General features: G+C 40.6%; 1 pseudogene; it reads right to left on the reverse strand.

The window, feature by feature from the left end:
• Positions 1-3,201: 3,201 nt before the first annotated feature.
• On the reverse strand, positions 3,202-120,028 carry LOC102282418 (casein kinase I pseudogene; annotated as a pseudogene).
• Between the last annotated feature and the right edge of the window lie 24,151 nt (positions 120,029-144,179).

Below are 144,179 nucleotides of genomic sequence, written 5' to 3' on the forward strand. Positions count from 1 at the left end.
AATATCATTATGCAATTCTCCATCATGAAAGCTTTCTCCAGGACCAATGGGAGGCTGCTTTTTGCTCAGTTAGACCAGATTTTTTTTTTTTTTCTGGTAAACATTCCTTTATTTTTTTAAAATTTTATTTTATTTTTTAAACTTTACAATATTGTATTAGTTTTGCCAAATATCGAAATGAATCCGCCACAGGTAAACCTGTGTTCCCCATCCTGAACCCTCCTCCCTCCTCCCTCCCCATACCATTCCTCAGACCAGATTTTAAACTAATCAAGACATGCATTGATTTTTCTCTGAGGGATACAGGTTGCTGTCAGGCTGGGCAATGGGCCATTTGGCAGCAGGATCCAAGTTGCCTGTCCATGTAGCCCTCCATGGCACTAAGTAGGGCTACCAATATTCTCCTTGAAGCGCCCCTGACACACAGTGTGAGAACTCCAGGGATCCAGCAGCCAGGGGCCCAGTTCCGCCTGGACTTCTTCAGGTGAGATGCTGATGCTGGAGAATGCAACGTCTGAATGTCTGAATATGGACAACAGTCCTTGATTCTGTGGCCTGCTCCAGGGAGAAGTGGCTTTAGAGCAAAGTTACACAGTAAGCCCTGACCTTTTACCACACTTGCCAATTTCTTTCTGAGTCTATATGACTCAGGTCTCCTAGGGTTTCCTTGTCTTTGTATATTTTTGTCTCTTATTAAAATTCAAATCTCGACATTGTGTTGACTGAATTTGATTATGCACAGTCAGACTTAGCGTAGCTGGGCTGGGCCAAGAAGTGGTAAATGGATCCTGGATCCTTACCCTCAGGCTTCTAAGTCACATGATCCCCTGGGCCTCAGTACATGGCCCCACATAGCCTGGAAGACCCAGCCTCTTAGACAGTGTATAAAGCTTATGAACAAGTAAAACTGCTAACATGAAACAATTGTCAGCCTATAGAAAGGACATTCACCCTCCTGGGTTAGAAGAGTGGATGACTTCTGGGTTAAAAGAGAAAACCCTCCCTCTTCATATCTCCTTTGTCAACAGCTGCTGCTGCTGCTGCTAAGTCACTTCAGTCGTGTCTGACCCTGTGCGACCCCATAGACGGCAGCCCACCAGGCTCCCCTGTCCCTGGGATTCTCCAGGCAAGAACACTGGAGTGGGTTGCCATTTCCTTCTCCAGTGCATGAAAGTGAAAGTGAAGTCGCTCAGTCGTGTCTGACTCTTCGAGACCGATGGACTGCAGGCCTACCAGGCTCCTCCGTCCATGGGATTTTCCAGGCAAGAGTACTGGAGTGGGGTGCCATTGCCTTCTCCATTGTCAACAGCTACTATCTCATATCTTTTGCTGGATCTTCATAATGGGAAATATTATATCCTTGAAAAGCACACTTAGTTCTGCTTTGTTGTCCTTCCCAGTGGGCATCTCAAGTCCCACTGCTGGATGGCACTTCTGATGCCCACCTAAGCTGTTGAAACCTGCAAAAATTCACAAAGTTCAAAAGGAACAGAGAACATCAGGAGGTGATCAAAAGAATCAAAACCTCCAGGCAACTTTATATCATACAACTCAGTTTTATTGCATTAAGTTGCAATAATGTTAATTTATTAACATTAATTTCTCCTCATTTAAGTCTATACATTGAATAAATACTTTAATACAGATCTTTAAGAATTTTTAAAAGGAAGACATTTTCCAGACTTGTGCCTTTGCAATGTCAGAAAGTGTGTAGTCAGATAAACAACCTGCTACTTTATGGTAAATCCAAACAGCATGACTGATTTTTTTTTTTTTTTCTCCTGTAAACTCACTGAACTGATTGTTGTCAACATGTCAAGTGCTCCCAGTGAAGGTGGTTACCTTAGAGCTAAATGCAGGCTTTGTTTTGTTTTCATTTCAGGGCTAGCAAGGTGGGACATTAGCATGTCTGTGTTTACCACAGAGATTGGATGTTTTTGATGGGAGTTAAATATATCACGTTTAAAATGTAATTATTAACATTACCATGACTAATAGCATCACAACTAATAATAGTCACAACACAATATTTTCACATGCCTTATCTCACTGGATCACTGGAAAGTCAATGGGGCCGGGAGGGAGGGGTACATCAGTGTCACAGTGATATTTTTGTGTATTGAGGAGGGTTCTGATTCTCAGAGAAGTGACGTGATTTGCTCAGTGTCACAGGTAGTTAAGGTCACTTGGCTTTCAGGTTCACAACACAGGTGTTCAGACTTTCAAGTTCCTCCTTACTCCAGCACGTTGTGTGCCTTTAAAATGCCCATCTTTAAAATGCAGTTTTAAAGGCAAGTCAAACAAGCAGGTTGAAATAAAATATGCAGTTGTCTAAATATCTGAAACTATAAGTTTTATAATATTAGCTTATTAAGCATTTTTATTTTAAACTGTTACATGAAGAAAGATGGTTACTGTTGTTCCGTCATCTGTATTAGTGAAAGCGTTAGTTGCTCAGTCATGTCTGACTCTTTGCAACCCCATGGACTGTAGCCTGCCAGGCTCTTCTGTCCATGGAATTCTCCAGGCAAGAATCCTGGAGTGGGTAGCCATTCCCTTCTCCTGGAGACCTTCCTGACTCAGGGATGGAACCTGGGTCTCCTGCATTGCAGCAAATTCCTTACCATCTGAGCCACCAGGGAAGCCCAATCTGTGTTAATGCTTGTCTTCATTTCATGGATTACTAAAGGTCAGTCAGCTATGGCTGTTTATTCATTTGAGCAACCTTTGTGTTTTAAACAAATCCCTTCTATGACAATTATTTGACACCCTCTTAGTTAATCGTGAAGAATAAGGTTTCTTGGACTCATCTTCAAGAACTGTATATCACAAAGAATAGCCTTCATACATCTTTTCTGAAAAATCCCTATCAGTTGCTTTAAAATTCAATAATCCCACCCTTACCCACTTTTAATAAAGGTTGACTTTCATTTAAAAGGTTTAACTTAGCTTCTGCAATCCAAAATGGCATCTGTTTGTAAGGACTCAGTTAATCCCACGTATCTTGTTGACGTAAAGCAACACTCAATTTTCAAGTGTAATTGCATTTCTCTTACTATAGTGCTGTAAGGCTATAAGGAGAGTGGTGTCTTCAGGCCCCAGAATTTGATTATTTTAACTGGAGAACTCTCACCCATGTCCTCCAGGTCACTGTTCCCAGCTGGGCTTTAGGGAAGATTTAAAGGTCAGAGTGAGAAGCCCTTACCGGCCGATGTCTCTGTTTTCAATCACTGTAACTGGAGAATGAAGCAGAATGGCCAGGGTGTGGGGCCATAGCAGACTAGTGGACTGGCAACATTTGTGAAGAGCCAAGCACTTGTGAAGCTTCCAGTAAGTCTGCTCCAAGATGCTCACCTGTGCTACCTGCAGGAGAGAGAATGGAGGGAGTGGGGAGCTTCCCATTGAAGATCTATGTTCTAAACACCATGTAGAACTAACTCAGCATCATCAATAATAAAAGGTGTTTCTGCATAAAGCACAAAAAGCTGCAAAGGGATCTACCAGATTCTATAATTTTATTTGTTTGAATTCCCTCTCCTTTTCTTGGTAAGAATAGCTAAAGCTGGCCTATTTTATTTTTTCAAAAAAGCAGCTCTTATTTTCATTGATCGTTTCTATTGTCTTTTTTTTAGTTTCTATTTATTTCCACTCTCATCTTTGTTATTTCTTTTATTTCTTCTACAAACTTTGGGCATAATTTCTTTTTCCTTGAGATGTAAAGAGAACCCTGATGCACTATGGGTGGGAATGTAAATTGATGTAGCCACAATGGAAAGCAGTAGAGAGTCATCAAAAAATTAGATGATAACTATCATATAATCCAACAATCACACTTCTGGGTATTTACCCAAAGAAAAGAAAAACACTAACTCGAAAACATATATGCACCCCATGTTCACTGCAACATCATTCACAATAGTCAAGAATTGGAAACAACCTGTGACCGTTAGCAAATGAAGAAAATATTACATACATACAAAGACATACACACACAAGCATATATAATGAAACATTATTCAGAAAGAAATTAATCTTGCTTTTGCAATGGCATGAATGGAACTTGATGGCATTATATTAAATGAAATAAGCCAGACAAAGGAAGACAAATATTGTATAATGTCATTTACATGCAGAATATAAAAAAAGTCAAATTTATAGAAATAGAGAGCAGAAGTGTTTGCTAGGGGCTGGATATACACATCAGTTCAATTCAGTTGCTCAGTCATGTCCGACTCTTTGTGACCTCATGGACTGCAGCACGCCAGACTTCCCTGTCCATTACCAAGTCCTGGAGCCTACTCAAACTCATGTCCATCATGTCAATGATGCCATCCAACCATCTCATCCTCTGTCATCCCTTTCTCCTCCCGCCTTCAATCTTTCCCAGCATCCGAGTCTTTTCTAGTGAGTCAGCTCTTCACATTAGGTGGCCAAAGTATTGACCTTTCAGCTTCAGCATCAGGCCTTCCAATGAATATTCAGGACTAATTTCCTTTAGGATGTACTGGTTGGATCTCCTTGCAGTCCAAGGGACTCTCAAGAGTCTTCTCCAACACCACAGTTCAGAAGCATCAATTCTTCGGCACTCAGCTTTCTTTATAGTCCAACTCACATCCATACATGACCACTGGAAAAACCGTAGCTTTGACTAGATGGACCTTTGTTGGTAAAGTAATGTCTCTGTTCTTTAATATGCTATCTAGGTTGGTCATAGCTTTTCTTCCAAGGAGCAAGTGTCTTTTAATTTCATAGCTGCAGTAACCATCTGCAGTGATTTTTGGAGCCCCCCAAAATAAAGTCTCTCAATGTTTCCATTATTTCCCCATTGACTTGCCATGAAGTGATGGGACCAGATGCCACGATCTTAGTTTTTCTGAATGTTGAGTTTTAAGCAAACTTTTTCACTCTCCTCTTTCACTTTCATCAAGAGGCTTTTTAGTTCCTCTTCACTTTCTGCCATAAGGGTGGTGTCATCTGCATATCTGAGGTGACTGATATTTCTCCCAGCAATCTTGACTCCAGCTTGTGCTTCCTCCAGTCCAGCGTTTCTCATGATGTACTCTGCATATAAGTTAAATAAGCAGGGTGACAATATACAGCCTTGACGTACTCCTTTTTCTATTTGGAACCAGTCTGTTGTTCCATGTCCAGTTCTGTTGCTTCCTGACCTGCATACAGGTTTCTCAAGAGGCAGGTCAGGTGGTCTGGTATTCCCATCTCTTTCAGAATTTTCCACAGTTTACTGTGATCCACACAGTCAAAGGCTTTGGCATAGTCAATAAAGCAGAAATAGATGTTTTTCTGGAACTCTCTTGCTTTTTCCATGATCCAGCAGATGTTGGCAATATAAATGCATAAAGTAATGGATGTGTTAGCTAACTAAATCCTTTAATAATGTATACAGATACCAAATCTTGGGAAGTGTACTTTAAATTTCTTACATTCTTATTTGTCAATTATACCTCAATAAAGCAGAAAAAATAAAATGTTCTTGCACATTTTAAGTATAATAAGGAAATTAAAATGTTTTTAAAAATCCAGAGAAAACTCTAATTCAAAAAGAAACATGCCCCCTAATATACATTCAAGCAGTAACAGCCAAGACATGGAAGCAACCTAGATGTTTATAAAGTGTTGAATGGATAAAGATGTGAGACACACACACACACATATATATACATGCTGCTGCTAAGTCGCTTCAGTCGTGTCCGACTCTGTGTGACCCCGTAGATGGCAGCCCACCAGGCCCCACCGTCCCTGGGATTCTCCAGGCAAGAACACTGGAGTGGGTTGCCATTTCCTCCTCCAATGCATGAAAGTGAAAAGTGAAAGTGAAGTCGCCCAGTCGTTTCCAACTCTTAGCGACCCCATGGACTGCAGCCTACCAGGCTCTTCCATCCATGGGATTTTCCAGGCAAGAGTACTGGAGTGGGTTGCCATTGCCTTCTCCGATATATTGTCTGACTTCTTTTAATATGCTAATCTGTACATCCATTCATGTTCTGCAAATGACATTATTTTATTCTTTGTCATGGCTGAATAATATTTCAGTGTGTGTGTATATTATTCAGCCATGACAAAGAATAAAATAATATCATTTGCAGAACATGAATGGATGTATAGATTAGCATATTAAAAGAAGTCAGACAGTGAATGACAAATATCATGCATCGCTTAAATTTGGAATCTAAAATATGATAAAAATGAACTCACAAAACACAAATAGACTCACAGACATAGAAAACAAGTTTATGTTTAGCCAAAGGGGAAAGGGTTTGGGGGAGGGATAAACTAGCATATTAATTCCATATATGTTTGGAATTAACATATACACACTGCTATACATAAAATATATAAACAACAAAGACCTACTTTATAGCACAGGGAACTACACTTAATATCTTGTAATCGCTAATAATGGAAAAGAATCTGAAAAAAAAATATATATATACATATGTGTGTGTATATATAAAACTGAATTACCATGCTGTATACCTAGAACTAATACAACATTGTATTACCTATACTTCAATTTAAAAAAAAAATAAAAGGAATAGGAAGAAAGCTGAAGCTATCTCCTCAAAACAAAAGAAAATGCAGAGAGAGATATCTATTGGAGTCAATATATTATCAGGTCTCAGCGGATGACTTGGAAGGTAGTGCTTGCTTTGAACAGGTAAGGAAACTGGGCCATAAATGACTACTATTAGACTAAATACACACACAGGCACTCAGACACATATTCATACACTAAGACACGTATTCACCCACACATATACTCATGCACAAAGATACACAAATTCCCACACAGGAACACATACATATATGTACAGATATACATATGTCTGCACACACAAGTATGCATGTATGCACATACAGAGTCACACATGACACAGATGCAGATACATACCCAGTTAAGTTATTCAAGTCTTATTGTAAAGTTTAAAAATAAAATAAAATTTAAAAAAAAAAAGACTTTTTCACCTTATTTTTAAACTCTTAAATAGAGGTTTATCTAAATTGCTTAAGTAAGACTGGTGATTTGGCCTCCTAAATTGTGTGGAGCTTTCAGATGCAGATAAGTTAGTCTCTAAGTACCAGGTTGAGGACAGGTGTAGCACTGTGTAATTTTTCTTCTGAAGAGCTACAAACGCTTCTGATCACATCTCATGTTGTTGTATCCAGGAGAAAACAGGTATTATTATTCCTGCTCTTCTAGAGGGAAACTAGGGCATACTTGGTAAGTCAGTCAGCCCTGAGTTGCAGTGTTGGTTCTACTCTTAACTGATGGTACACTGGACACTGGTGGCTTTGTTTTTTTTCTGTGGATAAAGATTATAGCTGTGTAAGCCGATCCTCCTCCTGAATGTAAGCAGGTAACTTTCTTAATATGGAAATAGAAGCAGGTCTTCAATCAGACAATTTTGTAAACAGACAGTGGACCTGCTTCCTGCAACTTTTGTTGCCTGCTCATGGGGAACTGGGTGAACACAGCCCTGAGGGACTTCTTGGAATCTGGGCTCTGGTACATTATAAGTAACACGGGAGCAATGTGATCCTCAGGCCCTTTCAAAGAAGCAAGCGCTGCATGCACTGCATAGTCAGGGCATCAGAACTTCAGAGCCGCTTTGCCTGCACTGAAGCAGCAGACAGCTGGGAGCTCCCTACCCCTTCTGTCACCTCTACAAGAGAGGAGCTCTGTATTGATCTGTTTGCCAATGTGATCCAGAAATTCTTTGCTTCCTGAGGATGATGACTGATTCCAAGGTACAGAATTGACTGGAGTCTCAACTCACGTGTTCCTTATCTGTTGCCAGCATCCAGGGGCACAGTCTACTCATGCATGCCTCAGGCTGCTAAGCAGATGCTTCATCCTCCCCCTGAAGAAACCTGGACCCAACTGGGGCTCCCAATCCGTCCTTTCACCTGAGTTTTCTATGTGTAATGGGTGACTCTGTGAGGCTCTTGGCTCTGGTTGTTTCTTTCTGTCTCTTTGTAGAAATCCCACCTGCATTAAGATGTAAAGCATTATCACAGAAAGTTTGTTATTTGGTTGGAGTCCTTTGAGCACATGTAAGAATAATGGGGGAACTGACATCAGAGATGCAAGAAATCATCATTGATGTGCAAAGATATCAGGGTACTCAAAGGATTTTGCTGGTGTTGGAGCATTTGTTCCACACCAAGCTGATGAGGTTCAGTTCCAGGAGGGGGGCAATTGAGAATAGGTCTGAACAGAGCCAGAGCACACGTGGAGGGGTGCATTGCTGTTGTTGTTCAGTTGCTCAGTCATGTCCAGCATTTCTCATCCTATGGACTGCAGCACGCCAGTGTTCCCTGTCCTTCACTATCTCCTGTAGTTTGCTAAAACTCATGGCCATTGAGTCAGTGATGCCATCCAACCATCTTATCCTCTGTCGCTCACTTCTCCTCCTACCCTCAATCTTTCCTAGCATCAGATTCTTTTCCAATAAGTCAGCTCTTCACATCAGGTGGCCAAAGTATTGGAGCGTCAACTTTAGCATTAATCCTCCCAGTGAATATTCAGGGTTGATTTCCTTTAAGATTGACTGGTTTGAGCTTCTTGCTATCCAAGAGACTGTCAAGAGTCTTCTCTAGCACTACAGTTTGAAAGCATCAATTCTTTGGTTCTCAGCCATCCTTATGGTCCAAACCTCACATCTGTACATGACTCCTAGAAAAACCATAGCTTTGACTATTTGGATCCTTGTTGGCAAAGTGATGTCTCTGCTTTTATTTATTTATTTAATTTAAATTAAGTTATTTTAATTGGAGGCTAATTACTTTATAATATTGTATTGGTTTTGCCATACATCAACATGAATCCGCCACGGGTGTATACATGTTCCCAATCCTGAACCCCCCTCCCACCTCCCTCCCCATACCATCCCTCTACTTTTAAATATACTGTCTAGGTTTGTCATAGCTTTCCGTCCAAACAGCAAGTGTCTTTTAATTTCATGGCTGCAATCACCATCTGCAGTGGAGTACAAGAAAATAAAGTAGTCACTGTTTCCATTTTTCCTCTTCAATTTGGAGGAATGTGAGGGCTGATCAAAGAGAGCACAGAGCCTGTGGGCTGCTTCCAGGCCTCCTGCTTCTGAGACAGTGACCCATGGACTTTAATTGTGGCCTTTATGAATGAGAACAGTGAAACCTCAACCTTTCCCCATTTTCTCCTCTTTCCCTGTCTTGGTTTCAGGAGATGGCAGAAGAGAGGACATTGAAATGCAGAAAGAAGTCAGGCTGGGTGTGGGGCCATGTGCCCTCCTACCTGTGAGCATCTCTGCACTCCATATCAATGAAAGATGGGAAAGGAGTGTAACACATTTCTCAGCTAAAAAGAGAACAAAGTAACTATTTCCTAATCATTCCCAAATTCTCTCTCCTTCAGTTTTCCCCCCCCAGTGATGGCTGATATAAGCAAATGAAAATTGATTATGCTCCCCTCTATATAGTCAGCAAAAACAAGATGAGGAGCAGACTGTGGCTCCAATCATCAGCTCCTTATTGCAAAATTCATGCTTAAATTGAAGAAAGTAGGGAAAACCACTAGACCTTTCAGGTATGACCTCAATTAGACCCCTACGATTATACAGAAGTGGTGATGAATTGATTCAAGGGATTAGATCTAGTCGACAGAGCACCTGAAGAACTATGGATGGAGGTTCATAACTTTATATAGGAGGTGGTGACCTAAAATATCCCCAAGAAAAAGAAACGCAAGGAAGCAAAGTGGTTGTCTGAAGAGGCCTTACAAATAACTGAGAAAAGAAGAGAAATGAAAGGCAAAGCAGAAAGGGAAATATACCCAACTGAATGCAGAGTTCTAGAGAATAGCAAGGAGAGATAAGAAAGCCTTCTTAAGTGAACAATGCAAAGAAATAGAGGAAAACAATAAAATGGGAAAGACTAGAGATCACTTCAAGAAAACTGGAGGTACCGAAGGAATATTTAATGCAAAGATGAGCACAGTAAATGACAGAAACAGTAAGGGTCTAACCGAAATGGAAGAGATTAAGAAGAGGTTGCAAAAATACACAAAAGAACTATACAAAGAAGGTCTTAATGATCCTGATAATCATGATGGTGTGATCACTCACTTAGAGAAGAACATCCTGGAGCATGAAGCCAAGTGGGCCTTAGGAAGCCTCACTATGAACAAAGCTAGTGGAGGTGATGGAATTTCAGCTGAGCTATTACAAATCTGAAAAGATAATGCTGTTAAAGTGCTGCACTCAACATGCCAGCAAATTTGGAAAACTCAGCAGTGGCCATAGGACTGGAAAAGGTCAGTTTTCATTCCAATCCCAAAGAAAGGCAATGCCAAAGAATGTTCAAACTACTGTAAAATCACCCTCATTTCTCATGCTAGCAAGGTAATGCTCAAAATCCTTCAAGCTATGCTTCAACAGTACATAAGCCAAGAGCTTCCAGATGTACAAGCTGGATTAATACAAGGCAGAGAAACCAGAGATCAAATTGTTAATATCCCTAGTGTGATAGTCACTCAGTTGTGTCCAATTCTTTGTGTCCCCATGGACTACTGTAACCCGCCAGGCTCCTCTGTCTATGGGATTCTCCAGGCAAGAATACTGGAGGGGGTTGCCACGCCCTTCTTCAGGGGATCTTCCTGGCCCAGGGATGGAACCTTGGTCTCCCACATTGTGGGAACTAAACAAAGGAGCCTGCCTCCTTTGAAACCTGTATGTAGGTCAAGAAGTAATAGAACTGGACTGGAACACTGGATGGTTCAAAAATGGGAAAGGAGTACATCAAGGCTGTGTATTTGTCACCCTGCTTATTTAACTTACATGCAGAGCATATCATGTGAAATATTGGGCTGGATGACTCACAAGTTAGAATCAAGATTGCTGGCAGAAATATCAACAGCCTCAGATGTATGCAGATGATGCCACTCTAATGGCTGAAAGCAAAGAGCCTCTTGGTGAAGGTGAAAGAGGAGACCAAAGAAGCTGGCTTAAAACTCAACATTTAAAAAACTAAGATCATGGCATCTGGTCCCATCACTTCGTGGCAAATAGAAGGGGAAAAGTGGAAACAGTGATAGATTTTATTTTCTTGGGCTCCAAAATCACTATGGGAGGTGACTTCACCACAAGATAAAAAGACATTTGTTCCTTGGAAGGAAAGCTATGACAAACCTAGACAGTGTATTTAAAAGTAGAGTCATCACTTTGCCAACAAAGTCCATATCTTAAAAACTATGGTTTTTCCAGTAGTCATGTACAGATGCGAGCGTTGGGCCGTAGAAAGGCTGAGTACCAAAAATTGATGCTTTCAAACTGCAGTGCTGGAGAAGACTCTTGAAAGTCCCTCGTACTCCAGGAAGTTCAAATCAGTTAATCCTAAAGGAAATTAATCATGAATATTCAATGAAAGGAGTGTTGCTAAAGCTCCAAAACTTTGGCTACCTGATGCAAAGAGCCGACTCATTGGAAAAGACCCTAATGCTGGGAAAGACTGAGGGCAAGAGGAGGAGAGAGTGACAGAGGATGAGATGGTTGGGAGGCATCATAGACTCAATGGCCATGAGTTTTAGCAAACTCTGGGAGATAGCGAAGGACAGGGAACACTGCTATACCACAGTACATGGGGTCACAAAGAGTTGGATACAACTAAGCGACTGAACAACAACAAATGAAGTGCTTCTATCCCTACATGTTTATATATATAATCTGACCATGTAGGATATTAATAATAGGAATATACAAAGTATGACTACATTTCATAAGTCAGTTTTGTGGAGCCGATAAAACTGGAGTCGATATCACAGTGGGGATTGGTTAGGCAAGTGCCTATGTGCTGTCTCTTGTGATGAAGTGAAGTTTGCTTCTGTCAGTAGCAGCATTACCATGATCATATAGTGGCTTGTACTCTGCGTTATGTGTTGCAGCATAAATATCAGTGATAGATCTGCACACAAGTACACAAACACACATACATGTGTGTACACACTCCATTTTTTTTTACTTTCATATAGGGGTAAAGATTATTTAACTAGAGAGATTTTTTTGAAAGATTACTTAAAAGTTTATGATGGCTGTTGAGTGCCTGCTGAGCTCACGTCTCAGTGGGTGTGTCTTACAGTAGAGACGGTCTGTCAGGTGTGAGATTCCAGGTGTCAGCACAGCAGCAGCCTTCAGCAGATAATTGGTGCATTCAGGGGCCTGTGCAGCTCACGTTTTCCCTCAATGACATTAATCCTCTATCAGTTAAAACACCTGCCTTAACCCACCCTTCTTGCCAACCTAGTGCTTGAAAGGAGCCCGGGATAATCATTTCGGGCAACCCATCTATATCCAGTCCCACATTGGGCATTCCAGCCCAGGGGTCCTATACCAGGAAGAGAGGCCCCTAGAATGTCTAGCTTTGAAGGCAACCAGAGCTTGAGTATGGGAGAGTTGGAGGGCTACAGGAAACAGAGACTGTGCCTTTTAAAAGTTCACAGAATATCTCAAAAACTCATAACCAGCATAAAGGCAGTAATTTGAAAGGAGCCTGAATCAAATCCACTTGCTGATCTTAGAGAGCCTCCTGAAGAGAAAGGTGGCAACTGGGACTCCTCTTGAGGACATAGATGCTCCATTTGGGGGAGCTTCTCCTACCACAGGGACACTGATACTGGTAAGCACCATTTTGAACTCCTTCTTATAGCCTATAAGGGTCAAGGACTTACCTGTCTGCTGTCAGGCCAGCACCAGACCCAAACTCCCTTTGGTCCCATTGCTTGCCAAGCTGGGACCCAGTCCCTCCTATCAGTGGACTGGAACCAGCCCTAGGCCCCACATCCGCTGCCCTGGAACCCAACCCTTACCAGCAGCTAACTGGCACCAGTCCAGGGAACCCACAATTTGCATAGGAAACAACAGGAGTCAGTCTTGACCACCAGTGTACTGGTACACATCCCAGGACACACCAGGTCATGCAGTCAGCAGCACCTTAGCTTGGCCCCGCTCACCACTGAGCCAGCAGCCACTACATGAGACAGGGCCTGGTAGCCAACCAGTCAGCGCAGCCCTGCCTACCAATGCACTCACAGTAGCTATGGCCTCACCACAACAGAAAGGCCCACACAGGTGACACCTCTAGAGATTATAGCTCTGAGGAATAGAGAGGAGTGTGCTTCTGGGTCTTGTAGAATGTTTCTTACATAAGACCACTTCTCTGACATCAGGAAATGTAACTGACATACCGAATACATAGTAATAAACAGAGATTTGGACAAAGGAATAATACAAAACCCCAGAAAAAAACAAAACTAAACTAAATGAAATGGATATAAGCCATCTACCTGAAAGAGTTCAAGGTAATTGCCATGGATATGCTCAATGAACTACTCAGGAGAATAAAGAACAAACTGAGAATTTTAACAGAAAATATAAAGAAGAACCAAACAGAGCTGAAGAATACAATAACTGAAATAAAAATATACTAGAAGGGAAAACAGTAAATTAGATAATAACTTTTCAGTTAATTTATTTTAAAATGTTCTTTGTTGACAGAAAGCAGTTACATACTCAAATGCATTATTTCTAATAACATTTCTGTTGCTTCTAACTTTTTAATGAATTTGACATAAGACAAATGGTAATTTGCATATAAAGAACTTGGTAAAAGAGTCTGCTTAATGTAAATATAAACAGTCACATTAGTATAGGCCAATCAATAAATTTTTGATGATTTTTTATGTATGGTAAAAGTTAAAGTGGCAAACTGATATTCTGATATAAAAATCAATGGTTTGAGAGTCAATGTGAGACTTTCTTAAAAGACTTAATCAAAATTTTAAGACAAAATTTTTCTGATATTATTGTTTTCTCTAACTTTGCATACACTCTTTGATAATTATATTTTAGAATATGTGCATAATCAAAGTGGGTAGTTATAGAAAGGTTAAAAGAAAAAGTAGTAAAATCATCTATACCCATAACAAGTAGTTAAGGGATACACAAAGCAAAATAATATAAAACATGATGTCAAAAATGTTAAACATGGGGGAGAAGTAAAACTTCAAGGCTGTTAGAATCTATTCATACTTAAAAGATTATTAACTTACTATAATCAGACAGATAAACAGATAAGATAGGGACCTTATGGTAATCACAAACCAAAACCCTTTATAATAGATACACACACACATAAGAAAATGAATCCAAACACAACACTAAAGATAGAAATCAAATCACAAGGGAAGAAAGCAAAAGAAAATCTATAAAAACAATCAGAAAGCAATGAATAAGATGTCAAAAGAACATATAGATCAATAATTACTCCTAAATGGGCTAAATGCTCCAATCAAAAGACGTAGAGTGGCCTACATGAATACAAAAACCTGACTCATATACATGCTGCCTAAATCAGACTTACTTTACTCCTAAAGACACACATGGACTGAAAGTGAAAAGCTGTGAAAAAATATTCAATACAAATGGAAATGAAAAGAAAGTTGGTTAGCAATACTTATACCAGGAAAAGTAGGCTTTAACATAAAGACAATAACAAGACAAAGAAGTATGTTACACAATGATAAAGGAATCAGTTCAACAAGAAGGTATAACAGTTGCAGTATCCTATTACAATTTATCATTTTAATATATAAATATATATGCACCTAATATAAGAGCACATAAATACATAAAGCAAATACTAACTAACATAAATGGAGACACTGACAGTAATACAATGATAGTAGGAGACTTTAACATCCCAGTAATTTCAAAGGACCAATAACGAAACACTGACCTTAATGGAATATATATATATATATACATATATATATGTGTATATATTATATTCATTATCGATATTGATATAAGATACTATGCTCATAGGTTGGAAGAATTAATATGGTAATAAAGCGCATACTACACAAGGCAATCTACAGATTCAAGGCAATCCCTATCAAAATAACAATGGTATTTTTCACAGAAGTAGAACAAGTAATTATAAAATTGGTACAAAAACAAAAGGCTTCAAATAGCCAAACAACCTCAAAAAAGAAGAACAAAGATGGAAATATCACATTCTCTGATTTCAAGTGATACTCAAAACTACAATAATCTAACCGGTATGGTACTGACATTAATGAACAGACACAGATCACTGGAATAGAAAAGAGAGTCTAGAAATAAACCCATGCTTACTCGATTGGTCAGTTAATCTATGATGCTGGATGTAATAATATATAATGGAAAAAAGACAGTTTCTTCAGTACATGGTGTTGGGAAAACTAAACAGCTACATGCCAAAGAATCAAATTGGGCTACTTTCTTGCAACGTACACAAAAATAAACTCAAAATGGGTTAAATGTATTGTAAGACCTGTAATGATAAAAATCCTAGAAGATGTTTTGGAGAATACACTCTTTATCATTGATATTAGCAATGTTTATAAAATCTCTTTCTTCAGGCAAGGGAAAAAAAACCAAAAAAATAAACAACTGGACTACATCAAACTAAAACACTTTTGTACAGAAGAGAAAATTATCAACAAAATGAAAATGTAGCCTAATGAATGAAATAAGATATTTACAAATGGTATATTTGATAAAGGGTTAATTTCCAAAATATACAAAGAACTCACAAAACTCAGCAACAAAAAACCCCAAGTAATTTGATTTAAAATGGGTCAAGGAGCTAAATATATATTTTTCCAGAGAAGACATACAGATTGGTCAACAGACACATGAGAAGATGCTCAACATTGCTAATCACCAGTTAAGTTCTAATGAAAAAACACTTCACATGGTCAGAATGACTATCATCAAAAATACAACGTAGAGAACACGTATTGTCAAGCACATGGAGAAAAGAGAAGCCTTGTTTACTGTTGATGGGACTGCGTTGATGCAGACACAATGAAAAACTGTATGGAAGTTCCTCAAAAAATTAAAAGTAGAACTACTATGTGATCCAACAATTTCATTTTTGGGGTTTTTCCTGAAGAAAACAAAAACACTAATTTGAAAAGATACATGCATGTCAATGTTCACATTAGCATTCTTTGCAATAGCCAAGATAGGAACACAACCTAAATGTTCACCAACAGATAAATGGGTAAAGAATATGCGGTATGTATTGTCTTGGCCAAAAAAGTTCATCCATAAGATGTTACAGAAAAACTTGAACAAAATTTTTGGCCAACCCAATATATATCCAATGAAATACTACTCAGTCATAAAAAAGGAATATTGCCATGTGCAACAAAATTGATGTATCTAATTGGTGTTAGGCTAAGTGAAATATGTCAGATAAAGACAAATACTGTATAATCTTACTTATATGTTGAATATAAAAAGCAAAATAAACAAAACACAACAGAAACAGACTCATAGATACAGAGAACAAATAGATGGTCACCATGAGAGGGTTTGGGCAAAATAGGTGAAGGAGATTAAGAGGTACAAATTTCTAGTTATTACAATAAATGAGTCATGGGGATATACTGTATAGCATGAGAAATACGGTCAATAACATAGTAACTTTGTATGGAGACAAGCGGTTACTAGATGCACAGTGGTGATCACCTCATAACCTGTGCAAATGTCAAATCGTCTTGTAGTATATCTGAGACTCACATAAAACTGTACGTCAGCTATATTTCAATTAAAAAGTAAAATCTTACTGACATTTGTTAAAGAACTGTAAGGCCACTTTTATTCAAGGAAAGGCCTACTACAATGGGAGAGAGATCAGGGTCCACTCTGAATATGGTGTGAACAAGTGGGAATTTACGGTCAAGGAGGAGGATGGGGGTCAGTGGATGAAAAGGACCATTAGGGGACCTATGAGGACCATTAGGGATGAGGGGGGATTCTGGCTAACCCATCCTAATAGGATTCTTGATGAAGGCAGGCCAGGGTGATTGGACATCACCATGGGGTAGGAGGCGGGAGGTAGTGGAGGATGAGGGACCTAGTCAGACATTGAGGGTGATCAGATGTGGACAATGTGGAGAGGGATGACTAAACAGACTTCCAGGGATTCTTCCTAAAGTGGGACAATGCAGAGTATCCAAGTAGAGGCTTAGCTTAAAAAGAGGAATGGGGTGGGGAGGGAGGTGTGGGGGGATTCAGGATAGGGGGACACAAGTATACCTGTGGCTGGTTCATGTCCATGTATGGTCAAAACCACCAGAATATTGTAAAGTAGTTAGTCTCCAATTAAATAAATTATTAAAAAAAAAAAAAGAGCTCCAAAAACATTGAGAAAAATTTGGCCAAAGAGAGAGTATGTCACCTCCCTGCTGTGTACCTCCATCCTCTGCCTGGACTCTTGGAATCTTCATTTTATATACATAATGGAAAGTGGGAAAGTGTGCCCTTGTACAGCGGGCTGTCATGGGGATTCCTCCCATATCAGGCTGCAAGAGAACAAAGGGCCCACGCCTTCTAAGAGAGAACAGACTTTCTGGGAACACTTGCCAAGGAGGCAGCAGAACCTGTTCTGTGTCCTCAGATGGACCCGGAAGGGAGGGTTGTGTGGTGAGAAAGGTAAGGGAAAGTCTCTTTAGAGAAGCTGCAGAATGCCTTGCCTTTGCATGGACTGTTTTCCCCAGCACCTGCCAACTGAGGGATATTTAAGAGAATCCCTGGAAAACAGGGTGTATGCACTCCTGAGCTGTCGTCTAACCCTGGCTTGGTGAAATCTCTGTGTCAAGAACTAGCTAGGGGCATTTGGAGGGCAGAGAGGGGAGGCTGAGTGGCATGGCTCCTGTGAGCAGACATAAATCATGGATGTGCCTTTGGGAGGCATCCTGAGAGAGGGTGCCCAACAGTCAGGGACAGCCCTATGTAATCCTTGACACTATTAGGGTCTTAGGGGCATAGGGCCATCTTCTGAGAACCCGCTGGAGCTCCCAATAACAAAGATTCAAATAAAACAGACAGACAGTGAGAAGAAAGGTGAGTGCCAAGTCTGGAGAATGGGGAATGAAAAGTTGTTGTTTAATAGATACAGAGTTTCAGATTGAAAAAGTGGAAGTGTTCTACAGATGGATATTGGTGATGGTTGCAGAGCCATGTGACTATACTCAGTGTCACCTAAGTGGCACCAATGTCCAACTGAAACATCACCAGTGAGATAAAAATAAGAAAAGTCATTGCCTTCTCCACTCATCCTCCATCCTGCCCAGTCTTGGGAGACCTAAGCCACACAGGGAATGTACCAGAGAGAAAAGGTCAGGTCTTGGCTCCATTCTAGGGCGGATTCTAATAGTCAGTCTTGAAAATGTGGTAGTCAGGGAACACTGCCTCAAAAAAGGCAGGACATGCAGTCCAGTATAACACATATAATGATATATATTGTAGCAAAACGCACAAGTCCACCTAAAGCAAAATGTTTGGATAAAATGGCAAAATACATTACCTGAAATGTTATTTGGCCATTTAACATTTTTAATTAGACCTATATCTCTTGAATTGTAGGATGTTTATGCTGTGAAGTAAAGAAAGAAGGTACACAGATTATCTTTCAATCAATCAAACAATCATCTACCTTGTGATTCCTTTTCTATAAAACTCAACAAAGACAGACATTTGCCATTGATGTACATGTTTACACATTTGAATTAATCTATGAGGTATAGGGCATACTGAAAAGTATGTAATACTGGTTCTGTGATGGTGTTAAAAGGGTGTTAAAAGGGAGGGAGACAAAAAATAAAGAGACTGAAACAAAATGGAGAAACCTAAGTGTGAGCAATGTTAACTAAAACTGCCAATTATAGTAAGTCTATCTAGTAACTTTCTTTACAGATATAAAAATGAATATCTACTATAAATTAGAGTAAAACAGAAAAAAGGAAAAGAGATTCAATTAAAGGATAGAATTATAAACTTCTGGGACTTTAAAATTTTAATAAAATTTATTTTGAAGCATATTTAAATATAAGAGAAAAGTTACAAAAACAGAGTTCTCATATACCCTTCACTGAGTTCCCCTCACCACTAATGTATTTCATATCATGGCTCACTTATCAAAACTAAGAAATTGACATTGGTATGTTACTATTAAGTGGACTGTGGATTTTATTTGGGTTTCACCAGTTTTAAAATTAACATCTTCTTTCAGTTCCAGGATCCCAACCCAGGGTACCACATCTCATTTGTTGTCTATGTTATGATGACTTTTTAAAACTTAACTGTGTTGTGATATCATGGTAGCTTCTCTATTATCTTTAGGGTTTCAATATTTACCCCAATATAAGTTTGCAATAAAGTAAAACATACTTCAATGATTTGATTGTGTTTAGTTGGGTTGCTTTTTTGCAAGATACACAAGTTCATTCTTCATGGGCTTCAATCTCCCTTTCTAACGAGGTCCGGCTTTCTATGTACCTTCCTGGTACTTCAGCCACTCAGGACAAGTTGCACTGTGCCAATGCCACTCTTGTCTTCTGCCTTACATTTGTTCTAAATCTGTCTGTCAAGGTTCTGGGCCAAGCCTTTCTGATCGATCCTGAGCTAGGCTATATCTTTTCCGTAGGACTCGACCTTACCCCACAGATTCACCAGCCCCATGGAGCATGTGTGGAGTTCTCCTCCCTGTCTGGGAGTGTATGACACAGGGTACTGCCATGTTTATGCCTGGCACCCCTGGTGCCCAGCTCAGTTACTTGAACCATACTGAGTGATAGAAGGAAAGAAGGAAAAAAGGGAAAAAAGTCAAATTAGGCCCATGTCCCACATGGTCTCTGTCTTGTTACTATTATCCTCAGTTAGCAATGAGGCCAAGACATCTGTGAAAATAACCTATGTTCATAGCAGCAACATTTACAGTAGCCAAAACATTGAAATGGCCTAAATGTCCATCAGTGGATGAATAAACAAAATAGAGTACATGCTAAGAGTCAGTCTTGAAACTGTGGTGGTCAGGGAACACTGCTTCAAAAAAGACAGGACGTCCAGTCTAATATAACACATATAATGATATATATTGCAGCAAAACGCTCAAGTCCACCTAAAGCAAAATGTTTTGGGTAAAATGGCAAATACATTACCTGAAATCCTAAAATGTATATATATACATTATACATATATGTATATATATATAGCCAAGATTTAACCACAACAAAAAAATGACACATTCTGCAACATGGATGAACTCTGAGGACATTATGCTAAGTGAGCTAAGCCAACCACAGAAGGACTGCATAATTCCAGCTGTATGAGGGACCCAGAGTAGTCAAGTTCATAAAGTAGAGTGTTGGGTTCCAGGGGCTAACAGCAGGAGTTAGTGTTTTCTGGGGACAGAATTTCAGTTTGGGAAGATGAAAAAGTTCTGAAGATAGACAGTGGGTAGTGGTTGATGGTTCCACCGAACTGTACACTTGAAAAAGGTTAAAATGGTAAATTTTATGTCATGCGTATTTTATCACAAATAAAAAAAGCAAAGTGTCTGTAAAAATAATCTCTGGACCCTGGTTTGCAAGGTGACTAAGCACTCTCTTGTCCTCCTTTGTGACTGAAAACAGAAAATTAATCTTTTAAAGTCTGTTAGGTACAGACCCCCAGGTGACAGGAGACACAAAAAGATCCTGGGCAACTGGTGAGTTTCCATTTGTGCTGTGACAACAAGGAGGAAGTGACAGAAATGACAGCCAATAATGGGATAAAAACCTCATGTAAAGGAAAAATTGGAGCACCTGAGTCTGGGAAGACAATGAAAGAAAAACTATGACTTGTTCCCAGAAACAACGGCCTCCTTCTGCTGTGCGCCTGAAGGCAGAGGATAATTTTAATCAACCCCCAAAGCCTTGGAGAAAGGCGATGGGGTGATTCACCCAGAAACTGTACAGTGTCCTGTGGGTACAAGCATGTAAACAAATCAGCACTGGAACCACACATCTAGTTCTAATTCACTGATGCTAGGCAGTATTGTAAGAGTCGCCACTCAATACTTCCTTTTCAAAAGACTAACTCTGTTTAAAAAAAAAAAAAAAAAGCAGAAAAGTAGATTAAGGAAGCAGTAGGATGCAGCATGGACTGTGAATGAAATGCGAGCAGTAAATATTTTGAAACCGAGGTACAGTGTCAGGCACTCACTCAAGATTGGTGTGTAGGCGTTAAAATTGCATGTCTATTTCTCATGAGCTATTTATTGATGTTAATGAGAGTATTTAAATGAGAATGAAAGAATAACTGGAGGAGGTTTCTAGGATTGTTTAAAATCTAACACAGTGGTTTTAGTTTGTTTCTGCCTAAAAAATCTCAATTACCTGGCAAATCTTTATTATTCAGTGTTCTGGCTAAAGGTCTCAGAAGCTGAAGTCTGGGTGTTGAAGGATCTTCAGTTCTCTTAGAACTAGAGGGAAAGGGGAGGCTCTTCTTCCAAGCTCATTCCCATAGCTCTGAGTAAGATTCTGGGCTTTGCACATGTTGAGTTGAAGCCTTTTGTTCTTCCCCGGCTGGAGCTGTCAGTTCTTTGCCAAGGGGCCTCTCAAGAGGCAGAACAAATCAGAGTAGCTGGCTTCCTGCAGATTGAGTAAGCAAAATGCAAGAGAACGTGTGGGAGATAGAACACGAGGTCTTTTGTACCCTCACCGTGGAAGTGTGACATTTCATCTCTTTGTAGAAGAAAGTGACTAGGTCCAGCTCTCATGCATGGAAAGGAGATGATACAGGGCTGTGTATTTCAGCAGACCCTATGGTCCTTTTTACAATCTGCCCATCAACATCAAGATGAAGAAGGATGCTATTCGACAACTTTGAAAATAAAGGCTCACAGTGAGTTTTAGCAGCTGTAAAATGCCTTGGGACTTGGCTTCCTTCTTTTCTGACAAGGAACTGCCCTGTGAATATAGGGGCTACCTTATTTAACGGATGGAGGAGAGGCAGTGGGTAGGGATATATATAGGTTCCTATCAGCATGGTCCTCCTGAGCGAGCCCTGACCTGACCAGGGCAAAGTCCTCTCTTTGAGACAGAGAGCAGGGACAAATGCAGGTTTTTGTCTCCACCAGGAGCTGGCATCTCTGGTTTCCAAGGGCAGCCCAGGATTTCTTCAAGGGAAAAGGTTCAAGGAATGGAAACAGAGGGGAGTGAGTAGAGAAGAGATGTCACTTCTTTAATATCAGTTCCTGGATAGAGGCATCCCCTTTCTTGTGTTCAGTAACTGGGTAGCATGGCCAACAGAGCCTGGCTTGCCTATCCTGGGTTTTTAGTTAGGAGGCAGCAGCTACCATAAGCCAGGCACAGGCGGAGTACTTTCCCTGTGTCACCTCACTTACCCCTCAACAAGACCTCTATGGAGGGATTGCTGTTTCACCTCCAGTTTTTTTTTTTAAACTTTACAATATTGTATTGGTTTTGCCATATATCAAAATGAATCCTCCACAGGTATATATGTGTTCCCCATCCTGAACCCTCCTCCCTCCTCCCTCCCCATACCATCCCTCTGGGTCGTCCCAGTGCACCAGCCCCAAGCATCCAGTATCGTGCATTGAACCTGGACTGGCGACTCGTTTCATATATGATATTATACATGTTTCAATGCCATTCTCCCAAATCATCCCACCCTCTCCCTCTCCCACCTCCAGTTTTAAATCCAGGAAAATTGAGGCTGTAAGATTGAGTCATCTGCTGGAGGGCCTGGGACCAACAAGTGGCAAAACCCAGATTTATGGCTTATCTGGACCCAAAGACTTCAATTCTCTGTTTATAAAAAATCCTAAGAGAGTTGGCTAGCTTGGCCATTTCTGAAACCAGATGTCACTTAATATTAGACAGTTGCCCATGAATTCAGTTTATGTGCAGCCTTACAGCTTCTCCAAGGGCATGCTCTTCTCTAGCCAGCAGCCATGTTCAGTAAGGCCGTGACTCTCAGCTGAAGGACCATGATTTCAGAGGATTAGGGGTTTGTCCAGGGAGTAAATGAGAGATGTCAAGCTGGAGTGGCCCTCCTGGAATCCCAGAGGTTTCCACAGAAAGGCATCCCTCCAGGGAGGCTCTAATACCCCATTCTCACCCCTGCTTGGTCACAGCAGTGCTTTGAGGGCTGCAGAAGGACCCCTTCACATGCTCTGGTGGGTGTATCCATCAACACACCACCTAACTGTACAAACATGAAACACTCAGTGCGAATGAACTTGTGACCTGGATACAGCGTTAAAAGAAAGGGTTGCTAGAGATTTAAGGGAGATCTAAGGCATAGCTGTGAATTACATTTATGCAATAGAAATTGTTCTTTCGTATCTATCAATTCCCAGTGGGTAAGCATTGTCGAGCAGGGACAAGCTTTTTCTTACCATAACTGGGATGTTGTACAAACTCTTCCTAAAAGATATGATCACAATCCACTTTGTGTTCATTTTCTGTGGCCCCTACCACCAGAGGGATACATGTTCCCTACTCCTGGAGGAACCAGCTAGTCCCCTGACCTCTCTGTTCCCTTTCACCTAATGGATGACCCTAGGGTGGGTGGCATCATACACACTCAGTGTCTCCTTCACACCTAAACTGCCCACTCCCAGACTGGAATCAGTCACCACCTCCACCTCCATTGGCCCGCCTGGCACTGTGGGCCAGCTGCTTGCAGAAGGAGCCCCATATCCACTGCTCCCCTCCCTTCCTCTTATTTTTCTCTTTCCTCCAGTCAACTTTGGGCTTCCCTGATAGCTCAGTTGGTAAACAGTTTTGCCCCCTCCAGGGTGAGCCTGGGGAAGGGGAGAAAGGAAAGAAGATGCAGTCTGATGCGTGGATTCATTCTCCATCTGCTGAGGTGGTACGGTTGGGATTGTCCCCAAGGCAATTTTCTGCAGTTCTCCCAGTGCGATTTCACTTCTGGGCTCCACAGCTGTGGTTTTCAAGGTGGGGCGGTGCCTCTCCTCGGCTGGCAGCTGCTCCCCCAGGCTCTGGTTTGCCAGGTGTCCACTGTACTTGCTAACTCTCGCCTTCAGCAAGCTGGACCCTTTACAAATGATCTTTCTAGGTCGACTTAAGGCATCTCAAGACAGGCCCTCTCTCCCCCAAATGCCACATTAATTCCACCAGGAGTGCTGAGATCCTTTGACTTGCCTAAGCAGGAGAGGGGTGCCCAACTCTTTGTGACCTATGGACTATAGCCTGCCAGGCTCCTCTGTCCATGGAATTCTCCAGGCAAGAATATTGGAGTGGGTTTCCATTTCCCTCTCCAAGCAGGAGACGGTTATTACCTGCTTTGGTGGATAGCCTCCAGGATGACCTGAAATAATCTTGGCTCCTGGAACTCATATGCTTGTGAAAAACCCTCCTGCTGAATGTGGGCTGGACCTAATGATTTACTTCTAACCAAGAGAATGGCTCAGAAGGTAAAGAATCTGCCTGCAGTGCAGGAGACCCAGGTTCGATCTCAGGTTGGGAAGATGCCCTGGAGAAGGGGATGGCAACCCACTCCAGTATTCTCACCTGGAGAATTCCATGCATAAGAGGAACTGGGGGCTACAGCCCACGGGGTCGCAAAGAGTCGGACAAAACTGACCGACTATCACTTTTGCTTTCAGTAACAGATAGGATAGCCAAAGTGATAGAATGCCACATGTTAGATGGGGCTTTACAAGGACTATGACTTCAATCTTTTCTCACTCATCTTTCCTGGAGATTCATCCAGTTTGATGCTCTATCAATAATCCCTTCCTTTTTGTTGTTGAGTAGTGATCCATGGTATGGAAGGATCATAGTATGTTTAACCATTCATCCATTAATGGATATCAGAGTTATTTCTAGTTTTTGACTATTACAGGTAAAATTGAATGAACAGAGTTGTGGACACAGTGGAGGAGGAGGGCAGCCAGGGCAGGGGAAAGAGAGGGTGGGATGAATGGAGAGAGTAGCTCGGAAATATATACACTACCATAGGTAAAATAGATGGCCAGTGCGAATTTGCTGTATGACTTAGGGAGCTCAAACTGGGGCTCTGTGACAGTCTAGAGGCATGGGATTAGATGGGAAGTGGGCAAGAGGTTCAAGAAGAAGACATAAATATACCTTTAGCTGATTCATGTTGATGTATGGCAGAAACCAACACAATAGTGTAAAGAAATTATCCTATAATTAAAAATAAATTAAGGGAGCACCACAGTATGTAAGACAAATGCTAACAAGTATGAAAGGAGATATTAACAACAACACAATAATAGTGGGAGACTTTAATATCCCACTCACACCTATGGATAGATCAACTAAACAGAAAATTAACAAGAAAACACAAACTTTAAATGATACAATAGACCAGTTAGACCTAATTGATATCTATAGGACATTTCATCCCAAAACAATGAATTTCACCTTTTTCTCAAGTGCACATGGAACCTTCTCCAGGATAGATCACATCCTGGGCCATAAAGCTAGCCTTGGTAAATTCAAAAAAATAGAAATCATTCCAAGCATCTTTTCTGACCACAATGCAGTAAGATTAGATCTCAATTACAGGAGAAAAACGATTAAAAATTCCAACATATGGAGGCTGAACAACACGCTGCTGAATAACCAACAAATCACAGAAGAAATCAAAAAAGAAATCAAAATTTGCATAGAAACGAATGAAAATGAAAACACAACAACCCAAAACCTGTGGGACACGGTAAAAGCAGTCCTAAGGGGAAAGTTCATAGCAGTACAGGCACACCGCAAGAAACAAGAAAAAAGTCAAATAAATAACCTAACTCTACACCTAAAGCAACTAGAAAAGGAAGAAATGAAGAACCCCAGGGTTAGTAGAAGGAAAGAAATCTTAAAAATTAGAGCAGAAATAAATGCAAAAAAGAAACAAAAGGGACCATAGCAAAAATCAACAAAACCAAAAGCTGGTTCTTTGAAAGGATAAATAAAATTGACAAACCATTAGCCAGACTCATCAAGAAACAAAGGAGAAAAATCAAATCAATAAAATTAGAAATGAAAATGGAGAGATCACAACAGACAACACAGAAATTCAAAGGATCATAAGAGACTACTATCAACAATTATATGCCAATAAAATGGACAACGTGGAAGAAATGGACAAATTCTTAGAGAAGTACAACTTTCCAAAACTCGACCAGGAAGAAATAGAAAATCTTAACAGACCCATCACAAGCACGGAAATTGAAACTGTAATCAAAAATCTTCCAGCAAACAAAAGCCCAGGTCCAGATGGCTTCACAGCTGAATTCTACCAAAAATTTAGAGAAGAGCTAACACCTATCCTGCTCAAACTCTTCCAGAAAATTGCAGAGGAAGGTAAACTTCCAAACTCATTCTATGAGGCCACCATCACCCTAATACCAAAACCTGACAAAGATCCCACAAAAAAAGAAAACTACAGGCCAATATCACTGATAAACATAGATGCAAAAATCCTCAACAAAATTCTAGCAATCAGAATCCAACAACACATTAAAAAGGTCATACACCATGACCAAGTGGGCTTTATCCCAGGGATGCAAGGATTCTTCAATATCCACAAATCAATGTAATACACCACATTAACAAATTGAAAAATAAAAACCATATGATTATCTCAATAGATGCAGAGAAAGCCTTTAACAAAACTCAACACCCATTTATGATAAAAACTCTCCAGAAAGCAGGAATAGAAGGAACATACCTCAACATAATAAAAGCTATATATGACAAACCCACAGCAAACATTATCCTCAATGGTGAAAAGTTGAAAGCATTTCCTCTAAAGTCAGGAACAAGACAAGGGTGCCCACTTTCACCATTACTATTCAACATAGTTTTGGAAGTTTTGGCCACAGCAATCAGAGCAGAAAAAGAAATAAAAGGAATCCAAATTGGACAAGAAGAAGTAAAACTCTCACTATTTGCAGATGACATGATCCTCTACATAGAAAACCCTAAAGACTCCACCAGAAAATTACTAGAACTAATCAATGACTATAGTAAAGTTGCAGGATATAAAATCAACACACAGAAATCCCTTGCATTCCTATACACTAATAATGAGAAAACAGAAAGAGAAATTAAGGAAACAATTCCATTCACCATTGCAACAGAAAGAATAAAATACTGAGGAATATATCTACCTAAAGAAACTAAAGACCTATATATACAAAACTATAAAACACTGGTGAAAGAAATCAAAGAGGACACTAATAGATGGAGAAATATACCATGTTCATGGATTGGAAGAATCAATATAGTGAAAATGAGTATACTACCCAAAGCAATCTATAGATTCAATGCAATCCCTATCAAGCTACCAACAGTATTCTTCACAGAGCTAGAACAAATAATTTCACAATTTGTATGGAAATACAAAAAACCTCAAATAGCCAAAGCGATCTTGAGAAAGAAGAATGGAACTGGAGGAATCAACCTACCTGACTTCAGGCTCTACTACAAAGCCACAGTTATCAAGACAGTATGGTACTGGCACAAAGACAGAAATACTGATCAATGGAACAAAATAGAAAGCCCAGAGATAAATCCCCACATATGGACACCTTATCTTTGACAAAGGAGGCAAGAATATAGAATGGATTAAAGACAATCTCTTTAACAAGTGGTGCTGGGAAAACTGGTCAACCACTTGTAAAAGAATGAAACTAGAACACTTTCTAACACCTTACACAAAAATAAACTCAAAATGGATTAAAGATCTAAACGTAAGACCAGAAACTATAAAACTCCTAGAGGAGAACATAGGCAAAACACTCTCTGACATAAATCACAGCAGGATCCTCTATGACCCACCTCCCAGAATATTGGAAATAAAAGCAAAAATAAACAAATGGGACCTAATTAAACTTAAAAGCTTCTGCACAACAAAGGAAACTATTAGCAAGGTGAAAAGGCAGACTTCAGAATGGGAGAAAATAATAGCAAATGAAGCAACGGACAAACAACTAATCTCAAAAATATACAAGCAACTCCTACAGCTCAACTCCAGAAAAATAAATGACCCAATCAAAAAATGGGCCAAAGAACTAAATAGACATTTCTCCAAAGAAGACATACAGATGGCTAACAAACACATGAAAAGATGCTCAACATCACTCATTATCAGAGAAATGCAAATCAAGACCACTATGAGGTACCATTTCACACCAGTCAGAATGGCTGTGATCCAGAAGTCTACAAATAATAAATGTTGGAGAGGGTGTGGAGAAAGGGAACCCTCTTACACTGTTGGTGGGAATGCAAACTAGTACAGCCACTATGGAGAACAGTGTGGAGATTCCTTAAAAACTGGAAATAGAACTGCCTTATGATCCAGCAATCCCACTGCTGGGCATACACACTGAGGAAACCAGAAGGGAAAGAGACACGTGTACCCCAATGTTCATCGCAGCAGCACTGTTTATAATAGCCAGGACATGGAAGCAACCTACATGTCCATCAGCAGATGAATGGATAAGAAAGCTGTGGTACATATACACAATGGAGTATTACTCAGCCATTAAAAGAATTCATTTGAATCAGTCCTAATGAGGTGGATGAAACTGGAGCCTATTATACAGAGTGAAGTAAGCCAGAAGGAAAAAACACCAATACAGTATACTAACGCATATATATGGAATTTAGAAAGATGATAACAATAACCCTGTGTGCGAGACAGCAAAAGAGACACTGATGTATGGAACAGTCTTATGGACTCTGTGGGAGAGGAGAGGGTGGGAAGATTTGGGAGAATGGCATTGAAACATGTAAAATATCATGTATGAAACGAGATGCCAGTCCAGGTTCAATGCACGATACTGGATGCTTAGGGCTAGTGCACTGGGACGACCCAGAGGGATGGTATGGGGAGGGAGGAGGGAGGAGGGTTCAGGATGGGGAGCACATGTATACCTGTGATGGATTCATTTTGATATTTGCAAAACTAATACAATTATATAAAGTTTAAAAATAAAATAAAATTTAAAAAAAAAAATAAATAAATTAAAATTAAAAAAACCTGAATGAGCATTCACATGGTTTAAGTACTTTTGTTGAACTTAAGTCATCATTTCTTGGGATAAACTCAGAGAAGTATAATTTCTGGGTCATATGATAGTTAAGAGATTTTTTTTTTTAAGAAACTGCCAAAATGTTTTTTAGAGTGGCTGTTCTATTTTATGTTCCCACCAGCAATGTATGAGTGATCCAGTTTCATTGCATTCTCACCTATATTCAGTAATGTCACCATTAAAGACAAAAACAAAAAACTTTAGTCATTCTGATGGTCATATCAGTTCGGTTCAGTTCAGTCAATCAGTCGTGTCTGACTCTTTGCGACCCCATGAATCACAGCAGGCCAGGCCTCCCTGTCCATCACCAACTCCCAGAGGTCACTCAAACTCAGGTCCATTGAGTTGGTGATGCCATCCAGCATCTCATCCTCCATCGTCCCCTTCTCCTCCTGCCCCCAATCCCTCCCAGCATCAGAGTCTTTTCCAATGAGTCAGCTCTTCGCATGAGGTGGCCAAAGTACTGGAGTTTCAGCTTCAGCATCAGTCCTGCCAATGAACACCCAGGACTGATCTCCTTCAGAATGGACTGGTTGGATCTCCTTGCAGTCCAAGGGACTCTCAAGAGTCTTCTCTAACACCACAGTTCAAAAGCATCAATTCTTCGGCACTCAGCTTTCTTCACAGTCCAACTCTCACATCCATACATGACCACTGGAAAAACCATAGCCTTGACTAGATGGACCTTTGTTGGCAAAGTAATGTCTCTGTTTTTGAATATGCTATCTAAGTTGGTCATAACTTTCCTTCCAAGGAGTAAGTGTCTTTTAATTTCATGGCTGCAGTCACCATCTGCAGTGATTTTGGAGCCCAAAAAAACAAAGTCTGACACTGTTTCCACTGTTTCCACTGTTTCCCCATCTATTTCCCTTGAAGTGATGGGACCAGATGCCATGGTCTTCGTTTTCTGAATGTTGAGCTTTAAGCCAACTTTTTCATTCTCCTCTTTCACTTTCATCAAGAGGCTTTTGAGTTCCTCTTCATTTTCTGCCCTAAGGGTGGTGTCATCTGCATATCTGAGGTTATTGATATTTCTCCCAACAATCTTGATTCCAGCTTGTGCTTCTTCCAGCCCAGCGTTTCTCATGATGTACTCTGCATATAAGTTAAATAAGCAGGGTAACAATATTCAGCCTTGACATACTCCTTTCCCTATTTGGAACTAGTCTGTTATTCCATGTCCAGTTCTAACTGTTGCTTCCTGACCTGCATATAGGTTTCTCAAGAGGCAGGTCAGGTGGTCTGGTATTCCCATCTCTTTCAGAATTTTCCACAGTTTATTGTGATCCACACAGTCAAAGGCTTTGGCATAGATGATCATACGCTGCTGCTGCTGCTAAGTCGCTTCAGTCGTGTCCAACTCTGTGCGACCCCATAGATGGCAGCCCACCAGGCTACCCCGTCCCTGGGATATTGTGATTTTAATGTAAATTTCCCTGAAAGCAACATGTTGAACATCTTTTTGTATGCTTATTTGCTTATTTGCCATTCGTATACCCTTTGTGGCAAAATGTTTCTTTTTTCTTTTGCCCATTTTTTTCTGAGAAATTTTAAACTGTTCAGTTTTGAGAGTTCTTTATATATGCTAGATATTAGCCCTTTCTCAGATATGTTTGCAAATATTTTCTTCCAATCTGTAATTTGTCTTTTTACCCTCTTAAGAGAGTCATTTGCAGAGCAAAGGTTATACATTTTGATGAAATCGAAGTGAAAAAATTTTCCTTTTTGCATCATGCTTCTGTGTAAAGTCTAAGAAATTTTTGCCAAGCCTTAGATCCTGAAGATATTTTTTCCTTTTTTTTTTGGTAGAAATTTTAGGTTTTGTATTCATAAACCATTTTGAGTTTTTTCATACGAGGTGTTAAGAATTTAGTGAAGGTTCATGTTTTGTGTAAGGTTGTCCAAAGGAATTCTAGCATATTGGCCAACTTGGTGATGGAACCTATTGTATTTCTTACATTTAGTTTTAAGTCTATTATGAGTTATTTTTATTGAAACCTGGAAATATGGAGATTATACTATGAGAATTTGGAGTTTAAGTCTTCTATTTTAGTTGGCTTTCTGTGATACTGCTCAGTTAGGGAAATGCGAGGGCTTTTTATGATGCCTCTTTAAGTTCAGCCGTAAAGACTCATGCAAATGCAGAAGACTCAGGAGACACTGGTTTGATCCCAGGGTTAAGAAGATCCTCTGGAGAAAGAAACGGCAACCCACTCCAGTATTCTTGCTTGGAAAATCTTATGGACAGAGGAGCCTGGCTGGCTACAGTCCAGGGAATCACAAAGAGTTGGACACAACTGAGAAACAGAACATGCATGCATTCTTGCCTCGAGGGGATGGAAGTCAAGGTTTCCCACTTGATTTTTGCTGGCATGGATGAGGGTTAGTCCACAGTTCTCAGTGGGATTTGGTTAGGAGGAGAGCATTTATCATCTGAAAGTTTCCATCTTGTGAGCATGGGTCTTCTTGTCCTCTGGGTAGAGACAGAATGATTTTGCTGAGATATTTTTGTCTGTATGTTATTCAGCTTCAAGTTGGAGTTGTATGAGGCAAAAAGAAAGCCCAGAAACTACTGCCATGTGATGCCCTTTTCCCAGGGTTCTTAGCTGGTCTTCCTTCTGCTCCCCACCTTTGAGAATCTTCTTTGATTGTTGTCTATGAAATGTCTATGGTTTTAATTTGTAACTAGTGGGAGGAATAGGGAAACATACAGCTACTACATCTTCCTAGAAGCAGAAGTTAAGTAAATTTATTTTGAAACCAGGGAAGAAAACCATACAACACTGGCAGTACAGTTTCTCAAAAAGAGGAGTTTTGAAAGATGTCAAAAAGCAGAGAAACTAGGAGATGACAAAATTCTCCAGTGTACCAATACCAAAACCCGATACACAAGCACATTTCCATTAGGACATTATTTTCTGTGGCTGGAGAAATGAAAAGGAATGAGTGAAACTGGAGACTGGGCAATCTATTTATAAGAGTAAAGTATAATTAGTAAAACCAACAAAGTAAATTAAATTGTGTTGGAGAAGAGATTATAATCATTAAGAGAGCTTGATCTGTTCAAGGTGGTGTCCTCAAAGGATAGTGAATTTTACCAGCTTCTATTTCTCCTCCTATCCTTAGGAGAATTTTGTTATTTAATTTATCTGGAGAATATATTCTAAGAGTTTATATTTACTTACTTTTATTTAATCAGAAATAAATTGGTTATGCAACAAAGGATAAAACAAGTGTTTTACTAGTCAAATAAAAATAATGATATTCTGAGCCAAAATAAAAATTAAAAAAATACATCTTTATGAACTCAGCTTGTTGTCATGCTGGCCTTTGACACAAGTGGGAGAAAGTCTAGGTGAGCAGAAAAGAAAGGGAAAATGAAGTCATTCAGTCATGTCTGACTCTTTGCGACTCCATGGACTGTAGCTCACCAGGTTTCTCCATCTATGGGATTCTCCAGGCAAGGGTACTGGAGTGGGTTGCCATTTCCTTCTCCAGAGGGTCTTCCCCACCCAGGGATCGAACCCAGGTCTCCTGCATTGCAGGCAGATGCTTTACCCTCTGAGCCACCAGGGAAGCCCAGGTGAGCTAGGGCTGGCTGTAATAAAATATCTGGGAGCTTAAGTAAAGAAAATGCATGTCCTCACAGTTCTAGAGGTTAGAAGTCTGAGATCAAGAAACCTCTCTCCTTGGTTTGCATACGACTATCTCCTCCCCGTGTCCTCCCATGGTCTTCTGTCTGTGAATATCTGTGTTCTACTCTGCTCCTCTTCTAAGGATATCAGTCAGGTTGGATTAGGGCCAACTCTAATGACTTCATTTTAGCTTAATTGCCTCAGTAAAGATCTTATTTCCAAATACTGTCATATTCTGATGTAATGGAGATTCAAACGTCAACATATGAATTTGGGGAGGATACAATTTGTCCATAAGTGGGTTAACCCACTTGAGGCCACAACTACATCCCATTTTACCATCTTGCTCATCGTGGGTACCACCACCTTTGTCTGCCTCTGGCATTCCCACTGTGCCTGTACCTTTCCTCATCAAAGTGTTTAGTCCCTTCACCTTTTCCAAGTTCTGAATTTTTTTTCCGGATGAGAGATGTCTTAGATGATTTTGAAAAATTATTCAGTGCTACCACTGTAGACAGGATCTCTGTAAAGATGCTCATGTGTCCATATGGCTTCTTTCCCTAACATGGCCTGAGGCCCCATCTCAGTTTGCAGGGCCCACTGGCCTGCCCTCCCTGTCTTTTCTCCTCTCCAGGCAGACATTGCTGTTCACTTTGTCCTGCTGCAACCAGGAGGGAGAAGGATGTATCACTGTCTGCACACAATCTCCTGCCCCCTGACTGTGCATTCGATTCAGTGGTGTTATAGAGTCAAACATTTGTTCCAACCGACACAATGTTTACCTTTCCTTATCAGGGTTACCTGCTTCAACTTCTGCTGCTGTGAAAGGTGGGCAAGGTGGGCAAGAGAAAGGCAGGCAAGCAACCTTCCTGCACACATCTCATTCTTGTTCATTTCTGGGTAGTTTTCTACCTGCTAAGTTTATAAGTTTGCCTCCTCTACTACACTGGAAACTGCATGAGGGCCACATAGGTGTTCTTACCTGTCTTTTTATCCCTAAGTGCTCGGCTAAAGTGTTGCCATAGAATATGTCTCAACAGTTGCATCTTCAGTACAGCCTGGACATTCTACCTCTAGAAAAATCCAGCAGGACAAAGTCATGGTAAATTAATCTGTTGCCTTCCCCTTTTCCACACATAGGTGAACAATAGACAGTGTTCCCTAAAGAAGAAGGCCCCCTTTGGACATGAACCACAGAAACAAAAGGGCACGGACAGTTTGAGACCCACCCACATGTCAGTATTTGTCATGGGGAAGGCATCGAGGGCAGGGGTTTAACCTCTGCCTGCAATGTCACGGACTGACTAATAGTAACTTCGAATCTAACCTACTTGCTGCATTGCGTTTCTTCACCTGTTGTTGCTGTTCAGTCACTAAGTCATTGCATTTCTTTATAGTTTTGCAATGCTTATAGTTTTTCAATCAAGGAGTGAGTTTTCACACCTCCAGTGTCTCTTCAACTTTCTTATTTTCTTAAACTTGAAAGACATTTCTCACCTCGTGCTCTTCTCTGTAAGACCCAGCCTCCTTCTGTCCTTTCCCACCCTCCAGATTTCTGCCAGAAGACGCAAATTACTTTCTGATGAGCAGAGTAAGTTTGGAATGTTTCAGTTCCAACTCTACCTCTCCCATCGTTACTCAAGGCTTGGGGCTGGTGAGAGTCCCACTGTTTCTACTCATTGACTGAGGGTGAAAACCACAGGCGAGGACTGTGATGAGGGTTCCTAAGGGTCACTGCTCTTAATCTTCAAAGGGGCACTGTGGTTGACCTCATCTTACAGGTGAGGAAATGAGTCACAGCCAAATGGTAGGAAGTCACACATGCAGGGAATGGCATTGCTGGGATTTGAGCCCATCCTGCTACTGGCTACCAGAGCAATGTCTTTCTAAAGGCGCCCAGGTGAACAGAGGTCCCTTCTTCCCACTTTAGAAAGACTGCTTTGCCAGGAATCACATGGAACAAGACAGTTTTTCCTTTACATTTCTCTCCTTCTCTGTCCTGAAATATACAAAATCAACAGCTATTCTGAGGGTCTGGGACATGCCTTTGAGGGGTAGGGTGGGGAGGCAGACATAAGCAGAAGATATGAGGCAGGAAATGAGGTCATATTGGAACCTGTGGGAGACAGTGGGCCAGGTGAGATAGAAACCTGCTTGCCGAGGCAGGACAGAACAGCAGGGAATGACAAGGGGATCCCGTCACAAAGCCATAGCCAGGAGCCCCAGACAATTTGGGAGCATCATGCCCCTCCCATCAGAGGTCACTGTATGGAGACTCTAGCAAATGGCCCTGGAGGATGGCACTGGGCAGCTGGGGGCTGTGTGAATGCAGAGGCTCCAGACGGGCAGCCAGAGGAACTGCAAGACATGGTTCCAGTTGGATAAATCTGGGCTTCAGCAACTTCAGTCTTGAGGCTTCATCTTTTGCTCAGCCTCATCCCAACCCATCCCCTGCTCCTCCTCTCAGTTATGGTGATGGTCTTCTTGCTCCTGGAATACAGCATGACTTCCCCACCTCCAGGCATTTGTACCTGCTGTTCCCTACAGCTAGAACTCCCCCATACCTCTCCCACCTGGCTTTTGCAACTCCTACTAATTTTGCTGTTCAGCTTAAATATCGAGTCTTGAAAAAAATCCTTTCATTTTACTGTCCCATCACACTAAAGTTAATTGCCACTTTCCCATCAAGTAAGTCTGCATTTTCCGATTAGTGCATCCCACCCCACATGTACTCCTCCCCCAGTGAAGGCAGAGACTCTGTGCATTCTGTTTATGACCGTGGTGTTGATCAGGTAATCACTGATGGGTGGAGGAGCAAGGCAGGAGCTAGGAACCAGGCTGACCTTCAACCTGGGCAAACTTGGAGGATGCGCAAACAGATGGCGCTGATGTGACTCCAGGAGAAAAGTGATACACAGGTAGATAAAGTTGATTGTAGGAAAGTCACCTCAGGCCCTTCCTTGCCTTCACTTACTAATGGTCCCTTCACTTCACTTATTACTTAATCCCTATACCTACCCACCAGGTGCCCATTTCCCCACCTGTACTTAGGATTCCCCTGAGCAAAGACTCCATGGATGCTCCATGCCTCTTAGTGAATGCCTGATAGCAGGTGAGGTTCCTTTTCTTTCCCTTTTTCATTCTTACCCTGTTAGTATTAAATATATTAAAACTTCAGATATCTGGAGAATCCAGTGGAATTGTTTCCCACCCCATCTTGGTGGTCTCCATGGACCCTGGGGGTACGGGCATGATTATAGAATAGGTCCATCCTGACAGGCTGTCTCTTTATGCCTTGAGGGTCCTCACAAATAAGTGGCCAGATTTAGCAAATAAAGGTACAGGATGCCAAGTTAATTATAAATTTCAGATAGGCACTGAACAATATCTTAGTACAGTTATGTCTCATAATGCTTGGGACATACTTTATACTAATCAATTAATTATTTATCTCAAATTTCACATTCTGAAGAGGCAGCCTGTATTTTATCAGGCCACCCTCCCAGGAGGCACAGTGACCTGATTTCTCCACTGGTACCAGTACCATTCACACCACTCAAACAAACATCACTTAGGATGGAGACTCAGTGTCTCTGTTCTCAACGTTTCCAGCTGGACCACTAATGGGAAATCCAGTGGCCACCTTTCTTTTAGGCCCCCTGTGGTTCCTAAATTTCCTAACCCCCTGGGCATCTCAGTCTCCTCCTTCCATACCAGGCCATGGGGTTTCCAAGTCCCACCTAAAATAATTTATCTCATTAGTTTGCTTTGCAAGAGGCCAGGTGTTCTACAGCTGGGGTTGCCCTCCTCCAGGCAGGCCACAAGGGATAGTCTTGTGGTTCAGCTTTCCTTTGTCCTAGTCTTCACCCTGTGCTCTAGGGTTATGATTGAACATGCAATGCACAGAAACACACATACCTATACATAAAATACATACATACATATGCACATAGACCTATTAACATATATACATATTCATGCCTATACAAACACACATGTATACACACACATATACACATGATTTGAAAACACAGACACATAGGAAAAAGATGGCCTTGTAAAAACAAGCAGAGATTGAAGTGATGCTGTCACAAATCAAGGAACATCCGAGCTCCCCAGAAACTGGGAGGAGGAAGAACTCTCCCCTAGGGTCTTCTGAGGACACGTTGCCCACTGACAGTCTTATTTGAGACTTCTGGCCTCCAGAACTGGGAGACAATAAATTTCTGATGCTTTAAGCCACCCAGTATGTGGTACTTTGTTATGGCAGTCCGAGGAAACTAATAATAGCCCCTCAAAAACAAAGTGGTAATGATCAACCAGTAAATGAGGTCCATTATCCAACTGACCCAGAAAACGCAGGGCTAAAATTGGCAGATCAGATAACAGGTACCTGGGAATTAAGCTCTTACTAAGATATATTAAACCAGGCAGAAGCTGACCCACAAGCCGGGTAGGAGATAGCAAGAACCATCTGGGTCATGCAACAGAAAACTCCTCTGGGTTCTGGAAAACACAGGTCCTGTAGTGGTTTGAGAAAATTTTTATATGGCCTTCATGGCCAAAAGCATCAGGCAATGTCATGTGCTGTGGTTCAGCTGGAGCCACTGTAGGAATGGCAGGAGCCAGCTCTGGGAAGGTCTGGGGCATCCTACCAGGGATAGAGGGAGTGAGGGAGGTGGGTCTAGGGGCAGCTTCAGGAATGAGAGCATTACAAAGTCAAGGAGCAAGGCAAAGTGTAAGTCAATGACCTTGGAGAGCTGTTTACAGGCTGTTATTTTAGAATCTATACCCAGAGTCATCCACTTTATGTTCTGAAATCAGACCTTTGATTCATATTTCCTTATAAAAGGACAGTTTGCCTTCTGTTTTCACTCAGTGTTTAGTGCTCTTGGTTGCCAAAGCCAATGCTCAGAGGGTGTGGATCACAGGATGCCTTTGGATGTGTTCGCCTGTGTGTTTCACCACAGGCTGATACTTGAGCAAGGGCTCATACATAATGCACAATGAAAACAGTGCTTTCTGCCCAGGCGAAAGGTCCCTTGCACCACAGGGAGGAACAAAGAGGACTGCCTGATCTTGACTAGCCAGGTGAGCTGCTTACCTAGAACAAGCCTTAAAAGAGAGTTATCTTGATGAAGCGGGTGCCAGCGTCCTCATCCTCTGCCACACAGATCCATAGAGAGAAAACGCAATGGTGTTTGCCTGGGTGATAGAGGACTCCCAGTCTAGACAGATGGGTGCCTGAGCTGCTTGGCATGCTGTTAACCAGCCTCCCTGACCTGACTCCGTGTGGGTTGGTTCATATCTCTGTCTATAATGTTTAAGGCTACAGACGGTAAATAAACAAATGGATGCTCCATCCTGCCTGTAAACAACCCTATCTCTCTCAACCATCTTGCACGAACTCCCACTGACTCTCCCCTGCATTCTGTCTCAACTCTTCTCTGAAATGCAGGACCCTAAATTCATAAAAACTTTTGATCCAGATCCTGCCATAAAGATAAAAAAAATGTTTAATCCCTGTGTTTATAGAGATTATCTGTTCTGTTCTATATTTCATCCTGGTAAAAAATTGTCAGTGCTATTTATAAATTCTGGAGTAAAATGAGTTGCTGGCTAATTCAGGAGGTGCTTTAAGACCATTGAAATGGTAGGTGGAGATTTTGAAGCCAGATTAAAAAGAGACTTTCAGATCCTCTTAAAACAGCATGTGTGTTTGTCATTTCAGTAAATGTGTACTTTTGTGGCTACTGAGTTGCTTTGCTACCAGCTCCTCCACTTACAGCTGTGTGAATATAAGGAATTTTGATTTTTTGAGCCTAAATTTTTCTTCATATTAAATTATGAATAGAACAGTCACAATAGTTGTACCTGGTTATGGTAAGAAAAATGAGATGATGTAATCCCCACTCTGGGAAGCCAGAGAATAAGTGCTCAATTAATGAACAATTTTCACTTATTCTAAGAGTATATTTGTTTTCAAAGGTCAAAAATATCACTTTTCTTTTTATCAGGCGTAAAGAATTTCATGTTCTTTTATGGCATGTGATATGCAACTAGGAGCTTGTGGGCTTCCCTGGAGACCTGGGCTTGGTCTTAAGCTTGACTGTGTTGGTTTTGCTCCTGAGTCTGTTCTACTGATGATTCTCCTTTTGAGGCTCCAGCACTGTCCTGCTCACAGGGGCTCAAAATAGTTTCCTTTCTTATCCAGGGTCACCAACTTCAGTGGTCACATGTGTGTGTGTGCACTTAATCATGTCTGACTCTTTGCAACCCCATAGACTGTAGCCTCCCAGGCTCCTCTGTCTGTGGGATTTTGCAAGCAAGAATACTGGAGTGGGTTGTCATGTCCTGCTCCAGGAGATCTTCCTGACCCAGGGATCGAACCTGCATCTCTGTGTCTCCTTCATTGGCAGGCAGATTCTTTACCACTGAGCCACCTCAGAAGCCCTGCTGTGAAACTTTCTCAGATGTTCTTATTTTTCTTTTTTATTTTCACTGTCTAAATTCTTTTGCTAGTTCTCTCTCTCTCTCTCTCTCTCTATATATATATATATATATATATTTCCTTTGTTCTATTTCCTCTCTAGTCCATCTTATGCATGACTGTCGCAATAACCTTTAAAAAATATTATGATCATAGCTCTTCCCTCAATCCTTTAGTATTCAGGTCAGATTTTACCAGTCCCAAATTGCTTATTCCTCAGTTTCCTGCTTTTATTATACTGACTTCAAGCTTTCAGGGCAGATGTCAGAGAACTAACCTAACTGTGCCTTAGGCAAGAATAACACCTCACTATGTCATGCAAGCTGTCTGGAGCTAGATCATCCCAAGTTTATTTCAGCCACTCAACAATGGGGTGATAGTCTTAGGCTCCATTCCGCCAATACTTCCTTCCTCCTTTCATTATCTTAGGGGTGCAAGAGTTCTGCTGCAGCTCTTAGCAGGCAGTGACAGCTCCTGTAACGAACAGTCTTCTTCATCCTCACTGTCATATTTCCTGAAGATCAGCCTTTTGTGCTTTTACTTGACTTAGAATTGGGACAATAGCATTGACATATATACACTGCATGTGTAAATAGCTAGTGGGAAGCTGCTGGACAGCACAAGGAACTCAACTCAGTACTCTGTGATGGCCTAGATGGGTGGGATGAGGGATGCATAGGAGGAAGGCTCAACTAGGAGGGGATATATGTATACATATAGCTGATTCACTTTGTTGTACAGCAAACATTAACACACTATTATAAAGCAGTTATACTCCAATAAAAAAAAGAGAATGTTCTTTATCTCTAAACCAAATCTTCTTCCTTTGAGGCCAAATTATTATTTCCTCTAAGCCTTCCTTGATTTATTATATTTTCTCATTTTCTTTATTCTTGATATTCTGGCAACTGGGATCTTGCAGACCAGGGTGGGACTGCTCTTCCTTGGATTAGTTAATTTCTGGAGATAGCAAACAGTTTGCTCAAGAAAGTGCCATTCATAAACAAACTAACTGATTTAGCCCACACCTCCTCTATAAAGCTTTCATACTCCAGGCCTATATTTCTCTGGGCCAGGTACTGGACAATCTGGGGTAACCTCTACATCTCGGGCTTTCCTGGTGGCTCAGATGGTAAAGAATCTGCCTGCAAAGCAGGAGACCTGAGTTTGATCCCTAGATCAAATCAATAAGATTTCCTGGAGAAGGGATTGGCTACCCATTCCAGTATTCTTGCCTGGAAAATTCCATGGACAGAGGAACTTGGCAGGCTACAGTTCATGGGGTTGCAAAGAATCAGACACAACTGAGAGGGTAACACTTTCACTCTTTTCTATATCCCAGAGCCCGAAATTATTCAAACTAGCCAATCCTAAATCTGCTTATCATGCTTACTCTGCTTGTCAATTCCTTCTCATGAAAATTACAAAACAGACTCTTGCCTACACTTTATCTTCTCCTTCTGCCTCCTGACTGATCCTGGTGCTTCTCTCTTGGCCCTGCATGGCAGGTACCCACCTCTTGAGAACTGTAAGTAAGAAACTATCTTTTTAACAGCAGTTGTCGCCTTCTCCTGATTTGTTGGCCTCAGCATACCTGAGTAATAATAAAGCTTACATTTTAAAGAACAACCCAAGCTAGCTTTAGCAATAGTGGAAACCAACAGAATTTTCCTATCCTAAGCATTTCATGTCTTAGGAAACCTTGGATTTAAAAGAGTAAATGAAACTGACAAGCACTTTGGCTGGAGGAGGCAAAGAACTGTGGGGAAGACAAGACAGTCAACAAAGATGGCAGCATCATTACTGTTACCTGGAACAGACTGGTGGATAAGACTGTAATTCTCCATTTCAAGATCTGAGTGTATCCTCAGTCACTTAATCTTGTCTGACTTTTTGCAACCCCATGGACTGTAGCCCACCAAGCTCCTCTGTCCATGGGATTTCCCAGGCAAGAATACTGGAGTGGTCTGCCATTTCTTCCTTCAGGGAATCTTCCTGAACCAGGGATAGAGCCTGCATCTCCTGCCTGTGTCTTCTGCATTGGCAGCTGGATTCTTTACCACTTGAGCCACCTGGGAAGCCCAAGATCTGGGTAAAACTCAGTAATTCCCCTTTTTCCAGACAAAGAGTTTTTTCTGCTTGTGGTACAGGTTCCAGTTTCCTGCCTCTCATCTGTTTTCCTTACCATGATTTGTTCCTTTTCATCCTGAGGACCCAACTATGCACACTGCCCCTCCCATTGGTTATTCTGTACAGATTTGATCCCATAAGAGTAAAAGAAGTTAAAATGGGCTCAACTGAAAGTAAGAATGGTGAAAATTTAACACCATTACCCCATGCTTACCCCAGCATGTCCCTACCTTTAATGTGCAAATGAAGCATGCCATGACTGTGTTAGTACAAATTTTATTATTATGCAGGTCAACAGTCTTGGGCTTCCCTTGTAGCCCAGGTTCAATTCCTGTTTTGGGAAGATCCTCTGGAGAAGGAAATGGCAACCAACTCCAATGTTCTTGCGTGGAGAATCCCATGGACAGAGGAGCTTGGCAGGCCACAGTCCATGGGGTCACAAGAGTTGGACATGACTTAGCAACTAAACCACCAAATGACTTGAGAGAGAGATTCTGAATTTCTGATAAGAACTGTTGTTTCAAGGAACACACTCTGAGGTAGAAGGGAATTAATAGCACAGATACTTATTAATAGTTTTCTTTCCCAGGAAAATATTGGTGTGGAGACTCTGCTCCATGCAGTCTGAGGAGACCCAGGCAACTTCCATATCGCTGCTCCATTATGGAAACTTCATTCTTTAGAGTTCAAAATGGCTGCTGCAGATCCTACCATTGTGTTGACATCCCACCAGCAGAGAAAAAGAAGTTGAAGGGGCAGAGCCAAGTCTGCCACTTGATTGCCTCTTAAGGAAGACTATAAGCAGCAGTTCTATGACACTTAGGGTTTCAAAATGTAACTCAGAACAACCAAAGGAAGCTGAGAAATGTTTTCTTAGTTATAGAGGTTGTTTGCTAACAGTTGTTTGTTTTTTAACTATGAAAACTGACTGAGTAAATGGATGCTCAGCTGGTAAAGAATCTGCCTGCAATGCATGAGAAACTAGTTTGATTCCTGGGTCGGGAAGATCCCCTGGAGAAGGGATAGGCTACCCATTCCAGTATTCTTGGGCTTCCCTGGTGCCTCAAACAGTAAAGAATCTGCCTGCAATGTGGGAGCCCTGGGTTCAGTCCCTGGGTTGGGAAGATCCCCTGGAGGAGAGCACAGCAACCCATTCCAGTATTCTTGCCTGGAGAATCCCCATGTACAGAGGAGCCTGGTGGGCTACAGTCCACAGGATTGCAAAGAGTCAGACATGATGGAGCAACTAAGCACAGCAGGGGATAAAGCCAGGATTTTGTGTGTGCTTCTGAGGGTTTAGGGAGATGCCAGCCATTTATATAGGATACATGTATTTTAATATTATGTAAAAAAAATGTTACAACAAAACACCAATAATGGATAACAATTACATTTTGATTCATTTACTTCTGAAAATAACCACAAGAGCAAAGTCAGGCAGAAAGAAACTAAGTAACTGCTCAAGTCAGGGTGCTGGTTAATGATGGAGCAAGGACTCTGAGTGACTGCTTTCAGGCAAACTGGCCCTTGATGGGCTGATGCTCTGGTAAAAATTTAACGACCTGCTCTCAAACAGAAACACCCTGATCTGAAGCATTTGCCAAATCCTGTGGTGCAAATACTTCAAGCTACCAACATGATACCACTGGCTTAGTCAGGAAAAGATCACTGTGTATTACGTCACTGCTGCTGCTGCTAAGTCGCTTCAGTCATGTCCGACTCTGTGCGACCCCAGAGACGGCAGCCCACCAGGCCCCCGCGTCCCTGGGATTCTCCAGGCAAGAACACTGGAGTGGGTTGCCATTTCCTTCTCCAATGCATGAAAAATGAAAGTGAAATCGTTTAGTCATGTCCGACTCTTAGCGACCCCATGGACTGCAGCCTACCAGGCTCCTCCGTGCATGGGATTTTCCCGGCTTTATGGTGTTACACAGTACTTATACCATAGCTATAGGGGAACTTACGAGTACATATGTATAATATAGCAAAATAATTAGGAGGTAATCAGTTTTGAGTATCTGTTCCCTTTGTTTTTAATATGTGTTACTTATTGTGCATTTCTGTTATTTAATCTGGAATAAACGCTAAGTTTAATGACAAGCTTGTGAAATTCCTGACAGTTTAACAATTGACTTTTAGAGCAGACTCCAGTCACCAGTGCTGGCACCAGTATGCTTTACAAATAACTGAAAACTAAATATTGTACACCTTTGCTCCTTAAAAATATTGTCTCTTTGCTATTTCATCCAACTGTGACTTTTGTCATCAGAGCAACAAGTCATGTTTCTTCCCCATTTCTGATTTCTATTTCCTCATCACCTCAAGAGTAATAAATGAGATTTAAAATACATTAAAAAAAAAAACACCCTCATCTTCCTAAGGAGACTAATTCATCAATTTTTGCTTTCCTATTTCTTGCCAACTCATTGTCTCTCTAACTCACATTAGCTGTATATGGAACTAATCAAGGAAAGCCTCCCTTCAAAGGGGCATTTTGGTACCTGCCACTGAAATTATTTCTATTTTAGAGTGGTCCATCTCATGAGAATCTGTAATAAGAATGTGTATGTGTGCTAGTGACTCAGTCATGTCTGACTCTTTGCAACCTCATGGACTATAGCCCACCAAGTTCCTCTATCCATGGGATTCTCCAGGCAAGAATACTGGAGTGGGTTGCCATTCCCTTCTCCAGGGGATCTTCCTGACCTAGGGATTGAACCTGGGTCTCCTGCATTGCTGGCAGATTCTTTACTGTCTGAGATACCAGAGAAGCCTGTAATAGGAATGATTTCCTTTTATCTGTGGAGCTGTACCTGCATCACGTAAACTCATAGTACCATGGGCCATCCTTGTGGCAGCTGCCTGGGAGCGGGGGAAGGCATATGTTAGAGTCAGTAGAAACCTGGAAATGAAAGATCTCTCTCTTAGAGTCCCAGGCCATCCTTGGTATCCCACAAAGATTCTTGTTTAAGAAAGTGTTCTGCTCCCGTTACAAAATTTATTGAAAATTATAGGTCTAGCAGATGAAATAGAATGTTTACAAATGCTGTTTTCTCTGCTTGAAATGCAGGTCAGGAAGCAACAGTTAGAACTGGACATGGAACAACAGACTGGTTCCAAATAGGGAAAGAAGTATGTCAAGGCTGTATATTGTCACCCTGCTTATTTAACTTATATGCAGAGTACATCATAAGAAATGCTGGGCTGGAAGAAACACAAGCTGGAATCAAGATTGCTGGGAGAAATATCAATAACCTCATATATGCAGATAACACCACCCTTACGGCAGAAAGGGAAGAGGAACTAAAAAGCCTCTTGATGAAAGTGAAAGAGGAGAGTGAAAAAGTTGGCTTAAAGCTCAACATTCAGAAAACGAAGATCATGGCATCTGGTCCCATCACTTCATGGGAAATAGATGGGGAAACAGTGGAAACAGTGTCAGACTTTATTTTTGGGGGGCTCCAGAATCACTGCAGATGGTGACTGCAGCCATGAAATTAAAAGACTCTTACTCCTTGGAAGGAAAGTTATGACCAACCTAGATAGTATACTCAAAAGCAGAGACATTACTTTGTCAACAAACGTCCATCTAGTCAAGGCTATGGGTTTTCCAGTGGTCATGTATGGATGTGAGAGTTGGACTGTGAAGAAAGCTGAGCACCCAAGAATGGATGTTTTTGAACTGTGGTGTTGGAGAAGACTCTTGAGAGTCCCTTGGACTGCAAAGAGATCCCCCCAGTCCATTCTAAAGGAGATCAGTCCTGGGTGTTCTTTGGAAGGAATGATGCTAAAGCTGAAACTCCAGTACTTTGGCCACCTCATGTGAAAAGTTGACTCATTGGAAAAGACTCTGATGCTGGGAGGGATTGGGGGCAGGAGGAGAAGGGGACGACAGAGGATGAGATGGCTGGATGGCATCACTGACTTGATGGACGTACGTTTGAGTGAGCTCCTGGAGTTGGTGATGGACAGGGAGGCCTGGCGTGCTGCAATTCATGGGGTCGGAAAGAATCAGACACGACTGAGCAACTGAACTCAACTGCTTGAAATACCTGGTCCCTTTGATTAACAAAGCTCTATTTCCCACCCTTCAAGATTTGAAACAGGATTGTTTCCTTTCAGGAACGCTCCCAGTTGCTATAGACAGTTACCAGTAACTGATTCTCCCATGGGCTGTAATGGCACTCTGTACTCTTCTCTCATAGCCTTTGTCTCACAGAGCACAATTGTTGTTTGTGTGTATTTCTTAGTAGACTGTAATCTTTGTGATAATATGCCCTATGGTTAGGATTGGTTATGGATTTTTTATATCTCCTAAACTGCCTGGCATGAAGTAGAGGGTCAGTCACTCATTAATGTTTAATTAGATGGATAGATCAAGTCATGTATCTCCTTTCATTAGCTGATTTTTGGAGAATAGAAGGAAAAACTGCCACAAAATCTTAAGCTGTCCAGAGATCAAGGTTAATTGACTTTATTAGATTATGGGATTACTTTTTCTGGATCTGTGGAGGGAAGATTTGAGTAAATATGTCTACATTAAAATATGTCACAGAATAGGTAGTAGTGGTTCTGACAGCACTAAAATCTGCATCTAGTTTCCTGTAAAAATCCAAAGTTAAGAGAAAAATCTTTACAAGAACATAGTTAATGAATCAAATAAAATAAATCCTCAGATTCTAGGATTAAGTGTTGAATTCAAGAGATTAACTTAGTTTAGGTTCATTTCAAAGTAGACCCAATAACAGATTTTAATGTATGCAGTTTACATGAGTCGTACTCCTGAGATTGAGATATATATAAAGCAGAATAAATTTATAGCAATGCTGAGAATAGAGTAGGGGTCATGGTAGGCTTTTTCCAGCTTTCTTTCCCCGAATCTATATTTATTCCCAGAGTGAAGGCAGAAGTACCTGAGTAGGAGAGGATAAGGTTCCTAAAATAATAGACAGGATCCCTTTGTGACTTCGGGATGTTTGCCAATTTTCACACCATTGTTTATATACTTAAAGAAATCTGCCAGGTGACATATTTCGCCTATATTCCAGGTTGTAAGAAGTCCTCAAATTCTGAGGAGAAGCCATACATGAACAATTGAGTAAATTCTTGTGAACTGTCTAATTAACCAACACTGTGAATTATTCATAAATACACACTCCAAGAAAAATTTCAAAAGGAGAAAAGAAGGGAAAACAAAAGAGTCAGGGAAGGATGAACAAACAGAATTGACAAAGAGGAAATGAAGATAATTCAGAGGAAAAATGAGATATTTAAAATCTCTAGACAGACTTAGCAGAGAATCTATAACCAAGAATGCTGCTGCTGCTGCTGCTGCTAAGTCGCTTCAGTCGTGTCCGAATCTGTGTGACCCCATAGACAGAAGCCCACCAGGCTCCCCCGTCCCTAGGATTCTCCAGGCAAGAACACTGGAGTGGGTTGCCATTTCCTTCTCCAATGCATGAAAGTGAAAAGTGAAAGGGAAGTAGCTCAGTCATGTCCAACTCTTAGCGACCCCATGGCTCCTCCATCCATGGGATTTTCCAGGCAAGAGTACTGGAGTGGGGTGCCATTGCCTTCTCCGAACCTAAGAATAGACAACTATTCAAAAGGAAAAAAAAAATGGAGTCAATTCATGGAATTAAAAACACGATACCTGAATAAAACCATTTAATAGAACTAACTAAAAGAAAGATTTGCTGAAATTTCCCAGTCAAAAGAGTTAAGAAGTATGACAGAAAAAAATTTCAGAAAACTAAGAACAAAATAAAGACACTAAAGGGTTCTAGAAGCAAAAGGCATGTGAACTACAATGAAAGATAAAGTTTGTCAGAATTTTCATCTGTATCACCAGCTTTTAGAATGTGATGGAACAATGCTTGAATTTTCTTGGGAAAATAATTTGCAGGTTAAAATTCTATTCCCTGCCAAGCTATCTATCAAACATGAATACAAAATTAAATAGACACCTTTAGACATGCAAAGAAGGACTGGAAAGTTTGTTTCTTATCCAAGTACCTTTCATAAAATACGATTCATTGAGAACATACCACAGAAAAACAAAAAGAATCCAACAAAAGTGAAAACATGACATTTAAGAAATAATGATCGTAAGCAAAGAGTGCATGCAAAGTAATCTGAGGCTGGAAACTTATGTCTGAAAGGAAGGTGGAAAAGGAAAGAATTTCTTTTTCTCTTTCAATGATCACAAATAGGTACTTATCCCAATATGATAATATTTATGCAAATATTTTGAACTCATGAAAGAAAATAAATTTAATGGACACACTCAGAGATAATGTATAAAATCTTGCACGGAAATACATGGACATCCTGATAGTGTTTGCTTTGGGAAAATGACAAAGGCGGAGGGAGTAAGAGGGATATTTCTGCAATACTTTCTTTGCTTAAAAAAAACGACCAGCAGAAAGTTCAATGCTATGATCTTGGCTATGATGGAAATTTTAAAAACAACTTTATAGAGAAAACTGGCTTATAATAACTTGCATATATTTAAAGTGTGGGCTTCCCTCATGGTTCAGATGGCAAAGAATCCACCTGCAATCTGGAAGACCTGGGTTCGATCCCTGGCTTGGGACGATCCCCTAGAGGTGGGCATGGCAACCCACTCCAGTATTCTTGCCTGGAGAATCCCATGGACAGAGGAGCCTGGTGGGCTACCATCCATGGGGTCGCAAAGAGTCAGACATGACTGAGTGACTAAGCATAGCACATTTAAAGTGTACAGCTGGAAAAGTTTTGGCATATGTGTATATCTATGAAACCATTACCGCATCAAGATAATGGACACATCCATTGACCCTTGTAATTACCCCTCCTCCCCATCTCCAGGCAAACACTAATACTTTCAGTCACTGTCTCTAGTGCTTTCAGTCGCTAAGAATTTTGCATTTTGTAGAATTTTTCATGAACGCAATCATGTAGGATGCATGTCTATTGTAGTAGTGTGTTTATGAATAGCACCACTTTTCCAACCTGAGCAATTAACCAGACTGTAATCAACTTATTAACAGGCAAGGAGTTAGTTGCAAGAATGTTTCTGATCCCTAGTTATCTAAGTGGAGACCAAATCTACCCTAGTTTTACCTTAAGTATTCCTTCTGTAGTAAGCACCCTGATTTCTGTCTAGTGAGAATGACTGACTACTTGGGCTGGTTTAACCCAGCATGGAGCACCTTGATCATTTTGAGAGTTTCAACTTTCAATATAGCTATGATGATTAAACTAGTCTTGAACATAAATAACCAAATGTCAGAAGCTCAGAGACACTTGTATTTAAAGTCAACAATTTTTAATCTTTCATCGTCAAGTATAATATTTGGCAAAGGAAGTTAAGTAGCAAAGATTCTGGACTATTTCAAAAGTTGTCTCTAGCTTACTTATGGGAAGATTTCTGTCCCGTGTTCATCTTGTCTCTTTCTCCATCTTACAAGTCATAAGGAGTAGAATGCATAGGACTAGTCAGAGAGCTCCCACTGAAGATATTTTACAGCAAGAAATTCCATGTTCTAATTATCCATGGATGCACCAAAACACACACACACACACACACATACACCAAAATTAATGGCTTAAATCAGCCATTTTACTATGCCTGCAGATTCTATAATCAGAAATTCAGACATTGCTCTAGAACTCAGGGCTCCAGGGCTTCAGCTGGGAGGATCTAAACCCTTGGGGGTGGCTTGACTGGCTGAGAGCTGGAACCATCTGGAACCATCTGGCACCCAGAATGGAATGACTTGAAGGCTGGACTCAGTTGTGCCCTTGTGCCCACACACAACCTCAGGATGTGGCTTGGGTTCCTCACAGCATGAAAGCTGGGTTCTGAAACAGCACTTCAAGAGGATGCATGTGGAAAGCCAGGATTTAGAGGGAGGAGTCTGAAATGCATGGCCTCTTCTGATCAGACTTCAGGAATCTTATAGCACATACTGTAAATGTCTCTGGTGCATTCTTGCTACCACATTCTATTGGTTTACAAGCAAGTTCCTAAGGCCAGTCTAGCTTCATGGAGAGATCATTCTATCCCATTTTTAATGAGAAAGTAGAAAGGATTGTGGGATGTGACACAAATCAGTCTGTTTGAGCCACCATAAAAAAGACCACAGATTGGTTGGATTAAACAACTAAAATTTATTACTCACAGTTCTGGAGTTTGTAAGTCCAAGATCAAGGTTCTGGCTGATTTAGTTTCTGGCAAGTAGTCTTTTCTTGGCATGCAGATGGCTGCCTTCTCTCTGTGTCCTCGCATGGCCTTTCTTCAATACATGTGCATGGAGACAAGGCTCTCAGGTGCCTCTTTTTATAAAGATACTAAAACCATTGAATGTGGGCCCCACTCTTACTACTTCATTAATCTTAATTACTGTCTTACAGGTCACATCTCCCAAAGCAGCCACACTGGGATTTATGGCTTCAAAATATCAACTTTAAGGGGACACATTCAGTTCATAACAGAATGCTGCTGAGTCTGTCTTTGAAAAATATTATCTCCCCCAGGCAGTGCAATGAGACAGAAGAAGGAGAAGAGGCAAAATCTCATGGAACACAGAGTTTTGACATGGCTTCGAATGATGAAAAGAAAAAAGTTGTAGCCAATGAAAGGTGTTTCCTTGGGGAAAATTGCACAGTTCCCTTACCTGGAAAAAAAACAAAACAAAACAGAACAAAACTTGAATTAGAAGTCAAGATTCATTAGATTCTGGTGGGCCATCTATTGAATAATCATGAGATGTACTGTAATCACTTGACTAAATGTTTCATCTAAGGAATAAAAGGTGCCCACACAATTACCAAGATCCCTTTTATCTCTGAAAATCTATCATCACTTCAGTTCAGTCACTCAGTTGTGTCTGACTGAGATACCATGGACTGCAGAACACCAGGCTTCCCGGTCCATCACCAGCTCCCGGAGCTTGCTCAAACTCATGTCCATTGAGTCGGTGATACCATCCAACCATCTCATCCTCTGTCATACCCTTCTCCTCCTGCCTTCAATCTTTCCCAGCATCAGAGTCTTTTCCAATGAATCAGTTCTTCACATCAGGTGGCCAAAGTATTGGAGTTTCAGCTTCAGCATCAGTCTTTCCAATAAATATTCACAACTGATTTCCTTTTGGATGGACTGGTTGGATCTCCTTGCAGTCCAAGGGACTCTCATGAGTCTTCTCCAACACCACAGTTCAAAAGCAACAATTCTTCAGTGCTCAGCTTTCTTTATAGTGTAACTCTCACATCCATACATGACTACTGGAAAAACCATAGCTTTGACTAGATGTACCTTTATCAGCAAAGTAATGTTTCTGCTTTTTGTACTGTCTATATATCTATTATTTTTCACCTCCAAAAGCTTGACTTCTTTTACAGCTCATGCTATTTCTCCCTCTAATTCTTTGTTTCCTTCTACCTTTCCTGCCACAAAAGCTAACATTTACTTGCTTTCCTCAGTAACACTCAAATGTCATACTCTCACAGAAAATGTTGACTTTCCATAAGAAATTTACAATTTGTGCAGTACGATTCAGGATGACAGAACAGCAAAATCTTGAGATCACCTTCTTCTTTGGACATACCAAAATTACAGTTACATAGACTAGCAGGACAGATTTTCTACAACTAAGGATATAAAGGAAAAGACACATTGAGATAGGTAGGAGGGACAGGATGCAATCTAATCACAATTCACGCTCTCGATGTGACAACCCACAATTACAGAGGTTCCCCTGAGAAGTGGAGGGATCTGAGCCCCACATTAGGATCCCAGCCTAGGGGACCTGCACTGGGAAGATGAGCCCCCGTATGTCTGGCTTTGCAAACCAGTGAGGCTTACATCTGGGGGAGATGGAAGGCTGTGGGAAACCAAGTCTCCACTCTTATAGGATTCACACACAAACACTCACTCCCAGGGCAAAGGCAATAGCCTGGAAAGCACCAGAGCCATTTGAGGAGGTACATTGCCTAATACTAAGGTGGGTACTGGAGGGGCAGGAATCTGATAGAACTTTCTCTGGGGATAGAGTAGTATCAAGAGCCATCTGTTTATTTATTTTTTTTACCCTTGCTTCATCTAGTTGTTTTGGCTCTGGTAAGTGATATTTTTGTCATTCTTGATCAACCCACCTAATGCCATGAGCACTGCCCCTATGTTCCCCTGAGGACTTGCCCGGCCCAACTCACCTTCCCCACTGGGCCCCTCCAAAGCAGGTCCAAGCATACTGCTCCTGGCAGGCGGTGTTGTCCAGCATCAGCTCCCCTCCAGAGTACTCTTGCCTGGAAAATCCCATGGACGGAGAAGCCTGGAAGGCTGCAGTCCATGGGGCTGCTGAGGGTCGGACACGAATGAGCGACTTCACTTTCACTTTTCACTTTCATGCATTGGAGAAGGACATGGCAACCCACTCCAGTGTTCTTGCCTGGAGAATCCCAGGGACAGGGGAGCCTGGTGGCTGGCGTCTATGGGGTCGCACAGAGTCGGACACGACTGAAGTGACTTAGTAGTAGTAGTAGTAGAGTAGTTCCAGGTGGCCAGCCCCTCCCACACAACAGGCAGATTCAGCCAGGACCAGCATCCCTCTAAAGCAGCTCCTTCTCCTAGAGGCAAGCTCTATACACTGGCACACCACAACAGTTGCAGCCAGGCTTTGTAGACTTTGTAGCCTCTAAGTCATATTAGAGGCTAGAAATGCATACCAGCTTGCTTACAGCAGCTGAAACCAGGCCTGTTGGACAGCCAGGCTGGGGACCAGCCTTTCCCATCAGGGTGTCTGCCATCAGGGGCTAGTTCTACCCACTAGTGCCTGAAGCAATTGCAGCTAGAGGACAGCAGGAAGGCACAGGCAGCCCCACAAGGGATACCCTTAGAGCACTCTGGTGACAAGGAGTGATTTCATCACTGGGCCCCACAGGACACATTCTTTCAAGACCAGGAGATGTAGTTGATATACCTAATAAAAATATATGCAGATAATTAAGCAAAATGAAGAAATAAAGGAAAACCTTTCAAATGAAAGAACAAGATCAAACTCCCCCCAAAACAACTGAATGAAACAAATATAAGCAATTTATCAGATGAAGACTTCATTGGTCAGCTGCTGCTGCTGCTAAGTCACTTCAGTCGTGTCCGACTCTGTGCGACCCCATAGACGCCAGCCACCAGGCTCCCCCGTCCCTGGGATTCTCCAGGCAAGAACACTGGAGTGGGTTGCCATTGCCTTCTCCAATGCGTGAAAGTGAAAAGTGAAAGTGAAGTCGCTCAGTCGTGTCCGACTCTTAACAACCCCATGGACTGCAGCCTACCAGGCTCCTCCATCCATGGGATTTTCCAGGCAAAGTACTGGAGTGGGGTGCCATTGCCTTCTCCATTGGTCAGAAAGATGCTCAACTCAGGAAAAGAATAAATAATTCAATGAGAACTTTAACAAGGAGACAGAAGATGTAAAAATAAGTAATTATGACTGAAAGACTCAATAATTGAAATGAAAAATCCACAAAAGGGAATCAACACCAGATTACAGGAAGCAGAAGAATAGAATAGAAGTCTGGAACACAGGGTAGTAAAAATCACCCAATCAAAAAAGAAAAGATAATATAAAAAATGAGGATTAAGCTTAAGAGACTTCTGGGAAAATATAGGGGGCTGAGAAGGAAAAGAGAGAGAAAGGGACAGAAACTCTATTTGAAAAAATAATGGCTGAAAATTTCCCTAATATAAGGAAATAAACATTCAAGTCCAGAAGGCACAGAATACCAAATAAGAAGAACCACAAGAGACCCATACTAAGCCATATTATAATTAAAGTTCAAAAGTTAAAGATAGAACAAACAATCTGATCTTATACCTAAAGCAACTAGAGAAAAAAAAGCAAAGAAAACCTAGCCAGTAAGGGAAAGAAATCATAAAGATCAAAGCAGAAGTAAATGAAATAGAGATGAAGAAAATGATGGAAAAGATCAATGAAACTAAAAGCTGGTTCTTTGAGAAAATAAACAAAATCAATAAACCTTTAGCCAGATTCATCAAAAAAAGGGGGAGAGGACCCAAACCAATAAAATCAGAAATGAAATAGAAGTTACAGTTGACACCACAGAAATACAAAGGATCATAAGAGCCTACTACAAGTAACTATATGCCAATAAAATGGAAAATCCAGAAGAAATGAACAAATACTTAGAAGGGTACAGCCTTCCAAGACTGAAAAATATCAAAGACTGTTTCAAGACTATGAATGGATCAATCACAAGTACTAAAAATGAAACTGTGTTTAAAAGATTTACAATAAACAGAAATACAGGATCAGATGGCTTCATAGACAAATTCTATCAAACATTTACAGAAGAGTTAACACTTATCTTTCTCAAACTATCCCCCAAAATTGTTGTTGTTGTTCAGTCACTCAGTCATGTCCAGCTCTTTGTGACCCCATGGACTGCAGCACACCAGGCCTCCTTACCCCTCACCATCTCCTAGAGTTGGCCCAAGTTCATGTCCATTGCATCAGTGATGCCACCCAGTCATCTCACCTTCTGTCCTCATTCTTTCCCAGCATAAGGAACTTTTCCAATGAGTCAGCTGTTCACATTCAGTTCAGTTCAGTCGCTCAGTCATGTCTGACTGTTTGTGACCCCATGAATCACAGCACGCCAGGCCTCCCTGTCCATCATCAACTCCCAGAGCTTACTGAAACTCATGTCCATCAAGTCGATGATGCCATCCAGCCATCTCATTCTCTGTCATCCCCTTCTCCTTCTGCCTTCAATCCCTCCCAGCATCAGGGTCTTTTCCAATGAGTCAGCTCTTCGCATGAGGTGGCCAAAGTACTGGAGTTTCAGCTTCAGCATCATTCCCTCCAAAGAAATCTCAGGGCTGATCTCCTTTAGGATGGACTGGTTGGACCTCCTTGCAGTCCAAGGGACTCTCGAGAGTCTTCTCCAACACCACAGTTCAAAAGCATCAATTCTTCGGCACTCAGCTTTCTTCACAGTCCAACTCTCACATCCATACATGACCACTGGAAAAACCATAGCCTTGACTAGATGGACCTTATTGGCAAAGTAATGTCTCTGCTTTTGAATATACTATCTAGGTTGGTCATAACTTTCCTTCCAAGGAGTAAGCGTCTTTTAATTTCATGCCTGCAGTCACCATCTGCAGTGATTTTGGAGCCCAAAAATATAAGGTCTGACACTGTTTCCACTGTTTCTCCATCTATTTCCCATGAATTGATGGGACCAGATGCCATGATCTTCGTTTTCTGAATGTTGAGCTTTAAGCCAACTTTTTCACTCTCCTTTTTCACTTTCATCAAGAGGCTTTTTAGTTCCTCTTCACTTTCTGCCCTAAGGGTGGTGTCATCTGCATATCTGAGGTTATTGATATTTTTCCCAGCAATCTTGATTCCAGCTTGTGCTTTTTCCAGCCCAGCATTTCCCATGATGTACTCTGCATATCAGTTAAATAAGCAGGGTGACAATGTACAGCCTTGACGTACTCCTTTTCCTATTTGGAATCAGTCTGTTGTTCCGTGTCCAGTTCTAACTTTTGCTTCCTGACCTGAATATAGGTTTCTCAAGAGGCAGGTCAGGTGGTCTGGTATTCCCATCTCTTTCAGAATTTCCCACAGTTTATTGTGATCCACACAATCAAAAGCTTTGGCATAGTCAATAAAGCAGAAATAGATGTTTTTCTGGAACTCTCTTGCTTTTTCAATGATCCAGCGGATGTTGGCAATTTGATCTCTGGTTCCTCTGCCTTTTCTAAAACCAGCTTGAATATCTGGAAGTTCACAGTTCATGTATTGCTGAAGCCTGGCTTGGAGAATTTTGAGCATTACTTTACTAGCGTGTGAGATGAGTGCAATTGTGTGGTAGTTTGAGCATTCTTTGGCATTGCCTTTCTTTGGGATTGGAATGAAAACTGACCTTTTCCAGTCCTGTGGCCACTGCCGAGTTTTCCAAATTTACTGGCACATTGAGTGCAGCACTTTCACAGCATCATCTCTCAGGATTTGAAATAGCTTAACTGGAATTCCATCATCTCCACTAGCTTTCCTTCCGCTCTCATTCTTTCCCAGCATCAGGGGCTTTTTCAATGAGTCAGCTGTTCACATTGCTGCTGCTGCTGCTAAGTCGCTTCAGTTGTGTCTGACTCTGTGCGACTCCATAGACGGTAGCCCACCAGGCTCCCCCGTCCCTGGGATTCTCCAGGCAAGAACACTGGAGTGGGTTGCCATTTCCTTCTCCAATGCATGAAAGTGAGAAGTGAAAGTGAAGTCGCTCAGTTGTGTCCAACTCTAGCGACCCCATGGACTGCAGCCCACCAGGCTCCTCCATCCATGGGATTTTCCAGGCAAGGGTACTGGAGTAGGGTGCCATTGCCTTCTCCGGCTGTTCACATTAGGTGACCAAAATACTGGAGCTTCAGCTTCAGTATCAGTCCTTCCAATGAATATTCAGGATTGATTTCCTTTAGGATTGACTAGTTTGATCTCCATGTCCAAGGGACTCTCAGAATTCTTCTCTAGCACCACAATTTGAAGGCATCAGTTCTTTTGCACTCTGCCTTCTTTATGGTCTAGCTCCTACAAATGTATATGACCACTGGGAAGACCATAGGCTTGACTATATGGACCTTTGTCAGCAGAGTGATGTCTCTGCTTTTCAGCACACTCTCTAGGTTTGTCATAGCTTTCCTGCCAAGAAGCAATTGTCTCCTGATTTCATGTCTGCAAGTCATCATCTGCAGTGATTTTAGAGTCCAAGAAGAAGAAATTTGTCATTGCTTCCACCTTTTCCCTTCTATTTGTCATCAAAGTCTTGAGGTTTTCATTTATAGATCTTTCACTTTGTTAAATTTATACCCAAGTATTTTATTGATTTTGATGATATTGCAATATAATTTTTTATCCTTTTTCAGATTGTTTGTTGTTAGTGTACATCCAAAATGTACATTTGCATTTTGATTGTTGTATCCTGTATCTTACAGAACTCATTCATTAGTTTCAACAGCCCTTTGGTGGAATCTCTAGGATTTTGTCTGTATAAGGCCGAATCATATGCTGATAAAGACAACTTTGCTTTTTCCTTTCTGATTTGTGTGCCTTTAATTTCTTTTACTCTGCATGATTGCACTGGCGAGGACTTTCAGCACTATGCTGGAGAGAAGTTGTGCTAGTGGGCACTTTGTCTTACTCCTGATTTTAAAGGAAAACTTTCAGCCTTTCACCATTGAGTATTGTGCCATTAATTGTCCTGTCATACATGGCCCTCACTGTGCTGAAATATCCATATCTAACCCACTGAGCATTTTTTTAAAATCATTTTTATCATGGGAGAATGTTTCATTTTGTCAAATGTTTTTTCTGCATCTATTGAGATGGCTATATGATTTTTATCTTTCATTCTATTATTGTGATGTATCACATTTACTGATTTGTGTATGTCGAACCAGACTTTATCCCAGGAACAAATCCCAGTTGATCCTGAGGCATGATCCTTTTAATGTGCTTCTGAGTTAAGTTTGCTAGTTTTTGTTGAGAATACATCTATATTCATCAATTCTATTGGCCCGTAGTTTTCTTTCCCTATGCTATCCCTACCTGGCTTGGTGTCAGGGCAATGCTCATCTCACAAAATGAGCTTGGGAATGTTCCCTCCTCTTAAATTTTGGGGAAAATTTGAGAAGGATTTATGTTAATTCTTCAAATGTTTATAGCATCCATATTTTGTATCACTTTGATAGTTTGTGTATACAATAGCTATAGCTAGTAAATTTTATCCATTTCCTTCTTTGTATATGTTAAGATGTTATTATCTCTTAATAGGACTGATGCTGAAGCTGAAACTCTAAAACTCCAATACTTCCACCTGATGAGAAGAACTGACTCATTGGAAAAGATCCTGATGCTGGGAAAGATTGAAGGCAGGAGGAGAAGCAGACGACAGAGGATGAGATGGTTAGATGGCATCACGGACTCGATGGACATGATGGACCAAGAAGCTGTCCTGGTGTGCTGAAGTCCATGGAGTTGCAAAGAGTCAGATATGACTGAGAGACTGAACTGACTGACTGATAATGATTTTATTAATAAAATTCCTAATGATGAGGCATTTTCATTTCCCAGGATAAACCCTTTCGGTTATGTCATTTGAATATTTTACTAGGTTGCTAATTTGCTGTTATTATTGTTACATCTAGTTTAGGATTTTTGCATAAGTTTTAAGTAGAGTTTGCCTATATATTTTGTTTTTGTGTACTACTCATCTATTTTTAGTATCCAAGTTATTATAGCCTTGTAGAATAATAAACTTGGAATTTTATTTCCTGTCTCTATCTCTATACTCCAGGAGTTGGTGATGGACAGGGAGGCCTGGTGTGCTGTGGTTCATGGGGTCGCAAAGAGTCGGACACGACTGATTGACTGAACTGAACTGAACCCAAATTATTGTAGATTTTATATACATATACATATTTCAAATAGAGAAGTTAGTTTTAATAAAATCTAAGTTATAATTGATTGAAGGATGCACCATTGTTTTAACAATTACAAAGAAAGGATAAAATTTGCAAGGTGCTATTGTGCTTTTAACAACATTTATTTTAAATCAGTTGGTAGGAATCTTTTATTTAGACCTCTTTCAACATGTAGAGTTTTTGTGTAATAGCATGCTCATACAAATAAAAAGAAAATACAAGCAAATGCACAGGATAAGGCATTCCTAAAGCACCCTCACACCAGGACTCCCTGCTCTACATCACTTCTGGAAACGTTGCAGTCAGTATCTCTTTCAGCTCTTCTCTGGCCCATCCACACTTTCTCTCCTTGAAACTCCTCTCAAGCAGGAAAATTTCTCTGGAACAGAGGTACAATGTCTCAAGACAGCAGCAGGGCAGAGCAAAAGGGGAAAACCCCTTAGCTCCCTTTCTACTTTATGCTCCTCACGCAGAGCCTGGCTGCCTCACCTTAAGGCCAACATCAGAAGCTCCACACAAGCAGATCCTATCACCTCTGGGAATCCCCACAGTTTCTTTTCAGTTTGGGTGTTTCCTTCTATAGGGGGGTAGTCCACAGGCAGGCTGGTTTAGAGGCTTGTCACAAAGACTTTCCTGTGATAACCTTCAACTTTATAGAAGTCATTCTGAATGATAAAATGGTGGAATTAGAACTGCAAGAGACTCTAAAAGCCAATAAAACACCAAGATCCTACCCTTAATGGAAGTAGCAGGCCTAATTTTCCTACTTGAAAGGAAGAGCTATTTTGTTTCTTAATAGACAGCAAATTTCTTTCTTAATGTTCTGTGATTAAAATTTATTGCTCACCACAAATCAAGATCTAAAACATTGCTACAAATGTCTTCTTTTATAAGGTGGGAGTGGGGTGCATTCTTCTTTGGGTTTTGTGGATTCTGCTGCTTTGTATATAATTGCTGAGGTGACTCAAGGAGAAAGTGGGACTGCCCCTCCACTAGAGCAGTGAATCCGGTACATGCGCAAAAGCTGCTGCTTTAAGAAGGCCCTTGTCCTGGATATCAGCACTGAGGAGTGCTAACATAAGCTCTAGACCAAAAAGGGATTAAATATAAAATGCCTTACTCACAATGACAATTATAATAGTACCAATTTTAGAGGGTGATTTTGAGCATCGCATTGTATGTAAAATGATCAGTTTGTTTCATCCACATTTTCATCCTCTTCAGATGTTATGTTTTATCTTTGCCTGCACACTCACTTTCTTTTTTCACCTTCAGGCAAACAGTACTGCCAGATAATAAAGATAAAAGAAAGCCAGACGCTGTCTGGGTCAGTCCCATTAAGCTCAAGACTTGCAAGACGGAGATGGCTGTGACATATAGCGGAGAGCGGTAAGCCTCAAGAAACCACAGTCAACCACTTTTCACTCCACTGTGAAATGCTTAGCTGTGTAACAGCCCAGAACATTTTAACTATTATTGCTGTGTTACTGTTATTTTCTTGAGTATTTGCTAATGTACAATGTCTGTGTCTTCTATAACAGCCTCATTTAAACCCATCATTCACTAATAAGTTATGACCTACAATTTTGGGAGAGTATAAATAATCATCTACTTTCGGGATAGTAAGCCATATGGTTGTCTCTGTGTCTCTGCAGATGAAAGCTAACAATTTCTAAAGATTTTGATTCCCCACAGCAAATTATTTCAGCTTTCTTAAGGCTAAAAAATAAAAGAAACAATCTTTTAGAAGTTTACAAAGAGAGTTTATCTTTATTTTTCATTTAATTAAACAAAGAAAAAAATTGATTATAGGTTCTGGTACCAAAAGATAAACTGCCAAAGTATTTTATCTAATATATAGATGCACATAAATTAATATTCAAATAATTAAAGAAGAAATTAGTCCAATACAGTGAATTTTAATTTTTCCTACTTCTTAGTACCTACAACTAAATTTTAGTTCACTTCTTGAATATGCTTGAGGGCAAGCTAATTAAGCTACTAGTTAAATGAAGAAGTTTTTATTATGCACTGGAAATACTTCTCTAACTGTTTACTGGTAGCTGGGAAACCCAGGTTTACTGCATTAGAGAGGCTGCTATGTGCTGCTTTTTTCCCAGGGTCAATGCCTTAACAATCCATGGATCTCTTATCTGAGGCTTGATGGCATTTCCAAACATCTCAGTTCCTTGGAGTTTCCATAAAAATTACTACAACCTTGGAGGCTTAAAACAACACAGATGTATTCTCTCACAACTCTGTAAGTTATAAGTCTTAAGTCAAAATGTTAGCAGAGCTATGCTTCCTCCAGAAGTTCTAGGGAAAATTCTGTTTCTTACTCTTCCAGCTTCTGATATTCATCCGATTTCATGGCTTGGGGCCACACCACTCCAATTTCGGCCTCCTCCTTCATTTTGCCTTCTCATCTGTGTGTATCCACAAGGACGCTTGTTATTGAAATTAGGGCCTACCTGTGTAATTGAGGATGCTGTTCTCATATCAAGATTCTTAACTTAATTACATCTGCAAAAACCTGCCTTCCAAATAAGCCAACATGTACAGGTTTCAGGCAATATCTTTTTGAGGGCTACCATTCAACTCTATAGGTTGCCCATTGGCCACCCCAAATTAATGTCTGTCCAGCATGCAAAATATATGCACCTCATCAGAATATTGCCCAAAGTAACAACTCTTAAGTCTAAAATCTTATCTAAATATTATTAGCTCAATAGTCCCAAATCTCATCATCTAATCATGTAAATCACAAATGGGTTTGGCTCTGGCTGGGCAAAATTTCTCTCTATCTGTTAACCTGTTAAACTGGAAAACAAAATACAATGATGAGGCAATCATAGTATAAAATTTTATAGATATTCTTATTCCAAAAGAGAAAATGGAAAGCAGAACTAAGTCTCCAGTCCCAAGTAACATCCAAAGGCATAAGGGAAAATCCCATTAGTTTTTAATGCTGGGAATAACACTCTATTGCTTGATAATCTGTTGTATGTTCCCAAAGCTCCATCGTCTGGGCCTAAGACTCTGTTCTCAGAGTCATCTTCCTTTTCTTGAAGACTAGCACATGTTTGCAGCTGAGTAACTCTATCAGTTCATTTTCTACCAGTAGAATTTCAGAGATTCAACAGCCTTCCCTCATTTTACGCTCTTTCTGTCTCCTTCATTGCAAGCTGGCAGTTTTTTCTGCTGATATAACATTGTCAAAAAGCCTTATGGATCTCCTGTGTATGTCATGGAGGCTCACATCAATTCCTCACTTTGCTGAGATGGCCAAGTGGATCCACAAGACACACAGAATTCTTTCAGTGAAACACTGTCCATGTATACCCTTGGACTTCTCTCCAGAGTATACTTTCTTAACAGTAAATCTCCTAGTATTAGCATCTATTGAAATTTTTTCAAGTGTTCCTATTTTGACTCCTTTTCTCCCAACATTTTTTTCCCTCAAGTATCACTTTCCTCTTGCATTTTACTATAAAGAGAAATTAAAAACCAGATCACACCTTCAACACTTTATTTGAAAAATTATCTTCAGCTAAACATTCAAGTTCATTGCTTAAAAGTTCTGCTTTCTACCCAATAGCAGGACATAACTCAGCTAAATTCTATTATTAGATAATAATATATATTAGAATTATAATATAATTCTATATTATATTATGAATTCTATATCTATATTCTATTATATTCTGCACTGAATATAAGGATTACCTTTCCTCCAGTTTCCAAAAGCATGTTCTTCCTTCTAAGTCTTCATCAAAGCAAGTTTAGTGTTCATGTTTTTGCCAGCATTCAGTTCTTGACAACATATACATTTTTTGAGATGATAGAAGTGTTCTCTATTGTGTTCCTCACTTTCTCCTGAGCCCTCACTTGCAGAGTATTAGCACCCTTTCTTCTACCAACAGTCTTTTCAAGAAAAATCTAGACTTTTTTTTTTTTTTAGCATATACCTCAAAATTAATCTGGTCACTGTCTATTGCCCAAATCCAAAATCACTTCCACATTTTTAAGTAGTAGTTACAGAGCAACTCACTTCATCATACAGAAATCTTTATTAGTTTCCTGTGGCTCTTGTAATAAATTACCACAAACTGAGTGTCTTAAAATAATAGAATTTTATTCTCCCACAGTCCTGGAAGTCACATAATAAATCAAAGAGTCAGCAGATCCTTTTTCTCCCTAGAGGCTCCAGGGAAGATTTTGGTTCCTTGCCCTTTTCAGCTTCTATTGGTTTCTGGCTTCTATGGCTTGGGGCCACATCATTCTAATTACTACCCTTGTCTTCACATCACCTTCAGTTCTGTGTGTGTATGTCCATGTCTTCTGTACTTCTGTTTTTTATAAGGACACTTTTAATTGAATTTAAGATCCACCTCAGTAACTAGGATGATCTTCTCTTCTCAAGATCACTAATTTCAACACATTTACCAAGACCCTTTTACCAGTAACTTGGATTACAGGGCTCCAAATGCAGATCCACCACTTTGCAAATCATCATGCAACCCATTATACCAAGATATTCTCTCACATTACCTAGGATCATTCAATAAGTGAACTAAGCTACTCTGTAATTCACTATGTGAAGAGTGCCCTAATTGTGAGCTGAGTTCTTTCGAGAGGATAGCTGGGAAAGTTCCACATGAATTACTTGTCTAAGTCCGTTAAGTAACAACGGAATGCTTAAATGGCCTTAAAGTTTGATGTCATGCCCTGATTCTTTTTCAAAAACAAATTGATTTATATAATCAGGGAGACAAGTGATTGAAAATGAATTAAAAGATTCCTAAATTACTTGACTATCCCATTGCTCCTACTTATATTTTAGAACAAAAGAATGTTTAAAATAGACAAATTTAAAAAAAAGAAAGAAAGAAAGAAATAAAAAGCAGATAATGCCTGGGTATCTAAGCAGTTTCAGACTATAAAAGTATTGAAAACTCTTCAGTTGGTTTCTTGTGAAGTCAAGAATAATCTTTAAACCAAGATAATACTGAAATAGAAAAAGTAAAGATCATATTTTAGTTTTGAATGCTGGTTCCAGAATTCTACATTAAATAAAAAATATAGAATATGATGCTATATTAAAATAATAATTCTCCATAGACAAACGAGTTTTATTCCAAAGGGCTAGATTCAGAGATTAGATCAGTCGCTCAGTCACGTCCAACTCTTTGCAACCCCATGAATCCCAGCACGCCAGGCCTCCCTGTCCATCACCAACTCCCGGAGTTCACTCAGACTCATGTCCATCGAGTCAGTGATGCCATCCAGCCATCTCATCCTCTGTCGTCCCCTTCTCCTCTTGCCCCCAATCCCTCCCAGCATCAGAGTCTTTTCCAATGAGGCAACTCTTCGCATGAGGTGGCCAAAGTACTGGAATTTCAGCTTTAGCATCATTCCTTCCAAAGAAATCCCAGGGCTGATCTCCTTCAGAATGGACTGGTTGGATCTCCTTGCAGTCCAAGGGACTCTCAAGAGTCTTCTCCAACACCACAGTTCAAAAGCATCAATTCTTCTGCACTCAGCTTTCTTTATAGTCCAACTCTCACATCCATACATGACCACTGGAAAAACCATAGCCTTGACTGGACGGACCTTTGTTGGCAAAGTAATGTCTCTGCTTTTCAATATACTATCTAGGTTGGTCATAACTTTCCTTCCAAGGAGTAAGCGTCTTCCAATTTCATGTTTCCCCATCTATTTCCCATGAAGTGATGGGACCGGATGCCATGATCTTCGTTTTCTGAATGTTGAACTTTAAGCCAACTTTTTCACTCTCCACTTTCACTTTCATCAAGAGGCTTTTTAGTTCCTCTTCACTTTCTGCCATAAGGGTGGTGTCATCTGCATATCTGAGGCTTTGATATTTCTCCTGGCAATCTTGATTCCAGCTTGTGTTTCTTCCAGCCCAGCGTTTCTCATGATGTACTCTGCATATAAGTTAAATAAACAGCGTGACAATATACAGCCTTGATGGACTCCTTTTCCTATTTGGAACCAGTCTGTTGTTTCATGTCCAGTTCTAACTGTTGCTTCCTGACCTGCATACAAATTTCTCAAGAGGCAGATCAGGTGGTCTGGTATTCCCATCTCTTTCAGAATTTTCCACAGTTTATTGTGATCCACACAGTCAAAGGCTTTGGCATAGTCAATAAAGCAGAAATAGATATTTTTCCGGAACTCTCTTGCTTTTTCCATGATCCAGTGGATGCTGGCAATTTGATCTCTGGTTCCTCTGCCTTTTCTAAAACCACCTTGAACATCAGGAAGTTCACGGTTCACGTATTGCTGAAGCCTGGCTTGGAGAATTTTAAGCATTACTTTACTATCGTGTGAGATGAGTGCAATTGTGTGGTAGTCTGAGCATTCTTTGGCATTGCCTTTCTTTGGGATTGGAATGAAAACTGACCTTTTCCAGTCCTGTGGCCACTGCTGAGTTTTCCAAATTTGCTGGCATATTGAGAGCAGCACTTTCACAGCATCATCTTTCAGGATTTGGAATAGCTCAACTGGAATTCCATCACCTCCACTAGCTTTGTTCGTAGTGATGCTTTCTAAGGCCCACTTGACTTCACATTCCAGGATGTCTGGTTCTAGCTCAGTGATCACACCATCGTGATTATCTGGGTCGTGAAGCTCTTTTTTGTACAGTTCTTCTGTGTATTCTTGCCATCTCTTCTTAATATCTTCTGCTTCTGTTAGGTCCATACCATTTCTGTCCTTTATCAAGCCCATCTTTGCATGAAATGTTCCTTTGGTATCTCTGATTTTCTTGAAATCAGGGCTAGATTAGGCAACTGAAAATTCAGTGATTTTAATAAATAATGGCTTAAATATAAATATTTATGACAATTGTTTAATGCATAAAAAGTAATAGTACAATCTACAACTTGTACCCATCAGTCAGTTTAAGACCGCTGCTGCTGCTGCTGCTGTTGCTGCTGCTAAGTCGCTTCAGTCATGTCCGACTCTGTGCGACCCCATAGACGGCAGCCTACCAGGCTCCCCCATCCCTGGGATACTCCAGGCAAGAACACTGAAGTGGGTTGCCATTTCCTTCTCCGATGCATGAAAGTGAAAAGCGAAAGTGAAGTAGCTCAGTTGTATCCGACTCTTAGTGACCCCATGGACTGCAGCCCACCAGGCTCCTCCATCCATGGGATTTTCCAGGCAAGAGTACTGGAGTGGGGTGCCATTGCCTTAACTGCAATTACTTTTTGGGATCCTGCCTGTATTACTCTAATCCCACCCCTTCCTAAGCATGTTTCTTCTCATTTCCTCTTTCCTCAAAGCTAACCACTATCCTAATTATTTTTTGTTTTTCATTTCTTTTGATTTTTATATATTTACTGTACACTTAGGGCTTCCCAGGTGGCTCAGTGGTAATGAATCTGCCTGCCGATACAGGAGATGTGGGAGATGTGAGTTTGATCCTTGGGTTGGGAAGATCCTCTGGAATAGGAAGTGACAACCCACTCCAGTATTCCTGCCTGGAAAATTTCATGGACAGAGGAGCCTGGTGGGCTACAGTCCATGAGGAAGTAGAGCTGGACATGACTGAGTGACTGGACACATACATGTATGTATTCCTAAAAACCATAGTGTTTCATTTATTTTTTTTTTTCAATTGAAATATAGCTGATTTACAATGTTTTTTTTTTAATTTAATTTTATTTTTAAACTTTACAATATTGTATTAGTTTTGCCAAATATCGAAATGAATCAGCCACAGGTATACCCGAGTTCCCCATCCTGAACCCTCCTCCCTCCTCCCTCCCCTACCCTCCCTCTGGGTCGTCCCAGTGCACCAGCCCCAAGCATCCAGTACCGTGTATCAAACCTGGACTGGCGACTCGTTTCATACATGATATTATACATGTTTCAATGCTATTCTCCCAATTCTCCCCACCCTCTCCCTCTCCCACAGAGTCCATAAGACTGATCTATACATCAGTGTCTCTTTTGCTGTCTCGTACACAGGGTTATTGTTACCATCTTTCTAAATTCCATATACATGCATTAGTATACTGTATTGGTGTTTTTCTTTCTGGCTTACTTCACTCTGTATAATAGGTTCCAGTTTCATCCATCTCATTAGAACTGATTCAAATGTATTCTTTTTAATGGCTGAGTAATACTCCATTGTGTATATGTACCACAGCTTTCTTATCCATTCATCTGCTGATGAACATCTAGGTTGCTTCCATGTCCTGGCTATTATAAACAGTGCTGTGATGAACATTGGGGTACACGTGTCTCTTTCCCTTCTGGTTTCCTCAGTGTGTATGCCCAGCAGTGGGATTGCTGGATCATAAGGCAGTTCTATTTCCAGTTTTTTAAGGAATCTCCACACTGTTTTCCATAGTGGCTGCACTAGTTTGCATTCCCACCAACAGTGTAAGAGGGTTCCCTTTTCTCCACACCCTCTCCAGCATTTATTGCTTGTAGACTCTTGGATCGCAGCCATTCTGACTGGCGTGAAATGGTACCTCATAGTGGTTTTGATTTGCATTTCTCTGATAATGAGTGATGTTGAGCATCTTTTCATGTGTTTGTTAGCCATCTGTATGTCTTCTTTGGAGAAATGTCTATTTAGTTCTTTGGCCCATTTTTTGATTGGGTCATTTATTTTTCTGGAGTTGAGCTGTAGGAGTTGCTTGTATATTTTTGAGATTAGTTGTTTGTCCGTTGCTTCATTTGCTATTATTTTCTCCCATTCTGAAGTCTGCCTTTTCACCTTGCTAATAGTTTCCTTTGTTGTGCAGAAGCTTTTAAGTTTAATTAGGTCCCATTTGTTTATTTTTGCTTTTATTTCCAATATTCTGGGAGGTGGGTCATAGAGGATCCTGCTGTGATGTATGTCAGAGAGTGTTTTGCCTATGTTCTCCTCTAGGAGTTTTATAGTTTCTGGTCTTACGTTTAGATCTTTAATCCATTTTGAGTTTATTTTTGTGTAAGGTGTTAGAAAGTGTTCTAGTTTCATTCTTTTACAAGTGGTTGACCAGTTTTCCCAGCACCACTTGTTAAAGAGATTGTCTTTAATCCATTCTATATTCTTGCCTCCTTTGTCAAAGATAAGGTGTCCATATGTGCGTGGATTTATCTCTGGGCTTTCTATTTTGTTCCATTGATCAGTATTCCTGTCTTTGTGCCAGTACCATACTGTCTTGATAACTGTGGCTTTGTAGTAGAGCCTGAAGTCAGGTAGGTTGATTCCTCCAGTTCCATTCTTCTTTCTCAAGATCGCTTTGGCTATTTGAGGTTTTTTGTATTTCCATACAAATTGTGAAATTATTTATAATGTTTTGCTAGTTTCAGGTGTACAGCTAAGTGATTTAGTTATACATATATATATTTATCAGATTACCATTATAGATTATTATGAGACACTGAATCTAGTTCCCTGTGCTATACAGTAGGTCTTTATTGTTTATCTATCTTATACATAGTAGGGTGTATTTGTTAATCTCAAACTTGGAATTTGTCCCTCCTGGCACCCCACTCCAGTACTCTTGCCTGGAAAATCCCATGGATGGAGGAGCCCCGTAAGACTGCAGTCCATGGGGTTGCTAAGAGTCGGACATGACTGAGCGAGTTCACTTTCACTTTTCACTTTCATGCATTGAAGGAAATGGCAACCAACTCCAGTGTTCTTGCCTGGAGAATCCCAGGGACGGGGGAGCCTGGTGAGATGCCATCTATGGGGCCGCACAGAGTTGGACACGACTGAAGCGACTTAGCAGCAGCAGCAGCCGCTACCTTACCCCTTTGGTAACCATAAGTTTATTTTCTATAACTGTGAGTCTATTTCTGCTTTGTAGATAAGTTAATTGGTATCATTTTCTAGATTTCATATCTAAGTGATACCATATGATATTTGTCTGTCTGTGACTTATTTCACTTAGTATGATAATCTCTAGGTTTATCCATGTTGCTGCAAATGACATTATTTCATTCTTTTTATGACTGAGGAACATTCCATGTTTACTTTTGAATGTTTAAAGTTTTACCTAAATGCAATCCTACAGTAATGTGATTCACTTTCATACTACATACTTCATATGACAAATACTAAACATTGTATTTGTGAAATTCATCTGTGTTGCTGCTTGTAAATGTTTTTCATTTATTTTTACTGCTGAATAGAAATCCACTAAATAAAAATAGTTCAATTCATTTATCCATTCTGCCCTTGTTGAAAATTCAGCTGCATCCAGTGTCTTGCCATTGTAAGCTATGCTCTATAAACATTGTTTTCATATATTCTGCCACACACATTTCTCAAGGGTATATTGAGAAGTGGAATTTGTTTCCCAAAGTATGGTGGTAGCACCAATTTGACTCTCAACAGCAGTTATTTAAGAGCTCCTGTAGCTTCATATCCTTAACTGACACTTGATTTTATCAGACTCTGAACTTGCTTCCAATTGGATGGGTGGGAAATTTTAATCTCTTTTTGATGTTGATTTTCATGTTTCAGATTTTTAATGGGATTAAGGTTATTTAGAAATTTTGACACTTCCAGCTTCCTCTAATAATGAGAGTCTAATATATAATGATGCTCAAGTCTTTTGCCCATTTCTGCAGTGCAACTTAGTCTTTTTCTAATAATTAATTTGCAGTTAGGTAGCTCAGCTGGTAAAGAATCCACCTGCAATGCAGAAGATCCCAGTTCAATTCCTGAGTCAGGAAGATCCCTTGGAGAAGGGATAACCTACCCATTCCAGTATTCTTGGGCTTCCCTGGTGGCTCAAATGATAAAGAATCTACCTGCAGGGTGGGAGACCTGGGTTCGATCCCTGGACTGGGATCCAGGGGAGCAGGGCATGGCAACCTACTCCAGTATTCTTGCCTGGAGAATCTCCATGGACAGAGGAGCCTGGCAGGGTACAGTCCATGGGGTTGCAAGGAGTTGGACACAACTGAGTGATTAAGCACAGTATACATTCTGAGTAACAATAATTTGTCATTTATATGTATTGCCAGGAACATCACTTAAAGTGATTTATATTCCCAATTTTATTAATGTACCTTAAAAATCATTATAGTTTTGAACTTAAAGGCTTAGATTTTTAAAAAATTCTATATTTTTTTAAGCTGGCAATCTAGTCACATAATTCAAAGACTCAAATTAAACAGTTAAAATTTTACTTCCAACCACTGCTCAGCTAGACAGGAGACCTTCAAAAAATTAAAAAGAAAAAAGGGTAATCACTCTCAGTTTCTCTTGTATTTTTCCAGATATTTTAATACACATAAAAACAATGTGGCTATAGTATTTATTTCTTGTGCTTTTTTTTCCAGTTGTGGACATACTACATGAATGTTTCCTCACCTTGATTTTATTCACTTAAGTGAGAGAGAGAAAAGAAAGGGTCATATATAACTCTACTTTTTTTTTGTTCATAAAGTACTTAGCAAACTTTTATAATTGCACTTATTTTTCATATTGTGCATGTATTCTAATTCATTTGATGAGTCCCCTCAGGATGGATGTCCAGGTTGTTTAACATTTCTACTACTGTAAAAAATGTAAAGTAGATAATTTTTATACATATTACCAAGGGCTAAAATCACAGAAATGGAAATGCTGTGAGTTATTTATATATATTGTGAAATTCACTTTACAAAGTGAGTTGGCTAGAACAATTTACTTTCTCATCAGTAGTGAAAGAGAAGATATATTCCTTCTTATCTTGCCATCTTGTTGAGATAAACATTTTTGGATTTTTGCCTAAGAGGTGCAATTTCAATTTGGATTCTTTAATTATGAGATTATATCTTTTAAATGATCTAAATTTTAATTTAATGAAGTAGAAATGTTAAACTTTTCCCTTTATGGATTTGTTATACTTTAGCTTTGTTTAAAACACTTTCCCATTCCCAAAGTGATAAAGATAACTTCTGTGTTTAGTCACTCAGTTGTGTCTTTGCAACCCCATGAACTGTAGCCCATTAAGCTCCTTTGTCCATGGGAATTCTCCAGACAAGAATACTGGAGTGGGTTGCCATGCCCTCCTCCAGGAGATCTTCCCAACCCAGGGATCAAACCCAGGTCTCCCACCTTGCAGGTGGATTCTTTACCATCTGAGCCAAAGGGAAACCCAAGATTACTGGAGTGGGTAGCCGCTCCCTTCTCCAAGGGATCTTCCCAATCCAGGAATCTAACTGGGGTCTCCTGCATTGCAGGTGGGTTTTTACCAGTTGAGCTACCAGGAAGCCCTAAAGATAACTTATACAATTATCTAATGAATTATAATTTTGCCTTTTATAACTGTGTAAAATAATTGTGCTTTTAAATCGACTACCGAGGTTCCTCCCAATGTCCTCATCTCTTCAAACAAGCATTCTTGATAAAAAATGAATAACCTTAAAGAAGTTTATTTTCTCTGGACATATTTCTTCAACTGCTGCAATGTATATATATATATGACTAAGCATCAGTAAATGGTTTTGTTTGCTTAGTTAGCAAGTGAACCACTTGGAAACTTATTTTGGTTGCAGCCATGTCTATCTCCTGACAGATATAAATAGATGGAGATAGATAGATAGATAGATGTGTGCAAGCTAAGTCACTTCAGTTGTATCCAACTCTTTGAAACCCTATGGACTGTATCCTGCCATGCTTCTCTGTCCATGAGATTCTCCAGGCAAGAATACTAAAGTGGGTTGCCATGCCCTCCTCCAGGGGATCTTTCCAACCCAGAGATCAAATCCAAGTCTCCTGCATCTCCTGCACTCAGAGGCAGGTTCTTTACCACTAGTGCCACCTGAGAAGCCCAAATAGATAGATACAGAGACACAAAATTTGTGGAAAATTCTGTTGTGATTAGGTATTCCATTTCAAATTTTCTAATATTTCTGCCTGAAGTTGAGACTCTAGTAATGAATGCTTAGTCTGGCAATGCTAATGTGTATTGTACTTTTTAGCACAGGAGGCCTTACAAATAGCTGAGAAAAGAAGAGAAGCGAAAAGCAAAGGAGAAAAGGAAAGATATACGCATCTGAATGCAGAGTTCCAAAGAAGCAAGATGCGATAAGAAAGCCTTCCTTATCGATCAATGCAAAGAAATAGAGGAAAACAACAGAATGGGAAAGACTAGAGATCTCTTCAAGAAAATTAGACATACCAAGGGAACATTTCATGCAAAGATGGGCTCAATAAAGGACAGAAATGGTATGGACCTAACAGAAGCAGAAGATATTAAGAAGAGATGGCAAGAATACACAGAAGAACTGTACAAAAAAGAGCTTCACGACCTAGATAATCACGATGGTGTGATCACTGAGCTAGAACCAGACATCCTGGAATGTGAAGTCAAGTGGGCCTTAGAAAGCATCACTACGAACAAAGCTAGTGGAGGTGATGGAATTCCAGTTGAGCTATTCCAAATCCTGAAAGATGATGCTGTGAAAGAGCTGCACTCAATATGCCAGCAAATTTGGAAAACTCAGCAGTGGCCACAGGACTGGAAAAGGTCAGTTTTCATTCCAATCCCAAAGAAAGGCAATGCCAAAGAATGTTCAAACTACCGCACAATTGCACTCATCTCACATGCTAGTAAAGTAATGCTCAAAATTCTTCAAGCCAGGCTTCAGCAATACATGAATCGTGAACTTCCTGATGTTCAAGCTGGATTTAGAAAAGGCAGAGGAACCAGAGATCAAATTGCCAACATTCGGTGGATCATCAAAAAAGGAAGAGAGTTTCAGAAAAACATCTATTTCTGCTTTATTGACTATGCCAAAGCCTTTGACTGTGTGGATCGCAATAAACTGTGGAAAATTCTGAAAGAGATGGGAATACCAGACCACCTGATCTGCCTCTTGAGAAATTTGTATGCAGGTCAGGAAGCAACAGTTAGAACTGGACATGAAACAACAGACTGGTTCCAAATAGGAAAAGGAGTCCATCAAGGCTGTATATTGTCACCCTGCTTATTTAACTTATATGCAGAGTACATCATAAGAAACTGTGGGCTGAAAGAAGCAGAAGCTGGAATCAAGATTGCCGGGAGAAATATCAATAACCTCAGATATGCAGATGACACCACCCTTATGGCAGAAAGTGAAGAGGAACTAAAAAGCCTCTTGATGAAAGTGAAAGTGGAGAGTGAAAAAGTTGGCTTAAAGCTCAACATTCAGAAAACGAAGATCATGGCATCTGGTCCCATCAATTCATGGGAAATAGATGGGGAAACATTGGAAACAGTGTCAGACTTTATTTTTTTGGGCTCCAAAATCACTGCAGATGGTGATTGCAGCCATGAAATTAAAAGACGTTTACTCCTTGGAAGGAAAGTTATGACCAACCTAGATAGTGTATTCAAAAGCATAGACATTACTTTGCCAACAAAGGTCCGTCTAGTCAAGGCTATGGTTTTTCCTGTGGTCATGTATGGATGTGAGAGTTGGACTGTGAAGAAGGCTGAGTGCCGAAGAATTGATGCTTTTGAACTGTGGTGTTGGAGAAGACTCTTGGGAGTCCCTTGGGCTGCAAGGAGATCCAACCAGTCCATTCTGAAGGAGATCAGCCCTGGGATTTCTTTGGAAGGAATGATGCTAAAGCTGAAATTCCAGTACTTTGGCCACCTCATGCAAAGAGTTGACTCATTGGAAAAGACTCTGATGCTGGGAGGGATTGGGGGCAAGAGGAGAAGGGGACGACAGAGAATGAGATGGCTGGATGGTGTCACTGACTCGATGGATGTGAGTCTGAGTGAACTCCTGGAGTTGGTGATGGACAGGGAAGCCTGGCGTGCTGCGACTCATGGGGTCGCAAAGAGTCAGACACGACTGAGCGACTGAACTGAACTGATAGTGTCATTGCATAATGAAGACATGCTTTGCCATCTAATGTGAAGATAAATAATCTACTCTCCACTGTGCCTTGAAAGCTAGATATTCAGTGCTCACTTTTTGACCCCTCTCTTGATTGATGTGATGAAGTAAAGTGAAATTGAATAAATAAAATCTTGCTGTGCCGCAAGTACAAGTAGTATTGGGAAAACCATAGAATTACAATGGCAATCTTGCAGTTTGTAGTGCAATAGAATCCTAAGTGAGGAGAACACGTAGCTAGTCACATAGCTAGTCTCTAGTTCAGTTTATAGTTGTAGGTTGAAGGCAGCCATTGGCAGTACATGCCAGAATAAACATGGCCGCTTTTCCAATAAAAATCTCATTTGTGAACACTGAAATGTGAATTCACATAATTTTCACATCTCATGGAATGGTAGTCTTGTTTTGAGCAAAACATTTTGAAAATGTAAAAGCCATTCTTAGCTGGTAGGCTTGCAAAAGCAGGCAGTGGGCTGTGGTTTGCCTGTGTCTGCTTTAGAGAGACAGCTTTTTTCCCCAGGGATTTGTATGATTATGCCAGCATCAGTTGCTAAGTATATATTTTCCTTCCACTAAATTGAAACTTAACTAATTCACTGGACAAAAACATATTAAATGTCTATCAAGTGTCAGGATATATGGCAACAAGGAAAGCAGAGAAGAGGGCTGCCTTTGAAAGGCTTTTGGTCTACTGTTCAAAGAAATTGAACTATTCATATACATTAATTTCCAGGAAATGGCCTAGTTTTAAACTTCCACTGAAATTAGTGGGCAGACAGACAATTTGTCAATTACAAAATCATGTGAGCATTGGCATAGAGGTAAGCACTAGATCCTATATGTGTGTGTGCTAAGTTGCTTCAGTCATGTCTAACTCTTTGCGACCCTATGGACTCTAGCCCACCAGACTCCTCTGTCCATGGGATTCTCCAGGCAAGAATACTGGAGTGGGTTGCTGTGCCCTCCTCCAGGAGATCTTCTTAACCCAGGGATTGAGCCCTGAGTCTATTGTGTCTCCTGCTGGGAGGTGAGTTCTTTACCACTAGCACCACCTGGAAGCCCAGATTATATATGAGCACATGTCCATTAATTCTTAGTCTTAACAGAATAAGGTGGTACAAGAACCATGAAAATGTTCTGAGAAGAGGCAAGTATTAAACTACTTCTTGCGCTATAAGAAATATTTATTTAAAAATAGAGGGAGGAGAATGGTGGGATGTGGGATATGTAAAGGGAGATAAAACTGTTGGCATCAACCTGAGCATTAGATTTTAGCATACATTTTCATATGCTGATCATTAGGGTCAACTGCAATTTAAGTCAGAACCTTAATCTCTTGTTAAGTTTCTGTGTCAGGGAGATGGGGAAGCCCTGAATAAAAATAATTTTAGTCCATACAGTAGAATAAATACATGAGATTTACTAAGAAGAATAGAAAATAATGTGTGTGTGTGTGTTGCTGTGGAGAGATTGTGATGATCTTAAATACAATCCTGTTGGTTTATAGTCTCCGTAAGCTACCTCATTGCAGACAGATGCTAACAGAGGGCAATTCAAATTACAGAGCAAATAGTGAGGACACTGTTTATATCGAATACAGTTGAGCTGCACTTAACTTACTTTTAGAATAGTTTTCAGACTACTATTATATATTGAACATCGTTTTTGTAAATCCATTTGTTCTTGTTGCAAGAAAACATTAACAAAACAATCAAATTATTTGCAAACTTAGACCACCATACAGTTTTAACTGAAAAGTTAAAGAGGGCATGAGATTTGTCAAGAGGTTATTGAGGTTGCTAATGACGCTGTATTCAAGTTTTCTCCACTACATAGTTTGAAATATCATTCCAAAATGCATCTGTGCATTTGTTGTTCATTAGGATTAAACAGATGAAGGACTGTGATTTCTTGGTTTAATTACTCTGAGTGAAAAATTGATAAAATATGTCTTGAAGGATATTGCCCTCCAAATTCTATTTTCAGAATGGTTAGAATATTGATAAAGGAAAGTAAGCTCCAATTAATGAATTTGAAATTACAAATTCAGGTGTTAAGAAACAATGGACAATGTTTAAGATGGCCACCAATTTTTCAAAAGAGGTGTCTTTGGAGGGTTAGCTCCAAATCCAGGTATTCACCTTTACTACCCAATTTTTATTTCAGGCTAAAAATCACTGGGTCCTGTCCAATTTATATATGTAAATTGATATCTCTATCTATCTATATAGATATAATATCATCTATCTATCTATCTATCTATCCTGACTAGAAAAGCCATAAGCCAATAGAAATGCAGCCAGCACAGACATTTTATAGGTATGCTGGACTGTAAAAATCTGTTGCTGGCATATTTGGAAGAGCTCTGTGTACAGTGCTTCTGGAGGGTCTTGCTGTCCACTCGGCAGCCTGGGTCTGGGGCTTATTTCATTAGATGGGCAATATATAGTGCCTTGTATGGGTCTGAGGCTGAGATATGAGATTTAATAACAGGGCTGGGTCATCTGATCCTAGAAGCTTTGTTCTCAAAATCTCAAGTAGATTTTGCATGTGCTGTGGTTACTAACTCCAAGTTTATTTTGCCCAGATATTTTCCCTCTTAAGCTTTTCAATGCATCTGCATTTTATGAGCAATTACAGCCATAAATGGTTTTGGTTTGCTTCTCCTTAAATTTGTCAAAATGTGGTTTTGCTGACTGAGCAGTGTTTGATGTCCAAGAATACCCTTGAGACCCTTGGTAGCAAAAATTCACATTGTGAGGAGGGTAAACCAGGTCACTAAGAGAGTATCTTTTGAATTTGTACCGATTTCAGTTGAGTTGCCCTGCTGCTTTGCATAGAGCACTTTTCAGCTAACAGCCAGGCTGGGCCCTGCTATGTGGTTCAAGCTGGACTCCTGTACTTCACATCTGTTGATCCCACTGAAGTCCTTCCAGCCCTTGTAGCATTGTGTGGCAGCACAACTCAGCAGGACATGCCTTTGGGGGTTTATCCCCCTCAAGCCTTCAGGGAAGGGGTTGGTTACCAGAGAGTAAGGCTTTTATTGCCTATCCTGGGAAGAGGTACCTAATTAATTTTCACCTGAATTAGTTACAGATCTTCTTCTTGTGGTCTGCTATAATTGGAGGATTGTCTCTTGTCTTAGAAAAGAAAGGAGAGCATGGGTGATCATTTCAGTTTAGAACCACATCCTTTGAAACCAAAGGCTTGACATTGCTCATAGTGAGGTTAGTCTTGCAATTATCAGACAGCAGTAACCTGACCTACTAGTGGTTCAAAACACAGATTTCCATTTTATGAAATGGATGGCTGTTGACATCATTTGGAAACATACAGACATTCGGTTGACTTTTATCTAGGGCTTACTGAGAAATTTTACTTGGAGAGAACACTTGAAAGTAATCTCTTCTCCATTTTGCATTTGTGTATGAGCTGATTCAGGTAGAATGGTGCTAGACAGACTCCATAATACTTGACAATGTTCTACTTGTAACATTACAGAGTTAGGTCAATCTTCCTGAGATTGTACCTGAGCTAACAGGATAAAAGCCCTAGACATTACTGTTGTTCAAATTCCATGGTTAATATGTGAGAGATGAGAGTAGAGAGGGCTTCCCAGGCACTAGTGGTAAAGAGTCCACCTGCCAATGCAGGAGATGTAAAAGATGCGAGTTCAATCACTGGGTCAGGCAGATCCTTTGGAGTGGGGCACGGCAACCCGCTCCAGTATTCTTGCCTGGAGAGGACAGAAGAGCCTGGTGGGCTATGGTCCATAGGGTCTCACAGAGTTGGACACAACTGCAGCAACAGCATGCACACACGAGAGCAGAGAGGTTCAGGTGTTTATTCAGACACAGTTTGTAGTAAAGTTAGGACTAGAACAAGATTCCTTGGCTATTTACTGATCTTGGATTCTTTCCATTGTAGGCACTGATGTTAATGTCTGTGTCATATTACACACACACACACACACACAACCACACATACATTACCAATCTCTTTGGAGGGAAGAAAAAAGAGGAAAACTTGCCAAATTCTAGAATCATTAGTGTGTCTCTTTAAAGGTCACAGAAGCCATTCTTCCCCTGCCCCCAACCCTAGCTTCCCTCCTTTACTCCACAAGGTCATTCTGCAATGTCGTTTGTACATAAAATTTATATAGATAAATTGATGGTCAACCTTAACACTGATTATGCTTACCACACTGAAGCAGAATAGCAGTTCTCAGTTGCTGTTCTGTTTTCTGTCTTGAGTGAGGGCATCTCTCTACCAGCGGACAGTGTGCATCTTGGTGTGTTCTTTACTTTGTAAAAGACCTTTCTGACTGGTGTGCAAAGACTGTCTCAGGGACAAATGAAAATTAAGACACCAAGACCAAATTGAAAACCACAGCAACAGTTTCAAGGGTCTAGAACCAGCTGGTTCTCATCTAGAATTAGCTTGTGCTTAGCAGGTGGCTCCAGTCTGAGCTGACCCTTTTCCAGTTGAAATGCACTAGTGGCAAAAGCCATGATCCAGCCGAAATTCAGCTTTGAGACATGAAAGAAATCTTCCTCAACCTCCATTTCTTTCACTCTCACTATAAGGACAGTGGTCAGCCTTTGTCCCTAAGAACCACCAAGATGTAGTCAGGCTGGCCTGGCCTCACTGTAGACCATCCAGAATCAAGCCTTTGTACTCTCACATTTGGAAAGTCTGGGCCACTGTTAAATTTTGGCATCTGAAGGTCTAAAAGGCCAGTGACACCTTTTTTTTTTAATTTAATTTTTTTATTTTGACTTAATTTTAAATTTATATAACAGTTGCAAAACTAATACCATGAATTTCTTCAACCAGCTTCCTCTAAAGTGAGCATCTCACAAAACCATAGTGTATTTATTATGAATATAGTTATAGACGCACAATGTTGTTGTTGTTTTGTCACTCAGTTGTGTCCAATTCTTTGCAACGCCATGGACTTTAGCCAGTCAGTTCCAGGTAAGGTTACTGGAGTGGGTTGCCATTTCCTTGTCTAGAGGAGCTCCCCAGCCTAGAGATTGAACCTGTGTCTCCTACATAGTCAGGTGGGTTCTTTACCATTGAGCCACCAGGGAAGCCCAGACACACAATGCAGCACTATTAACTGAGCCATAGACTTCAGATTTCACCAGATTTCTAGCAGCCTTTCTTTCTACCAGGATTCCATGCAGGCTACCATGTTGCATTAGATATCGTGTGTCTTTAAATCTCCTCCCATCTGTGATATTCTCTCAGTGGTTTTTAAGATCTTGACACTTTTTGAAGAATGCTAGTCAAGAATTTTGTAGAATTTCCCTCAAATTGGGCTTATTTGGTGTTTTCTTAATGGCACCCCACTCCAGTACTCTTGCCTAGAAAATCCCATGGATGGAGGAACCTGGTAGGCTGCAGTCCATGCGGTCGCTAAGAGTCGGACACGACTAAGCGACTTCACTTTCACTTTCATGCATTGGAGAAGGAAATGGCAACCCACTCCAGTGTTCTTGCCTGGAGAATCCCAGGGATGGTGGAGCCTGATGGGCTGCCGTCTATGGGGGCACACAGGGTCGGACATGACTGAAGTGACTTAGCAGTAGCATGATTACACAGAAGTTATGAATTTGAACAGAATGCCATAGAGGTGATGTGTGTGTATCATCTCATCATATCAAACAGAACATGATATCACCATGACTTGTCACCTGTGGTGTCCACATTGGCCACTTGGCTAAGGTGGTATCTTCCAGGGCTCTCCATTATCAGATCAGATCAGTCGCTCAGTCGTGTCCGACTCTCTGCAACCCCATGAATCCCAGCACGCCAGGCCTCCCTGTCCATCACCAACTCCAGGAGTTCACTCAGACTCATGTCCATCGAGTCAGTGATGCCATCCAGCCATCTCATCCTCTGTCGTCCCCTTCTCCTCTTGCCCCCAATCCCTCCCAGCATCAAAGTCTTTTCCAATGAGTCAACTCTTCACATGAGGTGGCCAAAGTACTGGAGTTTCAGCTTTAGCATCATTCCTTCCAAAGAAATCCCAGGGCTGATCTCCTTCAGAATGGACTGGTTGGATCTCCTTGCAGTCCAAGGGACTCTCAAGAGTCTTCTCCAACACCACAGTTCAAAAGCATCAATTCTTCAGTGCTCAGCCTTCTTCACAGTCCAACTCTCACATCCATTCATGACCACAGGAAAAACCATAGCCTTGACTAGACGAAACTTGGTTGGCAAAGTAATGTCTCTGCTCTCCATTATAGCAGCACACTTTTCCCTTTCCTTCAAGGAGGGCAATTCAGCTTCGTTTCCTGGAGGGAGGAATGTTGAACATTTTATGGAATATGTTAAAACTAACAAGTAATTTGGAAGTAGTTTAGGGTAGATACTTTGAAGCCATGTTAGTATCTAGCTTTTCCTCAAAGTTTTGACCTTGCTGGCAGCTACTATTTGTGTGGTTTTCTCATGATGATTTTTGTTTCCCTCAGTCCTGCATTTATTGACTGGAATTATTCTGTAAAGAAGATTTGCTCCTTCACTCCCACTTTGAATATGTGTTCAACCATTTATTATATCAGTATAGACTCATGGCTATTTATTTTATTCTTTGGGGTATAATCAAGCACTTCATTATTTATTTTTTGGTGCTTAAATTGTTCCAGGTTTGACAATTGTTAGCTGTTTCATGTTGGGTCCTTTTAACATACTCCTAATCCCATGTCCCAATCTTTAAAATCACTTTACCACAAGATGCTGCGGGCTTATCTTATGCTTTTCCTGTCCCAGTCTTGGAATCAGCCATTTTTCCAAGGAGTCCTGGCTCCTTTTTTGAAAAAAGAAAAAAAAAAAGGTGTTAGAAACCCAGTCCTAGTTGGTGTGTGTGTTTATGGCTACTAGGGTGTCACAGCTTTGAGGCCCTCTCAGCAGGCAGAAATATAAAAATGCTTATTTATTTATATTGTGCTATGCTTAGTCACTCAGTCATGTCTGACTCTTTGCAACCCCATGGACTTTGCTCCTCTGCCCATGGGGACACTCCAGGCGAGAATACTTGAGTGGGATGCCATACCCTTCTCCAGGGGAATCTTCCCAACCCAGGGATCGAACCCAGGTTTCCAGATTGAAGGAGGATTCTTTGCCATCTGAGCCACCAGGGAAGCCCTTATCTATATTAACCTAGCCCTTATCTATATTAACCTATGTATATACATATACAAACATTTATGTATATTCATTTCTGTATCTATTAAATAGTGTATGTGTTAAAATAAGCAGTTGATATGTCTCAGTATAATCCAGAAGGATAGGGTTAATTCCTCTCCATTGTATCCTCTCTATAGTATCCTCTCCATTGCTTATTTTTAACTTCTTTCTCTGTCGGTGAGAAACTTGGGTCTCATTATCTACAGTGTATATCTAAAAAGTCTCAAACATGTATTCCCAAACATTTCCAAGTAAAGAATCTGCCTGCAATGTGGGAGACCTGGATTCCATCCCTGGGCTGGAAAGATCACCTGGAGAAGGGCATGGCAACCTACTCTAGTGTTCTTGCCTGGAGAATCCCCATGGACAGAGGAGTCCATGGAGTCCATGGTGGGCTACAGTCCATGGAATCACAAAGAGTCAGACATGACTGAGTAATTAAGCACACAAAGAAAATGCAAGGTAGTGATATTACAATTGAGAGCACTGGCTGACACCATCTTAATCAGATGATCAAGGTGGATACCACAGGTGGCATGTGACAGTGAAATGATGCACCCCTTGATATGATGAGATGACACAGACACGTCACCTTTATGGCATTCTCCCCGAATTCATATTTGTTCAGTCCTAGTATACATAAGTAAAGTAGTTCTGAAATTTCCTTTTTATGGTTGAGCAGTATTCCATTGTATACATTGGAATACATGTATCTTTTTGATTTGCTGCTTTCATTTTTTCAGATTTATATACCCAGGAGTGAAATTAGATCATATGGTAGTTCCATTTTTAGTTTTTAGAAAAATCTTTGTACTCTCTTTCCACACTGACTTCACCAACTTGATTCCCACTGATAGTGCCCGAGGGTTCCTTTTTCTCCATACCCTCACCAGCACTTGTTATTTTTGTGTGTGTGTGTGTGTGTGTGAGTGTTTGATGGTAGCCATTCTTATAGGTGTGAGATGATGTCTCATTGTGGTTTTTATCTGCATTTCCCTGATAACTAGTGATGTTGAACATCTTTTCACTTGCCTGTTAGCCATCTGATGTCCTCTTTGGAAAAATGTCTATTCAGGTCTATCCATTTTTAATTTAATTTTTCATTTATACACACACACACACACACATATGTGTATCAACAGATGAATGGATAAGGAAGAAGTGATACGCATACACACACAGAGTGGAATATTACTCAGTCATAAAAAGAATGACATTTTGCCATTTGCAACAATGTGGATAGACTTGAAAGGCATTATGCCAAGTGAAACAAATCAGAAAGCAAAAGACAAATGCTGTATGATACCACTTAGATGTGGAACCTAAAAAGTAAAACTAGTGAATGTAATGAAAAAGAAATAGACTCACAGATAAATATAAAACAAGCCAGACCTCCAACTAGTTTGAGGAGCTGGGGGAAACGCATAGATGTGCGTGTATATTTTATACGTATGCCACTATGTATGCTGCGGCTACTGCTGCTGCTAAGTCGCCTCAGTCGTGTCTGACTCTGTGCGACCCCATAGACAGCAGCTCACCAGGCTCCCCCGTCCCTGGGATTCTCCAGGCAAGAACACTGGAGTGGGTTGCCATTTCCTTCTCCAATGCATGAAAGTGAAAACGGAAAGTGAAGTTGCTCAGTCGTGTCCGACTCTTAGCGACCGCATGGACTGCAGCCTACCAGGCTCCTCTGCCCATGGGATTTTCCAGGCAAAAGTACTGGAGTGGGATGACATTATGTATAAAATGAGCTAAAAGTATATTTTGTAAAATACAAGGAATATAGCCAATATTTTACAATAACTAAGTGTGAAATATAACCTGTAAGAATTGTGGATCACTATGTTGTACACCTGTACATTATATAATATTTCTCATCACCTATACTTCAGTTTTAAAAATAGCTCAAAAAATTGCTATTTCTGTAAGAAAAAAATTCCTCCAACTAGAATAGAGTCCTTATGTATTTTTGTTTGTCTTTATCTTTTTATGTTTTTCTTTTTGATGGTATCCACTCAGACAGATACTTTTAAAAACGGTAACCCCCATGATTACAACTCCATTCCCATCTTCTTAACCTTCTTTTACTTTGCTCTGTTAGCAGTTACCACATTCAGATACACTATACAAATTTTGAATATTTATTAAATGTGTCCATCTCCCTGATTGGGTAGAAGCTTCATTCACTGTTGTGGCCCTGCACCTAGCAGAATTCTTGTGCATGTTCTATCAGCACGTTAAGTGAAGTGAGAGCTTGGTAACTGAGCTTGGATATCCATATGAATTCAGATGTGTTTAATATAAGTGGGCCCCAAAGAGAATCTCAGTACTTCTGTAATCTCGACAAATGATCAGAATGTGTCTCCTTTCCATGTTTTCAGCACATCAGCTTCTTCAAATGAGCATAGGCCAATCTATGGATGCCTTAGAGAAATCTGTTGACAGCCCTGGCGTTGGAATCATCTAAAGCACCAGCTCAGTCTGGGCTGCACATTGGAGCCTGATGCCTGGGACCTGCTTCCATGAATACTATTCTGATTCATGATACAGTGTCTAAACTGATACAGTGTCTAAACATTGATCATTTATTTATTTTTGGTAAAATATACATAAAATTGACTGTTTAATCCGGACAGTTCAGTGGCATTAGATACATTCACATTGTTGTGCAACTCTCACTAGCCAGCTTTTTCATCTTGAAAAACTGAAATTTTATACCCATTCAAGAACTCATTCCCCTCTTCTCCAGCACCTGACAAGCACTATTCTGTTCTCTGTCTCTATGACTTTGACTACTCAAGCCAGGTACCTCATGCGAGTAGAATCATACATGTTTGTCTTTTTGTGATTGGTTCATTTCAGTCTGCATAACATCTTCAGGTTTCATCCATGTTGTATCATGTGTCAGAATTTCATTCCTGTTTAAGGCTGAATAATATTCCACTGTGTGTGTTTATATAATCATTTGTTTTTCCATTTATTTGTTGACATTTATTTCTACCTTTTGTTTATTGTGAATAATACGGCTGTGAACATGAGTGTATGAAAACCTATAGGGTCCCTGCTTTCAATTTTGTTGGGTAAATATTCAACAGTGAGAGTTCATGAACACTGAGATTAAGTGACTTTCTAAACAGTTTGGTTGTGCAGCCAAAGTTGTGTAAGCCCACGTGCTACAGCCTTCATCACATTGCAAAGAAGAGAGGCTGGCTGTCATTTCAATGGACAAAGGCACTCCTGCATATTTGTTGGATGGGTGAATGCACAATGAAAACATTTTGAATGTTGCTCAAAAAAATTCATGTTTCTGAAAATGTTAGAGTTGGAAGTGAAAGCTGAAGGTACTTTGACAATTGATTTCTAGAAGTAGAATAATATCAGCATGCTACCCACAGCGCTAAAAGCAAGGTTTCCTTCCAGCTTTATTTTCCAACCCAAAGCCTAAGTCAATTTGCTGCCAATTTATACAGCATGCATTTGATGGGGGTGAGAAAAGGGAAAGCACTGGTTAAAAAATATGAATCTAACTCAGTAAGATAATTTTTTTAAAATGCTTAATGTAAACCTATCACAGTTTGGTGTTTTATTTTCCCCTAAAAGTGTTTCTCAGAATACCTTGGTAGAGATCTTTGAGTCTTTACCTTACCTATTGGGTAAGATCTCATCTTTAGATGAACAGCAAGATATTTCTGTTGAATTCCAAATAGCCAAAAAAGAAAAATAATATTGAAAAGGAAACAAGACATGCATTGTCCCTATCTGCTGAGACCTCTTGCATCTCCCAGGTTTTGGTGGCAACTAGAAGGGGTGATGCAGAGCCTCTGAAAGTGCCCCCTCACCCTGAAGAGAGCAGGGAGGAACTTCTGAGCAGGGGTTCCGACACCTCCCTCAGGAGAGTGCTTGATCCTAAACTTCGGCTTGACCTGAGGTCAGAGGTCAGAGTGCCTCTTAACTCAGAGGCCACCTTGCCAGCTGTTCACACCCCACCACTATCTTGCCTCTCAGCAGGGCACCAGGGGGAAGGAAATCTGGCAGTGTTCTGGAGCTTGCAGATGGCAGGCCTCCCTCACAGAATCTCAGGCCAGAACCTTCCAGCTCTTGGGAAAGAGGCTTGGGAAATTGCACCGCGGGCTAGCAGAAGGTGAGCTGGCAACACTCTTGCTGTCCTGATTCTCTGAGCTCTTCTGCTCAGAAACTCAATGAGAGAGCAGAGGGGTGTTTGAATTGAAAAGAGGAGAGATCGTGGAGAGCTGTGTTTCCAGGGAGGGTGTTCACGCAGGATGTCTGCCTACAGAAGCCACATGGTAAACCTATGCGGCTGTGCTCCCTGAGGAGTCAGGTCATTCATTGTTCAGCGGAGCGACTGTTACTGTCCTGCACTGGCTGAGCCTGTGTCTCCATACGTGTGTTTCACCACAGCGGCCCAGCTGGGCAGTGTGGGTGAGCTTGGCCCCAGCCAGCAGCCAGGCATCAGGTCACTCAGATTTGTTTTTTCTTCAAGCACTCGGGCAGGAGTAGCTCTGGCTGGGAACTTCCCCGTGCTACCTACATGGCTGCATGCTTCTGTCTCTCTCTGTTCACACACACACTCTCCCCTACCTCCTGATGCTCTCTGAGTTTTGGCTTCTCTAAGTACCTTCAGGGCAAGAAGAGTCAGCAAGGAGAGTGCTATGTTCTTTATTCACAAGCTGCCATCAGACCCCGATTTGGCCCAAGAGTATCCCTGGCATCCCATTGGCTCTTCTAGGGCTTTCTGGGTGCAGGGAAATCCTGTTGCATCAGGAGTTCCCTTCCAGAGAGCTTTGTCTCCTGAAGCTCAGGTGACAACCTGGATTTGGAGACTGGCATCTGAAGTGCAGAGGTGATGGGCGAGTCTTGAAGGACTGAGCCCTTCATCTGTGTGACCTGATGCTATCTCCAGGGAGATAGTGTCAGGATGGAGGTGTTTGTGGTATGACGGAACCCCCTACACAGGTCACACCTCATGCTGAAGTAGTGGTCTACAGCTTCTTCTTCTGCTTCTACTGTGGTGACCAGTAATGTTGATATTGTGATATTCTGATTTATAATTAAAAATATATATATACAGCAGAAACTAACACCACACTGTAAAGCTGTTATACTCCGGTTTAAAAAAATCAGCCCTTCCTGTATGATTTATATATACATTTGGTACTTTCTGGCATAGAGCTCCTAAAACTTAGAATTTCCTCACAATAAAAAGGATCAAGGTGTCTTTTGTTATGTTAATGAGGTGACTTCTGGAAAGCACCTAACTTTGCCTGCTGGTTGCGTGGAGACCCAACCATGGAATTAGAGGGTGGGAACTTTCACTCCCATCCTGGATCTCTAGAAAGGCTGAGAGGAAGATTGTAGAGGCTGAATCAATCACCAGTAGTCAATGATTTATCAGTCATGCCTAGCCAATGAAGCCTCCATAGAAGAGTCAAAGGGATGGGGTTCAGAGAGCTTCTGGGTTGGTGAACACGTGGAGGTGTGGGGAGAATGAGAAGCACAGAGGGTGTAGAAGCTCCGTGCCCTTGCCCCATGCCTTGTCCGGTGCTTCTCTTCCATCTGGCTGTCCCCAAGTTATACCCTTTTCTTAATAAACTGACAGTCTAGTAAGTAAAATGGTTGAGTTCTATGAACTGCTCCAGCAAATTAGTCCGGCCCAAGGAGCAGGTCACTGGCACCTCTGACCCACTGCCCCAAAGCTCAGGTGACAACTTGGGCTTGGGGACTGGCATCTGAAGTGCGGAGGTGGTGGGCAAGTCTTGCAGGACTTAGCCCTTCACCTGTGTGACCTGATGCTATCTCCAGGGAGACAGTGTCAGGATGGAGGTGCTTGGCGGTACTGAAGACCCCCTATACCTTCACACATACACACACACATCAGAATTGGATGCAGAACCCCTTCAGATACTCAGATGATTGAAGGTGGCCACCTTGCTTTTCTGAGGGACAGATGAAGTGACAAAGGAGGAAAAGGAAAGCAACTAATATTTATTGATTAGCTAATACAGTGCTTTCCAATTTTGGGTTTACAATTCTGAGTAAGGAAGATTTTACCTTTTTTAAAAAATATATTATTTTATTGTTGTTATTTAAAATATTTTTAAAAATTCTAATAGAACAACAATAAAAAAATTCCTGCATTCTAAATCAAAAGAAAATGTATCAGTGCATATATGCACAATACTTACTGTCTTATTCATCAATAAATATAAGAGGAACTGAAAAAAGAGAAATGTGTTTCACATTGTACTTCATGTGTATGATAGATACAACTGAAAGAAAAGTTTAGTGAAAAAGCTTACTATGTTTGATAAAGAAAAATACAAAAAAAGATTAACATCAAGTATGACTTTGAAAAGATTTAAGTTCAAGTCCCCAATAAATCATTTAGAATCATGACTTACTGAATTGATTGTCCTTCCCTCTAATGGGTGGCAACTCAGATTTCCAAACCACTGCATATACATGTACCAGATGCTAGATGGCGGGCACGACTCATTTAACACCTACAAAACGTTTTGAGGAAGATACTAATAGATCCATTTTGTCAATGAAAAAACTGAAAGCTCAGTCAGCGTAAGTGACTTGGAAAAATTCTTTGCCTAATAAAAGACCATTCTTGTTCCACTCTTTCAGCTTTGCCGGCAGGAGTGGACACCTGCCCTGCCGGGGGTGGTAGGAGCTCCCTGGCACTGGGTCTGCACCAGGTCTGCTGGCAGTAGTCACTCTTCCATGTCTGGATCCAAGAATGCTATGCAGTCTCTGAGCAGCAGCCTCTCCACGTCTCAGCTGGGAGCATCACTGGTGGATGATCCTCGATCACTGCTGGTCCAAGGGTTTGGCCAGAGCCTCTTCAGTAGCTTCTTTGGTTTGGTTTTTGTTTTGCTTCCCTTTTTAAAAGGTAAGGTCCAAAGCACTGCAGGTTGTTCCTATTGTTTCAAATGGAATAGTCCTAGATTCAAGACTGGGTGGGCTTTAGCCCTATATTTCTCTGCAGAATCTACTCTTCCTGGAGTCTGGTAGGAACGGGCTCTGAACTAAGGCACTGAATCTTGCTCCTGACAGAGTGTGTAAAATAAACCCACTCTCAGGGGCTCATTGCCTGGAATTTCCACTTTTCAATCTGAAACCAAATTTAAGGAGTGAAGTCAAAATTATATCAGAGTCCCTTCCTTTCTTTTTCTATTCCCTCCAAAAATATCCGTCCAAATTTCAGCTGCTGCTAGTCCAGGGACCCCACTTGGAGAACCGTAGATGTAGTTAATGTTCCCCATATGAAGCATCCCCAGATTGATCTGAAGTCTATCTGGGGCTCTCTGCACTCCAGGGGAAGGGGGTTTGTATAGAAAGATCACTGTGGTCAAGGTTAGCCTGCACTGAAATGTGTTTGAAGTTGCTATCTAATACCTCTATCCTTTTCCGAAGGCTGGTTCCCTCTCAGGAGCTGGATGCTGGTGATTGGCAGGTCCCCAGAGTGTACCCACAAACCTGCTGATGTCCATCCCATCTGTCAGAGCATATGCTCCAAAACGCACAGGCCTCCCACCAGGAGCTCATTATTTACAAATCACTAAGCCAGCAGCCGGGAATGTCTTCTCTTGGCCGCCGCTCTCTGTGGCCAATACAAGCCTGACAGGTGCTACCAGTTCCCCAGAGGTCCTTCTCTTCTGCCTCCAAGCCATTGCCTGTGGGTGCTCACAGAGATGTCTGTGCACAAAGGCTCTCCTGGTCTTAGCCAATGCCTGGGAAATTTTGCACTTATGCCTGTTTTTATGGTAATTATTAGTTACAGTGAGGACTACTCCCCGGGCAAGAAAAGTGTTCTCTTTTAGTGTCAAACACTGAACCGAAGTACCTTCAAATCAAGCCCAATCTGCCCGTGTCTTCTGAGTACATTTGGATACGTGCAGCTCCCCCCTGTGCTCTGTGACACCAGAAGCCCTGGGTTCTGAACTCTTGCTGATCCAGAGGGCATTCAGGAACATCCCTGGAGAGTGCTGGTGAGCACACAGCAGCTGTGAGTTTGGGGAACATCTTGGCTATCTTTGCTTTGGTTGGTTTGCTGGAACTAAATGACATGAACACTATTATTGCTAACAGACTATTACTATTTGAATAGGCAGAAAAAAAATCAACAGGAAGAAAGGACACAGGTTTTTTCTGTTTAATAGTCTAACAATATTGTCCTGATTTGTCTGAGAAAGAGCACAGATCATTTGTAAGCTGCCCTGTGTGCCTTTGGACTGACACAAACATGCGTGTGCGTGAACACACACACAGAACAAGACATCTCAGAGCTATTGAAAACCCTTATATCTCACTTTATATCAACCTTTACTCCTAGATCCTGCAGGCACAGTGCCTTTCTGACAATAACTTTCCTCTGAACGAGTGGAGAAAATAGACCTGACTTTGCTCAGTAGTTCTCTCCTTCGAGAGTCACCTTGAAGGAGACGCAGATCTCTGCAGTGAACACTACCTGCTGCTTTTGCAGAACGTCTGACTCTAGCACTTTCTCTGAGCTTAGAGCTGTGGCAGGCCTGCCTCTGTCTGGCTCCTGATCAGGGCAGAGAAGTGGAGTGAGGGCAGGGTCTGTAGACAGGTGTGTGTCTTAAAGAGAACCAGCGTGCTGACTTGAATATGGGCAGCCTCAGGGCAGGGGAGGGGATGAAATGTCAGGAGCAGCTTTCCTGGGAGACCGAGCTCCTTTTCCACTAAAAGCAATATCTAGAGTCTCGTAAGAACTCTTCAGTGCCTGTAGATGTGTCCAAACTGGAAGATCTCACCTACAGACTGAGCCTGGGGAAAAGGAAACTGGATATGTAGAGACTATGAACGTGACACAAATAATTAAGGACCAAGGTCGTGTTCCCTGGGAGCAGCGTGGGGCAGGTCAGAGCCATGGTGGGGCCCCTATTTCCAGCTTTGGCTCTAGTCCTGGCTAGGGAGTGAAGTAAGCTGCATCCACAGGGCTGAGAAGCTGGCATCTTTCACAATGGAAGGAACACTGGCATCAGAAAGCCTGTTCCGAGGTAAAAGGGCAACGTGTGGGTACAGTGGCCCTGGCCCAGAATGTGGGTGAGTGAGCAGGGCGCTCGTCTCCCAGGCACCCAAATAAACAAAGGCAGCAAGACGGATGCTGAGGCCACCCCGGGGCAAGTTTCTCTGTGTTCCCGTCAGAGTGCAGTTCAGAGATGACACCTGGTTCTGCCAGAGCTGCAATCCCAGGGCTCCAGCCCCACCAGCCCACAGGATGGCCACACGGGGGCTGGCGGGGCTGGGAGCCTTCACATTTGCTCTGTATTTCACCTAGTCCTCGATGACACAATCAACAGAAAGACCCAGGGCTTATGGAATGCAGGCCCAGCTCCTAGGTAGCTCATGAAGGGCAAGACAAGAGCCAGGAGTCAGCCAGGGTGAGGCACCTGAGCTGAAGTTCTGAGACGTCCAGTCACCGTCCATATGGAAATGGTGTTGTTGATATTGGATCCAGAAGCTGTATTTGTGGCTTTAGTTTATAAAAGCCTTCCTGGACATACTGTCTCATGTAGTCTCCTGAGCTGGTAATGTAAGGGGAGGCAACGTGCCCCATTTTACAGATGAGGAAACTTGGGCTTAGAGAGACTGGTAAGCAGTAGGTCAGGTCTTTTGGGGAAGGCACCAGACCCTCTCACTAGAGATCTGTGTGCAACCATATCCTTCCTTTGTTTCCAGGCTTTTGTGTCTGCAAACTCATTTTGTGTCTGCAAACATATTTTAATCAGGAAGAATTAAATATCAATTTCCCCTCCCATCACCTTCTTATTACATGTCCCAGGCAAAGATAGGGCCAGAGTTCTCCTCATTACTTCAGAGGAAGATCAGTGAAGTCATGGTAACCCTGGCTACTAGTAGAGAGGGTGTCCAGGCTGAGGACAGCTGTGCAAAGAGACTGGAAAGAACAAGGCACTTTCACCCACCACACCTGAGGTAGGCTGCTGTGAGTGTGTGGTCCCCTCCCTTACTCGGTCAGCGGGAATCTGTACAAATAGATTTAAAAGGCAGGACACAGTGTCCCTTGGCCAGGACAGATGGCAAAGGCAAAGGAACCTAGTGGAGCAAAACAGACAATGGAGGAGCGTTCATACAGAAAGAAGGTGCTGTTCCAGGAGGCACCTGCCCCACATCTGCGACCCAGTGGCAGCACTTGAGTCCATGACTGGAGTGGGGTGGAGGTGGTGCTGGGGTCTCCAGGTGCGCAGTTGTCTCCCTGCTGCTTGGTTCTGGTCAGCAGGTGAGTACGACAGTCTCCGTGATTACCCCTCCTCCTCTGTGAGCAGCACAGAATGTGGCCTGTCTTCCCAAAACAGTCTTCTTTGGAGAGGTGTCTCTGGGGCAGCTGGCCATATAAAGCAGTTGTGCTTCATGCACATGCAGACACACACACACACACACACACACACGCACTTCATACACACACATATATACTTCACAAACACATATACATACATACACACACATTCACTTCACACACACATGTATATACGTCACAAACACATATACACACATACACACATGCACATACACACACCTCACACAAACATACACACACATACATATACATACTTCAATACATATATACACAATACACACACGTACACACGTACATACTTCACACACATCACACACACACATTTACATGCATACACACCTAACATGCACAAACATATATGTCGCATACACATGCACACACATTCACATACACACATATGCACACACACACCTCACACACACGCACATACCTCACATATACACCCATACACAGGCATACCTCACATACATATATACACAATATACACGTACAGATACATACACACATACATGCTTCACACACATCACACACACATTCACTCACATACCTCACATAGACAGACACACACACATACCTCACATGCACACACAAACATACATACCTCACATGCACATATACACACATATCTCATATACACACATACACATATACATACATACACACCTCACACACATGCATACACACACATATACATACCTCACATACACACATACAGATAGAAAATACACACAAACCACACACACACTGCACAGACACATACACTTACACATATAAATGCCCACACACCAGACATACACACACACACACACACACATCACACATACAGACCTTACATATACAGGTACACACATACAGACAAAAAGTACACATATCACAGAGACACACACACTACACAGACACATATAGTCATACATATAAAAACACAGACACAAGACACATACACCCTACACGCAGAAGCGCATGCATCACACACATACCCAGACAGCACAGATATACACAATTAGTCAGATATTCAACTGTGAGTTTCTGCTGCCACCCAGAGGCTCAGCTTGGAAGAAGCAGATAGAAGAATGAAACCCCCTTGAGATCTTAATTTACCAACGATCTCTGCATCCAAGAGCAAGTGCTTATTTTTCCAAATCAAGGGCTAGAGGGATTCCAGTTAGGGAAAGGATACATGTGTTATTTGGATAAGGAATCTACCTCGTTGATTTAGTAAAATCAATTTCCCACTCTTTTGAGCTCTGAAAATCGTACGTATGCGTGTGCACGCGTATGTATTTGTTTGTGAATGTGCATGTGCACATGTGTGCATGTGAGAGAAACCTGTACATTGTGTGTATACACATATATTTGTGTGAACATGTGTAGTGTGTCGTTTCTGAGAAGACATTCTTGTAGTAATAATCCAACCAGACATGATGCCAAAAGTCATGGGAGGTTTAGGACCAGAGATCAGGGAGAAGAATGGGCAACTTGAAGCTGCAAATTCATGATGAGGTAGAACCCTTTGAGAGCTTATGAAACAATCGGGCTCAGGCTTCCAGACCAATCAGTTCAGAAACCCTTACCAATTTGTGTAAATAAAGTTCTTTCTGGAAAGCCTGAGCATGATTCTTTTAAAGACTCTCAGAATGGTCATATTGTCCAGCCAGGGTAGAGGACCACAGTCTGCCTCAAGTGGCAGCTACCTTTCTTTCTGGAAAGGGCCAGACACCTATTGTCAGCTTTGAGAGCTGTACTGTTGAAACCATTCAGCCCTGCCTTTATATCCCAGAGGAAGCCACAGTTGACCCATAACAAATGACCGTTATCCATATGTATTCCAACAAATCTTTAAGGAGAAAATTTGGCTTTCATGTATTTTTTATGTGTCATGAAATATTCTTTTTCTTTTAGTATTTTTTAAAATTTATTTAAAAATTCAAAAATTTTTGAATAAATTCAAAAATCATTCTTAGCTCACAGACCATGCTCAAACAGGCTGCAATGAATTTGGGCCATGACCTGCAATTTGCCAGCCTCCAATTTTTGTCACTGACTGGAGCAAAGCTCTACATCTACTGCAAATTGACACTGAAGTTTTCAGTACTGCAGAGCTTCCCTGATAGCTTAGTTGGTAAAGAATCCACCTGCAATGCAGGAAACCCTGGTGCGATGTCTGGGTTGAGAAGATTCCCTGGAGAAGGGAAAGGCTACCCACTCTAGTATTCTGGCCTTGAGAACTCCGTGGACGACAGTTCATGTGGTCCCAAAGAGTTGGACAAAACAGAACGACTTTCACTACTGCAAAATACCAAGGCCTCATAATATTATCAGAAAGGTTATTGGTATTTTATGTATACGCAGGATCCATTCTTATTCTTGATGGCATATCTGATAAGCAGCTATTTCTCTTTCCCCCAAGGGGAATAGTGAAGCTAAGTTCCAATTTAAGCTTCTTGATGACTTCACCCATTATTGGAAGCCATTGACCATCCAGACAGCAGCATCCTTTAATCTAAGGCTCAGAGAAGGGATTAGAGTGACAATTTGAAGATGGGTTACTTGTGATCTTTCCTTTTCTTTTCTAGGCTAGGGTTGCTGCTTTGAAGACTTACAGATCAAGAACATTGTAGAGATGTATTTTGCAGCTCTTTGCCGCCTACGTGAAGTCTACAGGTAACATGAGCATAATGTCTAGAAATATTTACACACGGTTAATGTGTCAGACTATGACGGGTGGAGATATGAATATTTGCTTAAATTTGGAGTTTGAGAACCATGTACTTTGAGGTTTTTTTCTAGGTACTATTAGATTTTTCTGTTTGGGGGATTTTAGTCAACTTTTAACAATGACAGTTAACTTCACCTTTCATTTAAACAACTCAAAAATGTGGACACAGTTTTTGAAATATAATTTTCTTTAGCTATCTCTGATCAATTCTGTTTTTTTTTCCCCCTCAAATTAGTGGCACATTTTCTGGACTTTTGCTTATAACTCTTTTCTTGGTCAATTTGTATATCCTCATTAATTTTCACTACACCTCAATATGAATACAAGGAATAATGGTTCCATTTTCAGAGGGAACAAGAGAAGTTTGAGGGGCTACCACGGAGCCTTATGAATCTGGCTACTTTTTTACCAGATGACCTCAGAGTTCCTTCCATCCTTAATATTTTAAAATTTCACAACTTTATGAATGTGCTACTGAATTCTTCCATAAAGAAGATGGATTGAAACTTTATCCCTTAAATTTATATCATTATAACTGTGAAATATAATTCCTTTCATGTAACTTTTTCTTTAATAGTACTAATTACAATAACACACCCTGATATCATTTCAAACTAGATTAGAAAGAACATTAGTGATGCCACCACAATCTCAGTCCTTAAGTCATGTTTCCATGTCTTTTCCCAAGAGTGCAATCTTTGTTGACCTCCTGTGATAGACTGAACTGTGTCCCTCAGCCCTCCCAACCAATTAAAATGTCTAATGTGACTGCATTTGGAGACAGAGCCTTTAAGGAGATAATTAAGTTTAAATGAGGTCTTAAGAGTGGGGCTCTGTCTGACAGGACTGGTGTCTGTGAGAAGAGACTCCAGAGATTTCTCTATGTGTCTATGCAGATAAGGGGCCATGTGAAAGCACAGCAGGAAAGCAGATTTCTGCAAGCCAAGGAGAGAGATTCATCAGAAACCCTTTTATTTCTGAGATTAATTTTAATACTCTTCTTTATTCAACCGAGTATATCCAATACTTTTATTTTAATATATAATCAATATAGAAATGGCCAATGATATGTTTTACACTTTTACAGGAAGTCTTCAAAGTCTGATGTGTATTTTACACTAACAAAGCTTCTGATTTTAGACTAGATGCATTCCAAATGCTCAGTAGCCAAGTGTGACTTATGGCACCATATCAGACAACAGGGATTCATGTCATAGTCCCAAGTTGGCTGTTCAATATGTTCCACTCTGCTTGATCAATACTAAATAGATAACATGGGAATGATCAGTTAATTAGCTTACAGGTCATTACAGATAAGTGCTCAACAGCAGAAGTCTCTTGAAGGCACTGTATGCTGGTTACGAATATGTCTTTGTATTATATTTCCTTTGACTCAAATATGGAAAAGGAAAGCAGAATGTAAAAGAAAAAGCGAACACCTTTCTTAAAATATTAGGGCTAACAAGGGTGGTAAATTAGATTAATTTTAGAAATATTCAGTGCTTTCTCTATACTTCCAAGAAAGCTCCCTTTTCTATTGTTATCAGTTTGGTTATATGACTTGGGATTTAGCACTCATGATGGAGTAGAGGCTTGAAGAATGGTTGCACAGTTGGGCCCTCACACATGGGATAAACTCCTGGTTCAGGAGCTGGATGTCAGACACATAGTACAGAGCTACCCCAGCTGATACCCAGTCAAGCCCAAGTCAATACACAAATGCCAGAGATATCTAAAATTTTGAATGCTTCTGAAATTAGGTGGTCGTTTGTCGTGCAGCATTATTGTGGCAATAACTAGCTGATAACTGTCAAACACAAGGTACTTTCTGAAATGACATTATAGGTCATTGTGCAAACAGGCAAGTGTATAAGCTTTTGCTGTGGCAACAAAAACTGGTATTTTCAGTGTCTTAAAGCAGGCAGCATTTCTTTACTTCTCACTCCTGAGTTTGCAGGTAGGCTGTGCCAGTTCCCCTACAGGCTGCAGGTAGGCAGATATCTGATTCTTGTGCATTTTCACACTGAAGGAAGGACCACTATCTGGGACAGACAGCAGGAGCACAAGAATGAGCCAAAACAAGCACGTGTGTTTATGTCTTTGCACAGCCAGGAGTATCTACCTCCACTCTCACACTCTCATCCCAATAAACCAAAGCAAGTCATTCCATTACTCATGGGACAAGAATATCCATCTTCCAGGGGCAGGTTGGGAGTGTGACAAAGGGAATATTTTCTGAGCAATAGAACAATCTCCCAACAAAAGTCATATAGCCATTTAGTTTGCAGCTTTTCATGAACAGTTTGATTACCATAAATGATACATTATGATGCACAGTATTCCCTAATAATGATATTGATATCTAATACAGCTTTCTAAGATCTTCACTAAAGTTCAACTAGTCTTAGAAATTCTCTTAGAGTGACATGCACATAGAAGAAAAAGAATGAGTGAAAGCCGCAGTCACACAGTAAAAAGAGCTGGGAATAATTGGAATGAATGATTATCATTTTCTATATCCCGAGTCCATCTGGATGAACAAGCTTGCTTTCTGATGTATAACAGGGACACGTGGACAGGGAAAACTGTCTGTCATATCATCCCCTGAAAGCTGCTGTCATCTTATTATGTCTCCAGTGACATTATCTGTTGTTTTAGAGTGACTTGCACTCATCCGTCCTGATGCAACCTATGGCCTCCTTCTCTTTGAGGCAAGAACAACTGCTGCACAGGGGCCATCAGCCCAGTAGCCTCACCTGTCATGTTCCTGGTGCCAGGGACCCTGTGGGAAAGGCAGGGCCGAGGGACAGGGGAAGAAAAATTATTTAGGAAGTAGGAGAGAGTTAGGAAGCAGGAGAGATTAGTCATCATGATGACTAATACGAGCCTCTGAACATGAAACCACATTTGTACTTCCCACAAACATGACTCAGTGTTTCATCCAGCATAGCTCCTTACTGTGGTGTTGCCTCTAAGTTGAGTTTTGCTGCTGCTGCTGCTGCTAAGTTGCTTCAGTCGTGTCCGACTCTGTGCGACCCCATAGACAGCAGCCCACCAGGCTCCCCCATCCCTGGGATTCTCCAGGCAAGACCGCTGGAGTGGGTTGCCATTTCCTTCTCCAATGCATGAAAGTGAAAAGTGAAAGTGAAGTCCCTGAGTCTAGTCTGACTCTTAGTCACCCCATGGACTGTGGCCCACCAGGCTCCTCTGTCCATGGGATTTTCCAGGCAAGAGTACTAGAGTGGGATGCCATTGCCTTCTCCAAGTTGAGTTTTAGTGGTAGTTTTAAAAAGGTCTCCTATTTTATTTAGCATTTTAGTCAAATTTAATGATATTAAAATTACAGGATATAATTTTGACAGTCTCCTGAATTAGGTTGTGCATCCTATTTTCCTGTTTTATGAGTATGTTTTCATTAATGAAAAAAATAATTTGAGAAAGGAATACAAAATTCCTCCTTACATTTCTAGGTCTTCCACTGGAGCGCCTCTGTTTTAATTTACAAGACTTTGTGATTTACAAGATTGATGAACATGGAACATAGCACCAGACACTACTATTATCTCCAAATGTATTCAATATTTTGACCCTCTTGCATCACTGTTTTGAGAAAGAGATCTTCAAATAAAACATGTGATATTACATGTAGTTTCATCATTATGACAACTAATTTAGTTGTCAATGTTTTTATTTAGAATGAAGTGAAGTGTTCTTAATATATGTATGTGTTACTTCTTTATGGAAGAGCTTCCTTTGAGATACTTTGGGTAAAGTAGGTATTTTGACTTGGGAAACTGGTAAGGACATCATCTCAGTGCACATATATCTTGTGAATTTAAAGAAAATAAGAAGAGTTTTGAGATTGATCTATTTATTTTATTTGATTATGGTAAAAACAACTAAAATATTTTTGCTTTTATTTCCAATATTATTGGAGGTGGGTCATAGAGGATCCTGCTATGATTTATGTTGGAGAGTGTTTTGCCTATGTTTTCCTGTAGGAGTTTTATAGTTTCTGGTCTTAGAATTAAAAGCTTCTGCACAACAAAGGAAACTGTAAGCAAGGTGAAAAGACAGCCTCCAGAATGGGGGAAAATAATAGCAAATGAGGCAACTGACAAACAACTAATCTCAAAAATATACAAGCAGCACATGCAGCTCAATTTCAGAAAAATAAATGACCCAATCAAAAAATGGGCCAAAGAATTAAACAGACATTTCTCCAAAGAAGACATACAGATGGCTAACAAACACATAGATGCTCAATGTCACTCATTATCAGAGAAATACAAATCAAAACCAAAATTAGGTACCATTTCACACCAGTCAGAATGGCTGCGATCCAAAAGTCTACAAGCAATAAATGCTGGAGAGGGTGTGGAGAAAAGGGAACCCTCTTACACTGTTGGTGGGAATGCAAACTAGTACAGGCACTATGGAGAACAGTGTGGAGATTCCTTAAAAAACTAGAAATAGAACTGCCTTATGACCCAGCAATCCCACTGCTGGGCATACACACTGAGGAAACCAGAACTGAAAGAGACATGTGTACCCCAATGTTCATCCCAGCACTGTTTATAATAGCCAGGACATGGAAACAACCTAGATGTCCATCAGCAGATGAATGGATAAGAAAGCTGTGGTACATATACACAATGGAGTATTACTCAGTCATTAAAAAGAATATATTTGAATCAGTTTTAATGAGGTGGATGAAACTGGAGCCTATTATACAGAGTGAAGTAAGCCAGAAAGAAAAACACCAGTACAGTATACTAATGCATATATATGGAATTTAGAAAGATGGTAACGATAAGCCTGTATGCAAGACAGCAAAAGAGACACAGATGTATAGAACAGTCTTTTGGACTCTGTGGGAGAGGCTGAGGGTGGGATGATTTGGGAGAATGGCATAGAAACATGTATAATATCATATGTGAAATGAATCTCCAGTCAAGGTTCGATGCATGATACAGGATGCTTGGGGCTGGTGCACTGGGATGACCCAGAGGGATGGTACGGGGAGGGATGTGGGAGGGGGGTTCAGGATGGGGAACACATGTATACCCGTGGTGGATTCTTGTTGATGTATGGCAAAACCAACACAATATTGTAAAGTAATTAGCCTACAATTAAAATAAATAAATCTATAATAAAAAAACTAAAATATGATCTACCCATTTAATAGATGTTTAAGGGCATGGTACAGTATTGTTAACCACACGCACAGTGTTGCACAGCGGATGGCTAGGGCTCATTCATCTTGCATAACTGATACTTTATATCCATCGAACAGTAACAACCCATTCCCCCTCCTCCATTCCCTGGCAACCACTATGCTACTCTGCTTCTCACATAAGTGGAATCATAAAATACTCATCCTGTGTTTGGCTTATCTCACTTAGTACAAGGTCCTCTAGGTTCATTCATGTTAACACATGTGGTAGAATTTCTTTCCTTTTTAAGACAGAGTAATTTTTCATTGTCTATATCTCATCTTTTTTTTTAATTCATGGTCTATTATGGAAACAGTTTATATCTATCAACAGATAAATGGATGAAAATCATATTCATCTATTAATGTATAAATTTTCCTTGGAATATCAGATGATGCTATTGCTTTCCACAGGAATGAAAAATGAGAACCATGCCTATCAGAATCCCCAAATTGCAAATTACTGTGATTCCAGAAGCCTGGCCCTCCTCTGAGCTTGTTTTTATTCCCTTAAAGGACTCTGCAGCCATGTCCCAGTCTTGGCTGCTAATGGCATGACTCACCCAGAGAACACACCTGCTCCTTCTGGATTTGAGTCAGGAAACACTGGACATTCTTTTTGGGATTTATATTTATAGGAAATGAAAACTGTCAAAGCAGGACTGTTGATTAGCAACATAACATGAATCTCCCAGAAAACAAATTTAAAAATAGAGTTCTTCAGTCTTCTCTTCCTCTTAAAATCAGAACAGCTTCATTTCCTGTCAGTCCCACCAACATCTCCATGATGTAGAGTGATGCTCTATGGCATGCTGCTCAATGTTGTTATTTTTTTTTTCTCTGCTTGAAAGTGAAACTGAAAGTTGCTCAGTCTTGTTCGACTCTTTGGGACCCCAAGGACTACCAAATCTATGGAATTCTCCAAGCCAGAATACTGTAGTGGGTAACCTTTCCCTTTCCCAGGGGATCTTCCCAACTCAGGGATCAAACCCAGGTCTCCCGCATTGCAGGCAGATTCTTTACCAGTGAGCCACGATTTCTCTGCTTAATATGTGTCTATCTTTGTTCAGCCACAGAGCTACTATAGAGAATTTTGTTTGACAATAGAAATACCAGTGTGAATGTTTTTGACTTTCTTCTTCTCTTCTCATTTTGGGCTCTGTGACTTTGTACAAACTTAAGATCTCAGCTACCATTTCATCATTCAAATTGCTTACTAGACATGACCATTCAGTTTTAGCATAGTCACAAAATCCAAAATGTCACCCATCTTTTCATTTCTTTAAACTTGCTTCTTTCTCTGGAGTCTCTGGCTATACGAACACTATTCACTTCAGTTAGACTTTTTGTCATCACCTCCCTCTCTTTTTCTACATTCTCACTAGTTAACTCTTTCATCTGGATCATCTGATGAAGTCTTTGGAACTGTTCCTCCAACAGTCCTTTGTAGCAGAACCTGATTTCACACTGCCAAAATATTTGGGGCCTCCTTTCTGTTTCAGGCTGCAGGAATTCTCCAAAGCCAAGCCAAAGACTTTTCTGCCCTTCCACTGTATCCCAGGTTCCACGACACACTCCAGCAGTGTGTAGCCCAGGACTGTACAAATACCCTGGCTCCCTCATTTCAAGGTGTGTCTTCCTCATCATTTCCAGGATCCCTGCAGAATTCATTCCAGCTGCTCTGGGGGTAGCTGGTTTTATTATATACCTTTTCTTCTGTTGCTTTCCTTCCCTTTTCTCCATCATTTCTCACCCCGTGACCTATATTCTCTGTACTCTCGGAGGTGCATCTGCCTTCCCTCAGCCTTATGAAATGCTAGGGACTCTTTCTGCTGTATCTCAAAGTTCACATTTTCAGGAAGTCTTACCCATCACTCAATGCTGAATTTCTCACTCCTTCATTTTGTGCTGTATTCTCACCACATTTTCTATATACCCCTACTTAATTATGTGTTGTGATTTCGTATTTACATCCTCCTCTCTTCTTAGATTGGACAGTGAATGAGGGCCAACCTTTGTCTAATTCTTTTCTTTTGCACCCAATAAAGCCTGGCACATAAAGTATGGGGTATATAAATTCTAGAAAAATGACCAAATCTCCAAATCTGAAAATCCATTATTTTTACAGATTGCAGAGGTTCACTTCTGTCTTGAGATCTGCCAAAATGTTTCATATTCTCTCTGTGTGCCTTACTCTGATTATTTTTATTATAACAAACTACATATTCAGAGAGCAAGAGATAGAAATGAAGTTATATAATTTTTAATTTTATATTTATTTTTATATTTATTATGCTAACTTTTATTATTATATTGTCCCTTTATTCCTTACAACTGCATTACTAAACAATATGAACATGCCACATCCTTTGTTATAGCACTTGCCAAAAGGTGAGGGTCTTCAGTGCCCACTAGTGCAGGCCTCGAGCTGACTCTCATCGAACTGGATTAAGAGCCTCCATGAAGAGCCCCAGCCTCATTCAGGACCCTGAGAGATGTCTTTACAGAAATACAAAGAACAGGCAAACATAATTTCAAGTGAAATCAGAGTTCCTAGCAAAGCATTCTAAAGCATTCCACAGTCTTATCATCTGCTGCCCATATGTTATAAGATTTTAAAGCCCCTTGTCCATTACCAGTAGCTGGTCAATTCCAGGTGCTGCAGAGGAGGGGCATTTGCAGGCCTATAAAGGAAATTTCCTTGCAGGCCTTCCAAGGGGGAAAGTCACTGAGGCTTCAGGAAAGAATGTTCTAAAGATATTTTCATCACATGTCTTTACCTACTAATCCTCAGATTTTTATAAACAATGAAAATTAACATTCTCTATATCCTCTATTTTCTAAAATTAAATATACAATGCAATGTCCTTAGCTTGGTTGCACTCAATATGCCAGAAAATTTGGAAAACTCAGCAGTGGCCACAGGACTGGAAAAGGTCAGTTTTCATTCCAATTCCAAAAAAAGTCAATGCCAAAGAAAGCTCAAACTACCACACAATTGCACTCATCACACACACGAGTAAAGTAAAGCTCAAAATTCTCTAAGCCAGGCTTCAATAGTATGTGAACCATGAACTTCCAGATGCTCAAGCTGGATTTAGAAAAGGCAGAAGAACTAGAGATCAAATTGCCAATATCTGCTGAATCATCAAAAAAGCAAGAGAGTTCCAGAAAAACATCTACTTCTGCTTTATTGACTATGTCAAAGCCTTTGACTATATGGACGACAACAAGCTGAGGAAAATTGGTCAAGAGATGGGAATACCAGACCACCATACCTGCCTCCTGAGAAATCTGTATGCAGGTCAAGATATAACAGTTAAAACAGGACGTGGAACAACAGACTGGTTCCAAGTCAGGAAGGGAGTATGTCAAAGCTGTATATTGTCACCTTGCTTATTTAACTTACATGCAGAGTACATCATACGAAATGCCAGGCTGGATGAAGCACAAGCTTGAATCAAGATTGCCGGGAGAAATATTAATAACCTCAGATATGCAGATAACATCACCCTTATGTCAGAAAGTGAAGAAGAACTAAAGAGCCTCTTGATGAAAGTGAAAGAGGAGAGTGAAAAAGTTGGCTTAAAGCTCAACATTCAGAAAACAAGAGTTCGACTGTAAAGAAATCTGAGAGCTGAAGAATTGATGCTTTTGAACTGTGATGTAGGAGAAGACTCTTGAGAATTCCTTGGACTGCAAGGAGATCCAACCAGTCAATCCTAATGGAAATCAGTCCTGAATATTCTTAGGAAGAACTGATGTTGAAGATGAAACTCCAGGACTTTGGACACCTGATGAGAACAAGTGACTCATTGGAAAAGATCCTGATGCTGGGAAAGACTGAAGGCGGGAGGAGAAGGGGATGACAGAGGATGAGATGGTTGGATGACATCACCAACTCTATGGATATGAATTTGAATAAGTTCTGGGAATTGGTGATGGACAGGGAAGACTGGCATGCCCCGGGGTCGCAAAGAGTCGGACATGACTCAGCGACTAAACTGACTGTTCTTAGCTTACTCTTTGTGACTGGATGCACCATTGGTTTAGGAAGACTTGAGACTGGGCAGCACATGTTGCAGTGACTGCAAGTCCCATGATAGGGAGGGTTGGGGAGAGAAGGACAGGATTGAGGAGATATCAGACAAAGCATGGTTTGGTAGGTAGGGGCAGGGCTCTGAGTCAGTGTGGGTTTCCCACATGCTGAAGTGGTCTGAGCGTTCTTCATCTAGGGGTGATAGGCTCTCAGCTACACCTGAGGAGAGCTTGATGAATACGGGGAATTCAGTACCCGGAGGCACACAGGACTGCCTATGTGTACAAGGCATTTTCTGATAACTCTGCTGTTGATGCAGATTTGTTTTATAATGAAGCTGTTTGCTGTCAATATTTTAATTCATTCAAAAAATTTGCTATCAAGATGGCAGAGTAGGAGGATTTGGGGCTTACCTCTTCTCAAGAACACATCAAAACTACAACTGCATATAGAGGGACTGTCACTGATGTTGACCTGGGAACTAGCAAAACAAGTCTTCTACAATCAGGACTATAAAGAAAGATCCACATGGAGTCTGTGAGGAAGGGAGGAGAAGCAATTTGATTGGGGAAGAAGAAGGGGATATCCCAGACTTGATCCTCCTTGGGGAGTCAGAGGCTCAAACCACATACTAAGAACCTCAGGCTTGAGGTCCATCACCAAGAAGACAAACCACTGTAGCCAGTTTGAAAATCAGTGGGGTTTACTGAAGGATGATACAAAGGAGAGACTCCAGACTTGAGAAGCATGTGCACAGTCTTGCTTACTCCTGGTTACAACACAGAGGCAGCTGATTGGAAACTGCCTGGGGCCCTGGCTGGCTTGCCAGGACTGGCCCTGCATGCCCCTGGGCTTGCACTGGGCCCCTTTTTCAGCCCATCTTGCTCCAGTGCTGCTCTTCCACTAGGGTGGAGGCTGAAGTAGTCACTGCCAGCAGGAATGCCCCTTTGCAGAGTTGGGAAGGGGTAGGGCCAGCTTAGCATGCAGTACTGACCCAGACTCTAACCAAGGCATGCACAAAGGGGGAATAAATAAAACTAAAACAGAAGTGCAGGCCCTAGCCCTCAGATCCCTACTACGACTTCAACAAGGGAGAAACCATCATCACATACATAGGAGAAATCCAACTCCCTAAGGGCTTCTCTTCCACCCACTGGTTCCTGACCCTTTCCCTGGTAGAGCAGTGATAGTCACTGAACCTAGGAGAAGCCCCAGAATGAAACTGACTCTGTCTCTAGCCCCTTCAGCTCCAGCCCTACCTCCAGCCCTGCCTCTCATCAAGGTGGTGACTGCCAGCACTTCTCAGGGGGAAGATGTAGCCTGTGCTCACTTCAGATTCAACTCTCCCACCAAAGTGACTGGGTGCATCCGCACTGCATGGGGATGCTCTCATACAGAGACATGCATTCAAGATTAGGACAGGTAACTGCTTCACGAAGTTACACTAAATGAGAAAATAGGTGAGAATATGTTTCAAATGAAAGAAAAAGGAAAGGACCCTTAAAAAATAAAAAATGAAAAAGAGATAACCTACCTGATGGAGAGTTCAAAGCAATAGTAAGAAGAATGCTAACTGAATTGGGAAAAAGAGCGGATGAACACAGTGAAAATATTAACAGAGAACTAGAAATATGAAAAAGAACCAGTCAGAGATGAACAATACAATAACTGAAATTAAAAAAAGAAAAACACCTAGAGGGAATTATCAGCAGATTAGGTACTACAGAAGAATACAGAAACAATCTGGGGGACAGACAATTAGAAATCACCCACTTAGAACAGCAAGAAGAAAAATAAATTAAAAAATAAAAACAGTTTCAGGGGATCTTTTGGATAATACCTAGGTTATCTAATATTGGCATTATAGCCCTTCCAGAAAAAGATTTATATGATAAAATTACAGGTGAAAACTGCCAAAATTTTAGGAAGGAAACATATATCAAGGTACAGAAAGCACAGAGATTTCCAAACAGGATGATTCCAAAGAGACCCACAGCAAGACATATCATAATTAAAATGACAGAAATTAAAGAGAAACTCCTAAAAACAGGCTAGAAGGAAATGACATAATATATTTAATGTACTGAAAGAAAAACCTACAACACAGTATATTCTACTCAGCAAGGTTATTATTTAGAATTGAAGGAGATTCTTCAATTCTAATAATTCTTAATAATTCTACTATACTATATTCTTTTAGTATAGTAGAGAGAGGCAAAAATTCTCTTATAAATTTGCTTCTGCAGGTAACTGTAACCTGGAGTGTATCTTCTGAGAGATAAACATACTCAGACAAGCAAAAACTAAAAAAGTTCAAAGTTTATCAATAGTAAACTGACTTCATGAGAAGTGTTAAAGGGTCTTCTTTAAGTGAAAAAAATCCTACAATAGGAAATGACATCTTTCAAAATGCTTATGTATCAGCCATTCTGAGAAGTTGATTCTGATAGCATTATCTTTAGCTCTACAAACAGTTCTGGTTTCTATATCTTGGTTGTCTCTGAAAAGCAGTCTTTTAACATACATATTGGGGATCTGAGAAAAATCAGATTATAGTTATTTTTCAAAATGTATTTCAGGGAAAATTTTTCCTTCCTAAAGGTTTTATTTAAAAAATTAAAGAAAAGGACTCCATTGTCAAATGAATTTGAATAATTTTATGTGTACCATGTCATTCTCTCGGAGATTCACACAGTTCTCAATTAAAGTACTTAATTTTAATATCATGGAATGTTACATTTCTCAAACCTGTCTGGTTATGGTTCCCTTTTCTTATGTAACTTCTGTTGGCATGACTATTAATAGATGGGACCTACTTTGAAAATTGCTCATCTAGACTCATTAGCCAGAAGGACCCTCCTGAGGTTTTCATCCCCACTCCCATTCTCTGGTAGGGGGGTAGATTACCTCAAATGAAGGTTCTTTATTTCTTCACTCTGATCCCAGGACTGGATCCAACCATAACATTTCTGGCTTCAGTTTGTTTTGATTCAGTCTTGGCTGTTTTGATTCAAAGTGAGATTTGGCATGTCTTCAAAATGAATGCATTTATGGCAGAAAAGTAAAACAACGAACGAACAAATAACCTTCCTATCATCCCTTAACACATTGCCAACCTAATGCAAATTTCTTGCTAGGGAGTGCAAACTTCTTAGGTACAAAGAGAAAAATCACTTTTAGGGTCTTCTCAGGCTTTGAACTAATTTTTAAACACAGGGAGGTTACTTTCAGGAATCTGTTTTTTTTTTTTTTTAAGATGAAACAGAGTTTCAATATATACTCAGTATTTTTTTAGCTATTGTAGAGTTTCTAGTGCCCTGGGTCTTATTTTCAGTAACCATGGAAATAACTTAAGTGATGGGACCATGAGTGAGTATGTGTATGAGTAGCCAGATGGTATGTCTTTGTACTAAGTAATCCACCTGGAAATAAGACAGCAGTATGCTGGGAACATCTATTATTTCTATCCTGAGTTTGCATTGCATGTATCAAATGGGAGACCAAAAGACTAATGTGTTTGGCTATTAGAGGTTTCATGCTATTGAAATGGCTTGCATTACTAGCACATCTGATTCCCTGAGTATAGTGGAGAGAGGCAGGAATTCTCTTTTGTAAACTTGCTTCTGCAGGTGACAGTAACCTGGCATGTTATTCCATCTGAATGCACCAAGTACATCATAATCTTCTTACAGTCAGATCAGGGTAATATAGTATTAATAAATAACTAACTTTTACAACAGAACACCATCCCTGAGCAGAGGAAGTGTGCTTGGCATCACCCCGTCACTGTGGATCCTTTTCTTTCTCTCTGAGTACTAGGAGGCTCCCTTACCCCCTACTCCCTGTCAGGTGTCATCAGAGGGTGGCAGAATGAGGAGCCCCCAATGGCTAGAGCTGAGTCTTTATGGCTGCCTCAACTGCAGGCTTGCCGTGCCCCACTCCTGCTAGTACAAGCCCTGTCAGGCAGCCTTGTCCTAACAACCACCCTCACTGGATAGCAGGTGCTGCTAACTAACTCCTCCTATTGTTTCCTCAGGCTACAGCTGTTAACCCCGGGGCACTCACTCTTCTAAGTCTTCCTTGGTGGATCAGTGGGAAAGAATCTGCCTTCAATTCAGGAAATACGGGTTTGATTCCTGGCTTGGGAAGATCCCCTGGAGAAGAAAATGGTAACCACTCCAGTATCCTTGCTTGGGAAAATCCCGTGGACAGAGGAGCCTAGTGGGCTACAGTCCATGGGGTCTCAAAGAGTCAGACAGGACTTAGCGACTAAACAACAACAACCCACTCTTCTACACTGATTTCCCCAAATCCTGCATTGATTACCCCAACACAGATGTGTTAAAAACATTTACACTTTCTTGTTTGATGTTGTTATCTCTTTTCTTCCTGCTGCTGCTGCTGCTGCTAAGTCACTTCAGTCGTGTCCGATTCTGTGCGACCCCATAGACGGCAGCCCACCAGGCTCCCCCATCCCTGGGATTCTCCAGGCAAGAACACTGGTGTGGGGTGCCATTTCCTCCTCCAATGCATGAAAGTGAAAAGTGAAAGTGAAGTCATTCAGTCATGTCCGACTCTTTGCGACCTCATGGACTGCAGCCTACCAGGCTCCTCCATTCATGGGATTTTCCAGGCAAGAGTACTGGAGTGGGTTGCCATTGCTTTCTCCACTTTGCTTCCTAGACCATATCATATACAAATGGTCAACATCCTTTTTCTGACACTCTCTCAATTGTTTCCTTTGTTCCTAGTTTCAAAGAGACTTGTGCAATTTCTGGTGTAATTATCTATCACAAAAATATGTCCATGCTTATGTTAGCTTTGACGCATACAGGCATGCATGTATATGTTAGAGAGAAAAGGAGAAGGGAGCAGAGAAAGAGAGAATTCTATATACATATTCATTGTGCGCCATGCGCTGCAGCTGATGTCAAAAGATGTAGAGAGATGTTGACAGGTCAAAGAGAAATTTTTAACAAATCATGACATCTGCATCATGCAAGGTAATTATTAGCATTTCAACCAAATAAATGACACCTTCCTAAATCCAGTGAAAGGATTAGACAGGAAAATGCAAAAGCTGTGAGACAGTGATTTGGAGAGCTAAGAATATAAAGGATCACACATGTTCTGTCTTTTTGAAAAAAAAAAAATCAACTGAAAGAAGGAGGAATTCAGCAAATCTTAAGCATCTCCGTTAATTTGATATGCATGTATAATCTCTAGGAAATGAGCAAAATGACAAATGAAACCACTGAGCATAAGTTTTGCTTCATATGACATAGTTTAGAGAATATGAGCTCTCTAGCCAGGTCAGCAAAAGTGTCTGGAATGTTCCAGAGGTTTGGATGTGTTCTCAGCAGCATACAAGTTCAGACAGCACACATTCTAAATGAACTTTTACATATTTAATGGGCACAGAGAAGATAAGGAAAAATATGGAAAGAGTTCCTGTTGGTCAATTCAACTGAGAGTGAGGAAATAGGCCTTTAAATGAACAATTGACATTGGTTTGCTGTCTCCAGCTAAGCAGTCTTCAGATCGTCAGCGCCTTGTGTTCTAGGTCACTGCAAAGGATCTGATGTTCTTTCTTTGCAGCACTAGAAAGATGATAGGATAACTTGTCCCCCTTCTTGACTCTGAGCTCCTTGAAAACATTCTCCATGTACGTCACAGTTTTTGACTTACTAGTGAAAAATGACATGCATGGAGATGCGTTGAACTGATGAATGCATACATGATTTCTTGTGCCAGGGTATTCAGATCAGTGGTTTAAGATGTGAAGTGAGGTATTAGTAGTAATCCAGAGTATTCCACAAATGGGTTCCTCATAGCGTAGATGTGTGAAGCCCATGGTAAAATCTACCCAATCATTCCATGAATTGATCATTTGTTGGCCTTGAGGTATTGCATGACTATTGACTCATCCAGGGTTATCTTATGGCTCTCAATTATTCTGGCCTTCCATCATTTCCCAGCAGTGACTGAAAGGAGGTAAAGGGCCATAGCTTAAGTGAAGGCACTGGAGTAAAAGTGACTTTTAGACTTGGCATCAGTCATACCACTCATAAGTTAAGTGACGTAACTTAAAGAAGACGTGAAGCTAAAGACCTCAGGGCTGATTATGTCTCCCAAGGGAAAGTTAGATTTCTATATGACAAGCATCAAACTCTTGACCTAGCACTTACTATTATCCTAGATTCTGAAGAATATACACAGCAGGTAATTGCATGCTTTATATCTATCATGTGCTCATCATTCTTCTTGCCAAGTCAGCTGTGCTGGCATTTGTGACCCTCCAGGCCTCTGTCAGTCCCTTTAGCTGAGGACTGAGTCTAGAATGAATGCCACATGCTCTCCTGCCTCTGCCTCCTCAACATGGGCTCCACCCTGATTTCCACTTATTCACCCAAACACCTCCTCTGCTGATGATACTGTGTACAAGGTAGCCTAGTTTCTCAAAAGGCACCATCATTAGAACTACTGACCCACATACTCCTAAGAGAATATTAGTATTGATTTCATAATGTTCTGTAGCCTCAGGTCTCACTCCACATCCAACCTTGTGGTCCTTAGAGGTCTTTCCAGCTTCCCCAAGTCTCCCAATTGCACCCTATAGAGACTGTGGTCAGAACAACATCTCTCTCCTCTCAGTCAATCACTTACTTTAACATTCTAACTGAAAATGATTTTTTCCTTAAGGATATTGTTTTAGCTTTGGCCATCTGAAGTGTAGCCACTTTTTCCACACTCCTTTACCCCCAAGACTAGAAGTGGAAAATCTGTCTTCTTGTTCCTTATTATGACTTCATGGCTACCATTCTTCTTCTTCACTAACCACTTCCCCCAAATTTGAAGCTCATTATGTAAAATCTACTGTTCATAACTAAAGTGCTCCCTATTATTCCTGAAAAAGTGTAGTATCTGGCTTCCTGCTTTTTCTCCATCAGTTCTGTCACCATATTGGTGATTTCAACATTCATGTGGACCAACACACCCTACATCCAGGCTCCCCTTCATTCCTACATCTTCCTACCGATGCTCTTTTCTATCAAGTCACCTCAGAAGCTCACTCCCATGGTTAAATTCTAGAATTGATCATTGTCAACAACAGCATTTCCTTCAAAGTCTTAATTGTGAGCATCTTATTCCCTCACCACCACCTCTTGGTATCCCAACCGATTTTCTCTAGTTCAACCATGGAGCCCTTCAGGCTATTAACTATCATATCATATCTCCATTTTCTTGATCTTGTACCCACTTCCCTCCTTTCCTGGTTTAAATGTCCCTGTCTCACACAATAATTATTCCTTGTAGATAATTTCACTATTCTTGTCCATTTCTCCCAATAGTATACCTGTTCTTGAAACCTAAAGTGAAAGTGAAAGTGAAGTCGCTCAGTCGTGTCTGACTCTTTGCGACCCCATGGACTGTAGCCCACCAGGCTCCTCCGTCCATGGGATTCTCCAGGCAAGAATACTGGAGTGGGTTGCCATTTCCTTCTCCAGGGGATCTTCCCAACCCAGGGATCGAACCCAGGTCTCCCGCATTGCAGGCAGACGCTTTAACCTCTGAGGCACCAGGGAAGTATACCTGTTCTTGAAACCTAAGCTGTGGTTAAACAATCTGCTTAATTAGTGGCAAAATGCAAGCAGTTGAACATGACCAGAGCAGAGCACACAACCATGATATTTTGCAGTATTTTCACTGTGTTCTCTCCAAAGTCAGGTGGACTCTTCAACCTGTCTAGCCAGGTTGCCAGGAATCTGTCATCAGTCTTTTCTCTCTCTTTCTGAGACAACTTATTCTTCCCGCTCCCCAAATCTCCAAAACTCCCCTCCCTACTGCCTCTAAGCTTGCTTCTTTCATCTTTAAAAAATTGTGATCACATCTATCTTTGGGCACAAAAATATGCTATAATATGTTCTATCAAATAAACTAATAAATAGGAATCCCTGAAGACCCCAATACTCTTGCTATGCTTCCAGCTACTTTTCTAGGCCAGAATACTGGAGGGGGTAGACTTTCCTTTTCCAGGGGATCTGTCCAACTCAGGAGTAGAAGCAGGATCTCCTGCATTACAGGTGGATTCTTTACCAACTGAGCTATGAGGGAAGCCCATAATACATCCCTTCAAATAAATTAATAAATAGGGATCCCTGAAGTTCCCAATACTCTTTCTATTCTTCCAGCTACTTTTCCATTAATCAACTCATGATTATAAAAAATAAAATTGAAAAACTTGTCCTGTATTAAACTCAATGCAATTAGTCTTATTTATTTATTTTTAAATCAAATTTCCCAGGTGGCGCAGTGGGTGCAAGTGACATGGGTTTGATCCCTGGGTTGGGAAGATCCCCTGAAGGAGGAAATGGCAATACACTCCAGTATTCCTGCCCTTAAAACTGTATGGACAGAGGAGCCTGGCAAGCTACAGCCCATAGGGTCACAAAGAGTCTGCCACAACTGAGCACACACAAATGAAAAACCTTTTTAAAATTACCATCATATAAGAATTGATTTTGTTAAGTTCACAATCTGGTCTTCACATTGTGGATTCTCTAAACAAAATAAGAATCTTTAAGTACTTTTCAGTTCAGTTCAGTCGCTCAGTCGTGTCTGACTCTTTGCGACCCCATGAATCACAGCATGCCAGGCCTCCCCGTCCATCACCATCTCCCAGAGTTCACTCAAACTCACGTCCATCGAGTCAATGATGCCATCCAGTCATCTCATCCTCTGTCGTCCCTTTCTCCTTCTGCCCCCAATCTGTCCCAGGATCAGAGTCTTTTCCAATGAGTCAACTCTTCGCATGAGGTGGCCAAAGTACTGGAGTTTCAGCTTTAGCATCATTACTTCCACAGAAATCCCAGGGCTGATCTCCTTCAGAATGAACTGGTTAGATCTCCTTGCAGTCCAAGGGACTCCCAAGAGTCTTCTCCAACACCACAGTTCAAAAGCATCAATTCTTCGGCACTCAGCCTTCTTCACAGTCCAACTCTCACATCCATACATGACCACAGGAAAAACCATAGCCTTGACTAGACGAAACTTTATTGGCAAGGTAATGTCTCTGCTTTTGAATATGCTATCTAGGTTGGTCATAACTTTCCTTCCAAGGAGTAAATGTCTTTTAATTTCATGGCTGCAGTCACCATCTGCAGTGATTTTGGAGCCCCTCAAAATAAAGTCTGACACTGTTTCCACTGTTTCTCCATCTATTTCCCATGAAGTGATGGGACCGGATGCCATGATCTTCGTTTTCTGAACGTTGAGCTTTAAGCCAACTTTTTCACTCTCCTCTTTTACTTTCATCAAGAGGCTTTTTAGTTCCTCTTCACTTTCTGCCATAAGGGTGGTGTCATATGCATATCTGAGGTTATTGATATTTCTCCTGGCAATCTTGATTCCAGCTTGTGTTTCTTTCAGCCCAGCGTTTCTCATGATGTACTCTGCATATAGGTTAAATAAGCAGGGTGACAATATACAGCCTTGATGTACTCCTTTTCCTATTTGGAACCAGTCTGTTGTTCCATGTCCAGTTCTAACTGCTGCTTCCTGACCTGCATACAGATTTCTCAAGAGGCAGATCAGGTGGTCTGGTAATCCCATTTCTTTCAGAATTTTCCACAGTTTATTGTGATCCACACAGTCAAAGGCTTTGGCATAGTCAATAAAGCAGAAATAGATGTTTTTCTGGAACTCTCTTGCTTTTTCCATGATCCAGTGGATGTTGGCAATTTGATCTCTGGTTCCTCTGCCTTTTCTAAAACCAGCTTGAACATCAGGAAGTTCACTAAATCTCCTGTTCCTATATGTCTTATTACTGCATAATATTTTAATTTTACTTCTTTTTTAAGAAGAGAAAATTCTAGCTATTACTTTTCTTAATTGTAACAATCTCATTAGATTTTACAAGCAGTTTTACAGTTGTTTTGCTTACTAGTATTTCTTCTGTCTCTCTAGATATTTCCCACCCTATTTTAAGAAAATAGTTCTGAATGGTAAATTACTTTGCATTTTTGAAAATGTCTGTGTTTTAACCCTATTATTGAACGATAACTCAGCTTGGTATAGATTTGATGCTCTCCACTGCGTTTCTGGGTGATTCCTGAAAGAAATCCCTAAAATAAGCTGCTTGGATTTCTGCATGTGTGGCCATGTGTGTGCTTAGTTTCTCAGTCATATCCAACTCTTTGTGACTGCATAGAATAGCCCACCAGGCTCCTCTGTTCACAGGATTTTCTAGGCAAGAATACTGGAGTGGATAGCCATTCACTTCTCCAAGAGATCTTCCCTACCCAGGGATCGAACCCAAGTCCCCTGCATTGCAAGAGGATTCTTTAATGCATCTGAGCCACCAGAAAAGGCCCTGAATCCTGCATAGAGCCTCACAATAGGGAAACTGGATTTTCTTAATCCTGAGCCCTGAGATTTTCTTTCAGACATGAAGTTGGTGAGCCAGTCTGCCTTTTGCAAGCACTGAAAATCAAACTAACCCTTTTGCTACATATATTACCTCACTTACTTCTGGGTCTATGAAAGAAATCCTTTCAAATTTCCTTCTGGACCTGTCTCCAGATTACAGTTGAATTCCCAGTTATTGTCTGGTTCATTTGATGTGGATTTGCCTATTACAATACTTTTACACTAAGGTGAGGGGGGCAATTATCAAATCAAAGTCAAGTAAGAGGTAATGAAGATTTGTCAGATGGGGGTGGGGCTTAAAGAAATGGAAGCTACTTCCCAATTTTGTCCAGCTTTTCTAGTGTTCTCCATCCTTTCCAAGATTGGACTTGTACATGCTGAGTCGTGTCTGACTCCTTTCAACTTTTTGTGGACCATAGCCCGCTAGGCTCCTCTGTCCATGGGATTTTCCAGGCAAAAATAATGGAGTGGGTTGCCATTTCCTCCTCCAGGGGATCTTCCTGACCCAGGGATTGAACCTGTGAGGAGGGGCCTCTCAGGATTCCTTGGGTGGTTGATACCAAGGGTGGTTGTTGTTTAGTCGCTAAGTCATGTCCAATTCTTTGTGACCCCATGAACTGCAGCGGGCCAGGCTTCCCTGGCCATCTCACGGAGTGTGCTCAAAGTTAATACCAAGGGTTAAGTTCTGATAAACAGCATAATTCTAGCTAGTACCTCAGACACAGAGCAGGAAAGTACAAGAGGATGTACCAAGTTCAGTGGGTTTGGCCCCCATGCCCTGAGAAAAGCTCCATCACTGTCTCATTACAATAGGTGAAGAGGGACTTGAGACATGAGCGTCCTTGCTGCCAGCATTGTGGTGGTTTGTCAGGGTGTGGACCACCATTCTCATAACCCACATAACTAGTAAGCTGTGAGCTATAAAAAACAGTCCATAGAAAGAGCAACCGAGTTTCTTGTCAAATCTGGAAGACTCCTACTGATTAATCTGAAAGCTTTTTCTTGTTGCAGCTATGTGTAGGGGTTCAAAAATAGAACATATTCAGTTTTACATTGTTCAGACTACACAAAAAAATTCCTTTTAAGAATGTCTTTAAGTGTGCATTTTGGAGCAAACAATAAATGGCATATAAAAAGTATAATGTTTCCCAGGAAATCAAAGTTGACATATTTGTTATCAGTTGCTATTTACATCAGGTTAGACGTCTATTTCTCTTTATTTGTGATTATATAACAACTCACGACCTAGTTCTCTCATTCTTTTTTTTTTTTTCATTCTGTCTTAATTCTAGAGGTCTATATAAGAGATGCACCCCCCTCCCCCATATGATCAAGGCCCTTGACTGGTGTGGCCTTCTTATATAGCTGGGGCCATGCCAGGCCACAGAGTACCTGGGTTTGTTAATTCTTCAGGACTGATTGTCTGGAAATGCTAACGTCTTTCAAATCTATACCTATATATCAGATAGGACCTGTGCTAAGTGCTTTCTGCAGTCATAACTCACATGGAGAAGTGAACTGTGTACAAATCTGTGTAATCTTGCTCATACACAACCTAATAGGTGCACTTTGCTAACGTAGATTAAAGAACACAGAGGCCACTCATCTCAAAAGAAGGCCTGTGGAAGTAGATGCTTCTTTAGGCTTCTGCATCTAATAGAAAGATGGGTTGAGTTCAGAATGTTGAAGAATAGAGGGCACATTTGGGAGCAGTGAGGAGGTCAGTGTCACTGGGGAACTTCCGGAGGAGAGAATGTGTGATTTTGTGGCAAATCCAGAGGGATGGAGTTGATGAGAAAGTCTGGAAATCCAGGGAGAGGCAAAGGTTTGGTAGGATTTCATTCATGAGGATATTCAGGATGTGGTTTCAGAAGGAAAGAGTTTTGAGTACCATGTAATAAGAAGGCTGGAGGAGGAGGTGGGATGGGAAGGCCAGAAGAATGGATGGAGTAGTGCCCCTCCCCCAGTGCCTCCTTGTTCATGATACCCTGGCCACCATCCTTCGTGGCCTCAGCCTGGGGTTGTTGGCTCATGCAGCAGTGGTACAGCCTCTTCTCCTCCCACTCACCACTTCCTTCCCAGAATCACACCTCCCACTATCAGGCCACCATGTCTTAGAGAAGACCTGCAATCCCTTCTCACTCTGTTGCTTCCTAGTCTTCCAGCTCGCTTATCCTAATTAACTCCACTAGCAGTTCTTAAGCCTCATTTGGATTTCCGATGTATGGACTTACTGAAACCATGTAACCCAGTTTGGGACTTGAACCCATCGCCTTTTAACTAAGATCACACACACTTGGTTTCAGGACTTAATGAAACTCAGGTTCTCGATGTCCCATTGCAGAAAGAATTCAATGAGAGATTAAGTGATAGGTAAGCAGATTTATTTAGAAACACTCTCCACAGGCAGAGTGTTGGCTATCTCAGAAGGTGAGAGCAACCTCAAAATATGGTGTGGTTAGTTTTTATGAGTTGGATAAATTCATAGACTGATGAATGCAATGGTTATTCCAGCAATTTGGGGGAAGAGGTAGGAGTTTCTAGGAACTGGGTCACTGACCACTTTTTGATCCTTGATATTTGGCCTCAGAACTGTCGTGTCGCTGGTGGGTGTGCCCTTTAGTTTGTTGATGTGCTAAGTTGAGCTTATTCTAAGGCTAAAGGTCTAGTGGAAGTCCGCTGGTCTGCCATCTTGCACTTATTTGGTTCTAATCAGTTTATGTTGTGTCCTCAGGCTATGTCATTCTTTTTATTTTATTTTTTAATTCGGGGAAAATCACTTTACAATGTTGTGTTGGTTTCTGCCATACAGCAACATGAATCAATCGTAACTATACATATGTCCCCTCCTTCTTGAGCCTTCCTCCCTCCCCTCATCCGACCCTTCTAGGTCATCATAGAGTGCCAGGCTTGGCTCCCTGTGTTATACAGCAATTTCTCACCAGCTATTTATTTTACACGTGGTAGTGTATATATGTCAATTCTATTTTCTCTGTTTGTCCCACTAACTCCTTCTCCAACTGTGTCCACAGTCCATTCTCAACTACATCACCTGCATTCCTTTTCTGAAAATAAGTTCATGGATATCCTTTTCCTAGATTCCACATATATGTGCTAACATGCAATATTTGTTTTTCTCTTTTTGACTTACTTCACTCTGTATAACAGGACCTTGTTTCATGCATCTCACTACAGCTGACTCAAGTTCATTGTTTTTTTATGGCCGAGTAATATTCCATTGTATATATGTACTTTATTAACCCACTTGTAGATAGACAACTACAAAATGTTGCTTCCATGTCCTGGCTATTGTGAATACTGCTGCAATGAACACTGGGGTACATGTGTATGTAATTCTTTTAAATCTTGTGTCCTGCCCCTCTTCCTTCTTGTTTCAATTCCACTTTCTTTATCATCCACAAGACCCCACCAAAATATTCATCATTTCAATCACTTCTGAATAACACCTTGAATTCAGTTCCTCCACTCTTCTGTGTACTGGTTGATGGTCAAGTTGTTCCAGACATTCATCCAATTAATCTGGGCTTGTGAGAAAAACCAAACCACTTTTAAATTCTTGACTGCAAATTTCAAGTGAGTTCTCAGACTACTGAGCCATTCTTTGGTACACCCTAGTATATGTGCTCTGCTGCTTTTATTTATTTATTTTTTAAACTTTAAAATACTTAAATTTATTTTAAGAATAATTTAATTCAACAATAAAAGAAGAGTTTATTTATTACATTACCTAATAGCTCAAGTGGAGAGTTTCACAGAACATGGAGATCTTCACAGAACATGGTCTTGTTCCACATACATTTGAGAAATTAACTGATTTATAAAACACGTTCCTCAAGTCTTCACTTCTCCCATTTCTTTCAATATACAGCATCTTATCAGAATACTCAAGCTATCGATGTCTTTTAATTTATACTTGAAGTAATTTGAGTATAAGACCCTTTACTGCCCAGTTTTTCTAAGGCAAATTTATAAAACTAATCTTTTTTAAATTATCTATACTTTAAAGCGTAGTATTATAAATACTTCCTAAATGTAGCATTTTATTTGACTATGACTTTTAGTGAGTTGTGTTTCTTCTTTGATTTTATTTTTTTAACACTCACCTTAACCCTGATGAGATACAAAAAAGATAGCATACTACTCCTCTCCAAAAAGTGTTATAACCGAAAACTCTAAAGATACTGCTCAATTCAGGGTGACAGCAAAAATTCTGTTCCAAAAATGGATTCAGTAAGGTTTCTTTATACAAAAAGGAGAGTGAAAATGTTGCTCAAAAATTCAAGAGTTTCCAATTTATCTTACCCAGGAAATACAAACTCTTCAATGAATCTTCTATATCTTGTCTTGAACCTGCTCTCTGCTCCAAACCAACTGCTTATTTCTCCTCAAACATATTCTACATTTTTAAACTTTTGCTTTATATATTTTGAATGTTCACTCCCTCCAAAATTCTCTTATTCTTTAGCCTGCCTTTAAAAATTCCATTCTTTCTTCATGCCCATCTCAAAAACCACCTTTGCATAAAATCTTTATAGATCCTACACATTCCAATGATCATTCATGGCACTTTATTAATGTATCTCCCATGGTAGAGTTTATTCTGCAGTTATATAGTTACTTGTGAATTTATTGTAATAATGATAACAGGAACACCAGCCACAAGAGTTGAGACTTAATGAAAGCTTACTATATGCTAGGAATTAACGTTAGTAAAGTAATGCTCAAAATTCTCCAAGCCAGACTTCAGCAATACGTGAACCGTGAACTTCCTGATGTTCAAGCTGGTTTTAGAAAAGGCAGAGGAACCAGAGATCAAATTGCCAACATCTGCTGGATCATCAAAAAAGCAAGAGAGTTTCATAAAAACATCTATTTCTGCTTTATTGACTTAAGCCAAAGCCTTTGACTGTGTGGATCACAATAAACTGTGGAAAATTCTGAAAGAGATGGGAATACCAGACCACCTGATCTGCCTCTTGAGAAACCTGTATACAGGTCAGGAAGCAACAGTTAGAACTGGACATGGAACAACAGACTGGTTCCAAATAGGAAAAGGAGTATGTCAAGGCTGTATATTATCACCGTGCTTATTTAACTTATATGCAGAGTACATCATGAGAAACGCTGGACTGGAAGAAGCACAAGCTGGAATCAAGATTGCCGGGAGAAATATCAATAACCTCAGATATGCAGATGACACCACCCTTATGGTAGAAAGTGAAGAGGAACTAAAAAGCCTCTTGATGAAAGTGAAAGTGGAGAGTGAAAAAGTTGGCTTAAAGCTCAACATTCAAAAAATGAAGATCATGGCATCCGGTCCCATCACTTCATGGGAAATAGATGGATAAACAGTGGAAACAGTGTCAGACTTTATTTTTTTGGGCTCCAAAATCACTGCAGATGGTGACTTGCAGCCATGAAATTAAAAGACATTTACTCCTTGGAAGGAAAGTTATGACCAACCTAGATAGCATATTCAAAAGCAGAGACATTACTTTGCCAACAAAGGTCCGTCTAGTCAAGGCTATGGTTTTTCCTGTGGTCATGTATGGATGTGAGAGTTGGACTGTGAAGAAGGCTGAGTGCCGAAGAATTGATGCTTTTGAACTGTGGTGTTGGAGAAGACTCTTGAGAATCCCTTGGACTGCAAGGAGATCTAACCAGTCCATTCAGAAGGAGATCAGCTCTGGGATTTCTTTGGAAGGAAAGATGCTAAAGCTGAAACTCCAGTACTTTGGCCACCTCATGCGAAGAGTTGACTCATTGGAAAAGACTCTGATGCTGGGAGGGATTGGGGGCAGGAGGAGAAGGGGACAACAGAGGATGAGATGGCTGGATGGTATCACTGACTAGATGGACGTGAGTCTGAGTGAACTCTGGGAGTTGGTGATTGACAGGGAGGCCTGGCGTGCTGCAGTTCATGGGGTCGCAAAGAGTCAGACACGACTGAGTGACTGAACTGAACTGAACTGACTGATTTCTATTTTATAGATGAGAACTGAGGTTTTTAATGAATGAGTAACCTGCCATATCCAGGTCTGATTGATTCCAGAGGCTCAGTGAGCTCTTAACCACTCATTACAAAGTCATTTCCCACAGGTTATATGTTTTTCCTTACTTCTGCATTTCTGCAATGTGGAGAGCAGTAGCTTTCAAATAACAGAACTCAGTAAATAATTTATTACACTAAACTAGACTACAGTTAGAAAGGACAACTACTTTTACAATTCATTCCAATAGGGTATCCAAACACTTCCATTCTAACAGAACAATATTCTCAAAGTTTATACTAACACCACTAATCAGGATTTAAGATTAAACAAATTTAATGTGAACATGAGGGAAAATAGCCTATCTATTGAAAATATGTGCATTTTTATCCTTAATATGTCTATATACAGTCTTTTTTATAGAAGAAAAGGATATGTATTTCAATCATTCTATATATATATATATGTATGTATACACACATGTGTGCAAACACATGCACAGATGCATGCACATATAAAACTGTCTGGACATGATAAAACACAAAATAAATTTATAAGCAGTGAAAAAATAATACAGAAATAAATTAAGACATTACATACCTAAGAGGACAACAAACCTGATTTTGGGATTGTATCTTATCTCCATGTGGATGTGCTCCTCTGATTGATATACAGAGTAGGATCTTGCTGAATGGACCCACTAGAGTAGGCAACTATTTACCAATCCAGTCATATTCACAATCAAACATATATCCTTTTCCATCAAACAAGTCAGTAAAAAGGCTTCTTAGGTAGTCATAATCTGGTTTTTCAAAAAAATCTAGCCTTCTTACATAACAAAGATACATTTCCATTTCTTCTGGAAAATTTTCACATTACACTTCTATTGGTGTGGCTCGTTTCGTATCTCCAATTTTCTGATATCGCTCTTTTAATGTGTCAGCTTTTAAACCTTGCCAAGGAAGACTGCCTCTCAGAAAATACATGAACATGTGACCTAAAGCTTCTAAGTCATCTCTTCTACTTTGTTCTTTCCCTAAATGTATGTTTGTGCTCATATATATAGCTGTTCCTATAAGGCTCTTGTGCTCTTTGTATGGTATGTGTTTCTTTGTCTCTGGATCAGTATATTCCTTTGCCAAACCAAAATCTATAATATGAATAACTTGCTGGGTTTTGTTTCCCAGACAGCCTATTAAACAGTTCTCAGGTTTTACATCTCTGTATATCAAGTTCTTTGAATGGACATATTGCATGTGAGAAATCAGTTAGATAGCTATCATGAGAACCGTTTTAAGAGAAAATGTTCTGTCACACAAATCAAACAAATCTTGCAAAATAGGTCCCAGCAGTTCTATCACCATAGTGCTGTATTTACTACAAGGGCCAAAATAATAAACTTGAGGTATACCATCTCCAGATCCTAACTGCTTGTAGAAATTGGAATACAGTCAAATGTAGCTGTGATGCTCTGGATTTCATGAGCTCCAATTTAATGGCCATATATTCATTTGTATACAAATTTTTCCCTAATTGTAGTTCTCCAAAATTCCCATATCCAGTTTTTTTTCCCCAACTCTAAAGTTAGATCCAACCATTAAAATTCCAGAGGACGAAGAACCAGTTCCTTGAGTGTTAATGCTGTGCTGCTTTTGAAGTGACTTTCCATACCTCTAGGTTTCTGAGTTCTCAGACATCACCTTCACCTGCCCCTCCTCATTTTAGGCTCATGATCTTGCCTTTTTACCTACAAGTAACTCCCTCAACTCACTTGTCTTTTGGCTGCTCTAACCCTCAACTTCTCCTAAGAGGCTTTTCTCAAGCAATTGCTTCCTTTTCCCCCCACATTATCAATTTACCTTCCTCTGCTGGTTAGATATCATCCATCTTAACAACAAACTCTCTCTTAACCTTCCTTTCTCTGCAGTTGCTGCCAACTATCTGGTGTCTTTACCTGCATGCTGGGGGCATCTGGGGAAAAAAAAAACAAAAAACCAGAACTCTGATTTTCACCTCTCCTCACCTTTTCCTTTCCCAACCTTCTCATCTCGGCCTTCCCATCCACATCATCATACACCTCCTGGACTAAATCAGAAGCTTGACATCACCTGTGTTTCCTACATTTGCCTCAACCACCATCCATTTCATCAGTATGTCTTCTCAATTCTCTGTCCAAATTATGTCCCAATTCTTCCACATTGTCTCTATTTTCACATTCACATCCAAGTCAACAGTGCCTCTTGGACTGTAGCAATTAGTGTTTCCACTTCTCTCTCTGCTTTTTCTGTTGCTTCTTACCCTTTCATTCAAAACACTGCAACTAGGGAAAGGTATGTTAAGGATCAAGTGACTGGTGTGGATAAGGTGTACAGAATGGGTATACATAGGCCAGGTGAATGCAGACACATGAAAATGTAACTTTTTGTGCTCTCATTTGTTCTACTTGCCTTTCAAATCTTTCTAGCATGAGACTGGGGTAGAACTAGAAGGAGGGATACTCTCACTTCATGGAGCATTATCCTTGGTGGAAACATTTTGGATCCATCTTTGCTCAATTCAGTTCAGTTCAGTTCAGTCCAGTCACTCAGACATGTACGACTTTTTGCGACCCCATGAACTGCAGCACACGAGGCCTCCCTATCCATTACCAATTCCCTGAGTCCACCCAAACCCATGTCCATTGTGTTGGCGATGCCCATCCAACCATTTCATCCTCTGTCATTCCCTTCTCCTCCTGCCCTCAATCTTTCCCAGCATCAGGGTCTTTTCAAAAGAGTCAGCTCTCCACATCAGGTGGCCAGGTATTGGAGTTTCAGCTTCAATGTCAGTCCCTCCAATGAACACCCAGGACTGACCTCATTTAGGATGGACTGGTTGGATCTCTTTGCAGTCCAAGGGACTCTCAGAAGTCTTCTCCAACACCACAGTTCAAAAGCATCAATTCTTCTGTGCTCAGCTTTTTTTTTTTAATAGTTTAACTCTCACATCCATGATTACTGGAAAAACCATAGCCTTGACTAGATGGACCTTTGTTGACAAAGTAATGTCTGCTTTTTAATATGCTGTCTAGGTTGGTCATAACTTTCCTTCCAAGGAGCAAGTGTCTTTAATTTCATGGCTGCAGTCACCATCTTCAGTGATTTTGGAGCCCAGAAAAATAAATCAGCTACTGTTTCCATCATTTTCCCATCTATTTGCCTTGAAGTGATGGGACCAGTGCCATGCTCTTCCTTTTCTGAATGCTGAGCTTTAAGCCAACTTTTTCTCTCTCCACTTTCACTTTCAACAAGAGGCTCTTTAGTTCTTCTTCACTTTCTGCCATAAGGGTGGTGTCATCTGCATATCTGAGGTGATTGATATTTCTCCTGGCAATCTTGATTCCAGCTTGTGCTTCTTCCAGCCCAGCATTTCTCATAATGTACTCTGCATATAATTTAAATAAGCAAGGTGACAATATACAGCCTTGACATACTCCTTTTCCTATTTGGAACCAGTCTGTTGTTCCATGTCCAGTTCTAACTGTTGCTTCCTGACCTGTATACAGGTTTCTCAAGAGGCAGATCAGGTGGTCTGGTATTCCCATCTCTTTCAGAATTTTCCACAGTTTATTGTGATCCACACAGGCAAAGGTTTTGGCATAGTCAATAAAGCAGAAGTAGATTTTTTCTGGAACTCTCTTGCTTTTTTGATCATCTAGCAGATGTTAGCAATTTGATCTCTGGTTCCTCTGCCTTTTCTAAAACCAGCTTGAACATCTGGAAGTTCACAGTTCACATATTGCTGAAGCCTGGTTTGGAGAATTTTGAGCATTACTTTACTAGTGTGTGAGATGAGTGCAATTGAATGGTAGTTTGAGCATTCTTTGGCATTGCCTTTCCTTCGGATTGGAATGAAAACTGATCTTTTCTGGTCCTGTGGCCACTGCTGAGTTTTCCAAATTTGCTGGCATATTGAGTGCAGCACTTTCACAGCATCATCTTTTAGGATTTGAAATAGCTCAACTGGAATTCCATTGCCTCCACTAGCTTTGTTCGTAGTGATGCTTCCTAAGGCCCACCTGACTTCACATTCCAGGATGTCTGGCTCTAGGTGAGTGTGAGTGATCACAACTTCATGATTTTCTGTGTCATGAAGATCTTTTTTGTACAGTTCTTCTGTGTATACTTGCCACTGCTTCTTAATACCCTCTGCTTCTGTTAGGTCCATATCATTTCTGTCCTTTATTGAGCCCATCTTCGCATGAAATGTTCCCTTGGTATCTCTCATTTTCTTGAAGAGATCTCTAGTCTTTCCCATTCTATTGTTTTCCTCTATTTCTTTGCATTGATCTCTGAGGAAGGCTTTCTTATCTGTCCTTGCTATTCTTTGGAACTTTGCATTCAAATGGGTGAATCTTTCCTTTTCTCCTTTGCTTTTCCCTTCTCTTCTTTTCACAGCTATTTGTAAGGCTTCCTCAGACAGCCATTTTGCATTTTTGCATTTCTTTTTCTTGGGGATGGTCTTGATCCCTGTCTCCTGTACAATGTCACGAACCTCCCTCCACCCATAGTTCATCAGGCAGTCTATCAGATCTAGTCCCTTAAATCTATTTCTCACTTTCACTGTATAATGGTAAGGGATTTTATTTAGATCTTACCTGAGGAGATACCCCTTGTCCAAAGTAAGGAGCAGTGGTTGCACTTTGCTGGAGCAGCTGTGAAGAGATACCCCACGTCTAAGGTAAGAGACCCAAATAAGACAGTATGTGTTGCGAGAGGCATCAGAGGGCAGACACACAAACCATAATCACACAAAACTAGTGAATCTAATCACACGGACCACAGCCTTGTCTAACTCAGTGAAACTAAGCCATGCTGTGTGGTCCCACCCAAGACAGGCGGGTCATGGTGGAGAGGTCTGACAGAATGTGGTCCACTGGAGAAGGGACTGGAAAACCACTTCAGTATGTCTTGCCTTGAGAACCCCATGAACAGTATGGAAAGGCAAAATGATAGGACACTGAAAAAGGAACTCCCCAGGTCAGTAGGTGCTCAATATGCTACTGGAGATCAGTGGAGAAATAACTCCAGAAAGAATGAAGGGATGGAGCCAAAGCAAAAACAATACCTAGTTGTGGGAAAGACTAGAGATCTCTTCAAGAAAATTAGAGATACCAAGGAAACATTTCATGAAAAGATGGGCTTGATAAAGGACAGAAATTGTAAGGACCTAACAGAAGCAGCAGCCATGAAATTAAAAGACGCTTACTCCTTGGAAGGAAAGTTATGACCAACCTAGATAGCATATTCAAAAGCAGAGACATTACCTTGCCAACAAAGGTCCGTCTAGTCAAGGCTATGGTTTTTCCAGTAGTCATATATGGACCTGAGAGTTGGACTGTGAAGAAAGCTGAGCACCGAAGAATTGATGCTTTTGAACTGTGGTGTTGGAAAAGACTCTTGAGAGTCCTTTGGACTGCAAGGAGATCCAACCAGTCCATTCTAATGGAGATCAGTCTTGGGTGTTATTTGGAAGGAGAGATGCTAAAACTAAAACTCCAATACTTTGGCCACCTCATGCGGTTGGCAACTCATTGGAACAGTTGACTCATTGGAAAAGACTCTGATGCTGGGAGGGATTGGTGGCAGGAGGAGAAGGGGACGACAGAGGATGAGATGGCTGGATGGCATCACCGACTCGATGGACATGAGTTTGGGTGAACTCTGGGAGTTGGTGATGGACAGGGAGGACTGGCATGCTGCAATTCATGGGGTAGCATGACTGATCGTCTGAACTGAACGGTCTAGTGGTTTTCCCCGCTTTATTCAATTTAAGTCTGAATTTGGCAATAAGGAGTTCATGATCTGAGCCATAGTCCGCTTCCAGTCTTGTTTTTGCTGACTGTATAGAGCTTTTCCATCTTTGGCTGCAAAGAATATAATCAATCTGATTTTCGTGTTGGCCATCTGATGATGTTCATGTGTAGAGTCTTCTCTTGTATTGTTGGAAGAGGGTGTTTGCTATGACCAGTGCGTTCTCTTGGAAGAACTCTGTTAACCTTTGCCCTGCTTCATTCTGCACTCCAAGGCCAAATTTGCCTGTTACCCCAGGTGTTTGTTGACTTCCTACTTTTGCATTCCAGTCCCCATATAATGAAAAGGACATCTATTTTGGGTGTTAGTTCTAGCAGTTCTTGTTAGTCTTCATAGAACCGTTCAACTTCAGCATTACTGGTTGGGACATAGACTTGGATTACTGTGATATTGAATGGTTTGCCTTGGAAACAAACAGATATCATTCTCTCGTTTTTGAGATTGCATCCAAGTACCACATTTTGGACTCTTTTGTTGACTATGATGGCTACTCCATTTCTTCTAAGGGATTCGTCCCCACAGTAGTAGATATAATGGTCATCTGAGTTAAATTCACACATTCCAGTCCATTTTAGTTCTCTGATTCCTAGAGTGTCTACATTCCCTTTTGCCATCTCCTGTCTGACCACTTCCAATTTGCCTTGATTGATGGACCTAACATTCCAGGTTCCTATGCAATATAGCTCTTTACAGCATCGAATCTTGCTTCTATCACCAGTCCCATCCACAACTAGGTGGTGTTTTTGCTTTGGTTCTGTCCCTTCATTCTTTCTGGAGTTATTTCTCCAGAATAGAGTAATTTGCTCAATTACTCTAATAAAAAAGCTAAGTCTGCTTGTTTTTCCCATGGTTTCACTAATAGCTGGCTTTCTTGTAGTGAATTATATAAAATATATGAACTTCGAAATGACAAACAATAGAAACAAATCTCAGCTCCTGCATTATCACCTGTGTTATTTGGGGCATGTTTCTAAGCCTCTTAGTCACCCAGTCATGTCCAACTCTTTGCAACCCCATGGACTGTAACCCATCAGGCTCCTCTGTCCATGGAATCTCCAGGCAAGAATACTGGACTGTGTAGCCATTCCTTTTTCCAAGGGATCTTCTTGACCTAGGGATCCAACATGGGTCTCCTGCATTGCAGTAGACTCTTTACAGTCTGAGCCACTTTTTTGTTGTTTGTTTTTTTATCTGTAACTGGTTAATGATTCTGCAGTATTATTCGTTACAGAGGAAGAACAAAGCTCCTGGTTAAATCCCATCAACACAGCAGTCAAAGTTCTCTCCTCTTTCTATGGAATTTTGTATTTAACAAGTGACATGAAAAATGTCATGACATGAAAAAAAAAATCTTGGGAATTTAATTCCAAAACTCAGAGCTATTCTGACTTTATATACTAGAGTTTACAGGTTCTCTAGAGGGATATTAAGGGAATGAAAGTCCAGTGCATGAAATCCAGAAACCCCCATATTCTTTTTCAAGAGAGAATCCTGATTTTTTTCTCTTAATTATATATAGGGGTTCTGCTTAACTAAAAAAGATCAGTGTTACTTAAAAAAAAAAAAACTGGAGTATAGTTGTTTTACAAAGTTGTATTACTTTCTTCTATGAGATCTGTGTTACTTTCAGTAAATAATACATTTTAGTAGTGTAAATTTTAGATATTTGGCAAACTTCTGGAGGAATATTTTAGGAAAGAAGGGAGATAATCTCATTGATGATTGATTCCTTCAATGCATAATGAATAATGTGGTTCCCGATATCGTTAAGTGCTTCCCAGGTGGCACTAGTGGTAAAGAACTTACCTGCCAGTGCAGGAGACGTAACAGAGGCAGGTTCGATTCCTGGGTCTGGAAGATCCCCTGGAGGAGGAAATGGCAACCCACTCCAGTATTCATTCCCAGAGAATTCCATAGACAGGGGAGTCTGGTGGGCCATGGTCCAAAGGGTCACAAAGAGTCAGACACACTGGAGCAACTTAGCATGGACACATGCATGTATGATATCAATATCAAATGATTCACAGCAATTTAAGATATTTAATGCTGCCATATAAGAAGTTGGTTACTATCTTTATGTAAAGTTGGCTTTTTGAGTTGGGTTCCAACACAGACTTGGAGAGAAGAACTCCAGGGCAAGTGGTTTATTTGGAAGCTGATCCCAGTTAGGCCTGGTAGGAGAGTGGGAAGTGAGGCAGGGATGGGAGAAAAGCAGGAAGCTAGGACTCAGTTTTGTTGAGGACTTCAGGGAGATAATGTGGAACAAGCTTAAAGTGATCTACTTCAGATGAAGAAAAGATAATATTTATTCTCCAACATCCATTCCATTGCTGAGGGCTGATCAGAAAGGCATCACCTCCTTGGCTCTGCTTGTCTATTTCACCTGAAGACCAAGAGGCAGTTCTCATATGTGCAGCTGCTGATGCTTTAGAAAAGAGAGACACATACAGTGTATTAGGATAGTGACTATTTCATATAATTACATACATACCAGATGAGTGAAATATATGCTCATTCTTGAGGTCTAAATTTGGGTTGATTTAAATTGGAATCTCCCCTCTATTGCTGCTAGCAATGTGACTTTAAGCTAGTTATTAGTTGCTCCAAATATGGGAAAAATAATACCATAGGAATTATTCACAGTTCCTATGAAGGAACATAGGAAGTATTAGAGTTCATAGGTCCATAGGAAGTATTAGAATTAAGATTTACAAAGCTCCTTGGAGAATTCCTGACATATAATAGGCATCAGTCACCATTAGGGTACATCACAAAGAATGAAAATGCTGTGTTTTATGATATATTTATGATATTTTAAGATATATTACTCTTCAAATTTACTAGGTAATTCAATCTTTTTCCGAAGTGGTTGAATTGATATGCATCACCACCAGAGTTTCAGTTGCTCCACATCCTTTTCATTTTTGAGTCTTTATGATTTCAAAATTCATGTAGGTATATATTCGTATCACATTAGGTTTTTCATTTTCACCTCCTTGCAGATTAATAAGGTTTCTTGGTGATTTGAATACTCATGTGATTTTTTTTTTTTTGGTGACTTTTTTCATGTGACTTGCTTATTTATCTATTTGGTTGTCTTTAAATTGATTTGTAAAGGCTCTTTATATACTATGAGTGCTATTTTGTTTTTATATGTTGCAAATATCTTCTGCTGTTTTGTGACCTGCCATTTTACTCTTACTGATGAAGAGAACTTGGTCCAGTAAATCCCCTACATATGAATGAGTTCTGTTCCAAGAGCATGGTTATACGTCTAATTTGCTTGTAAGTCCAACAAAGTTAGCCTAGGTACCCAACGAACATAATATAGTACAGCACTGTAATAAGTTTATAATATTTTTCTTACTAAGCTTTTGCAATTGACATTTTAATGTAATGCAATTGACATTTTATTCAGCATTCCTACTAAGTACACATAAATTCTAATAACTTATTTGCAGGTTCATCTTTTCTACTTACTAACCATATGTATATAAATAATTCTTCTAATTCTGATATTTTTAAGATATATTTTATTTATAAATTATTTTATTTCTTTCTCTTGCCATATTGCACTAATAAGGGCCTCAAGAACAATATCAAATTCAAATAATCCTTGTTTCCTCTGGATCTCAAAGGAGCAAGATTGTTAACTTTTTATAATTAAGTTTGATATTTGGTGAAGGTATATACAGATGCCACTTATTAGATATGGACATATCCTTCTATTACTAGACCTCTGGGATGTGTGTTTTTCTGCTTTTTTTTTTTTTTATATGCATCTTTTGCATGTATTAGGATGATGACTGGGCTTCCCTGGAGGCTCAGTCAGTAAAAGAATTCACCTGCAATGCAGGAGATCTGAGTTCGATCCCTGGGTCAGGCAGATCCCCTGGAGAAGGAAATGGCTACACACTCCAGTATTCTTGCCTGGAGAATCCCATGGACAGAGAAGCCTGGCAGGTGATGGTCTATAGGGTCTCAAAGAGCTAGACATGACTTAGCGACTGAACCACAGGATGATGATATTGATTCATCTCTTTCTTTCCATTAATGTGATGAATTACATTGACCAACATATGCAGTCTTAGCATAACCTCAATTTTTTATGATTTCTATTGTTTTTAAATGAGACTTTATTTGGATTACCATTTTTTGTAGAGTATTTTTGCATTTATTTTATAAGGGGTATTGTTTTATAGTTTTCCTTTATTGTAATGTCTTTGTCAGAGTTAATATCAAGTTACACTGTCCTCATAAAAGAAATACAGGTGTAGTCTATTGTGTTCTGTTCTCTAGAAGAGGTTGTATAGATTTGGTATAATTTCATCATTGAATTTTTAGTACAATTCGTTGGTAAGGTCATCTAGTCCTGAAATTTTGCTTTTCTTGTGAAAAAGTTTTTAATTATTGATTCAGTTTCTCTTTTGGATATAAGACTGTTCAGTTTTTGTTTCTTCTGTTAATTTGGGCAATTTATATTTTATAGGAATTAATCGATTTTATCTACCTTTTCAAACTCACTGGTATAAAGTTTTGCATAAGGTCCACTCATTATCTTTTTATTGTTGTTGTTTTGCTTGTTTTGGAGCTGGAGCTTTTTAAAAAAATATTTATTTATTTATATTCATTTTGGCCTGCGCTGGGTTTTCCTTGCTTGGCACGGGCTCTCTGCAGTTGCAGTGAGCAGGGGCTGTCTTCACTGTGGTGTGCCGGCTTTTCATTTCAGTGGCTTCCCTTGTTGCAGAGCACAAGCTCTAGGCGCGTGAGCTCAGTAGTTGCAGCACGTGGGCTTGGTAGTCGCAGCTGTGGTTCTCGATCTCTAGAGTGCGGGCTCAGTAGTTGTGGTACACGGGCTCAGTTACTCCATGGCAAGTGGGATCTTCCTGGAGCAGAGATCGAACCTGTGTACCCTGCACTGAAAGGCAAATTCTTATCCACTGTGCCACCAAGAACATTCGACTCATCTCTTAAATGTATGTAAAGGTCTGTAGTAGTATCCCATTTTTTATTTTTGATAATCATAACTTGTACATTATTTTCTGTCTCTTGATCAGTCTTGTTCCCCACCACTTTTTTGGGGGGCTTTATTGATTCTATTGTTGTGTGTGCAGTTATTTCCTATATTGCTATTTCTTTTGTTTGTACCTTTCTAATTCCTATTTTCTACTATCTGTTGCATTAATCTGAGTTTCTCTTTATAACTCTGTGAGATAGATATTAAACTCCTTGATTTCCAATTTCCACTTTTTCAATTTACGCATGTGAATTCAGCTTTAGCTGTGTCCCAAAAGATTTATCATGTATTTTTATCATTGTTCAGTTAAAAATATTCCTACATTTTCATTTCATATTATTTTCTTTTATAGGCTGTACCTTATGCTCCTGGTACTCACATTTCATCTCCCAATTTGCTCTGATTTCAGCCTCAGCTACAGTGAATGTTGTGTGTGGACATTCTTCCTCTTCAAATATGAGCCAAGTATGTGTTCTAAATTTTGCTCCTGCTGCTGCTGCTGCTAAGTTGCTTTAGTCGTGTCCAACTCTGTGCGACCCCATAGATGGTGGTGGCCCACCAGGCTCCCCCGTCCCTGGGATTCTCCAGGCAAGAACACTGGAGTGGGTTGCTATTTCCTTCTCTAATGCATGAAAGGGAAAAGTGAAAGTGAAGTCGCTCAGTCGTGTCCGACTCTTCATGACCCCATGGTCTGCAGCCTACCAGGCTCTTCTGTCCATGGGATTTTCCAGGCAAGAGCACTGGAGTGGGGTGCCATTGCCTTCTCCAAAATTTTGCTCCAGCTGTCCTCAATTCTTTGGAAGACTTCTTGACTTGTGCACAAATTCAGCTCCCAAATACAAAGGATTTGACACCTCCGTGGCCTATTAGAACTGGTGTACAAACGTCCCAGACTTCCCTCCTTCAGGAGGGAGTTTTGGGAGGCTGTTTATGTGCTTGCTGCTGGTCTCTGAAAAATCAAGTCGTGATTGGACAAACCAGACACCTTTACATTATTGACTTTTCCAACTTTCTTGTCTGGATTTTTCCATTTTCTCACTTCTCCTTCCTGAGAACACTTCCTAAGTAAACTCTACAATGTTTTCATATCCAGCTTTGTTTTTGTTTTTAAATTCAAAACAGAACTATTGTACTACTTAATTTCCAAATGTAAATGAATTTATTAAAAATTATTTAGGTTATTTTATCCTGATTGAGAAAATTCCCTCTAAGATTGCTCATTTTGAACCACGTTTATACATTACTTATTTTAAAATAAATAAAATTAGTGTTTAAAAGAAATATATAATGCAGGTGATGTGGTATATGGTAGTGATTTCAATGTAAAGAGAAGAGGGATTATAAATAGAAATGGTCAGCAACAGTTTCTGTCTTGGGCACTTTGTCATCTGGTTACTCAAGTGGGTTCTGACATCTTTGCAGCTAGTAAGGGCCTGGTGATACCTCTCACATTCCAGATGTACTCGTCTTTTGGCAGCTTAGTGGAAACTGTGGAGTTCTAAATAAAGTAGGTATGCAGCATGCTGTGTGCAGAACTGTTTTTCTGCAGACCTTAATCTAAAGAAATTTTAGAAGATCATTTGTGGTCCCGCTCCATTCACAGCCAAAGACCAGATAAAGATTTGTGGCCAAAGTTTATATAGCAAGAGAGAGAATTTGTCTGTAATGTTCTATATTCTCATCCTTAAAAGAACCTAGCACGGCTCTTGGTGGCTTTGGTAGACAGCTGATTGTAGATGAATTGGATACACAATTTTCCAAATGAAAATGTAGGTCCTTTGCAAGGATAAAAGTACTGTCAAGTATACGAGCATATGATATGTTTTCATTTTCTTCAATAGTGTCTCTCTTATCTTATGATTTTAAAAAATTTGCTATTTAATATCACGCTAAGTAGAGAAAGGGTTTCCCTGGTGGCTCAGAGGGTAAAGGGTCTGCCTGCAATGTGGGAGACCCAGGTTTGATCCTTGGGTCAGGAAGATCCCCTGGAAGGGATCCAGTGTTCTTGCCTGGAGAATCTCATGGATGGAGGAGCCTGGTAGGCTACAGTCCCTGGGGTTGCAAAGAGTCAGACATGACTGAGCAACTTCATTTTCACTTTCACTTTAAGTAGAGAAAAATTAAAAATTTAAATGATTAGCCTGAATTCTACCATTCACCTTTATAGAAAACTGGTAGTGCCAGCATCAAGTATAGCTATTAGAACATTAATCTGTGTATAGAATCATTGAAAGCACACAACGTTCATTTTGTAGCTTGTACACATATATTTTGCTCTTATAGTGAAAATCCATGAATTCTCTCCATGATATGCACACTTTATCAGCACTCTACCTTTGCTTACTGAAGAGTAAAGCACTGAAGAAAGAACTGTGGGCTGCTCCATCTCTCTCTTTTGTTCTGTGTCATCATTTGGAGAGTAAGTGGTTGGCTACTAGAGGTTAAGAAAGGATAGGGCAGGATAGGGTGCCATGGTTGTTTCTTAGAAGCCAGTGCTTTCTGCATTTGATGAAGCAAGTTGTGGCTGAAACATAACGTGCATCCTCTCAGCACTATCAGCCTTCTTCGATTACTCAGTCAAGATATCACACACTTACCTGGGACTCACTTTGAACTCCTCTGAACTTCACGTATCCATCAGAGCTCCGTGTCCACAGGGCATTGCAAATGATGAATACCTGGCGGCAAGGGATGAAGGATACACACCTGCATAGATTTCTGACCACATGCACACACCATTATCTCATGGACTTCACTGTAAAATTCAACTTTAAAAATGAAATTGTTTAGAATTTTAAGATGGTGACAGCAGAGCATTAAGTCAAGTGACTTCCCACATCTCATCCTTGACTGTGGATTCGGGAATCCACATTGCTTGAATTCAACAAACTGAAAATAGAGGAAGAGACTAATTTTCAGTTATGATCCTGATCCATGTTTCTCTGGGCTCTGCTTCACTTTCCACAAAGACAACCTTCCTCTCCTTATTTCTGTGCACAGGGAGATTGAGTCTTACTAAGCAATGAAGAGGATTTGGGGGTAGAGTAATAAAAGTTAATTTTTTTACTTTTTTCCTCTGTGGTGACTGTGAGGCATTGCTAATGAGAACATCATGTCTGTGCGCTCTGCATGAAAGGCCTTTTTCTTTTTTCAAATCTCAAAGATTTGAGATGTGGGCTGTGCTTGGTCTGGGCCAAGGGTGACCTTCATCCAGCTTGGGTTGGGGACTTTGTAGCTGCCTCTGCTGCCTCTGGCCTTGGCCTGTGCACAATCTCTCCCCACCAGTGAGGCTGGAGGCCCCCAGTTCTGATTGCAAGGAGGTAAGAGATCAGAGTGCCTTTGCGGCTCACTGCTCGCTTAGATGCATTAATTTGGTCAGTCTGGAAGGGAACCAAGTGTACTTGCAGGCACTAAATGAGACAGGACCCACACGAATTGCCTGGGCTCCCTCAGCACCCATTCTCCCATACCCCTGAACCAGCTCCTGCCCCTACCTCTCCGCCGGGTGTCCCCTCTCAGTCGCCCTGTTGCTGCCAGCTGCCCAACAGGGCTTTCTTCTCAGCTCTTTCCTCCTGATCCCTGGCTCCATCAGCGATCATCCCATTTGCCCCCAAAGTTCACACTCACTCTGGTCTTACAACTCCCCTAGCTCCCGTATCTTTTCCTTCTTCTCTGAACACTCCTCCTAAATCACGCTCCCCGCCCCCCCCCCCCCACCCTGCAGTTAGGTACAACTTACTCCAACTTCTGTCCTTGGCTTTCATTTGTTATTTACTGGCAGAAACTGCAGGTGTAAAACAAACAATACTTCTCTGCCAGAGATATCTAACATTCATTAGAAAACAGCTTTCCAAAAATATCTAACAATTTACACTCTCTGCGATATAGCTTCCAACTCTGAATTTGATGACGTCACTTAATTTCTCATGACGTCCATGATGTCTTATCTTCAGAATGAGATACATATTTATATCTAGATCTCTATCTGGATACAAATATGCACATATATCTTGCCTAAGCATTAGTAACTGGAAAGATCATTTCTTAGAATTCCATCACACAACAAAAATCTACATGTCTCTAGACATTCAGCTTTCACAGAGAACACAGATGTACATAGGAGTTTTCCAGGCTGATAAAGTGGGAGAAGTATTCCAGGAAATAGCACATGGTTATTCCAGAAACCTGAAAGAATGTGAGCTGGGGAGTAAGACTGAAGGGAGACCGAGCTGAACAGGAGGCAAAGGCTCTGTCGTGACATGACCCTCTGTCATTGTAAGGAACTTGGAATTTGAGTGGATTAAAAAACAAAACAAACAAACAAAAAACCAAGATCCAACAATATGCTGGACAAATGATTCATTTTAGCTTTAGGGGAAGGAAAAAGATATTTCAAGCAAATGGTAATCAAACCAGAAAATAAAAAGACCAGGGCTTCTCCTATGGCTGAATGGTAAAGAATCCCCCTACAGTGCGGTAACCACAGGAGACAAGGGTTCGATCCCTGGGTCAGGAAGATCCCCTGGAGGAGGACACAGCAACCCATTCAAGTATTCTTGCCTGGAGGACAAGAATGGACAGAGGAGCCTGGCAGGCTACAGTCTATAGGGTCGCAAAGAGTCAGACAGAACTGAAGAGACTTAGCATCGCATGGCAGTTATACTAGGCAAAATGGACTTTAAGCTAAAATTGGTAAAAGGAAACAAAGAAAGGTCATTATATAATGATAAATGTCAATGCACCAAGAAGATATCACAATTATAAGTAGTGACGCATCTAATATAGGAGCACCTAAATATATAAAGCAAATACTAACGGAACTGAAAGGAATTTCAGCTTTATTTTTCATGACAAGACAGGTAAGGAATTTTCAGCAATGGAGTGACCTTGGAATGACTCATGTTAGAATGCGTATTTGATCTTTTTAAGGGTCTCAGAGAATGCACAAAAGGAAACTCATGCAAGTGGAAGGGACGACAATGTATTTGGAGATGAGAAGAGATCAGTCTCCCCAGGAAAATCACGACTGGGATCCTTCAGGACAAGGCCTGAGGGTACAGTAGTTCAGCTAATAGTTGTTTAGGTCAGGTCAGACCTGAAGGCCAGTGGGGAGCTGGCTGGTACAGACACTGGGTGGTGGGGAGTTTGTGGTCATGGATGAGAAAGTAGAAGGAATTTAGTGTTAAAGAAGCCAAACTGAGATGAGTTATTTGAACAGAAATTGTATATAAACACTAGTGATGAAATTTTGCTTAAAATACGTTTTCAGGCTTCATGCATTTGTATTGAGTTGTTGCTCACATGGCCTTTAGTCCTCTTCTGTTCTTTCTTCTCCCTCTCTGTTCTCCTTATTCCCATTTCTTGGTTTTGTTCTTAAATATCGGTATTTTATTTTTTAAAGAAAACAGACATTAAGTGCAGTTTCTACTATGTCCACTAGGTGGAAGCAGAGTATGCAACTTAATTTTTCCATAACCATTGTAACATTTATTTTCAATTAAAAATGTGTGCTTACACTAAATAGGCAAGTTATCTGATTACAAAAGTGAAAGATAGCTATATATTTTTGAAATAAAAAATTCAAAACTAAAAATTATGATTAAACGGTGATCTCTATACTACATCCACAGCTTCTTTTAATTATTTTTAATTTGATGTATAAATATGATTTGCACCTAATTGGGATTATACTGAAAATACTGTTAAGTTTCTAAGTTTATTTTACTTGCCTTTGCATCATAGATATTTTCCCATATTATTCTTTAAATTAAAATTTAGGATTATAATGGTTTCATATTTTATATATGTCTACACCTCTATCTGGGCTTCCCGGGTGGTGCTAGTGGTAAAGAATACAATAGCCACTGCAGGAGAGATGAGAGATGAGGGTTCAGTCCCTGGGTTGGGAAGATCCCCTGGAGGAGGGCATGGCAACCCACTCCAGTATTCTTGCCTGGAGGATCCCCATGGACAGAGGAACCTGGTGGGCTTACAGTCCATAGGGTCGCAAAGAGTTGGACATGACTGATGCGACTCAGCACAAACACAGCTGTATCTGCAAGTGTAGGAAAAAGTGTTACAAATAACTCAGTGTAAGTAGCCACGCACAAGAATGTGCCCACATCTCTGGTGCTGCCAAGAATATATTCATAGAATTTGAATTCTGTGGTTAAGAGGAATGGATATTTTTAAGGCTTTTGATCTATGCATACATAGTTACTTACACACTTACCTAGTTACATAGTTGCTGGTCACACCAGTACTTCAACCGGTCCTTCTCTTTGCCCCCTTGCCAAATGAGTATTTTTTTTTTTCATATTAAAGAATTATTATTCTTATGAGTTTACTTCCAAAGTGTAATGGTAAATCAATTTGGTCAAATACCCAAATGAAGGATGCTGTACATAACCAAATTGTTTTTCTTGATTATGAATTTGCCCAATGTAAATAACTTGAGCAATTAAAAAAAAAAGTCAGAAGAGTAATGATCAGCAGATGGCGCCCTACAATTAAAATTGCTATTGTTTAGTCCCTAAGTCATACTGGTTTGCGACCCCATGAATGCAGCCCTGCCAGGCTCCTCTGTCCGGGATTTCCCAGGCAAGAATATTGCAGTGGGTTGGCATTTAAAGCAAATAAAAGATGGTGATATTTTTATCTTGCCATAATTTCTTTCTAAGAAATGACTTATTTTGATATAAATATTCTATAAAAGAATTGTTAGGTATGGAAAAAAATGCTCAGTTAATAAAATGCAACATCTAGGGGCTTAACAGGAATCCATGTGAGTCTGGAAAATTGATAATGTTCAGATTTTAACACTCATCTCTGTTATGTTTGCCAGTTTACTGAGGAATTTCAATACTTGCCTTGTGAAGATCCCAAGACCAATAATGAATCCAGGTCTTTATCTTTTCAGATTTTCTTTCCATCATGAAGTACTATGACTCCAAGGCTTACACCCTTGGAAGAAAATCTGAGGTGTGTGCTTAAGTCATGTCTTCTCTGTAACAAAGGCATCAAAACTCCAATTTCTCCTCTTATTGATGTTGCAGGATCTAATAGAGTGAGTCAATGCATCAGGAATCCTGGTAAATCCAACGAAGAAGTGGTGTCAATTGTGTTGTTTTGGAAATATTGGGGAAACTTTGGCATTGCTCCAAATGAATGGAAACACGATGGAGAGAAGTCACATTACAAGGGCTTAAATAACTGAAAGGCACCAACTTGCTGTCACTAAACTTCACAGTGATAGGAGTGCGTAGTGATGAAGTTCTGGGGAAAGTTGGCACGTATCCCTGGAGTTGGAAGGATGTACATAAACACAGTCTGTTGCCAACTTGTTGCCTGGAGATTGCTAAGGGTTGGGGGCTGCTGGAGCAGCCTGCCTTAGAGGCTTTGGAGGATGGGGGTGGGGTATGTACTGGGAGAGAAGATGCAAGTCACACCTCCCTCTCCCATTCAGTTCTATGAAACCATCACATAGTGCAAGAGAGACACTTGGAAGTTTAACTCCACCCAGCTGAACACGCAAATGGGATTTCCAACTCAGAGAAGAGGTTAGGATGTTTGTGTCTCTGACCAAGCTAAGGAGAGCCATGGCTGCCTCTCTGGGGGCATCCTAGCAGTGGAGGGTGGGTGTAAGACTGTCCCGCAGCAGAGGCTTGAATGTACATGGAAGCAGAAGGAACTGGAGTGGGGCAGACCACTTTCATATCACTAGCAGATGAGCCATCACCTGAGGCAGCACTGCCCTCTTTTGGGTTCTCTTGTGGTGCCTGACCTGAAAGAGCAAGAGGAGCAGGGGAGGCCACCCTGAGAGTAAGTCAGGACCCCCATCCCCAGGACTCATACAGGACAGCAGTTAAGGCTGGGGGAGAAGAGTGTGGAACAGTGCAGGAGGGTGGTATGGTGCCTTAGAAGTGAATAAAGTGTGTGTGTGTGTGTGTGTTAGTCGCTCAGTCATGTTCAGTTCTTGGAAACCCCATGGACTGTAGCGGGCCAGGTTCCTCTGTCCATGGGATTCTCCAGGCAAGAATACTGGAGCAGGTTGCCATTCCCTTCTCAAGGGGATCTTCCTGACCCAAGGATCAAACCTGGGTCTCCTGCATTGCAGGCAGATCCTTTACCATCTGAGCCACCAGGGAAGCCCATAAATGAATAACACTGCATCTTAAATCATGCAGTAAGATATCTCCAAAATGCAAAAATGGTAGAAAACCTGAAGATCCCAAGATATCAATAATGGACACCTTGCCTAGTAAAGATGGGCAGTTGGACAAAGTTTTGGGTTGGCCAAAAGGTTCGTTCATTTTTCTCTATAAGATGGCTCCAGTAGCCCTTAGTTGTCTTTAACTTCATTGGAAACAATTTGTTATTGTGCTGTGACAGCTGTCATATCAGCATGCATTTAAAGACTAATATCAAAATTGGTGAATTTCTATGTAGCCATTCTGATATTGAAGAAAAAAGCAACATTTTCAGCATATTTTGTTTTAGTATTTCAAGAGAGCTAAAAATGCAAATGAAATGCAAAAAAAAAAAAAAAAAAAGATTTGTGCAGTGTGTGGAGAAGGTGCTGTGACTGACCGAATGTGCTAATAGTGGTTTGTGAATTTTGTGCTGGAGATTTCTCACTGGACAATGCTCCATGGTTGGGTAGGCCAGTGAAGTTGATGGCAATCAGAGGCATCAGATGAGAACAATCAATTTTATACCATATGGGAGATAGCTGGCGTATTCAAAATATCCAAATCAAGCACTGAAAATCATTTGCACCAGCTTGGTTATGTTGATTGCTTTGATGTTTGGGTTCCATATAAGTTAAGCAAAAACAAAACCCTTTTGACATATTCCCGAATGCAATTTACTGCTTAAATGTAATGAAAACAGTCTGTTTTTAAAACAAACTGTGATGGATGATGACAAGTGGGTGATGGGTGAGTATATACATACATATATATATACACTATATAATAATGTGGAATGGAAGTATTCATAGGGAAAGCAAAATGAACCACCACCAACCACACCAAAGACTGGTCTTCATTCCAAAAAGGTGATGTAGTGTATGTGGAGGGATTAGAAGGGAGTCCTCTATTATGAGCTCCTTCTGGAAAACCGTATGATTAATTCTAACAATTACTGCTCCAAATTAAACCCACTGAAAGCAGTACTCAATGAAAAGCATCCAGAATTAGCCAACAGAAAACTAATAATCTTCCATCAGGATAAAACAAGACCACATGTTTCTTTGATAACCAGGCAAAAACTTTTATAGCTTGGCTGTAGTTCTGAAGTTTTGATTCATCTGCTGTATAACAGGCATTGCACCTTTGGATTTTCTTTATTTTGGTCTTCAGAAAATTCTCTTTCTGAAAAAATATTCAGTTCCCTAGAAGTCCATAAAAAGCACATGGAACAATTATTTGCTGAAAAAGATAAAAGTTTTGGGAAGATGGAATTATAAAGTTGCCAAGACGGTGGAGCCTGGTGGGCTGCCGTCTACGGGGTCGCACAGAGTTGGACACGACTGAAGCGACTTAGCCGCAGCAGCAGCAGCAGCAGTGAGCAAAACAGTGAATAAACTGTTCAACAAAATTCTTAGTGAAAATGAAAAATGTGTCCTTCATTTTTACTTGAAAAAATTAAGGAATGTTTTTGTCAACCCAATATATTTAAAAATGATTATTGAAACCATCAAAAATGCAAATTTCCCACTTGTAGGCCAAAGAAGCAATATATGCCTCAAGATACCGGTTAAGTCTGTAAATTAAGGAAACTGATTAATGCATTTCTATATTTGAGTTTATAAATTTACAAACTCAGTTTATGTGCTCAGAAAATGTTTGCCTATTAGGTCTATAAATAGTATTGGTATAGGCATTATAGTGCAGTATATAGTAAAATACAGTATACAATGTAGAATGTAAAATGTGTTGGTCTCAGCTTATCAATAGTGATCTTCTTGGCTAAGAGTGCCTGGGGCATTCACCTGGGTCTGTATTACTTTTGGTAAAGACCCATGGACACTTTCCCAACCATAGCCAACATTCTGGCTGGACTGGTCCCTGTAATTCTTTTTTAATCTCTCTCTTTCAAAATTGAAGTATAGTAGATTTACAAAGTTGTGTTAGTTTCAAGTGTACAGCAAAATGATTCAGGTATATATATATGTATATATAATATACATTAAAAATATATATGTGTACTTTTCAGGTTCTTTTCTCTTCTACATTATTACAAAATATTGAGTAAGTTTCCTTGTCCTTGCTGTTTACCCATTTTATATCTCTGGTAGTGTATTTATGTCAGTCCCAAACTCATAATTTATCTCTCCCTCACCTCCTTTCCCCTTTGGTAATCATAAGTTTGTTTTCTGTGTCTGTGGATTTATTCCTGTTCTGTAAATAATTTCAATTGTGCCATATTTTAGATTCCACATATAAGTGATATATGTTTGTCTTTCTCTGACTTACTTCACTTAGCACGATAACTTCTAGGCGCATCCATGATGCCACAAATGGTATTATTTCATTCTTTCATGAGTGAATAATATTCCATTGTACATATGTACCACATCCTCTTTATTCATTGATCTGTAGTTAGACATTTGGTTGCCTTTATGTCTTGGCTATTGTAAATAGTGCTGCAATGAACATTAGGATGCATACATCTTTTTAAATTAGATATTTCTTGGTCCTTGTAATTCTCACGCACCTCAGAAACAGCTGTTAGCAAACTTTGGGGTAAAAATCATAAGATTATTACTGATGGGCCTGGGTGTAGCACACCTGAGGGCCACACAGCAAGGACACAGTAGACAGTGAGGTAGTGTGTGCCTGGAGTTCTACCTTTATTGGGGTTGAGGGTGAGGTGCCTAGGGTTCAGCAGGTTCATTCTTTATTGTCAAATTTAAAAACATGTGAGCAAGAATTAAAGTTCAGGAAAGGAAAAGCAGGGTCACTCAAGTGGTCAGTTATCTAGGTCACCCAGGGCTTTCTATAAGGGGAACTTCATGGGTGGGGTATACAGTCTGGCTCATTACCTAATTGTGTAGCTGGCAATGTGTTTATTCAATATGAATGTCTTTGAAGTAGATACCTGGGTAATCAAATGCTTAATTTTAAGCACTTACATTATAATTAAAAAAGCTTATTGTCAGACACCTACACTACAGGTATATAACACAGAATATATAATACTGTAGTAATATTCATTTAGTAATTGAAAGAATCAGATATATTAGCCTATGTGGTATTCATTTTAATAAACTTAAATTGATGGATAACATACACACAGATAACTAATCACAAATATGGAGACCTATGAGTGATCACAAAATGAGTGAAGCTGTGTAAATCCCACTCAAGACATGAACATTAGCAGAGCTCCAACAGCTGTCAAACCCATTATATGTCTTCCAAAACATAGCAACAACATTGGCTTTTAATACCATAGATTAGTTCGCTTTAAAGATTGTATAAATTGAATTTTTCATAAGCAGTTTTTCATTCATTTTTATTTTGTGCCATATTAGGTTTGTGGGTAACACTCAAAATCCTTCAAGCTAGGCTTCAGCAGTAGATGAATTGAGAACGTCCAGATGTACAAGCTGGACTTAGAAAAGGCAGAGGAACTAGAGATCAAATTGCAAACAGTCACTGATTCACAGAGAAAGTAAGGGAACTCCAAAAGATATCTTCTTCTGCTTCATTGACTACAAGAAAGCCTTTGACTGTGTGGATTACAACAAACTGGAAAATTCTTAAAGAGACAGGAATACCAGACCACCTTACCTGTCTCTTGAGAAACCTGTATTCAGGTCAAGAAGTAACAGTTAAAACCAGACACAGAACAACAGATTGATTCAAAATTGGGAAAGGAGTATGACAAGGCTGTATATCATCACCCTGCTTATTTAGTTTACATACAAGTACATTATGCAAAATGCCTGGCTGAGTGAATCACAAGCTGGAATCAAGATTGCTGGCAGAATTATCAATAACCTTAGATATGCAGATGATTATCACTCTAATGGCAGAAAGTGAAGAACTAAAGAGCCTCTTGATGAAGGTGAAAGAGGAGAGTGAAAAAACTGGATTAAAACTCAACATTCAAAAAATTAAGATCATGGTGTCTGGTCCTGTTACTTCATGGCAAATAGAAGGGGAAAAGTGAAAACAGTGACAGATTTTATTTTCTTGGGCTCCAAAATCACTGCAGATGGTGACTGAAGCCATGAAATTAAAACATGCTTGTTCCTTGGAAGAAAAGCTATTACAAACCTAAAAAGCATATTAAAAAGCAGAGACCTCCCTTTGCATACAAAGGTCTGTACACTCAAAGCTGCAGTTTTTCCAGTAGTCATTTATGGATGTGAGAATTGGACCACAAAGAAGGCTGAGTGCTGAAAAATTGATGATTTCAAATTGTGGTGCTGGTGAAGACTCTTGAGAGGCCCTTGGACAGCCAGGCAATCAAACCATTAAATCCTAAAGGAAATCAATTCTGAATATTCATTGGAAGGACTGATGCTGAAGCTCCAATATTTTGTCCACCTGATGTGAAGAGCCACTCATTAGAAAAGACCCTGATGCTGGGAAAGATTGAGGGCAGGAGGTGAAGGAGACAACAGAGGATGAGATGGTTGGATAGCATCACTGATTCAATAAACCTAAGTTTAAGCAAGGTCTGGGAGATAGAGACAGACAGGCAAGCCTGCTGTGCTGCAGTCCCTGGGATCACAGAGTTGGACACAACTTAGTGACTAAACTGCAAACAAATGTTTGTAGGATTCATCAAGATTTGCACATTGGCATTGCTTTGTCAATTCTATGACAATGTATAATTTTACTTATCCATTCCATAATTGATTGCTTATTTCCAGTTAATGAATATTTTAAATAATGCTACTCTGAGCATTCCTATACATGTTCTTCGTTTACATGTACTAGGACTTGTACCTAGAAGAATTTCTGAGTCATAGGGTTTAAGTGTTGTTATAATTTCCCCAAAATACAAAGTGAGTTCCAGTAGCTCCAAATCCCTGGTGGCTCAGACGGTTAAGCATCTGTCTACAATGTGGGAGACCTGGGTTCGATCCCTGGGTCGGGAAGATCCCCTGGAGAAGTCAATGGCATTCCACTCCAGTACTATTGCCTGGAAAATCCCATGGACAGAGGAGCCTGGTAGGCTACAGTCCATGGGGTTGCAAAGAGTCAGACACGACTGAGCGACTTCACTTCACTTTATAATTTCCCCAAAATACAAAGTGAGTTCAAGTAGCTCCAAATCCCTGCAAGCACGTACAATTGATACTGAATGGGTATTTTAAAAATAATTTTGTTTAGTTTTTCTAGTTTTGTTTCATAGGAAATTGGTGACAAACAAGCTAGTCTATCATCACGGGGTCAAACTACTTCCATGTAGATTTAACATTTTAAGAAAATTTAAAGATTTTTGTAATCAAAATTGATTGTTTAGAGGAAGTTAATTTCTTAAACACCTGTATTAATTTACCAACCAGAAAATCAAATTATTGTTAGTTAAAACACTAGTCATTTTATGGATAGAATAATAAGATGAAATTGTCCTTAAAGACTCGTGAAAAAATACAAGTAAATTTCAATGTTTGTATCCATAATGAAATACATTTTAAATTCAGTGGAATGGGCTCTGAGATTCTTTTCAGGGGGCAAATTATTCCTCTTCCCTCCCAGACTTTGAGACTCCTGTGATGAGCATACAATCTATTTTTATCTATCTCTCCATCTATTCATCCATTCATTGGTCTATCTGCATCTGGTTGCATCCTCAGAGATTCTGACTCCTTCACTCTGTAGTCTATAACAGGAGCAAAATGCCTGCAAGCATGACTCTTTCAAAAAGCACTTTTACTTAGTAAAAGAACAAAAAATTTGAAATGAAAAATGTGAATTGCAAGAATTTTACATTTTTATACTCTGAGAGTTGCTGTGTGATCCAATTGAGTTGATTTCCAAGGGAGTACAATAACGGACTTTTGGTCTTGTAAGGAACATTTTGGGCTTCCCTGGTGGCTTGTACAGTAAAGAATCTGCCTACAATGCAGGAGACCCAGGTTCAACCCTTGGGTTGGGGAGATCCCCTGGAGAAGGGAATGGCAACACATTCCAGTATTCTTGTCTGAAAATTCCTAGACAGAGGAGCCTGGCAAGCTACAGTCCATGCGGTTGCAAAGAGTTGGACATAACTGAGCTTCTAACACACACACACACACACACGGAACATTTTTTAGCAGGTGGTAGACAAAGTCAGTCAGCTTGACTTTAAAACATGGGGTCTGTGAAGAGTGAGCAATGAGGACAGCCATATTGCAGTGACAACTCTAAATCTCATTCTCATTCAGTTGGAGAAATAAACAATGGCCCACCTACAGATATTCAGACATAAGGAAATATACTATGCCTGAGGGTCTAACGTGATCTCAACTAGGGAGATAATTGACCACGTAATTGTCTTGGCTTCTTCCTGGTTCTATTGTTGTTTTCCTAAAGGAGGCATTAAATATAGAGCTCAAGATATATCAATCTCAGATAAGCCAGAACAAAAAATATCAGGAAAGACCCATAGCTCTGATCACTGATGGGGTTATTGGGGGCTATTTCAGCTGGTCTGGAAAGTGAGGACAGCTGGGAGTGATGGCAGTGTTGAAGGAGGAGGGTGTATTTTCACTGCACTAACTAATTCAGTGTCCTTTATTAAAAGAAAGAAATCAGGAAGA

The sequence above is a fragment of the Bos mutus genome, chromosome 8 (assembly GCF_027580195.1).
Source record: "Bos mutus isolate GX-2022 chromosome 8, NWIPB_WYAK_1.1, whole genome shotgun sequence".
Classification (NCBI taxonomy): Eukaryota; Metazoa; Chordata; class Mammalia; order Artiodactyla; family Bovidae; genus Bos; species Bos mutus.